This window comes from Eutrigla gurnardus (genome assembly GCF_963514095.1).
Source record: "Eutrigla gurnardus genome assembly, chromosome: 5".
Lineage (NCBI taxonomy): Eukaryota > Metazoa > Chordata > Actinopteri > Perciformes > Triglidae > Eutrigla > Eutrigla gurnardus.
This window is the reverse complement of record NC_139919.1, coordinates 11373670-11517848: the sequence shown is the minus strand read 5'-3', so window position 1 is coordinate 11517848 and position 144179 is coordinate 11373670. Positions and strand designations below refer to the sequence as shown.

Sequence of the window (144179 nt, the reverse complement as noted above, 5' to 3'; positions counted from 1 at the left end):
AGTTAATCTGTGAGAAAAGGGAAGAGAAACTATAGCAAATGAAAGTGGGGAGCCTGAAAGAGAACCACAACTCTGTGATAACTTAACCTGGCTGGTGAATTCCAGCTTGTTTGTTTGAATCATTTTGGCCGAAAATTACCTGAAAAATGAGCTGAATGATGTGATTGTAAAGGTCAAGATTTTTTCAGACCAATCGGGGTGAAGTTAGGTCAAACATTGGATCACATGTGCAAAAGTAGCATCCTGTTTTCTACACAATATAAAAGCTGCATTAACATTTATTTGTGTTTGTCCCAAATCATCGGAATCTCAATGCGGCCGCATTTATACCGACACTTTTTGACCTCCTCAGATCCAAGGTAGGTGCATATTCAAATTTCCCATGTTGATTATTGAATATTATGCTGTAATTCACTTGCACTCCGGTATTGTTTAAAGTTCTTGTGCAGATTATTATTCTTGTAAAATGAAATGATCTCATTTTTAATTTTGTGCATGCTCCAAACACAAACCACCAATGAGATTAGAGATTTTAGCTTGATCCTTGCAAATAAATGAAAGGCTTCTTCGTCTTACCAGCAATGTTTGTACTAAATAAGCATGAGTTTAGTGTAAATGCCAAATTTGACTAAACACGTAAATACTTACTTAAATACTAGTCAAGCACAAATAATTAATCAGAGCATAAGCTACATACTGATTTTCAATGTAAAAAAAAGTCTTAAAGAGTAACTATAGTGTGCATTTGTGACTTTAACAGATTTCTCTTCTCAACAGTGAAAACAGACCAATTTGAGAATGGAGTTAATGGGATTTGATGAAGGCACGTATAGGCCTATAAGTGATAAACTGGCAGTGGAAGGCCTCGTTAGCAAAGGTACAGTATCAACCTGAAAACACATGGATGGACAGCATTTTAGGGACATTAGGTACAACTAATAAAAAGTGTAGACCTTACCTATTGATCAACTGGAATTTAATGAACTAAATGTTTTCATGTAAATGCCACATGTGCTGTTCTCTTTAATAATTTAATAGAAGCTTGAGCTATGCAGGTGATTCTGTTTCACAAAATTGTCGTACTTTAATATAGAGGTTTTTCCGAGGAGAAAGCAGCCCTCTAGATGTGTGACCGTGTTTCTTGGTTTGCTGTGTGCTGTCCTGTTGGCTGGTAACATCGGACAGTTTATCTACTGTAAGTCAATTGTTTGTTGTCAACAAACATACAAAAAAACGTTTTTGCCAAATGCCATCTGGGCTTTAACATTTGAGAAGCCAGGTGATGTTCATCATATGAAATAAAACAGAGAAATCCAATAATATTGTTCATTTCTTCGCATTTTCACAGATGAGATAATCAGCCGTGCCGCGTCAGCAGAACAAACACAGGCCTCCAACCGCATTCAAGGAGACAGACTGCAGAGCAGTTCTGATGCGTCCGCCGCAGAGAGAAAACAGTTAGAGGGCAGACTGAGTAACATGACTAAAGAGAAAGAGCAGTTGCAACGAGGTTTCAATTCTTTGACGACTGAACGAGACGGGTTCAAGGCCAGTTTCAACAACGTGAAAAACGAGAGGGACCAGTTACAAGCAAGTTACAACACCGTAAAACAAGCGAGAGATCAGTTACAGACGAGCTATAATGACATGCAGAGGAGTCTCCGGGAGCTACAGACTAATCACATTAGTCTGACAGCAAGTGAAGGGCAGCTACAGACCAATAACATTAACCTGCAAAGGGAAAAGGATGAGTTGCAGACTTTGTTTATTACGCTGAGAGCAAACAGAGATCAGTTACAGAGCAATTACTCTTCACTGAAGACGAGCAAGGACCAGTTGCAAAGAAACTACAATACATTGAGTTTAAGTAAAAACCACCTTCAGATCAGTTTCAATTCAGTGAGGAAAGACAAAGAACAGTTGCAATCCAGTTATGATTCTCTGCAGATGGAAACGATGCAGTTACACACCAATTACACCATTCTGTCGACGGTTAACGATCAGTTACAAGCAAGTTACAACACCGTAAAACAAGTGAGAGATCAGTTACAGACGAGCTATAATGACATGCAGAGGAGTCTCCGGGAGCTACAGACTAATCACATTAGTCTGACAGCAAGTGAAGGGCAGCTACAGACCAATAACATTAACCTGCAAAGGGAAAAGGATGAGTTGCAGACTTTGTTTATTACGCTGAGAGCAAACAGAGATCAGTTACAGAGCAATTACTCTTCACTGAAGACGAGCAAGGACCAGTTGCAAAGAAACTGCAATGCACTGAGTTTAAGTAGAAAACTTCTGCAGAACAGTTTCAGTTCAGTGAGGAAAGACAAAGAACAGTTGCAATCAAGTTATGATTCTCTGCAGATGGAAACGATGCAGTTACACACCAATTACACCATTCTGTCTACGGTTAACGATCAGTTAGAGAAGCAGATCAACAAAGTACGAGGTGAGAAGTTTCTCAAAGTGCATTTGAGTCATCATTCAATGATAGTATTCTGTGTTATTGTCAGCCTGTTGTGTCATTTCAAATGTGCAGGTAAACCCTGTCAGAGAGGCTGGAGCAAGTTCGAGTTCAGCTGTTACTTTGTTTCATCTGTGAAGAAAAACTGGACGCAAAGCAGAGACTACTGCATCGCTAAGGGAGCGGATCTGGTCGTCATAGAGAGCAGGGAGGAACAGGTGAAAAGGATGGAGGAATAGATGAACTGGGAGAGATCAAAATGTCGTCCTGGTGAATGAATGGAGCAGAGGCAGCTTACCAGAATGCTTGAAAACAGGGAGCAAAAATTGTGTTTGATGTCTCTGTGCTGAAGCAACTATAGACGGGTTTCCCAGCGATGCCACTGTGAGATGCAGCCACATGACAGACACGCAGAGCGACAGCTTCTCAGTGCAGGTCGTGTACCCAAATGCAACCTACTGGTTTCCTGGACTGGGACAAGAATTGATTTACACTTTTGTTCATGTCGCTCAGCATGAAAACAATGGAAAGTCAATTAGACCACGTGTCCCACAGCGTTGTTGAAATAAGTGGTTGTGTTAGGTTAAGTTTAGTTTCCTAAACTATTGCTTTGTTGCATAATGTTGTCCCGACTGACAGAAAAAAACCAGGAACCGGAACGTGGTGAAGGCACAAACTATATCAATTGAAATATTAGTATGAAAGTCGTGCAGAGTGACATGATAAAAATGGAAAATTCACATCCATGAATCACTAGATTTGAATGTCGAGAGAATGTGTTGTACAGGGAGATCAACACAAGGTTGACATAAATTACACAAATTGCAAAGAGTGAGAAATGTAATAATTGTGGTGGGTAGCATAGGAGGGGAAAAAAACTATTAGGGCTCACGCTGTTTCTGTGCGTTTTATAATTAATACAGCATTCATCAGGTGCTGTAAGCAATAACATACCAGTAGAAAACAATGAAACAGTTTGGCTGAAGTAATTTTGTAAAGTAATGTTTGAATCATTCCTGATTTCTGTCAAACAGGCATTTGTCAACAGCATAATGGAAGCAGGCCTAAACGCCTGGACGGGTATGCATGACACTCTTACAGAGGGGACTTGGATGTGGGTGGACGGGACGCCAGTCACCACGACGTAAGCTTTAATGGCACAGTGTTTTTATGCACTATGACAATTTTGGAATATTGGCTATTTTACAAATACGTATACACATTTACATCTTCCATAACATGTTTTCTTTGAAATGAGTGGAAAGAAAACATCCAAAATATCCATTATAGATTTTATTCCTAAACACATGACTAATGTGCACAGTATATTCTGATGCATTCTTTGAGAAGCAAAAGCAGGGTCTGTAAAAATCCTGAGGTCTCTGTTATGTTGTACACCAGGTACTGGCAGGACGGGCAGCCCAACAGCTACGAAGGGAACCAGGACTGTGGAGAAACTATCCAAAAGTCAACAGGAGTGGGAGAATGGAACGATGATGGCTGTTTTGGTGAACAGAGCTTTATCTGTGAGAGATAAGGTCATAATGATTTACACAGTTTATGGTGGTGCAGGGCTTTGGACTGTTCTTTTTTTTTTTTTTTTTACTTGTACTCCTTACATTTTAAAACAAATATCTGTACTTTCTACACCTCACATTTAAAAAAAGTATATAGTTGCTTTAGTTTTAATGTTTTTTTTCCCTCTTATTAATATGATGCAATAAATGTCCTTCATAGTGATACTCTTTACTTTATACTTTAAGTATATTCCAGAGCCTGTACTTTTTCACGAGTCTATACGAAGATTTGTTGACACCTCTGTCAATGTCACATATATGACTAAGCTAACGTAAATTACCAAATTACAATCAAATATTTGTCATATCTCCATACCTCTTGTGGTATGTCACCATCCAGATAGTTTTGGTTTTATTTGCAACTGTTTTGAGATATCTGCCTGCAGACAGCCACATTCTAATATATAATTTCTTCTGTTAAATGGTTTTAGACAAGTAGACTTTGATGCATGTAACACAGTTTGCTGATAATGATTGTTTGATGTAATGGAATATGAATTTCTGGGTTGTATAAAAGCAAATTTGAATATCAATTTTCTCGGGCCTTTAATGTAGCTTTAGATATGTTTGCAAATCTGTATAATTAATGTGACAAATAATGTGGTAAAAACTATTTTCATACAAAGTTTGCACATGGTAATAATTGACTGTATCACTCAGTAATTATTACATTAGAATGTGCAGAATTTAACTTGCATCTCTATATTAAAAAAAAAATGTGTGCGTGAGATTAACCCTGTGTAAAGCCCCGCCCCCGTTGCTATTCCGACAAGCAATCAGAGCAACCACGAGCCCACATTATCATTTCATGAAAATTATTACCTGACTTTTGGAAAAGAAAAAAAAAGAAGCTATTTCAGAGAGATACGGATAGAAAGTTTCACAATATGTGAAATATATAAATATATAATATCACTTGGTCTATCAGTGCTCAGTCATATTCCATTTTATCTTGCGGGGGGGCGGGGGGGGGGGGGGGGGGTATGGTGTAGCGTGTGTGTGTGTTACATGAATGAGGGTGTGGGGAGTGGGGATGTTAAAGGGGTTTGTTGTATTTTATTTTAATGTAAAGCACTTTGGGCTGCATTTTTATATGTATGAAAGGTGCTATATAAATAAGGTGACTTGACTTGACTTGACTTGACTTAATGTGCAGGATGTCAAACTGATTCAGCAGTGAAGCAGGTTACAAAGATAAGCTAAAGGCTACAGACCACAGTGTAAAGTTAACCACCACATCACCTGCCGGTCAGTCTAAGTTATTCACTGTTACAATCATTAAAAGCAAAAGCAGCATGTGTACACATTCAAAATACCTTCAGCAGCTAGCATAGCATAGGAGTACTAACATGAGTTCTTTGCTAATATTAGCTCCACAGGTTTTCACATAGAAACGTAATGTTTTGGAAATATATATCGTACATCTCCTTCCAACCTCTCGAGGTAACGACCATCACTATTACACAACGGTTAACCAGGACTAGCTCCAAATCTACAAAACCAGCCGGAAAATGAAGAAACTCCTAAATGGTTGCATGAGAGTCTATGAAGCACAGCCGAGTTGATCTGGTAATAGCTGGTCAAAGCTAAGCTATGATTGGCCAGTCTGTGTTTGAGAGGCGGGACTTAGCGATCACTTGTTGAAGGTATCAATCTTTCTATTGTTTGTTTCCATTAAATGCAATTGAAATATATGAGGTGTGCAGGAATGTATTTTATTTCAAATGGTTTCCAGCAGCCACTGGAAATAGAAGGAACTTGAACATCAGAGTATCTGGAGTAGCACTAGCAGTTAGCTTCAAGCTTGAAGCTTCAAGATTGAAACATTGAATGGGTTTGTGGTGTTTTGCATGGACACTTTTCAGCCTCCAGTTAAAATTACATCATCTTTCTCCTTTCGTTCACTGATCTCTGCACACAAAGTAAAGAAGATTCACTCACTTCACTTGAAAATGTTTAATACGTCCATTCGGTTTGTTACAGTGTTGCTATGTACTGTAAAGTAAACTCATTTATTTGAATACATGTTGTAACTGTTTTGAAACTCTTTTTTTATGCTCTGTGAGTCTAACCAGACCAACGTGTCTGGTGGAGGCTCCTTGATCTTTTATTTTTAGGCAGTCCTCGGGGGGGGGGGACCTCATCTAACCACCCGACCACAGACGGTTTGGATCGCACTCATCTCTGTGGGGAATGAAAAGGCTTAGTCCAATTAATGGTTGCGATGCCCCCTTCAAGAGCAGCCGCACTCAGTGCAACCGCCAACCACACCCAAAATGAGCCACATGCCAGAGCATGGCGTCTCTGCCCGCTAAGTACATCTGCCCTGCATGCTGCTCACGTGTGAGTGATTTGGAAAACGTGCTGCGTCATCTTGTGCCTGCTGCGTTATGTAACATGTAGGCCGGCGTGGCTGCAGAGAGAGTCGTCAGCACCCGGTGAGCACATCATTGTCTTCTGTTGCTGTGGGGGAGCAACACCTGTATGATATGATGCAATCCAAGGCAACACCTCTGCAGTAACTGCTACCCGTTCTTCTTCAGTGTGCTCAGTTTGTGTCGCAGGCTGTTGAGGGCCTTGTAGGTGGTGAGTAGAAATGTGATCTACTTAGTTTTCCACTCCCTGTGTACTGTGGTGGGCTTTTGACAAAAACTTAGCAATGCATTTTTTAATCAGAAGAAGTCCGTTTCCACTTATGGACATGTACACATGGCTTTTACAATTCTATTATTTCTTGTCACCTGCTGGTGAGGAGCTTCACAGTGTCACAAGGCCTTTACACAGTTGGGTGGGTGTTTCGTTTCATGCGATTCACTTGTACCTCAAGGAGGTACATTTTTTCCAAACGAGGTGGAGTTTTTATTCTGCAATTCAAGGCACCAACCAATCATCTGGCTCCATCTGGCTTCTAGTGCTAATTGATAACAAAGATCCATCCGTCCATTTTCTACCGCTTATCCTGTATTCAGGGTTGCGGGGGGGATACACCCTGGACAGGTCGCCAGTAATTCAAGGTAAACTTTAATTCCTTAAGTAGTACCGTGGTGACCTTTCAATCACAAAGTAGTCACACCGTAAAGCATACCCTGCTGTATGGTCCATTTAACTCTAAATGGTGCATCATTTACTAAATGGACATGATGCTGTATTGGAGAAGGCAGGTTCGGTACACGGTAGATCAGTCAAACAGGAAAACATATCCAAAAACACTGGGCTAACTCGATGCTCAAAATACAAAGGAGACCAAAAACGCTAGAGATGATGTGCGAGGGAACTGCTGGGAAGCTCACACAGGGGTTAAAATGATCTGACACAGAGGGGAAGGAAACACACCTTAAATACACTAGGAGGGGAAGACGGGTTCTGAAAGTGAAAAGTAGAGTGATTTTTTTCATACATTTCTACACAATCAGACTTCATCACTTGTCAGAACCGGAGGTTGCCATGGTGCATACACATTAGTAAAACGGAGGCTCCTTGGTGTGAACCAATACAAGGCAAATGTTGATCACTCCTTTCAACCCTGACATAGGCAGCACGTACAGGTCCAATTCTTCTATTCATACCTTTCACAATAAAATGTAGACATCAGTGCAGATCCTTTCACAAGTCATTAAACCAACAATGGTTTACAAAATTATAATAACTTACGTATTTAGATGAACCTTAAGGTAATATTTGCCTTATATGCATACATTTTATTTTAACTGGCCCGCCCACAAATTACCCAAATATCTTTAAAAATATTTGTTTGACTCGTAACTGCAGTAACCACTTATAGTAGATCTGCCTGCGCATCACTGCTCAACATATACACTGCGTGTTTACCAAAGGGAACTCAAATTCACTCAGAACATTTTGTAAAAAAAGAAACTCAATAAAATAGCTTAGAGTAGCTCAGGCTAAACAACACTTCAGCTCAGACAGACTGCTAGGGGCTGCTTTGGGTCAATAGGATCCCGCTAGTTGATCCTCTCCCTGCCAAAATCTATTCTAAAGTGTTTATTAAAGTGTTGCAATGAATTCGCATCACAGCCTATATTAATATTTTAGATTTTGCATGTTTGTGTCATTCTTTCATCAAACCTCCCATGTGTAAAGGTCTGAACACTTTTAAACAGGACAATGCCAGAGACTCTTTGCTGTTAAATAATTTAGTTAAAGGTTAAAGTCTAAATTTGGATGTTATTCTGGAGCATGGAAGTGCAGTCTTGACCTTTTGTCACACATTGCTGTTCTTGAGTTCTGATATTTCCTTAATCCTGTAGAGTGACAACCATCTTTGCTCATGGACATACTGTATATGTACACTCTTATGGACATAGACATGTTGTGTTTGATGCTACTGTGTATTTAGACTCAGCCATACCATTAGTCTTTCTGCCCCCCTGCATGGGCACTCACATCATAATTCAATATGTTTGCAAATACAATCAAACAAAATCTTACAGAATTCCCTTTTGCAATATATTTTTATTCAGATGTAACACAGAAGAATGACAAACACGGATCATTTCAGCGAAAGCCTTGCAGTGTGCTTGATATAAAAAACGTTGCTCTGTGAGTCACATAACAAAAAAGATGGGGAGTGTTTCTAGGCAACAGAGACCCTTGTTACAAAAGGACTGAGGCCAAGAAGTGAACACATTTGTCTAAACTCAAGTATTTTACCTGTTTATGACATTTGCGTGTTGACCCCCACTTTACTTACTGACAAATCATTTGAATAAGCAGATATTTTCACAAATATCCCCTTATGCAAAACACCAAATCTACTTATTATTTTCATCAAGCTGCAGCATTAGTGAGATCTTCAAAGTGTAAACTGTAAACCATTTCCACCTCAGCTTCAACCCACTGCTTACTTTGTGTATGTAATATAGAGAAATCCAATATTGTAAGAAATCTGTTTTAGATTTACTGTAAAGTTGCCATTTAAGCACTTTTTTCTTCACTTAGTTATTAACTAACAGTGGATATATTTTGGAAGAAAAGGAGAGATGAAAATGGTACAGTAAATTATTAAAACCATATGCAAATGGTGTATGTACGTGCTTTGTAACATACAGTATTTATATTATAGCCTACGTTCATTTTCGTGCATAAATTAATCAAACACTTTTAAAGCTATGCCAAAGGCCAGAGAAAACGAAAGAGTGTTTAGACTTTATTAGTAAACTCTGTGTTTTCTACAGTCAGGAGTTTCATATTCCATGACATCAAACACAAATCCTCAACTAAATGATACATTTGTAAACAATGTTAACAATGTTATGCATTAAAGTCTACTCGTCAAAAATCGAGAGCTAATGATGATTTTGTTAGAAATGTATAAGAATGGGTTCAAAGGCCATTTGTGTATATTTCCTGCCATGTGCTGTCTATTAAAGGGTTGAGTCACCAGAATAACAAGAACAAAAAGAAAAGTAGTCACGGCATTAAAAACAACAACAACTACTGAGACTCGTTCAAATAGTTGCATGCAAGACAGACATTGTTACTGCCATTGTTCAATGCTGTTAACACAACAAATGCAAATTATATCAACCACAAGAAGTACGGAAATATGAGAAATATGTTTGATTGTGGGCTGCACGGTGGTGTAGTGGGTAGCACTCTCGCCTCACAGCAAGAGGGTCCTGGGTTCGATTCCCGGGTCGGCCTGGGTTCCTTCTGTGTGGAGTTTGCATGTTCTCCCCGCTTCCTCCCACAGTCCAAAGACATGCAAGATGGGGATAGGTTAATTGGTGACTCTAAATTGCCCGTAGGTGTGAATGTGAGTGTGAATGGTTGTCTGTCTCTACATGTCGGCCCTGTGATAGACTGGCGTCCTGTCCAGGTGAACCCTGCCTTCGCCCAATGACAGCTGGGATTGGCTCCAGCCCCCCCGCGACCCTGAATACAGGATAAGCGGTAGAAAATGGATGGATGGATGTTTGATTTTAATTTGGATGAACCAACTATTTAATAGCTTCAAAGAATGAGGCTGTAGTTTTACTTAAACTGAAGTAAAAAGTATTTTTGTTAGGGACTATTTACAGCTGCAAATTAATACACAATCTGTGCTCCAGCGTCAATTTTCAGGTGAAATATGTGACATTGACACAAAATATGCTACAATGTCCTTTCATGATAATAAAGGAATGGGAGACACATCAGCAGACTTAAATATTAAAGATGTACGTTGGAGCAACAGTTCAAAGCCACACACCAACATTAACTGTGTAAATCATTGAGATCTCATTGCTCGCAGATAAAGCTCTGAACCGCAGAACAGCCTTCATCATTCCACTCTCCCACTCCTCTTGACCTTTGGATAATTTCTCCACAGTCCTGGCCCCCATGGGAGCTGTTGGGCTGCCCGTCCTGCCAGTACCTGGTGTACAAGATAACAGACCTGAAGGCTTTTTACAGACCCTGCTTTGACCTTATAACAAGAAGAAATGAACAATGAAAACATTTTTATATAAAAGACTTCATATGTTCAGTAAATGAAAAGAGGATTTATTTAGAAACATGTCTAATGCCATGATCCTATGAGATATTCTGGTTCATACACTGTGTGTCATTAAAGCTTACGTCGTGGTGACTGGCGTCCCGTCCACCCACGTCCAAGTCCCCTCTATAAGCATGTCATGCATACCAATCCAGGCGTTTTGGCCTGATGCCAGTAAGCTGTTGACAAATACCTGTTAGTGGAGCAAAGAGAAAACAGTTCAAACATTACGTGTAAAATTCTTTCAGCCAAACATTCTTAATTCATTCTCCAAGATTAAGGTTAAATTAATAAATCATGGCGAGACGGAGAGGGGGGGTAATACAAAGAAAAAAAATATTGAGTGAGATGATCATTTCTGAAATTTAGCTCTGGGTTTAGCTCAGGAGGTAGAGCGGTATTGCCGCAAGATTGCCGGTTCGATCCCTGGCTCCTCCTAGCTGAGTGCCTGGTGTCCCTGCAAGACACCTCACCCTAATTGCTCCTGACGAGCTGGCTGTCGCCCTACGTGGTTGACTCCGCCGTCGGTGTGTGAATGTGTGTGTGGATGGGTGAATGTCAGTCATTACTGTAAAGCGCCTTGCATAAAAGCGCTATATAAATGAGGCCATTTATGGGTGGGTGGGTGGATGGATGGAAGGATGGATGGATTTTGTTTTTACCTACAATGGCATGGTTACATCATTGTATGATTTTGATTGGTTCTCTCTTTACCTGCTCCTCCCTGCTTTTTATGAGAACCAGATCTGCTCCCACGGTGCTGCAGTCGTCTCTGCTTGATGTCCAGTTTTTCTTCTCAGTTGAAACAATGTAACAGCTGTCACCAAACTTCCTCCAGCCCGTCTGACAGGGCATGCCTGTCAGTTGAAAACACAGAGAGGGACGAAATATGACAAAAAAAAGGCAAATAATACCAAAACTGAATATAACTTTATAGTAAATTCAGTCAACGTTGATGAGAAACACCTTACTTCTTATTTGAACGGCCGTCCTCAGCATCTTGTCCCTGACCTGTTTGGCTATCAAAATGCAACCGTTTGCCAAACTAGAGTAATTGGTCTGTAACTGCTCCTTGTCCGTCTGCAGAGAGTCATACATGGTTTGCAATTGCTCTTTGTCTTTCTGCAACAAATTGTAGCTGGTCTGAATGTAATTTTTGCTAATATTCATTGCAATGCAACTTAGCTGCAACTGCTGTTTCTCTTTAGTCAGGTTATTCAGTCTGTCCTCTAACTGTGTTATCCCCAAAGTTAAAGCATTGTGACTACTGTGAGTGTTCTCTGCTGGACAGCGAGCATCTGTGAAATGCAAAGAAATGAAATATTTGATTAGCTTTGAATTCGGAAGAGACATGTCTTCTTTGAATGTTCATATGATGATCTACAACATCACCTTGCTTCTCAGCATCAAAGGCCTATTTTGGTGAGCAAACCAATGACTTACAGTATATAAGCTGTCCTAGGTTAGCAGCCAACAGGACAGCACACAGCAGTCCAAGACACACAGTCACAGCGTTTCTCCTCAGAAAATCCATCAGACTATCAGGCAAATTCCTTTTCCTTTGAGCCGGCTGGAATAGCGTGTTGGTGTCTGTGAGTGTTACACCATAGGGAAAGAGAGACAAAGTAAACACACTTCTACTGCAGCTTACATGTAATGGGCTGACAGCATGCCTTTAGTTAGTTTGGTAGTGAAGGGTATGGAGCACACCAGTGGCTAACTGAACCTCTGTAGGAACGTTTACATGCTGTTTAATGTGCCGCAGCTCAGCAGCAACTCAGCTACCAAGCAAAACATAATATACAACAAAACGACATGGTTAGTACTTACTTACTTAGGTTTCGTGAGAAAAACAACATCATGGTTTGGCTTAAATTGACTGATATTGGATCAAAAGTGCAACAAAAGTACTTGTTTCACACAGGACTCGAACAGCAGTCCCCTGGGTTAAGGTCCTGGACTTCGATGGACTCATTTGAAAGTAATTTGTGATACATCAAGTGCAAACGTGATCCATGACAAAACACGTGTCCCTTGAAACTTCGTTCACTATGCAGTTTGATGATGTGGGAACATATTTTTTAAGAAAGCACTACATCATGAAGCCAAACCATTCAAGATGTGTTTCTCCCTTGTGGTTTGTGATTTTCTCTTGAAGGACAACACATAGGACACATCATTTACGGCAGTAAATTCATTCATTATTATTCGGAAAAACATCCTCTGCAGCATTAAATTCAAGTGATGGACACTTGGTCCACACATCCTCTCTATGCCTCCTATTTGAAATCTGACAACAACAAACACATTTGGAACAACATGGTACTTTCTTGATGGTTTATGCACTAACAGCACTTGGTTCAAATAAAGGAAACATTATGATTCAGTTTTATTCAGAAAATGTATAGACAATACATAATTAACTACAATCATTCCCGAAACTTAACCGGTGATTTTGATGCCAAAAAATGCCAAAAGACTAACATTTCTGCATGTATGGCCTGCCTTCCCTCCAAAAGATTATTTCTTTAACACTTGCTCAACAGGTTGATTACCACAAGCATATTGATTTCAGTATTTATTAACATTCTGCCAGTCCATATTGATACTGTACCTTGGCTAACAAAGCCTTCCATTTTGAGGTTCTTATATATGAATGTGTCGTCATCTATTTCCATTACATCCATTCTGATAACAGCCCGTTTTCTCTGTTGAGGACATTTTCTTTATTTAGTCTATATATAATCTATAATCTCACATATGGTTTGTTTCTGGAGTATGCAAAACAATGTTTAAATAATAATAACAACAGGTATAATAATTTGAGTTAAAATGAATTAAAGTTGTGCATAATGTTAACTTACAATTTAATAGTCAATAACCTGCATGCAGCCCAAACATGCCCTTACCTTGGATCTGAGGTCAAACCAAGTCAGTATCGATGTGACTACATTCACATTAAGAAGCAGTCGCTGATTTAGAACAAATAGCAAAATAAATGTTAATGCAGCGTTTTTATTGGGCAGAAGACAGGATGCTACTTCTGCCCGTGTCATCAGAATGAATAACAGAGGAGTGGTTTCCTTTTTTTTTTCCTTCCTCTCAGGCTTCATACTTTCATCATGTCCATTTTCTCTTCCCTTTTCTCAGAGTTTAACTTCGTTTATTTTGGTCCAGAGTCCAATATCTTGTCCAAATTGCCTTATGGTATAGGTATTCACCGGGCCCTAGTTTCGTGGTGCAGTGCAGGGCGGCGCAGGGTGGCGGAGCCGGCGTAATGCAAGTTTCGACCCGCGCAGCCTTGCGCACGGTCAGTTTGGCAGTTTGGTGGATCGCCTGCGCCAAGATGGGTGTGGCGGCGCAGCAGAGGGAGGCGTCACAGATTCAGCTTGGCGTAGCGGAAGTTTCGTGGCAAAAAGCCTCGCCGAGACTGCGCTGAAAGCTCGCCAGCTCCGACCTGGTCTACTTTCGGCGCAAGGCGTAAATAAAGTCCATTCATTCAATGCGAATCACAGCTGGCAGAGTGGAAGTTTGGCTGACGGCGCGCAGTGCGCACACATCACCAAGACCTCACAGGCAGGTTTCCACAGTTCCAGGCACATTTAAATGCAATAAATAATCACAACAAACACTATTTAATGCAACTAATTGAATCAACACGTGAATTTATATCTGTATAGATTGTCCCGTCACATCTGACGTCAGATCAAAGGCGGATGGCACGCGTAACGGAGACTCAGCCTCTCGGACCAAAACATCTCCCTCTCTCTCTCCTGTTTTTTATAATATGGGCATTGTTATTATTATGATACGCACGCACAGCGCGTGATGCGCGTTGTGAGAGTGGCGGCGCTGCTTCTGTCATCGGGTTGTCAAGTGACGGATCTTACACTGAACCTCCCCTAACGCATTAAAGGAGAGGAGAGGAGCTCATTTGATTGGTGAAGATCTGAATCGGCTGTATTAATCCCAGTCCACGCCTCGTCTCCTCCTCGTCTCCCACTCACGCCTTCTTCTCCTCCCTCTTTCCCACTTGCGCGGGTGGGCGAGACGGGAGGTGTGCCTGCGCGAGCCTGCGCGGTGCACGAAACTTGCAAAGTCCAGGCGGACACACCCCGTCGGCGTGGCGCAGGTGCGCTGACAGCTGACTGCGCCTGGTCTACGAAACTAGGGCCCACAGTCTTTGAGGCTGAGCGGTGCTTTGAGCAAAATCCTAATCAGAATGCCAACACGCTCATGCATTAACTTGAGGTGCTAAAGGAAAGAATCAGGAGATCGCTGAAGTCATTGGGGTAACTCCTCTGGGGACCATGAATGTGGGCACAACATTTTCAATTCATCTAATAGTTGATAAGATCTTACACCATTACACCAGTAATTACCAGTATCTAGTGGTCGAATTGCCATAACAGATTACCACAAACTTTGTTCAGCATGTTTCCAGGGAGATAAAAGTCTTAAACTTGCATTACCCAGTGGCCTTTGTATATCACCTCCATCAGGGCAAACTTTATATATTTATGGTACAAAGAATCGTCAAATCTATGATCTCACATATGGTTTGTTTCTGGAGTATGTACATCTGTTTCAAATGTCCTGTCGAACTCCTAAGACATCATGCAGTACCCATGGCAAATTTACCAGGGCATACATTTTCTAATTCAGGTGTAAGCCTTAGCTTAACACATGATCAATTGCTGCCCTATTGATATATTCACCCTGCTGCACACACTGCCTAATCCTAATCTGTGAGGTCTTTGGAGGTACTAACATCTGTCTATGGCAACAAAAAAAAAGGTACTCTGACATCACAGATTGTGGTGGGGCAGTGTGTGCAGCAGGGTAAAAATATCAACCACAGTTAATCTTAAAATACAAGTAATTTGACAAAATGGCTTTGAGCCCACAAATTTGTTACATAATTCAAATCATCACTTGATGACATCACATTTGTAGTAATATTGAATTGGGAAGGTTTTTCCTGACGGAACACATTTCACCTTTAAACATCCTAAAATATAATAAAATGTTATTTTGACAGCATTGTACACCTGTTTCAGATGTATATAATGTTTAACAGACTCTTTCAGCTGAACACAAATCCTGGAACTGCTCCTCAGAGAGTGAATAGTGGAACTCCTAAGACACAGAGTTTAGGCATAATAGCTCAAACAAAAACTCTGAGCCTACAAAGTTGGTGACTTTAAGTATCACTCACGTGATGGAATCAACAGTTAGGAACATTGAAGTAGGAACATTCTTCTGACAGGAAACGTTATCCAAATGATTTTCTTAAAAGGGTTTTAAGATGACTTGTGTGAATCTCTCCAGTTCTCAAGATAGAAAGCTCCTGATCCTCTCCATTAGTCTGAAAATTTAACCTCTGTGCTGTACAGTTGGGTGCTCAGTCTATTGACTTTCTTGGTCATCCTTTTTCCATCAAGCTCCATCAGGACCTTTTGCACAAATTCAAAGGTGAAGTGCAGCCTTTTCGGATATTTTAGGTTGAGTGTGTATAAGAGCCCAAAGCCCATGGCAAAAGCTGTTGCAACCGAGGGCAACTCGTTTAGGACCTCTGTTCCTTCAGTGACAATTTTAATTTCTTCGGGTGGATGTTGAGGATCCTCTTTCTCAGTGATAAAGATCGCCATGGTTGTCTGCTCCAGTTCTTCAACCTCATTTTCCTGCATTAAAAAAAAGAAAAGAAAAGATAAGCGTTATTGTTTCAGAAATTGAATCTTAATCTCTTATAAACTCTAAACTTTCAAAACTTGAATAGGCACAAATCAAACAAATGTTTATTACAAGGGGTATGACGAGATTAAAAGTGACAAGATTTCTCGTCGGGTTAAAAAGCTGTCCCATGAGACTCACACAATTCACATATTTACCCTATTTATTACATATGGCTGTTTGTCTGTGGGTGTTAACTGTGTGAGCGAGTGAGAGGGTGAGAGCCCTTACCTGGTATTCTTTGATAAGGTTCTCAACAGGTTCGCCCATGTAGATCATCAGAGAGGATGCATTCTCTTCTGATGGTGATGTCCACAGTCTGAGTAAGAACAGTTACAATCAATTAAAATTAAACAATCAATTCAGCCATGGATCTCACTGATACACAACTTGTTCATAGATACCTCATCTAAAACTTGCAAGGTCCTGGTGGTCTTCTCTTTCACAACTCCTCCCTTGCTCCTGATGACCTCCAGCAGTTTGGTGGAGTGCTTGTCCAACTGCGAAGAGTACTTTGTCTCCAAGGGAACTGTTGTGATTCGGATGAACTTGGCATTGATCTAAAAAGTAGAGCATACAGAAAGAAGTGTACAAGTTTTTAGATGGTGAAATACTTAAACCTAGAAAAACAAAACAGAATCACCAGCACAGTCTAACCAAATTATCACCTACACAAAAAAAAAAAAAAAACATGAATTGAGTGCCATGCCGATGAAACCACTACAGGGTAACAATTAAGTTAGTAAATGCATGGGTGACTAATGCGTCTGAGATGCTTTGCATCTAAAAACCTACCTCTTCCATCTGAAAAAGTGCAGGCCATCTCTTGAAGACGTCTTTAATGCTCGGCTTCTTATGCACAATTTCTTGTCTCTGGTATCCGAGCGTCTTTGCCATCTCTTGCCAGTCTTTACATTTCCACATACATACATAACTGAGGAAACATGATACAAAAGATACCTTTAGTTAACTGAGTAGACCACACCTAATTTTTTATTTACATTTAGTTTAACTTAGTAGATCTGGTAGACAATTTCCCAGATAAGAGATGATTCTATACTTTCCCCAGCCAACTGGCCTAATTATCAAAAATGTCCTTATGACAATGTAAATAGAACTTACCACAAGCAATGATCACTGGCAGGAGCTTCCAAATAGGTTGCACAGCAGGAACACAATTGATTGGTGGCTGCTTCCCTGAACTTGAAAGAGAATACATTATTTAGTTTTTAAGTTAACCATCAAAGTGTGTTAGCTACTAACATGATGCACAAATTATCCAACTTTTACATAAACAGATATACTTTATTTTATGATTTTAGGGAAGCTGGCTAACATTTTGGTACTTTTTTACCACATGTAAATGCTGTTAACAGTGTAGCAAAGTAACATTACCAGCTAGAATTAGCTGGGTCTTGTAATACCATGGCTGATAAATACTGAACACGAGATAATTAGGAGGGGGAATAAAAGATCACAGATGCCTTTATGCTATTGACAGCAGAAATAACCATCAGTCAAGTTTGCAGCTTAAACCTGGGGATTAACCAACGTCACCACGTGTCAAAAACGAACAAAAAAAACTTTGGAGCATTATTAACCCCCTTCCTTACAAGCTAGCATGTCATGGTTGGTAATAATTGATGCCTAACGTTGTGTAGTTTCATATGATACTACTACTACTATCTCCACTAGCTTTAAAACAGAGCCCGCAGAGCACTTTAAGACAGTAATGTCGGCACATAAACATTTGCTAGGCTCTTCGCGCCACTGTTAACTATTAAACACACTAAGCAGAGCAAGCATTTTAAGTCACGAACATAACATTAGCTGTAACGTTAACTAACTTACACGTGGTAACTTGAGCTACCGTCAATTCCGCCACAAAATAACATTACATTTAGAAATGATAGCTTGCATTTGTTAGTTAACGTAGCTAGCTAACTGTGATAGCATAACCCACCCACGACCAGAGGGCGGCTAACGTATGTTGACTTTATAGTTTGAATGAAGAATGCTAACGTTAACGTTAGCGCTAGCACTAGCTTAGCGCTATAACTTACAAACTATCAAGCGGAAGTGCTGAAATTACGGCCAGAGTCAAGGCCAGTCAGGTATACTTGGAACGTTAACGTTAGACAAGGTTTACTGTTTTTACCTTACCAGTATCTATGTTGCTCTGTCATTCTTCTGTGTCGCAGCCTGGCTCGAGGGGTCTGTTGGAGTGTACCGTTGCGGCCGACGCCCACTGATTCTGTGATGGACATTTTTTTTATTCCTTTATTTGGACGTAAACGGGTCAGAGAGCGCGATCTCAAACTCAAAATTGCATGTGCAAATCATGCTTAATCTAATAAAAATGCTTTGATCAAATGAATAAATTCAGTTCAATGTCCTGCTGCCAATTTATATTGTATCCAAATACAAAAATAGTTTCAACCATAAACATAAATTAGAATGTTTAGATTAAATGAAAAAACTAATAACTTTTCAGCTATTAGAGCGCGAAAATACACATTAAACCAACAACAGCAACAACTTTTTTCAGTGCAGTTTAGATTCCAGGTTAGTTTAGGCCAAAATGATTTACGGAAATTGGAACTGGAATTCACGAAACAAATGTATCACAGAGGAGTGGTTTCCTTTTTTTTTTTTGTCCTTCCTCTCAGGCTTCATGTTTTTCATCATGTCCATTTTCTCTTCCCTTTTCTCAGACTTTAACTTCCTTTTTTGGGCCAGAGTCCAATATTCAGTCCAAATTGCCTTATGGTATAGGTATTCACCGTCTTTGAGGCTGAGCGGTGCTTTGAGCAAAATCCTAATCAGAATGCCAACACGCTCATGCATTAACTTGAGGTGCTAAAGGAAAGAATCAGGAGGTTGCTAAAGTCATTGGGGTAACTCCTCTGGGGACCATGAATGTGGGCACAACATTTTCAATTAATCTAATAGTTTATAAGATCTTACACCAAGGGAACAAGATGGTGGACTGACAAGGCCATCAGACTGACGTTGCCATCCCCAGGACCCTGCATAGCATATCATGTATTCAAGTCATTGCAACTATCAGACTGTAATAAAACATTGAAATTCCTTGTCCTTAGAGGCTAATCCCTTGGAGGTTTATTTTTTTGCGTGACCCCTGACCTTACCTTTACAATCAGAAAAAAAAACATTTTGAAGAGTAATTACCAGTATCTAGTGGTCGAATTGCCATAACAGATTACCACAAACTTTGTTCAGCATGTTTCCAGGGAGATAAAAGTCTTAAACTTGCATTACCCAGTGGCCTTTGTATATCACCTCCATCAGGGCAAACTTTATTTATGGTACAAAGAATCGTCGCTATCAAAGTAATCAATCACACGTTGTACATCAGTTTTGTTCTTGGGAGGATAACAACTTTATATTGAAAAAGATCTGTTACCGTTTGTTTTCCATTCCATCATGAAAACAGATCTCCCTTTGAAACACGGAACCAACATTTGGTTTGTTCTTATCTGATGACGACACACACGCTTTGCCGAAAACAAGCTTTCGGCCCTCCGCAGCATGAGGAATTTCTTATGCACAGCTGTAGTGCAGACATCAGTCTCAGCTGCAATAAAAATCAGGGAAAAGTTGAGGAGAAACGTGACCACAAAAAAAAAAAAGCATTTTCAAAATGGCAAAAAACTGTTGTCACGTTGACATCTGCCAGACCTCATAAACGTTGATGTTTTGATTTCCTTTCACCACCGCATTAGACATTAAATGGAGAAGACTGGCAGGCCAGCTGCTGTGCTGTATTTAAGTATTGATCCCTCCCTCCGTGTGGAGCACTTAGTGCCATCTCTAAACCGTTGCAGGAAACACTGAGAGTGCTGAGTGTTTCTCCAGCTCTGGCAGGCTGAACTGTTTGAACTCCTTCACAGAGATTAGATAGTGCTTAGCCCTGAATTAAAGCTTTCTTGTGCTTGATTTCAGGTCTGTAGCTACATATACCATGGAAGTCTCAAGGGGCCTTATCAGGAAGATTAAGGATGCACTCACTCTCGGCAATCTGTACCACACCCAGGCACGTTTGGGCCCCAAAGTCCAGTTTGTTTGACTCGTGTGAGTGCGTTTGCTTGGCCCCTGGCACGGCTGGAAGAGGTGTGCTTTGGCACGGTACAGTTTCTCATGCACGAGCACAGGCACGGGAACGTAACGTGGACATGATGTATAATGCTTTCATTGTAAACTTCCTTTCAGCACACCAAACTTCTATACTACAAAAAAATAAATCACAGACCACACATGCACATGAACATGCTGCACATGTACTGCACTGCAATAGTTTCTCTTTCCTTGTTCTAACTACATAGATGACTACATACACTCCTTTAAAAGAGTTAAGCCAAGACAGCAGAATCCTTGACATATATAAAGGTTGCAAACAAATATAAAAAAGCACCATGTGCCAAAGCACTCATAAAATAAAAATCACATAAAAGCCGCAAGCAGACTGCAGACTATGAGAATCGTGGGCCAAGACTATATATCTCTTGGCAAAACGACAAATAAACTGCTCCTTATTGAGCGTGCCTTAAAATCCTTCATAATCGCAATTCATAATCATACATCATACTGTAGGGAATTCTAACAGCTTGAATGAAATACAGGCTCACATCAGACGGGAGGCAGAGTGTTAGAGGATAAATCAACTCTAGATCTTTTCATATGCAGACATTAAGACACGTGCGCTGACAGGGAACAGAGGTATTTAACAGCAAACACAGACACGTTGGAGTTAGACATGAAGGCCAAAACGCTGCCATGCATGTAAGAAATCTGCAGGTGCCAATCATCCTTCATGCTCTGATAATCACACCAAGGACAAAAACCTTTACCTGAATTTCACACAGGGCCGATGTGTCTGCTTTTATTAGGCACAAATCTGAGAGGCTACAGATGACACACACACACACACACACACACACAAACACTTCTCTGTGGGAATATTAAGGTCGCTGTCATTGTGAGAGACGGATATATCCGGCAGCCCTCTGACCGCAGCTACTCTTGACTGTTCACATGAAAAGCCCGGAAGTCATTCATACGAAAAGTTTGTAAATGTGACATTTGCAACTGGCTGCATAATATTCATTACCACGTTGGACATCATGTTATCATGATGCAGCAGTTTTCATCATGCATTAGAGTAAACAAATGTTTATTTTCAGTACAGATTAATCTGATGGGTGCTGAAGTGATTCATTCTTTTTTTTTTAAGTCACATCTTCAAATTCCCAGACCAACAGTCCAAAGATATTCTGTTAATTATCATATGATATACAGAAAAGTGTTAAATGTCATATTTATAGGTGGTTAAATGTTTATGTTCAAAATAGTTCATGGACTCAGGAAGATGTTAGGTGGCATACCGGATAAAAACAGATAAGTGTATAGGATAGAAAATTAAATGAGAGAATAGGAGTGAATACTCACAATGGTAACAGCATTATTTTTCAAAGTTTAAATAATTAAACTTTTGGCTGTCCCCCATAAAGGAATAACAGGATGGTATGTAGCTCCCTCACACAAGGAGAGGTTTGCAATAAAATATTAAGAGAAACTTACTTTTATAGATGCATGCATTGCTAGAATAAATCCATTAAATAGTAGACACGAAATAATTATATTTAAAATATTTTATTCCACCACCATAGCAACATATTGCAGAGACAGAGCTAATGGTGTAAGGGGGGGCACTATGTTTCTGCCGTATGAGCGTAGTGCAGAGCAGCAGCCATGAGCATGCTCACGTGCACTAACATAGTAAGCATAAGCTCAGATAACAACACACAGAGAGGGACTTAATTCTTTGGTCCTGACACCATTATTCTATCTTTTCCTAGTAAATAGTGGTTTGATGCTATAGTAAAGCAGTGGATGTTATATAGAGAACATTTAAAGGCTGGAAATATATCTAGCCCTAAAAAAATTAATAAGTGGAAATCCAATTGAAAAATAGAAAAGGGAAGTGAGCTTTTTTGCTTACACCACTGAATTTCTTCATCTTCTAAGGAAACATAAATCGCTTTGCATGTGAGTTTCACTTTCTTTAATCCACAAATAGTATAATTATATATAAATAAAATAAATATAAACACCTGTATGTTATGCTGTGCTCCTGACATTGACATCATATTCCCCTTGTTTACTACCCAGTTGTAGAAAAAACTGCAGTGAAGAAGACAGTAAAACAGAGGTCTTCAGCATTTTATCTGGCCAAGGACCCATTGGCTTATAGTGACATGAACAACTACAACCCTGGTGCTACTGTTGATTATATGAAAGCCATTAATGTGGTATTAATTCATCGGAGACAACCATTTGTTTCCTTCATTGATATTTTAAAAAATTAAATATTTGCAAGTTAAAAAGTATTAGACTGATGATTATGATCCAGTCAAGTAGGTTACAGGAAATGTTAAGTTTGTCGTGGATCAATGTTTTATGCCTGTAGAAATAGTGGCTTTAAAAAAAATTGCTCAGATTCGACAAATGAAAGTGGAACCCGAGAAGGAAGAAAGGCGCACTGTTAGATGAGTGAACAATAACCTCTGCCTTCAGGCAGGAGGACCTGGCGTTCAATTACACCTCCTAAAAAAGCACAAAGCCGAGGCAGAGACAGGGGAGTATTTCTGTCCTCCTCACCTCCAGGTGTTACCTGCACTGCAGCCAGCAGCTGAATGTCTGATTCAGTTGCAGCTCCAGCCACCGGGTGTCTGGGACCACACAGCCTCATTTGCCACATTCCTCTGGCAGCCAGGGTGAGTGTGATTGACACCTGTGGCCAGTGAGTCACAGGTACAGACCTGGTCTCACCCCCCAAACCCCCAGCTAACAGCTACCAGCAACCAGTCGCTCTCACAAAGAGAAGCCTCTGAGAGCGCCAAGCTAATCCGACAGCTAACCATCCAGCCTTTCGGCCTCAGCCTAACACTTCCTCCCTTCATCCTCTCCTCCTTTCCTCCCTCCTCATCTTCTTTACACAGGTGAATAGGGTAAAACATATATTATCACCATGAAACTGATAACTTTAAGTTTTCTGAAATTGTATGTTTACATATGCAAATGAGGTATTATCTAATGCTAACTTTTGGTGAATTTAGGAGAAATCTGATGCAAAAAGTGTCAATGTGTATTTTGGATGTTTCCGCTCCACTAGTCTGAAAAAGACATGTTATGGAAGCAAAATAGCCCAACATCTCAAAACTGACCAGTGCATGAAAAAACAATGCTTTGGCCTGTGGTGTCTCCCGACTGCTAATGATAGCAGGCCCGGCTCGCTAGCTTATACCTGGAGCATATAGCATCTTATTAGCTCTCTACATTATTTTGTAGAGTCACAGGTTCCAAAAAGCACAATTAGAAACTGGCATTTTCAGTTGATCCTGAACGTCATCAGAGATTTGTTAGTAGCTTTGTCCTATTGGAACTGGTAAAGATCAAAGCACCACCAAAGTGTTAGACGATTGTGTCGCAAATGTAATAAAAAAACATTAAAGAACATCAAAATCCCAAATCATATAAGTATTTTAATGTTTGACTTAAGTAAAACTATCAACATCACATACTCATTTGAAGAATCCTGTGTTTTGCCTCCAACAGGAAAAATATGCAGGTTTGTTCGAGTCACAAACAGATGTAGACGAGGAACGGCGTGTCAGCACCATTTAGTCAACACTTATCTCTGCACCGCCTTCATTATCCTGGTGGAGGTGGAGGTGGGGGTGGAAGTGGGGGGGTTGTTGCAGGTGACCTGTCTCCCCACACGGCCCATCAAGTCTCTGACACACTGTGAAGCCTCGGGGGGATCAAATCATCAACCAGGCCACTGTTCCCAAGAATCTGATCATGTTTTTGTGTAAACACCCTGAAAGCATCTCCTTTAATTATATTCAAAAAGCCAGGGATTAGTGTGCTGACAGTTACCTCAATGGAGCTAATTGTGAGTCATTTCATAGAGCAGCAGAGTTGAAAATGTTGGCTCGCAGCCCAAATGTGTCCATTAAAGACAGCTCTAAACTGGCCTGAGTCATGGAGGGATAACCTGGCAGCGATGTCGGGACAGAAGCAGGACTCCAACAATGATCCACATGCAGTTACATAAGAATCGAGGAAAGGAAAACCAATATAACTCATATAGTTAGAAGCTTGATTAGATCAGAAAAGTGAAAATCAGTGCAATGCTTTAATAGATCACACAGAATTCTTGTGAATTTGAGCCACTATACAGGCTTGGAATATAGTTGTAATTATAGCTGTTTGTCGAGACTGAAGCTGAGGTAGTGGTTGCTCATTTCCTTTTTCTTTAAGTTGACTAACAACTGAATAGCTGCACATTTGTGGCCACACTTTTCTCTATTTGTTTATTTTTGTGATGACTCATATAATTTACAAAGCTCTAATTGGTCTTGACATAGATTGATTTCTCCGTCCCGGCAAGCAGCTGTCGATGCACGCAAACACCAGACTTATTTGTATGACCGGAGATGTGGGTGCTGATCCATAAGTCGGGAAAGCAGGCTCTTGGCAAATCATTTGTTAAGTCATTCATAGTGTACATTTGTGCTCATTGCTCAGTAAACAATACATAATATAAATAACAGCTCTGCAAAACAGGTTTTTTAAGTATCACATTCATACAATTGATTAAGATCCTTTATACCATAACAAAAATAAATTTTTTGATTGGCTGGCGTGTAATACAATAAACAAGTCAAGTCAGTTTTATTTATTTTGCCCAATATCACAAATCTGCACAACTTGGAGCCTTGCTTTTGATAAGGAAAAACTAGCCAACTAAGGAAGAATCCCTCAAGCTGGACAGACAGATGTAAAATAGATACAGAAATAACAACGGGTGCCTCGGGGATCCATCTACACCTACAGGGCCCTAGTTTCGTAGACCAGGCGCAGTCAGCTTTCAGCGCACCTGCGCCGTGCCGACGGGGTGTGTCCGCCTGGACTTTGCAAGTTTCGTGCACCGCGCAGGCTCGCGCAGGCACACCTCCCGTCTCGCCCACCGGCGCAAGTGGGAAAGAGGGAGGAGAAGAAGGCGTGAGTGGGAGACGAGGAGGAGACGAGGCGTGGACTGGGATTAGGCTTGTTTCGAATCAAGCATGTGCATGCATTTGCCTCGCAAAACAAGGCATTCTGGGAAAAAAACATCACAAATGCTGGTGATAACTTCCCTTTGCGACATGTCACATGACTTTAAAAACTTGCGGTATCTCCAGGTACCTCCCTTCGCATGCTTTTCTCTGCAGATGGTCTGAAATAAGTGCGGACATAAGACACTCCCCTCAACGTTGCCCTAGTTGGTTAGAATTATCACGTGGTATTTCCCACGTGAGAAAATTCCTCAGCCTCCGTCAACAACGGGACTTCAAATGCCTCGGCTCGAGTTCGTCAGCAACGAAGAAAGCCAGCGCCACTGGGCAGGCCATATTCTTTGTGCAAAGTCCGTGAAGTTTCCCCTGGCGCGATAGTTTTTGTTATGTATACAATTATTAATAAAGTTTAAATAAAAAAAAAAAAAAAAGGTCCGTGAAGTGCACCTGTGTCCGACTTGACGTGGTGAGAACTTGGCGTGTTTATGATGAGTTCCGGCGGATCCTCTCAAGTCTCGTGCATGCATCGGCGCAAATGCATGCGATCCGAAACGCGCCCATTAATACAGCCGATTCAGATCTTCACCAATCAAATGAGCTCCTCTCCTCTCCTTTAATGCGTTAGGGGAGGTTCAGTGCAAGTTCCGTCACTTGACAACCCGATGACAGAAGCAGCGCCGCTGCTCCCACCACGCGCATCACACGCTGTGCGTGCGTATCATAATAATAACAATGCCGATATTATAAAAAACAGGAGAGAGAGAGGGAGATGTTTTGGTCCGAGAGGCTGAGTTTCCGTTACGCGTGCCATCCGCCTTTGATCTGACGTCAGATGTGACGGGACAATCTATATAGATATAAATTCACGTGTTGATTCAATGAGTTGCATTAAATAGTGTTTGTTGTGATTATTTATTGCATTTAAAAGTGCCTGGAACTGTGGAAACCTGCCTGTGAGGTCTCGGTGACGTGTGCGCACTGCGCGCCGTCAGCCAAACTTCCACTCCGCCAGCTGTGATTCGCATTGAATGAATGGACTTTATTTACGCCTTGCGCCGAAAGTAGACCAGGTCGGAGCTGGCGAGCTTTCAGCGCAGTCTCGGCGAGCCTTTTTGCCACGAAACTTCCGCTACGCCAAGCTGAATCTGTGACGCCTCCCCCTGCTGCGCCGCCACACCCATCTTGGCGCAGGCGATCCACCAAACTGCCAAACTGACGGTGTGCAAGGCTGCGCGGGTCGAAACTTGCACTGCGCCGGCTCCGCCACCCTGCGCCGCCGTGCGCTGCGCCACGAAACTAGGGCCCACAGTGTAGGCCTACAGTCCATATGACAAAGTCATACATAGAATGTGAAAAATGAAGAAACAACAGTCACAAAATTGAATTGCTTGGCAGGATTTCTTTAACTGTCAGTGGAGACGTCATTATGTTACGGAGCGATTTCGGCATGACTTAGTTAGGTTTAGGAAGGCCATCATGAATGCGTCACTGTTCCCTTTGTTTCTTCCTGCCCTCATGTCTGCCCCCCTGTGTCTTGTTACTTTGTTGTGTATTTAATCCCTGTCAGGTCGCTGCCTTAGTCCGGCGTCTATGTTCCTGCCTTTGTCTCTGATGTTCCTTGTGCCATGCCAGTCTCCCTTGTGTCGTCTCAGTTTGTCCTTCCTTTGTTATTAAAGCTTGCCTTTTGTTGAATCTTACCTGCCTTGCATAATCACATGGATGCATTTAATTTGTATGTCCACCACAAAAAAAATGATCCTAATTGGCTTTCCATTGGCAATGTTTTCATGCCGAGTGAAACACGTGTCCCTGTACACAAAACCAACAGATTGTATTTTGTGACCATTTAACAACCTGCCATGACAATAAGCTGGGAGAAATTGGACCGGGGCGATGTCACGCAGCTTCCAGGTGTCCCCAAAAAGCCAGAGCTACAGTACACGACCCTGACACCCACGACACTGTGTAACCTGGAACGAGTACAGACTACACAAGCACAAGAAGCAGAAGTGAAAAACACATCATTCACTCAGATAGGACAAGCAGTCAAACACACAGAGGGAGAAAGAGACAGAGACGGGAGGAGAGGCTCAATCACCAACCAGTAAATCATGGTCAAACAGCCTATACTTTACTATACATTTCTCAAAGATGGGAACACACATCTATGTTATGAGCATGTCATGTGATCTGGCCACATCACTAGAGTGTGATCAATGTTATGATGTTGGGGATTCCAATATTTCTACAACAGCATATTGCTAAATCACAGTAACTACTGTAAACTGTAATTTCACAGTAATGTACTATTTATTTTATTTAGTTGCTATTGTGAAAGCATCTTTGAGCTCCTGGGAAAGTGCTATATAAAACCGATGTATTATTATTATTATTATTATTATTATTGTTATTACTAACATGATATTGTTGCTTACTGTGAAATAATGTAAACCAGTAATTTACTGTTGTGTCAAATCATTTGCAGTGAACGAACCATTACATTTATTTAATAAACATCATTATGAGACGTCCCTGCCTTCGCCCAATGATAGCTGGGATCGGCTCCAGCCCCCCCGCGACCCTGAATACAGGATAAGCGGTAGACGATGGATGGATGGATGGATGGATATGAGACGTATCATAATACCTTGGCATTGAGCAAAAGGAGCATTAGAAAATGAAATCTGTAAAATGTGTCTGAAAAAGGTCATGATTCATAGAAATGTGAAAAGATTGGTCTATTTTGCAACATACTTTTGAAGAACCAATGCATAAAAGTTGATATAAACCCTCATTTCCAGAGAAAAAATACCAACAAGAGTGTCAACAATGCTTTTATTGCAGCATGTGCATGTTCAGGGCTCTCAGACAGCCTCAGTCACAGATCATTTGCTGAGTTGACAACACAAACCCAAGTCCATCATAACAAGTGTGATAAACGGCACAAGTTTGTGTGCTGGGAAACACAGCATCCACGTCGTGACACAGCAAGCATCGGGGCAGATATGATAAACACTGCATTTCCCTCTGAAGAGTTTTTTTTCTTCTCAACAGCAGTGGAGTGGAACCACAGTGCATTATCCAGTCTGATGAAAGCTGAGATACGGTTTCAAGCATGGGGAGTTTGTCGGGGAATGTATTCCACTTCCTTGCCCATACTTTACAGGCATTTATGCTGAAGGGAAGCATATGTAAGACCTGGAATATGATCACGGAAAAGGCCGTCAACATGACAATGGTATTCATGTTCCACTCAGATGAAAATTAAGATACATTTCTTTATGTGCGAGCACTTTGAGCACAGTGGAAAACGTGCATTGAAGAAGGTAATTCATGATCAAACAAAAACAATGGCTGGTTATTTTCGCTTCATGAAACTGCTGACAAAAGAAGCTTGGGGATGAATCAGAAACGTGCTGCTTCTTGGGTTGTAAGATAAGACAGATGAAATGTGAGATGAATGCTGAGCCCAAAACGACCCCTCAACCCCGATCACAAAGATACTGTATGAGCAATGCGTGTGATGGAGGAGATATCGGTGTTGCGTTTGCACTGTGATACCTAATACTGCTTTATAGAGAGGACATTATCCTCAGGAATGCAGGAGCGATAAAAATGGATTTATGGCCATGTTAGGTACGTATGCTGGGGGCACTGTAAGGCACACATTGTTGAAGCTTAATTTACTTTCATTGTTAAAACCTGTAACACAAGAATATCCTTTCAAATATTGTTGCATATTTGTAGACTAAATTGTTGTAAATCTTGTAGAAAAGTGTTGTCTGGCAGATGGATCTTCTCCAAATTATTGCAATAAAATGCAACAGATGGAAAGAACGAATGATATTTAAAGCTACTATAAGGAACTTTCATTTTTGTGTTGATTTTGGCGGTCCCTGTGGACAGAAGTGGTAGCGTTAGTGGTAGGTCATCAGATTTTGAAGGAAATGTGATTTAATGACAGACATTAAGAATTACCATGTAGAAATAGCCAATATTCTTGCTGATTTTGCTTATTGTTCTTCACATAGAGGCATCTGCATTTCATAACCAGGTCAAAGTAGTAACTTTAACAGAGGTCATTTGAAAACCCAATGACTTTTGGCAGAAAGCTAAACAGCAACGTGCAGCGGGTGCCCCCTGATATTTCCACATGTTCTTTCGCATTCTGAGTTGTATGAAAGAAGACGTCTGTTTGAGTCATTTCGTTTAGATTAGACAAGATGGTTCAGCTGCATAAAAACCCATGTGGTGTGGTCTGAGCAGGGATAGTTCTTGGCAGATATGGAGATGAACTTTGGGAGCATTAAAACTCTATGTAAAGCGTGTCTGGGGTTTTGTCATTATGCCGACAAACAAACCAAAACAGCAGAAGACAGTAAGCGATGGAGAGAGAGGGAGGAGGGGGGAGCTCACAAAGTAGGCTTTTTATTACCCAGAAACCCCGCTGTCTCCCAGGGAGCACATATTTAATTACAGACGTCACAAGGAAGACATGAGGGAGTTCAAATGCAACGAGTCTGTCATCCCTTCGCCCCGAGTGGAAATCGCACTCTCACCACACAGCATGCTGTACAGATTAGCTCGGGGTCGGAAATTACAGAACATCTCCCAACCTCAGTGGAACTCTCTGCAGGAGCTTGCCAACTTTCAGGACCAGCTTCCTGCAGTCTAATGAATCTCCCGCTTCTCTTTCGAGCTGGCTAAATAGACCTTTCTGTCAGAGGGTTTTTTCTGGCTTATCATGCAGGAGTCGGGCGTTTATTATGCTTCATGCCGCTCGTGGAGAATGTGATGTTATATATAGATGTTATCCTGATTCGACTATTTTTCTAGCAATAGCTCAGGGCCTGAGTCTGAATGTACCTTCTTATTCATACTTGAAAAGTGTATCCCGGGGCACTTCGTAGGCAGCGCTGCATTTGATACCAGTGTAACTCAAGAAATGCTTACGATGTTAAACTTTGCTTAATGGGGTGCCTCGAGGATCCATCTACACCTCTGCTCTTTTTTCCCCCACACCGCGACACTCATCTATGATATGCGATCGCTGATTCGAGGGACACAAATCAAGGGATCCCCGTCTCCCTTGTGGGAGGTAGAGTACACGCTCGCCCACAATCGGCACATTTTAACAGAGCTTTTCTTTGTCACATTCTTCATGGATGAACATAACACTTTCAAAGCTATTATTTTCCGCCTTAACACACATGAAATCCATCCCCTGGTAATAATAGAACAGCGGGAGGCATTTAAAGAGGTGGCTCAACGTACAGTACAAGATTTACACACTTCTCCTCAGACAGCTTCGGGCTTTTATCTGTGCATGATACACAGCTCTCACATGGCCACGGAGGATAACATACCTGATTGTACAGAGCGGCACGCTTCACATCTGAGTAAATATAGATAAGCGCCGCATTGTCTCTGCCACACGAAGCATCACGGTGGACAGCATGCCGTGGTGAAGGGCTGCGCAGATTGTTAAAGCTGCACTAACCAATATTTGTATCAACAAGCGATCAAACAACAATGTGTAATGTGATAGGGGTCACTTGTAGTGAATTCTCTCCATCTCAACCATCAGGGGGCGACTCCTCTGGTTGCTTAAAGAAGTCTGATTGCATGGAAGATTATGAGAAAATTACCCTAATTCTCACTTGATTTATTATCTCAGTAAACATTGTAAATGCGGCTGCACTTACTTCTTACAGTCTATGGTTTTCAGTTTGTTTCTGCTGCCCCCAAGTGGCAAAGAAATCAGAAAAATACCTTAAGTAAATTTTCTTGCATGAAAAAAAGTTGCTAAAGTGTGAATTGTTTGTTTTTTATCATCTTTCTGGTCATTAGTTTTGATTGTATAGCCCACTCATGAGTCAGCTGTTTTCAGTTGAATACAAATTTAAACAATGTTCTCTACGCTAATAGCAAAACACTTCCACTAAGTGTTATGCTATTAGCTTCATTATGCTGCCTCAAGTGGGCATACATATGAATGAATGCTGCTTTAAGGTGATCAAAATGTATGAAGGTAGTAAGTACATGCAGGAATAATCATCTCAGTGTCATATTGTACACTGGATAATTATTTGTGATGCAGTCATGTGTAATCAGCATTTATATGGTATCCACGGTTCAGCTGGTGTTAATGATCTCATACACTGTTGGATAGTTTAACTTGTTTTATAACACTTCTTATTTTATATCAGTATTATAGTTTTTTTTTTTTTACCTTAATCCATCCAAGTAGCTGCTGCCAATAAACCTACAATAGTCTACAATAAAAAGTACAATATTTCCTTCTGACAAGTAGTCAAAAAATACTACCATAAGTACACGGTATTCCAGCACTGTTCTGCAGTTAATATGATCAACCAACGCTGACAGCATGTGCAGTGTTAAACAATTAGGCAGTATCTGTCGATGTAACAGGAAGAAGGATAATCCTTCCCATAAGCCTCTGCACTGTCGTCTACTGTTAAAATCTAATGCAGAAATATCTTTTGCGCCTTTTAGTGAAGATTATTAAACACTTTAGCGGGTGAAAGCCCAGTCCTCAGAGGAAACACTGTATTATCTGAAATCAAGACAACATGCATTGATTTTTCACCTCACACAAGGCAGCGCAATAGTCCAAAGGATAAGCGAAATATTACTTCTCATATAATACTCATCTGTCTCAGGTGAATTACCTGCACATTTGAGAGGATTCCAACTCGTACTGAGCCCGAGATACCATCAGTCTGACAAGAAACGTAGTGTCGAACATGTGTTCGCATATTAACCTGTGTCATTAAACCAACATCTTATACCCTCCGAAGTACACTTCCCTGCAACTGGAATGTTTTCAGAGATTTAGAAAATTGGGTCCCTGTTGATAACTACCTTCATTTCAGTTTGAGCCAAGTCATTGCCTTTATTTGTGACGAGGGAGCTACTTTTTTTAAATGGTGGGCCATAGAAACATAGTAGAGGGACCTCAAAAAGCGAAAGGGATGAACATATTTTGCCATAATATATAATCATATCAGCGTTTCCTTCTTCTTCTGGAATATCATATTATCTAGCTAATATGATATTCAACAAGTAAATGAAGATAACTGTTATAAACAGATGATGTGTGCTGATACAATCTTGATAAAGTCTTTGGCACTTGGACTCTACAGGGAGATTTGCAATCGCGGGGCATCTGCCCTTAGCAGCAGTGAGATAAATCGCCCTGGGGAGCACTGAGACTGGAGGGCAGGAGGCTGGTGAAGCTGAACATACTTAAGGCAGAGAGACAAACATATTTAAAAAGAGACAATAGCTAGATAATGGGCTGACAATGCAGCTGTGTCACTAGGCTATTGGACAGAAGAGACCAGCTGATGACAACAGCTGATATCATGATTGACAGCCTCAAACAATGGCAGCAAGGAAATTATGAATGAGCATGAGAATGACAAGTAAACATCAGGCCTTAGCATGCAGAAGTAGTTTTTGTTCCCTTAGAAACAGCAGTTTATATCTACATAAGGAGCGGGTCCTCTTCAGGGAACAGGCCATCATGTTAGCCCAGAATGGACAAACCCAACACCGGCGCCATTTTCATGTTCATGTTTTCACTTTGGCCACCATAGTTCTATATGCACTTGGCACACGGGTTTCATTTCATTGCAATAAAAATCAATAGTGGATAGGAACTGTTGATAGGAATTAATTTGATGATTATGTGTTTCTTTAAAGGTGCTCAACATGTTTAATTTGTCCTCTGCAGCTCAACTCAGGCAAAGCTTAAATCTCCCGGTTTTGAAAGGGCATCCAGAACCGGTGAGAGTGTGAAATAGGATGAGGCGTCTAACGAACAGCAGCACACTCCCCTCGCTGCAACTCACTGTCCTCCTCACTCCTCTGCAGCCTCAGTGTACAGTTTCATATTAGTTTCAAAGGACTCAAAGAGCACAGTCGTCTTCATTTTCTTATCTTGAATCGGGATCACCTGCATGAGAAAAGCAATTTGCAGTGTGTGTGTGTGTGTGTGTGTGTGTGTGTGTGTATACGGTAGCAGCTCTACTGGATGATCCCCATCTGTATCCATCACAAGTCACATTGTTATTGAAATTAATTCACTTACTTCAAACTTTTCTCTGTGTTGCCTGCATCAGAGGATAGGAATCTCTCCCAGCAAGTGTTTCATCATAATGGTGAAGTGAAAATTCATAGGAAAGTGGTTTCGTCTGACAACAGAATGATATTTAGATTCCCTTATCTGTAAATAGGTTGTTATTAGCCATTGGAAATTTAATTTAGATGCCATTTTATGCTGGTTTAACCTTCGGCGTTTCATAACAGCTTCAGTTTTAATTATTCTGCAACGTGTCCATGTAAATATACGGCTATATGCCACTGTTCAATTATGCACAATTAGTCAAAGGCACAGCAGTGACCAATTTATCATCAAACCTGTTGTGAAAATAAACACATAATTTAACGCATAAGCACATCATTTGTTCATGACTAGGCTAATTATTTTTATAGCACATGCCGTTTCATTGTAGACTCACATAAAATGAATAATAAATAGTCGATAATATGCATAATCTCTGTGCCGGTGGCAGAACATATTGGCATCTTTGTTTCGGAGGGGGTTTGAGATGAAGAGGCGGAGAGCTGGTCATTCCCCTCTGGACTCTCATAAACATGTTTTGGTTTTTACAGATTTCCATCATGATTCTACTATAAACAGACCAATGTCCTGAGGAAGAAATCGTTTTGGAGGGAAAACAAATTAAAAAAAATTACATTCTGCTGTGCAATGCCTTCACTGTTACTGTGGCAAAGATTGTTTTTTTTAATGATACAACAGGGACACCTGTGGATCAGATGGGGTACTGCATGTAGAGTGGCAGGCATTTATTCAAATGTTTCACAGCACACAAAGCCCTAATATAAATGACATACAGTAATTTAAAAAAAAATCAAGGATCAACATAATTACACAGTCATTTGATGTTTTGCTTGTTGCTTCACTCAGAATGATGGATGTGCAGTTAGAGGCTGTTTGCACATCAATCTGCTGTAGAAGGAAAGTAACTGTTTAAGTTTAAGACGTGTCTGCATAAGGGGGATTTTTGTGACATAATCAGAACGGACTTTACGGTGAAGTAAATATCCAGCAGTTGAAATTTTGTATTAAAAATATCAACATATTCTGCATTGGGAGTCCATTTGCATGCAGAACCACATGAAGCAGCCATTATAATTTAAAGAGTGTATTAAAACAGAGATCTTCGAGGCATCCTGGCATAAATCAAAGGAATAAAGTGGCTGACTTAAAGTGAGTCATTACCTCATACAATCTTTATTGCGTCCCAGAACAGCACTCCACTCCCTCTCCCTATTTCTTTTTAATAGCGTCAGATGAACAGAGCATGAAAGAAGCAAACAAGCGAAAGTAAACACCAGTTAAGAATCTTATTCCACCACTGAATTGGTTGTTTTATTCATTTATTGGTTGTTTTATGTCAAGCTTGACTTTATAAGGACAAAAGTGTGTTGCTCCCTCTCAAAGTATGTGGACAGCCAAACATGACACCAGCGCTGTAGAAAACTCAATAACAGATAGTATTTATGGATTTTAATTTCAAAATTTGACTGTAATGTTTGTCAGTGTGACTAAACAGTTGTTGGTTGAACACAAAATCTAATTTGTCTTCAATACATGAGGAGACTTGCTAAATACGTTTTTAATTGAATTTAATAGTTAACATATTGTTGTCATTCTAATAGCATGAGTGTTAATCTGCTGTCATATACCATTATGTTTTGGAAGCTGGCTGCATTATGGCATAATCTTAACCTCTGTTTCAACCAGGAGAACCAGGGAAGACATTTTGAGTCTCTTTGTTGTTACTTTTGTCTCTTTGTAGTCATTTGGACTATCTTTGTAGTTGTTTTGTGTTTCTTTGCAGACATTTTGAGTCTCTATGTAGTTGATTTGTGTCTCTTTGTTGATGTTTTTCCCATTTTCGTAGTCGTCGTGAGTCTCTTTCTGTCTGTTTTTCATCTCATTGTAGTCATATTTGAGTCTCTTCATGGTTGATAGTGTTTCTTTGAATTAAATGAATTAAAAAGTGCAGGCTAGAAGGGCCCCTGACATTTGGGGCCCCTGGGCCTGTGGGTGGTGCCTGGTAGGGTGCTACTAGTATTGTGAGAGTTGGACATTTCATTTTTTTAATGCTTAAACAAAGCAAGGCTTTTTAAAAAAAAAAAAGAAAAAAAAAGAGATATAAAGACCGAACTGTTTCCTAGAAAAAGTTCCTCTCATCATTTATATAATTCGGAGGTGGGCGACTGTTTGAGCAGAAAGTTCAGCCTCGTGGTCTGCATTTCAGCTAAGGGTCGAAGTTGAGTTCTTCAGCACCAAACTGGGAAAACCAGACATGCAACAGACAGAGCTGTCGACAAGCCTTTGGCCATATCTCTCTTCCTCACAGAGTGACCGGCCTTTACATCCCTCCACACTGGCAGCTTCATTAGTGAGTTGGTGTGGTTGTGAAGTGCTGGGATGAGTTAACCACTCCATCTCATGTCATCATCCCGTCCGTTTCCTGCCTGAAAATGCTGAATTACCTCCTGAACATTTCATCATTTGTATTCTTTAATTCCACATTTCAACATGGCTGCAATATTTGGCCCTTAACCCCCCCGACATGAATGACTGTTTGGTTTGTTTGGCGAATGCCGGCGCAAGCGATATCTCATGAGACGCCCGTGTAATGTACCCAACAGCGGAGTTTACTGATTGATATTTATTTCCCCGCGCTGAGTTTTTTTTCTCAGTGTGAGCAGACGAGGGAGATGGAAACTGGGAGAAGGCGAGCACGCTAGGAAACAGCAGGCCCGCACATTAGACCCGGCAACGAGGGGTCGCTGGGAAAACTGCTGCCGGGAACTAGGACGACAATTTAAAACCCAGAAGCATGTTAAACAAATACAGACATGCAATAGATCCACTGTCAGCATTAATGCTTGGCTGTTCACACACTCGTTATTGGAAAAGAGAGGCAGTGTTGTTTTGCTGGCTCTCACTTCCCAGAGGCATACAATAACCTTTTTGTAGCTCACTTTTTTTAAAAGCCCATTCAACTAAACTCCTGTTGCCTGAGACTGAAACTTGTAAAAAAGAAAACGTACCAATTTAACCTCCTCTTCAAAACTGTTTCTCCAGCAGCCCTGAGGGATGAGACAGTCGTGACCCTGAAAGCTGCACTCGAGTGCCATAGGATGAAAAGGCTGAAGATTATTAGCATCTCATTATCTGTCCTCATATTTAATGCACTTCAAGTTCAAACCTGATCGCCCTTCTTTGCGTCACTTCATCCAGGTCGGATCTCATTTCCGTCCACTTCACAGGAAAAAGACGAGTGCGTGAATGGCTGCTTTGGATTACAGCAGCCCCTTCATCTTCTCATTGACTCTTGCATTTGATCTTTACAGCAGAGCTTTGACTTTACAATATGTTGACGGATTTTATGAGGGTAGGCACCGTGTACGAGATTTCTTAGCGTGAGGGAGACGGCCTTTGATGGCCTAAACTAATTCACATTTTCATCTGACATCTGACTGCCTGGTCCATAGTTTGCTTATCAGAGCCAAATATAATTTCATTTCACTTTTCATTTTAACATAAACTTGTTTTTTCACGAAGCTTCCCTGCACGGTCTACGAAAAGTCATTTCCCAAACAAACACTGCTCGCAACAAAACCACTCAGTCGGTCCATGATTGATTTACAAGACAGTATCCTGGTATTTCACTCAGCACCGGCTCTGAACTGAAAGCACCACTATTTTTATGTAAAAATCAAAAGCATTTGATCAGCAGGAAACACAAGATGAGACAAAGTTACCGCTACTAAATTTTTGTGGCAATGACACGACAAGACTTATGAGTGGGCAGCTGTAGCTCAGGTGGTTGAAAACGTCGACCATTTACTGAAGAATCTATAGTTCTTATTAGTTCTTAGTTATTCTTGAACTGTGCACATGTTGAAGTGGTCTTTAAGTGTGCATTTAGGGAAAATGTAATCCAGACAAAAGCATCTGCAGAGCAAGATAAACAGTAAGCAACATTTTGTTTAAGAATTTGAATGATCAATCTCAGATCTGTTGCCTCTTCTGCTGAAATTTCACAATTTGAATGCAAATATATTTGCATTTTTCTGGTTTGGATGTCTGATCCGGATGCCTCCCTTTAGAGGTCTGGTAAGTATACATTATATATCTCGTCTGGCCTGGGAACGCCTCAGGGTCCCCCGGGACGAGCTGGAAAATGTTGGGGAGAGTGATGTCTGGAAGGCCCTGCTAAACCTGGAAAAGATAATGGATTCATGGATATTTTCTTTCCCAGGCCCCTTCAGCAGAATTCTTTACCTCTCCACCAGATGCCCTCAGATTTCTTTTCTCCTTTAGTTCCAGATTCTCTCCCATCCCTGCGATCACCTCACCTGAGCTTCTCAGCCCATCTCCTCACCAGCACCTCATTCCCTCTTCAGCCACTCACTATATAGTGGCCATACTCTGCCAGATTGTCTAGTATGATCTGTTTATCTTCCTGTCCTTCTATCTGTCTGTTTCTTCCACTTTCACCTTCAACCTGACTGTTGGGACTTTGGGTTCCCGGCTGTTTACTTGTTTTGGCTCATGCCGGTGTCATTAAAATGATTAGGATTCTTCCTCTCGAGGTCCATGAATATAGTTAATAGCAGTAGTAACAACGTGTCCTGTAGGCGTCCCGATGAAGTGTTGGATGGATGGAATTATTCACTGACAAATTGCCTTTTCCATATTTTAAGTTCTGGCTTCAACAGGGAAAAGAGCTTATTGTACAAGGAAAATATAAATGGCTGTCACAACGTGGCAACGGATGAGAATGATGACACAAAGGAAAAGTAGAGAATTAGGACTTACGTGAATCCTTCTTGACAGGTATTTGACGCGTAGCAAAAACAGGCCAAGATCAATGCCAATCCAAACATTCTCAACATTTCTGTAATAGAATATGATAGCAGGGCTAAAAACTCAAACTCAAGCAGCTTCTCAAGTCGTCTTAACTGTCGTTTTGCTACTGTATTTGCACGTGTTTTCAATGGCCATCGGCTGGACGTCTCCTCGCGTCAGAACGAGTGCTGGAGATCCGTGACAGCACGTGAAAGCATCAGTCAGCATAACGGGTTTAGCTCAAACATGACAACAACTTGATATTTATATCAAAAGCGTCCTGGGAGCTCCTGGCTCAGCCGGTGTAATCAGGTTAGCGAGGCGTCTCCTGGGAGGGAAGTAATTTACTTTGATGCTCTGTCTGCTACCACAACATTGAATCTGTGTCAGGCAACGCAGCTCGTCCAACCCGCTCTCTAATTCAATTACACCAGTTGACTCATGTCCTACTTAACGTCCAGGCAGCCAACGGCCTGATTACGGAAGCCACAAATTGTCAAATACCAAACCTGAATGAACATTTATGTCGCTCAAAATTTGCAGGGTTATAATTATGCTCTGTAATGTTATTTCATAGGACAGATGATGTGCAGCGCAGGAGTTCACTTCCTAGATCATCTGCTGGGAGTTCAAACAGTTCGTCCCACTGATATTGGACTTCTGAGTGAACTCAGTTGACCTGGACCTCATCCCACAGCACATAGGCATCTGTCCACATGATGTCGTTTTACACACTGAAGGTAGTACAAGATAGTACTACTATAGTAACCTTATCTGCCTTATTTCCACTGAATGTTACTCCATAGTGAAACTGTGATGTGAACACTGCCAGAAAAGTTCTACAGATTGAATATAAAAACCATAATTGTTGCTAAACTACCAATATTTGTAATGTAAAGCCTATAAAATGATCATAATACGTTAAAAATGATCTGCTCATCAAGTAGAAATCTGCTTCTTTTTTAACGTACTTAAATATTAATATTATGAACCTTATCAATTCCAAGATTTTAATGACTAGGGACACTTTTAGAAGTTAGTGTTTCAGTTTCACTTTATTCAGCATTCTAAAGCTAAAATAGCATAACTTGGTACAACAGCAGAAATACATTAATTAATGGCATAAAGTACTCAAAATTGTCTAAATACTGGGTTTTTTGGTTGTTTTGTTTAATCAACAAATGTTTTTGTATTCCTACCTTCCAAACCCTGAATGTCATGTATTCATTTCTCAAAATGTTTCCCAAAAGTGGAATGAATTAACCTTACCATTACCATTTGAGGATTTTAAGACCATCTAATCCTTAATTTTCATAGAAAGTACATTTGGGAAATGTCGTGCAGGATGGAGAGATAATGTCATGTTAACCTGCGATGTTGACCACGTTGTGGATTTGAAGTTTCTGCACGGGAAATCAGCAATAATCCCCTGGACATAAAGGAGGATCTGGTTTTATTAACAGATGATTTGTATACTTTGGGATTTGTAGAAACAATATAATTCATGTGTTGGTGCAGCTGCAGTAAAATTAGAATCTGGCACCGCGCTTCATCTCACCTTTCATCACATGCAGTAGGAATTAATACTTTTTCACAGGTATAATCTTACATCCAAAGACGTCAACCAGAAAGATCATAGTCTTAACCTGCATGCAGTCTTTTCTAATAACTTCTTTAAAAAAGTTGTGTTTCCAGCCTTTTTACCTCTTTTCCCCATCATTTATTTTCAAATGTATATGGTTTCAAAGGACAAATAAGTTATATTAAAACTGCCTATAGTTTAAATGAATTGGCCGGAGGTACCAATATCTGACCACTAGATGGAGCCATCTACTCACGCACACGAAGCTTCCTGCAACTTCCCTGATAATGCAAATGCCTCACTGGCTTATGATTTATGGAAATGACACTAACCATTTAGCTTGATGAAACACCTAATTATTATAACTATACAACAGCATTGGCTCCAAAATGACTGGAGAGACCACATTGTACACAAGCTTCAGTGTAAAAATGTAATAATTACCCAACAAAACGTGATTATTATGTTCAAATCAAGGGTTGTTTCTACAGAAATGTGAAGGACAGATAATTATCTTGATGTTATCACATGTAAGGGTGTCATTTTAATACTCCAACCTAGACTTTGTGGTGATTATAAAGTAACTTTTCACACTTGGTTTTCCCCTCCTATTATCCCGAGTATATAAAATATGTATTTTGCGCATGAGGATGTACTTTTTTTTCTTTTACGTATCCTGAGCTCATTAACACCGTGTTAAGTCGCGTGCATCTGTTGGTGAAGTAATTAAGAGCGCTCTGGGCGTCGTTACCTGTCCCATTTGACTGACATCCTCCTCCGCGAGCGGGGATAACGGGCTGCGCTGCACAATGGAAGGAGGGGGGGGGGGGGGAGGCTGGGGGAGGCTGTGGGAGGGCGGGCGGGAGCACCGCTATCCAATGGGATCAGTGATGGGAGGGAGTTTTGTCCAACTCCAGCTTTGTCCTAACTTACAGGGACTCCTGAGCACAATATGACCGAAGCGCCGTTATTCCACGGGACGGTGCGTCGGCACAGCCGCCTGCTCGCGCTCAGCAGCACCGCTCACTAACGCTCCAACTTTGGATAAACTTTTTTTTCATTCTTCCTCTTCTTTTCACGCATCTCCAATGAGCCAGGAAGTTTTTCAAGGAATTGTGAATTTCCATTAAATAAAAAAAGAAGCTTTCTGCGGAGTTGAGTTGAAACTTCTGCAGGGATCATTCTCTCCATTCAGAGGATTTAGTTGCGTTGAACCGCAGCGCCGCGCAGGATCATAAAACACACACACACACACACGCACCGCTTCTGGAGTACTTTGGGACGCTGAATAAGTGTGTGGAAAAGTCGCTGCCGGCTTTCTTATTGACTTTTTCTCTGCACGCTCGCTGGAATACAATGCTTTAGTGCGCCGCAAAGTTGATGCATCATAGGCATGGACTCTGTCTGAGAAAGGTGGACTGGCTAGCTGACCATGGCGCTCGCAGGTAGGGGCTCCGGCCGGTTTCATTTGATCTTACTCATGTTGTGGACTCTGTCGCGGCACTCAGCATCCAGCCAAGTCCGTCAAGAGTTCCAGGTGCTGGAGGAGCAGCCCGTCGGCACCTACGTGGGCACGATAGAGACCAAGCCCAGCTTCACGTACCGCTTCAGCGAGAGCCACAAACTTTTCGCGATCAACGGCAGCACCGGCGTCATTTACACCTCCGCGGTGATTGACAGGGAGGTTTTGCAAAGTGATGTCATCAACGTGGTGGTGCTGTCCAGCCAGCCCACGTACCCCACCGAGGTCAGGATCGTCGTTCTGGATATCAACGACAACTCCCCGGTGTTCCCCGACGCGTCCATCGTCGTGTCTTTCAAGGAGGACGCCAGCAGCGGCCGCCAAGTGATCCTGGACACCGCGACCGACTCGGACATTGGGAGTAACGGAGTGGATCACACCACTTATAGGATCGTGAAAGGCAACGAGCGGAGGAGATTCCGCTTGGATATTACTGTAAATCCTAGTGGAGAGGGGGCATTCTTGCACCTCGTTTCCACTGGAGGCTTGGACAGGGAAGTTACTCCCTTCTACCAGCTCCTGGTCGAGGTGGAGGACAAAGGGGACCCCAAAAAGTTTGGCTACCTGCAAGTAAACGTCACCATCCAAGACATAAATGACAACCCCCCTGTTTTTGACCAAGATCAATACCAGACTAGTGTTTTTGAGGATGCAGCAGTAGGTTCTAGTATTCTGCAGATTACAGCATCGGATCAGGACGAGGGAGCTAATGCTGAAATCAGGTACTTTTTAGATGAAGGGACGCCTTTCCAAATTGACCCCAAAGCAGGTACTATTATTATAAAAGAGGGTTTGGATTATGAGAGTAAAAAAGAGTACTCCCTGACTATTCATGCCGTAGACAATGGGGTGCCCTCTCTGTCGGGCAGAACAGAAGCTACCATCAAACTTTTAGACGTGAACGATAACGACCCGGTGGTGAAGTTTAGGTATTTCCCCACGACTTCTAAATTTGCCTCTGTTGATGAAAACGCACAGATCGGCACAGTTGTGGCTTTACTCACCGTTTCAGATTCCGACTCCCCCACGGCTAATGGCAACATATCTGTTTCAATCTTAGGAGGCAACGAGCAGAGGCACTTTGAAGTTCACACGTCTCCTGTGCCCAATTTGAGTCTGATCAAAGTGGCCAGTGTGTTAGACAGAGAGAGAATTTCCTCTTATAACCTGACTGTGTCCGTGTCAGACAATGGCAAGCCTATTGCTCGGTCCTCCTTTGCCAGTCTGGTTATTTTTGTGAATGATATCAACGATCACCCGCCCATATTCCAGGAAACTCTGTACAGAGTAGATATCAGTGAAGACATACCAAAAGGCAGCTACATTAAAGGGGTTTCTGCAACAGATGGTGACTCTGGGCAGAATGCCAACTTGCGCTACTCCCTGGTGTCTGGAAACGCTTTGGGCTGGTTCTCCATCAGTGAAAATAGTGGTCTGGTTACCAGCGCCGCGTTGCTGGATAGGGAGAAAGCATCTGAAATTGTACTTAACATTAGCGCCAAAGACCAGGGGCTGCAGCCTAAGATGTCTTACACTAAACTGATAGTCAACATCACTGATGTGAATGACCAAGTGCCCACATTCACGCAGAGCACATATCACGTTTCCCTGGTGGAGCACGCTCCTGCCGGCACTGAGCTGCTGGTGCTGTCTGCCTCAGACGACGACGTAGGGACCAATGGAACTATCCGTTTCTCATTTGATGCAGAGACGCCAGCCGGTGTCCAGGAGCTGTTTCGCCTGGATGCCGTGTCAGGCCGATTAAGCACAGCCGTGGAGTTAGACAGGGAGGATCAGGCCTCCTACTTACTCCACATCCAGGCAGCAGATGCAGGCAGCCCCCCTTTGCACTCTGTAGGAAAAGTCAACATCACCCTTAGGGATATCAATGACAACAGGCCAGTTTTTTACCCCGTGCAGTATTTTGCGAATGTGAAAGAGAACGAGCCCTCGGGCTCTGATGTAACCACCGTTTCAGCCACAGACCCCGATTTGGGTCGAAATGGCACACTCAAATATATAATTACAGCTGGAGATGCTTCCAAATTCCGCATTAATAGCAACACAGGGAAAATTTCCACGCTCGTGCCCCTGGATAGAGAGGAGAAAACTGCTTACCAGCTGCAGGTGACAGCAGCAGATGGTGGCGGCCTGCGCTCACACACCCAGGCCATAGTCACTGTAACTGTTATTGACACACAGGACAACCCACCAGTCTTTAGTCAGATCGTCTACAGTTTTGTTATGTTTGAAAACGTGGGCATCGGGACAGTTATCGGGACTGTGTCAGCCACCACTGTAGATTTGAACACCAATATTTCATATCTAATCACCTCAGGGGACCAGCGGGGGCTTTTTGCTGTCAACAGCGCAGGTCAGATCACAGCGTCTAGCCAGATAGACAGAGAGGAGCAGGGTTTCTATCAGCTGAAGGTTGTAGCCAGAGCAGGGGAGATCACAGGTGAGGCCTTTGTTAACATCACTGTGAAGGACTTAAATGATAACGCCCCTCATTTTATTCATGCCGTGGAGCATGTGAGCGCAGTGGAAAATTGGAGCACGGGTCACGTCATATTCCAGGCCAAAGCGTCAGATCCTGATGAAGGCACAAACGGCGTGGTGGTTTACAGCCTCAAACAGAACCCCAAAGGCTTGTTTCATATTCACGAGAAGCACGGCCTCATCACGCTGACCGGGCCGCTGGAGGTCACCACGAGCTCTTACCAGGTCGAGGTCATCGCATCAGACATGGGCGTCCCCCAGCACACCTCCAGCCTTATCCTCATCATCAGCGTTTATGACGTCAATGACAACTCGCCAGTGTTTGACCAGCTTTCATATGAGGTCATCATCCTGGAGTCCGAGCCTGTTAACAGCCGCTTTTTCAAAGTGGAGGCCACCGACAAAGACTCTGGTCTTAATGGGGAGATTATGTACGACATTGCTGGTGGCAACACAGGTGATGTGTTTGGCATTTTTCCAGATGGGCAGCTGTACATCAAATCAGAGCTGGACCGAGAGATGCAAGACCAATATAACTTAGTGGTCGTGGCCAAAGACCAGGCTGTGGAGCCACTAAGCGCCACTGTAAATGTCAGCGTGATTCTAGACGACGTAAATGATAACCGTCCCCTCTTTAACAGCACCAATTATGTGTTTCATTTTGAGGAGGAGCAGAAGAGGGGGTCGCTGGCTGGCCACATTTTTGCAGAGGATAAAGACTTTGGCCCAAACAGTGAGGTCAGATATACATTTGAGACTTCGCAGCCCAATTTTGAGCTGAACGCCATCACGGGGGAGTTGACCAGCACGCTGCAGTTTGATCGCGAGACGCTCATGAGACAAAGAGGCGCCGCTGTGTTCAGCTTTGTGGTCGTCTCGTCAGACCAGGGTCTCCCCAAGCCCCTAAGAGACCAGGCCAAAGTGCAAGTTTACATTCAAGACATCAATGACAACCCGCCTAAATTCACCAAAGACATTTACCAGGCCTCCATCTCAGAGTCGGCTCAAAATATGACACAACTGCTGCGGGTCTCGGCCTCAGATGTAGATGAGAACAAAAACGGACTGGTTCATTATCACATCTCTGAGGGCAACGAGGAAAGACAGTTCACTATTGATAGCAGCTCTGGACAAGTTACTTTAGTAGGAAAGCTGGATTATGAATCTACATCCTCCTATTCATTGAAAATCATAGCTGTTGATGCTGGAGCTGTGCCTCTGTCCTCCTCCTGTATGCTTAGTATAAGCATCCTGGATGAGAACGATAACTCCCCCTCCTTCCCTAAATCCTCACTGTCCGTGGACGCCCAGGAGAACATGAGGATTGGAGAGCTGGTTGCCTCGGTGACCGCCACTGATGCAGATTCAGGTCAGAATGCAGACATAACGTATAGCATCACAGCCACTAACAACCACGGCACGTTCAGCATCAGCCCCAACACCGGCAGCATCTTTTTGGTTAAAAAGCTGGACTTTGAAACTCAGCCACTTTACAAGCTCAACATCACTGCAAAGGACAATGGCAGACCTCCCCGCTCTTCATCCATCCCTGTGGCCATTCATGTCAGGGACTTTAACGACAACCCTCCTATATTTACACCTGGGGACATTTTTAAATCCATCCCTGAAAATCTTCCTCTCTCAGCCTCAGTCATGACAATAACAGCTCATGACACAGATGCTGACATAAACGGGGAGCTGGAGTACTCTATTGTTCAACAGATTCCCCGCGGAGGCCACTTCAGCATCGATTCAAGCACTGGGCTCATTTACACCAATAAGGAAATCGACAGGGAGTTTTCAAATCTGTTTGAGCTGACAGTCAAAGCCACCGACCAGGCAGTCCCAGTTGAATTCCGCCGCTTTGCTCTAAAAAACATCACAATTTGGGTCACAGACCTGAATGATAATGTCCCCACTTTTCTATCCCAGAATGCACTTGTTGCTGAACCCAACATTGTCATTGGCTCCATCCTGACAACAGTGTTGGCGTTTGACCCTGACGACGGGTCAAATGGAGAAGTGGAGTACGAGCTTGTAGAAGGGGACTCTGACACTTTTATCATGGACAGATACAGTGGAGATATTCGCCTGGCCTCCCAGCTGGTGCAGTCCCGACTCATGTACACCCTCACCGTGTCAGCCACCGACCACGGCACCAGTCGCAAGACCTCCAGAACTGAGCTGACCATCATCCTCCAAGGGATGGACGGGCCCGTTTTCTCTCAGCCAAAATACATCACTATCCTCAAAGAGGGCCAGCCGCCGGGCACCAACGTTATCTCCCTGGATGCCTCAAGTCCGAGGGGCTCAGCGTCCAAAGTGGAGTATTTCATCGTGGCAGTTCGCAGTGGCGGAAAAGCCGTGGGACGCCTTTTCACCATCGGCCGCCACACTGGAGTGATACAGACGGCAGCAGAGCTGGACCGTGAACAAGGTTCCGACCTCTACCTGGTGGATGTGTACGCCATCGAGACAGATGCCAGCCAGCCCAGAACGCAGCGTGCTGAGGTTAGTACATTGCTGACTTTTCTGTTCTCTACAGGTACTGGAAAGCCACCTTGTATTTTGCTTTATTGGTCCATTTGATCTCTTTGGCAGGCAAAGGGCACGCACTAACCCATTGGCATTTGCTAGAGACATTTGGATGGAATAAATATAATGAGATCAAGGTTTCAACAGGGGAAAACTGGGGAGTGAGACTGCCCAAGTCACACATAAAACAGAGCCACCTATTGCATTTTTCTGCTCATTAATTAAATTCCTCTTTTTTCGCATGGCTCTGTATTATAAGGAATCATAGTTTTCTTGGCCATGAGTAAGAAGGCCTTGTTCTTTGGCAAGATGTCTTTATTGTTCCCGTCTCCAAAAATGTACTAGCCGTAACAATGAATCTTGAATGTGCTTCCTCTAATATTTGAGCAGTCTTGGAAAAGGGAAAATGAGTGTTGCATGTCTTCTGCACTTGCTCCTCGCCTGGTCTTGTGAGCTGAAATAATCTTATCAGCGAATGTGAACTGCACAAATCAAAAAAGGACCACTTTTTAATTTCCCCACTGTAGACATTAATCAGTAAAGGCTGCTGTTTCAGGTTCAAGGCCTATGATGGTTTTCCCTGTGTCTCATGTAGAAATGAAAAGGAGAGATATTCTTCCAGTGCAGGTATGCATCATCAGTGCCAGTATTACTTTGAGCCCTTGAGCCTGAGGCTGTTTTGGCACTGAGGTGGTCTTGGGGTACTTTTTTTTTCAAACCACAGGGAATTGCTCCACAGGCAATAAGTGACCATTAAAATCGGGTGACCTCTTAAGACTCTGTGAAACGGACGCTGAGGGCAGGGAGAGTGAAACTTAAGCTGTCCACTGAGTTTGCATTATGTGATGCACCTTTTTCAGGCTTTCCTGAAGAAAGAGGGAGTTAAATTCTCTGAAGTGTAATGCAGGAACCCTAAACCCACATTTGGGTGGCTAAGGCCTACAGCCGCCAGTCAAATGAAAAACAAATGTGAGTCTATATATATGTTTTGGAAATTTTAACCAGGACTTGAAATGCCATATTATTACAGGCTTGGTGACACATACACACACACACTGCATATCAATTTGACTTTCCAGAGGGAAAACAAAAAAAGGTGTAAGCTTCTTCTCCTCTTAAGAAATGTGTTTTGCGTTACCGCATTTCAAAGATGCCTGATGCGGAGTGATTGAAGCGGGATGCCTTTGACAGTTGTTATTGATGTCTTTTCAACCACTGTAAATATTGAAACTGAAATCTGACCCAGCAATCAGCTATTTGGAGACAAACTCAACACATTATTGAAATCAAGGATTACTTTGCAAAATAGTGTTAGCTAAGTTAACTTTAAGTTTTGCTTCAGCCAAATGGAAATATCATATGTTCTCTCACTTTGCCTGCAGCGAAGATGGCAATCTGCTTTCCTGCACATTCTGTCAGGCTAATGAGAGAATATAGTGCTTCAGTGCTCGCGTTCCCAAAAAACGTATAGTCTAGATTGGTTTCATGCTAAGCTTGAACTTTCTCACCCCTTTCGGCGAGATGACTTTACCATACCACCTGGCTGAGTAGTCCGTCTCTCCAGGTTGAGAAGCGTGAGATCTAATAACTTGGAGGAATTCAAATGACCTTCCACTTTTAGAAATGAGGGCTGGTTTTGTGCTGAAGAACTACACGGCTGTAGTTTTTTATAGCAAAAAAAATCATACTATTTGTATGTCCTCTGTCAACGGGATCTCAGAGGACTGTGTGGTATAATAGTGTAAACCTTCGGACTTAGACTAATGTTTTTCCAGTGCAGTGTTTATACACCAGATACCCGGTAGCAACTGGGGGATTATTTCCACCCATGGGGTTGTGACCCTTTCACATTCTCCATTTCCCATTCTCCCCATTGATTGGATGCATGAGGGAAAGCTGGCATTTTTTCTCCTCTTCTATGCACCATGTGTGATGTTTTGGAAACACTCAAACAAAGGGAATTTGGCTGGACATGCTTATCGACGGTGGTGATCTTAAACAACTCAGGACCGTGCTGGGCGTGCAGTGGAGAGGATTTTCCCCCCTGACTTTCTTGGCATCTTAGAAAGTTTAATTGTTGGTGATTGCTGATGAGATCTGTCATTGCAGGACTGCTTGTGACTGTTGTCTCACATCTGGGTCGTGTATGATGTGAAACAGGCATTTTTGTTTTGCCAACCAGTGGTCGTGGAATGCTTCACAGAAATTGTGATGATCATATTTGGTAGTTCTACTTCAGCAGCTTTAAAGTATCAGTTTGGAATGTCATGCAAATTACTTCATCGCCCAGAACTCTTTGTGTTTCTTCCTCTTCCTCCTGATGCCGTTAAATGATGTTGGAGAAAAATCTCTTGGCAGCAGATTCATCCATTGTTGGTGAATCCAGATTCCATTCATAGTGTTCAGGAGGATGTTTTTTATTTCGGTCCAACTTTTGATTCATCACATCCTGTGATGTCCTCGTGGAGGTGGAGAGACACATTCCCCCCCTAACTGATATTCACTAGTATTCAGCACTGCAACATACTTCTCTCCATGAGCTGGAAATATCTGTTCCACTTTTTGACACAATGTAATCATTGATGTGTCAGCAGGTGCTCCCCATCAGCCGTTACAGACAAAACACCTGCACATCACCGAATGGGGAATGAGCAGAAGTGCAATGTGCTTGAAAGTGAATCCTATTAGAGAGGGGCATATGCAGATTTCCAGGAAGAATGACCTTTAGTTACGGATGTTGCTACAAAAACAAGGGAAGTGCAAAGGTTAAAGCCAGAAGGCGCCGCAGATATTCATTTTCAGAGATGTTTGATGGGGAAGTATTTCAACAATATACTACTTTATTCCATCACTTTAGTGTCTTGAGATCTAAATAGCATCAAAATTGTGTACTTGTCACTGGTGCATGTTAACATTTGTCATTTGTTATAGACAAAAGTGAATGTCATTGCTGCAAATCTTTACATGCCACCTTTGAAAACCTGTTTCCTACTCAAAATCAGACGGGAACCCCCGGGTCTGATGAGTGATGCAAATGCAGTCCAGTTTATGCTCAAATCACAGGCTTTTGGTCGTGTACTTCTTTAAAGAAATACAATCATGGGAAAAGAAAGAAATCTCAGGGAAGAAATCTGTTTCTTGTCCTCTACTCACATTCAACCCCCTATATACCAGACTGCTACAACTGTTTTCTTAAACTCACTGTGAATCAAAATGAAGTGCTGTTTTTTTTTCCCGGAGAGGCCCTCAAGTGCCACATCAGTCCTTGCCCCGTCCTCTTAAAGGCATTGTTCCCCCCGTGAAAGTAAACACAGTCAGAGTGTTCAACAGGCCTTCCTTTGTTTTGCCTTCGTAGATAAAGTGTTGCGCTGCCCTGGCCGCCGATCTGGAGGCTTTTGTTATTTTTTTTGTCTGTGCCAGCGTCTTGCCTTGGCAGATTTAGGAGTGTGTATGGATGCCCCTGTCAGCCAGCTTTCCTCCCCTCTCCTCAGCAGTGAGGGACGTACGGTAGAGCTGTTTGTGAGATTGAAAAAGAAAGGGTTTGGGAGGGTTCGGGACATGTCAGACAGTGTTATTGGGAGTTGTGGGAATGAAGGAAGAGGAGGGGTGGAGGGAAACATTTTTAGGAGGGTCCTGGAAGGGCCAGACACAGGCAAGGTTGCAAGGAATCATGGAAAGCATCACACTCAGATAATGCAACTGAAGAAGACTCAGAAATTAGTGTTGCTATAGATGGTATGACCTCCTTGAATTCATCCTCTTCTTCATTGCGCTTTATCTTCCTTTCTTTGCATCACTTTTGTCTCTGCCTGCCTGCTTTGTGTCTCTGGGAATCTGTTTGTGTTGCACATCAGTCTGATTCATAAATCTGGTTGGCAACAAACTTCAAAGTTTGCTTTTCTGTCTGTCTCTTTCATTCCCCCTCCTATCTCCGCGTTTGTGTGAGGTTGAAACTCTTCCAACATGAAGGGAAATGTGATTACAGGGGCTGTATTGAAGTTGTAGAGAAGATGGAGGGCGAGATAAAATCCTGTAAAGTCAGCCGGGTCAACGAGGCAGGGAAGGAGAAGGTCACCTGGACAAAACGATGCTAATGTTGGGTTATGTGTTGTGAGAGTATTAATACAAATTGAAATATTGATGACTCCAGTTTCCGGAGAAAGGTCGACCGGTGATACTGATAGCCCCCGGAGTGCAGCATTTACTGTTCTTTGTCGGATCAGACTGAAGAGAAAAGAAAGACTTTGATTACATTGGAATCATACACAAGCTTAGTGTAAAATATTCATGTTGCTCAGAAGGGACATTTTACAACAACTGGAAGAGGAGTGATGCAGAACAAACTGCCTCCTCGTGTATTGTAATTCATGGTCTTATTGGGATTTCTTTTGTCTGTGTCTCGGTGCATATGTGCTTGTGAAAGTGTGGTAACAGTCCAGTCGGGCTGAAACCAAGGCAATAATTCACGCAGTAATCCGTCTGGACACGCCTTTCTGAAATGATCATCGAGGAGCTGAGCATCTGCTCGGCCCTCCTGGTAGGTGGTCGATCCGGGTGAACCTGACGGTGAACCTGTGGGTGAGCCGGTGCCAAGGAGGAGCGCAGGTTGTCCCCGAGCGCCTGTTCGTTTTTACGAGACAATCGCCATAAAAGTTGGATAAACATTCGCTCATGCATAGATGCGTGCAAGCAAAGCTGCCAAAAAAACACACACACATTGACCGCAAGTTCAAACTCACTCCTCAAGTGCAGGAAAACTGTAAATGGTAGTCACAGTCAAAATAATTCAGTTTAGATTATTGTGATTATGTTACTGTCAAATAAGATCATTGGGATACTTGTGACTGCTATTCTGCAGATTCAAACTGAGCCTTGATGAAGCCAGCCGTTTATGTCCGTCTTTTATTACACGAGGCTGTTTGTTAGTGTTTGTCTTGTTGCATTTATTTCGTGGCGCATTGTAACTTTGTTTGGAAACGTGTAATGAAAGTTACGGTTGCTCTCTGGCTTGTTTGACCACTTCAGATGAAGATAAAGTTATCCTGCTTGTGTGTGTTTTTTTTAGCTATAGAGCTCTTATAGCTTTAAGTCTCCAACATGTTGAACTGTAGGACCAGAGCAAGCCGTCTCACATTTCACCATGTTTGACTTTTTTCCCATCAGAAAGCAGCGACTGGCACCGCTCACAGTACACGTTTGTCAAACTCGGCGACTGAAAGGTCGCGAGCGGGGTCATGTTGTTCTGCTGTGCCATGTTCTTTAAAGTTATGCCAAGTGTTGCGTTAGTAATGAAAGAGAAATACTCACTTTTTCTTTTGGCCATGATCCACAAAGGCTGTAAAATCCCACAGTTCACCAGTCACTTTTGGTATTTGACAAACCAGGCAGATTTTCAGAAGAGATTAACATCTTTGTACATGGCTAGTTACCTGCTCAAGTGGCTGAGGATACAAATTCGTTATCCATGTCATTGTGCGTCACCAACATGAAGTTCTGTTGCGTGCATGTTTGTCATGTTCAGCCTTTATTACTTGCTTTCAATCCATACATTTAAGATTTAATTGTGTGTGAAATCTTAACTGGCTTGCAGAGGGGTTTACAGTGGAGTCAAAAATCAGGTCTTGTCTGACCTGTTGTGGAGATACCGATCCCCAAGTTGGAAGTTCTCTGTCAACAAGAAGTTATAAAGACTTTCCTTGATAAAATAGTATCAAATTGTGAAAATCTGGTATAAATCAAGAACTACTGGTACAGCCTTTGGTACTGGGCAATTTTTTTATGCCGCTATGGAGACATTTCGGTCCAATACATAGCTCTAGATCTGGTCTCAATAAAAATCTGGTTATTGTTAGATCTCGTAAAAGTAAACTAAAGTACGCAGAACTACCTTTGATATTTCAATCACATTGTGTCGACTTTGTAGCACTCATTGTATTGTCTTCTGTGGCAAACTGAATTGTCCTGGTGTGGTAACTCCACCCTGCTGCTACTCTAAACAGGTTAAAACATAAATTATTCACACTCTATTTTTAAACTTGGTTTGCCGCTAAATTATGTTTATAAAGGGAATGCGCATGCATATCAAAAGAACAGTCTTTCAGCATTGCGGTTGACTGTCCGCAGACTTTTAGTTTTTTTTCACTTTTGCCCCTTTTCTCCCTCATGCAAAGTCAATGCAAGTCCTTGGGTTAGAATAATAAATGAATGTGGCCAGAGTTGTGCATGCTCTGCAGACTTTTGCATCATCGGGTTTATTTTCACATCAGAGATACATTTCTCTTGTTCTGTGACTTTGATTGTCATGCCTCATTTGGGAGGGGGATCATTCCTCTGTTTTAAGTACACATGCTCGGACCAAATGTGTCACTGAAATAGTATTCATTTACGCCAGGAACGCCTTTCTCCTTTTTGGTGCGCAGAATCAGGCGTGATCAAAAAGGGGTGCCGTTTTACCGTTTTGTACCAGCAGGGAGCGATTTCTTCAAGTGCAAAAAGACAGCTTCATCATAAGCTGTGATCTAAAGTTTCCAAGCTTTATAGTCACTCAACCGCAGCCAGGTTGATTGGGTAGTAGTCGAAGAGGGAATGATCAGGTAGAGCTATGATTTGGGTCACATGCTTTCCCAGAGCGAGAGAAATAAATCTTTTGCTGGAGTATGACTGCATCCCAGAGATTTCTTCATCACAGTTCTCTGCACTGCTCTGACTGTGAAGGGACCATAAAATATACCCAAGTCTGTCCAGTTTGAAAAAAAAAAAATGTTCCACTCCTTTCACTTGTAAAAAGAAGGGAGGCAGAGAGAGAGAGAGAGAGAGAGTGGAGGGTTGATTTTGGCACATGCTCTCCGCGGTAATAATGGATCCCAGCTACAGAATGATTTGTTCTTACACGTGACTTACCGAGCTCTCTAGCATCAACAAACACTCAAACACATCCACATGCAGGAATACACACGGCAAATTTCCATTGTTTTTGGAGGTCGGAATTCGCCGCGCTGCCTCGTTGATGCGTCTCTGCTTTCTTTTTTTAAAGAAAGGAAAAAAAAAAGAGAGCTTCTGCTCTTTTGCACATCTCACTTCCCGCCGGCCGTCCATCAACGGCACCTCCGAAGTGACATTTAGTGCGGTCGCCTCCTTCGCGTATCCTCCCGCCTCTGGGGACATCAAACGAGAAGGGGAGAGAGAGAGAAAGGGGATGTGCGTTTCTGCATCGTATGCACACACACACACACATGGAAACGCACACGTACACCTCATCTCTTCAGGCTGCGGTGAGACGAGCGACCCCGGGCAGGAAGGCGTATCTCCCCGCAGCCCGGGCAGATAATTTAGAAGCTAGATGGGAGATGGAGGGAGGGAAGGAAGGGGAGGGGGTGACTTTGAGCTGGGAGCAAAGGAGGGAGGGCTGGAGTAGGGCTTTAGTGTCAGAGGCAGGAGACAAGCAAAGATAGACTGGCACCAGAGAGCGAGAGCCCGTGTTATTGTTATCTCCCCACTTATTTTATGAGTTTTCCATCAGGAGATCCGCTCGGAGCTGCTGCTCTGCGTGCAGCACACGCTCCTCTTACTCTATTAAGAGGTTAACCATGTTGTGATTTAGCATTTGTAAAGAGCGTATTCTTTTATGTTTTCTAGTTGTGTTTTTGTAACTTTTGTTGCATTTCAAGCTTTCAATATCCTTTTCTCTTCTTCTCTCTCTCTGTAGGTCTTTATTAAAAATGTTTTAAATAAGCCAAGCCACAGTCGATTTGCAGCTGTTTTCAATTTTGGAATTGAAATATTTCAGCTTTCAAAATGTCCCAGCGTGACTATTCCGACACTCAATTTCTATGGAAGTTGTTAGATTTTTTTTTAGAATCATGAAAAAGTGTTTGTCGTAATTCTGTTCATGCTCCTCATTTGACAGCTTGCTGGCCTCTTCTCAGAGCATGAATAAACTCTATCTAGAGTGATCTAATGGAGTTTTCCCCTTATTATAGCTGTTGTTGAATGCTTTGTTCCTTGTTTTCAAGTCCTTTTTATGCCCTTCTTTGGTAAAGAGGTAATTGTGTGGTGTTATTTACCTCAAAATCCCAATCAACCCCAGCGGTGTGCAATTAATTCTAAATTCATGCTGTGCAGCCAGACATTGTTGAAACCCACAGAACTTTATTATGAATTCTAATGGAAATCCCAAAGTTTCCAAAAATACCAAATAAATGAGGCACAATTTGGAGGAAAAGTGAAAAAAGAAAAAAGATGTGCTATTCTTCTAGAACATTACCATGTATTGCAATAAAGCAGCCATAAAAAACAGTTTCTTGGGTTGTATAAACATCAAATATCATCATGAATGAGCTTGAAAAAGTTAAATGGAATATATGTGATACTGGCTAAAAGCTACTTCAGGAGGAATACAGAAATAACCTTAAGTTAAAGGGCCAGTTCAACTAAATAAAAACACACATTTTCTCATTTATACAGGTAGTTTTGGTGTTATATTACATTTGAAGGAATATTATACCAAATCTGCATTATAAGATATTATGAAAGGTTAGTGAGTTGTTTGTCAATTGGGTGAACTGACCCTTTAAGCTTTTATTGAACTGACAGGTGCTCCTTATCAGGTGTTTCTGTGCAGCGTTGTTGACTTGCAAAACCTCCTCACACAAGCTTCCCTCCTCGTTAAATCGCATGAACACATCATCCTCCCATGGGTCGTTTTGCAGAAAGGCTGCGGTCGTTTGAGCACGTAGCAGAGTGGAACGTCTCGGGGAAAATGGCTTGTGGTCACCAGGACAATAACTGCAGAGCATGAGCCTCACTTTGGAGGATTATCATCTCCATTCAAGGAGATTCTTGGATCAGAGTTGGCTCGATGCTGGCGCGGCTGCTCTGTGTTTTCAAAGCAATAATCCTGAAGCATCTTTTCTTTTTTTTTTGTGAAGTATCTTAGAGCGAACTGGATTCAAGCTTTGCGTTTAAACATTTCCATCTTGCATGGTAAACTGTGTGGCTCTGGAAGGCCGCCAGCGAGGGGTGGCCCTCCATAGCAAATAAAACACTTGTGTTTACACCAATTTCTAACAACTGATCTGTCAGAAACAGAGCAGAACGGAGTCCTGGCTTGAAATAGCTAGCTGTTTTGGTGAATGCGGCCTTCCCTCTCCAGTTGGGTCTGTGTAATTGAAAGCAGCTGGTGAGGGGTCTGGCAGCGGGTCTCGTCAACGTGACTCAGGCTCCTGCTCACAATCGGGGCTACCTGAGCCGTCCCCTCATTTGTTTCTGTTGTTGGACAGAAGTTTTATTTTTTTTTATTAAACTTGGTGATATCGCAAGCTGCAAACAAAAGAAGTCAGTACTTCACTGTGGCTCTGGTTTTGATTAAATTACTTGACAATGTGCTATTTTTACTCCTTTTTTTGCACACTGATGTGATTTCCCTATGCAAATAGATGAAGTGGCCTAATTTCAACAGGCTTTATTGTGTGTGGATGTGGAGGTGTAACTTAACAACTTTTCTGAAAGTTGACTTAATGGTCTTTCCCTTCAAATGCTGGGCAATTTTCTCTCTTTATTCATGGCTTGTGTTTGCATGCATGCATATATCTTTTAGCAGTACATTCCTTCACCTTTAAACCGTACTTTTCTTGCATACTTTTGTTGCGCAGTCTACCATATCTCGGCGCCCTCTCCTCATTTTTCTGCAGTTATCATGCCTGACGTCTCTGGCACTTGCAAGGAACTCCCTGAGATGAAGAGGAAGAAAAAAAAAGAAAAAAAAAGCAGCACACCGAAAAATGAATCATCCAAAAACTTTTGTCTAAACTTGGCTGGCCGGCTGTTGACAGACAGAGCGTAATGAAGTTTCCATCCCAGGACATTGTGTTCTTACGGTATTACACGGAGGGTGATCAGATATTACATTGTCTCTCTATCTCCTCCAGGGGGCTGCTGCTATTAGGGGATTCACTTGCACTGACGTCCACAGACTTCTTCTTCGTCTGCAGACTGAGTGTGGAAGCCTGTGGGTATATGAGTGAGAGGCGGAGGCTGGAGAGTAACACAACACTGCTTCTGATGCAAATTAACCTTTCTAGAAATGAATGTCCGTCTATAAGAAATAAGAAAGACTCACTAAAAATCTATTTTGGTATTAGAAAATGCTGAAACAAGATGATTTCTATTGGAAATGTTTTTTTTTTTAATATTGTTTCTGCACTGACAGACTTTTCAAAAACAGTAGTTATTCTCTTACCTGTAGTGCTGTTTATCAGTCTATATTGTTTCAGTGGGAGTTGCCTAGTTTTGGTGATATCTGATTTTATTGTGCTAAAAAATACTCAATATGAGTTGACGTAGCGAATTTCCATGATCCAGAAAATCAGGAAATATCGCCATGAGTGACTTGAAAAATATGTCTGTCTTGCTGTTATGGTAGAGAAGTGCAGAACAGAGCCTGATTTCAAAAATACAGGATATAAAACTTCAGTTTTTATCCTTTATTTATCCAGAGAGACCCGACGATAATCTTATTTAACATTGTCTGATAGTGTAAAGTGATTCCAGTATGTTTTATGCGTTATAAGCATATTTTGCATGATTATCGGGATGATACCGTGAATTGTAATTTTTTTGGCCAGGCTAGTAGTGGATACATTTTTCCCATCAACCCACGCCTAGTTCCTACATGAAACTGCTCCCAGCGAGGTCTGTGGATAATCTTGAGTAAGTGGATCATGATTTGTGGAAGGAGACATTGCTGTTGACTTTTTTAGACGTATTTTTTTGGGTGCTTTGCAAACATCAAGCCAAGTGCCGTGAAGTCCCATTATACTGGAGAGAAGGCAGATATCTCTAGAGTTAATATCTCCAAAAGCAACACACTAACTCACAGCACAACAATCTTGTTTGATGAATAGCACTAAATGTAAGAGAAAATAAGACACGCACACATCAAGATCACTTCGCCCATCATCCACCGTGTGTTTGATGACGTTATCATGTTTTCTGTGGCTCCGGAGGATATTTGTCAAGTCTGCACAAATATCCCGAGTGATGTCATCGGGGTTAATGTGACTTGGGCTTTGAGACTTCAAAACGTTTTTTTATCAGAAAGATGGCAGTAGCGGAAGAGAAATCCCAGACATGTGTGTGAGGGAGAAAGTGTGTGTCTGTGTGTGTCTGTGTGTGTGTGTGTGTGTGTGTGTGTGTGTGTGTGTGTGTGCATACTGTGAGTGTGTTTGCATCGTCCCCTAAAACCGCTGCAGTCATCCAGCACGCCAGCTGCCTCGGTGATAATCCCTCCTCTACACATGATCTCGCAGGGGCTCCGTGCCATTTGATGCAGTTATTTGATAATGAGTGAGTGATCCAACGGAAAGCAACACTCTCGGGACTTTGCCAGTGAATCATGCGACCTTTGACCCCGACTTGGCAGAACTTGAGCGGAAGCACTCCCTCTCGTCTTGGCAGTCAAACAACCGGCTATGTGTGTCTCTTAAGTGTGTATTCGTGTGAGCGTACGCTTTCAGGAAGTGCGATTGTGTTTCATCGTGCCGATAAACGTTTGTGCGCATGTATGTGTGAGCGTGTGCGTGACCGGGCCCGACGGCGCGGCAGACTGGCAGCCCGAGTGTGAACTCCGCATGCTTCCTTTATTCCTCTTGACGTCTGACAAGGCTGAGGCGCAGTTGGTAATGATGTGGTTATTACTTCCCATCATGCCTCGCTGCAGGCCGGGCCGTAAAAAAAAAACGTGCGGTATGTTCTCTTTGTCCCTCGTCGGCCGCCTTTGGAGACGAGCACTTTGCTGCTCTTTCATGAAGCGTACCGCACCGACACACTCGTGGGACCTCCTTCACAAAACCCTTCTCCAGCCTGATGTGTGATTTCATCATATTATCCTGTCAAAGATGGGAAATATATCTCTTTCATGTCGTGGGACAGTGACACTGTTTTTGACATAATTCTAGCTTTGATTTTTTTTCTTTTTTTCTCTTTCCATAAGAAGTTTTTTTTTTTAAATTCTAAGCAAGCCCTCTTCATGGAAATCAATCCGAAATAGGGCACGGGCATCAGATTTCGAAAATCGTCTTTGAAACTCAAGATTTATTCCCGGGCTTTGTACGTGACCCCCGCTCTTGAGTTTGCACGAGCCCTCTGCTCGGACTGTGAGGAAGCCGTGGTCGCCCCGGGCCTGGAGTAATGCCAGCTGTGGTCATATGGAACTAGTTTGATCCACTGGCTGTCAAAATGCCCCGTCTGCCCCAGTGCTTCGGTCCATATGGAGGCCTGCGTGGACATGGTGCTGTTTGGTATTAACACGACGAGGCCAGTCTCTCACAAGAGCTGGGGTTGTAGATCTACCTCCTCTTTCCGCCACAGGGGGTTGGATGACTATGAGGGCAAATGTTGAAGCTTGAAGTGGATTTGACATTGCCAAGTATATATTATGATTTAAAACTCACTGGTGGTGTTCTTTTAGTCGTGATAGACAGACTTTTCATACAAATACAGTTTCTGTCTTGTATTGATTCTGATTTAAAAAGCAGTTTGACATGAAGATGTTTCTTGTGTTCAGGTTCAAGTGATGTCGGTGGAATACATTGTTTAACAATGCTGCCAATGTTTTTGGAACTGAGATTGTAATTGTACCATACTGTCATGTGTGTGGCCCTTATTCATCATATGAAGCCGGGCCCATTTTTCACTTCAGGCTTGAACGCAATTGTGTTTGTTCTTCTGGTTTAGTGCTAGTAACGTTGTAAACAATGAGGATATTTGGGAACATTCACATTGCAGAGATCAGATGGTTTTACAGTATTAGCCCTCAGCCACCAGTGACTGAAAGGGGGAATCACGCATGAGAACATTTTTGTTTTCTTTACCCGTCCAACGTGGCATACAAAAGCACATGTTGATGAGGTTTTTGTCATTCATGTCACTGGTACTCCTGTGAAAAAATATTAAAAATGTAATTAGAACTTTTTTTGAAGCCTGAAAACAGTTTCTTGGTATTTCTCTTCCGCTCTAAAATGGAGGTAAGATTACAAAATGACACAATGCGGAAGACGGAAGAGGTGAATATGAGGATTATTTACAAAGGAATAGTGCCGTTGATTATGCAACGTTTAGCTCATTTACTTTACATCATAGGTCATCATTTTCTTGAGTCTTGAATCGGAGTTGTACAATTCATTAGACAAGTCTGCATTAATTTTTCTTGAAGTGACAGTTACAAATGATTGATGAAAGAATGCACACTTTTCAAATCGTTTGGCCATTACTTGCAGAAACAAATGCAGAACTGATGGATTAACCAACTTGAGATTGGTGACCAATGAAACCAATGACTAACTGGATTAGAAGATCGAAAACATAAAAAAATAAAACCTTACAGCAGCATTCATTTTAGTTGCATGCATGCATACATACAGTATATTTATAGTTAAAGAGCTAAAACATACACGGTTAAACATATTTCTTTTGAGCATATTAATCAGGATTTTGCTTAAAAGAAGAAAAAGAGCATCACTTCTATGCCGTTTGAAAACCTCATCTTAAAAAAAAAGACCCAAAACATTTTTGTTTCCCTCTTTAATGCTGCTAAAAACACAAAATCAAATTCATATCATTATGGCACAAATTAACCCCCCACAATCATTACCTCATTGTTGGGGCTTTGTTTACATTGTTGTTGTTTTTTTCCACTGCTCTGCATACATCAATTCCCTCTCGTGTTAATTAGTTCTCGCACTGAAATTAACTTGGGACAAGTCCCGGGACGATTCATTTAGGACCAGCCTGGAAGATCAGAGGCTCTTTTTCATCTGTAGCACCGATGCTAATTCACCAACTCCCCCACCAAACGCCCCTCCTTCTCTCAATCCCTTCCTGTCTTGTTACGGTTTTATTCTTTCCGATCATAAGAACCCCCAACCCCTCCACCAAGTTGGTGTCTGATGGAAATGAGGTCTAGCTGTTTTCTTTAGGGATGGGATGGATAGATCAATGGATGGGTGCATGGAGGGGATGGAGACTCCGGTGCGGAGGCTCCCTTTCCAGGTCTCCATTGAGGAGAGATTACATCGTTGGTTGGTGGCTGTAAAACGCAGCTCTCCCCTGGCAGACAGCAAACAGGACTCACAGGAGTCTTTTCAAACCTCCCTATTGTTAGCGAGGGATTATTCTTCGGGTTGTTATCCCATTACGCTGTAATGGTAGCAATTTTCTGCTTAGGAATTTGTCTTTTTCCTGGGGAAATACATGCCAAAAAGTTTTTCAATCAAGCATTTATCATCTGTAATTTGTAAAATAAAAAAAATAATAAAATGTTTGGTTGCATTTCCACAGCTCGGGACTTTTTAGATGACTCCCACTTGACCAAAATTACTCGTTTTGTACAATACATCAAGGCACTGCTTTCCTATATTTCAATGTGAAATAATTTCTTCTTCTTCTTTATGTGGACAAATAATAATAAAAATCTTCAAAATTAGAGAATGCTCCTGCCTTCTCTTTCATTTTATTAATTATTATACCTCTGGCCTGATATCAGAATTCCTCTGCACAATGCTTAAGAAAAATTCCTGGAATATTTGGGGTATTATTTTTTTCCTGACGTGAGCTCTATTATGGAACGGGACATCAACAAGGCTATTCAAAGTAATGCTCTTAACAGATCATTAAGCTTTTTTTTTTTTAGTTTTTCTGTAAGTTTGCCCAAACACTAAAACCTTGTGTCTTTCACGTCTGATTAGTGACACTTTAATAAAGTCGTTTAAAGTTCAGCGGACTGAATTTTCCACCTTTTCTAGTGTTTCTATGGTCACAGGGAAACGACCCGCATTCAGGCCTGTACGCAATCTTTTAAATGCAAATCCTTTAAAAGTAACTGTGTAATTCTGTCTATGGGGACTCTCCCGACTTGGCTGCGAGAGAAAGTGTTTTTCTATATAAGGCAACCACGGCTGTTTTCCTTTCTGTCTTCTTGATCTGACAGCAATTGACTAAGCCAGTCCTTAAGGCGTGACAAAAGCTTGGCAAAATCTTTACATTTCTTTTCCTCCCTCCCCCCCTTCTTCCTTCTCTTGGATAACTTTTCTTGGATGGGCCAAGGTGGACAAAGCCTGTCTTCTCTTCCACTTGATTGGGTCAGAAGGCTGAAGTTAAATGTTTGGTTCAAAATTGTCTTAGCATTCCCAGCGTCATGTTTGCTCTTTCTTTTTTTATGGTGTTCGGGGAAGCTCAGAAAACTATGTCGAATCGGCCACAATCAAATCATTTACGGTGAGCTCACAGCGAAGGAATTAATGCATTTTATATGAGGATGCCGAGTCCGAGGCAAAGTCCCCTCAGCAACATGTGAGAAAGCTCTCTCTCTCTCTCTCTCTCTCTCTCTCTCTCTCTCCACATTACTCTCTACTTGCTCTCTCTCTCTTTCTCCTTCTGTTTTACTTATTGAAATTATAGCTGTCACCCACTTCACAAGGAGGAGAGCCAGGGGAAGCAGGTCATTGACTTGATTTTCATGGGAAGGCTGATTTGGCCATTCAAGGTCTGATAGGTCCAGTATTGACAGCCCTTTGCGGGAGGGGAGGGGAGCATGCCGCCTTCATTGTACCCACGGTTTGCTGAGGAAAAACAAGAGAGCGCCTGGGAGACAAAGACCTCAATGGGAACAGTAGCCCCTGTGTCCCCTTGCCTCTGACTGCTGCTGCTGGGAGGCTTGTGTCTTCCATTCTGGCCTCAAGTGCTACTCCCACCCTCTCTCAAACACCCCGCCACCCCCGTCTCCCGCTCTTTCTTCATCCTGTCAAGTGGCTGCAGAGGTGTTGCCGTTTCATTCTGTGACCCCCGACACCCTCCCTCTGAGTCCCATTGCCTCCGAGTGCAGAGGTTGTTTGTCATCTTCATTTGCAGGAGATGTTCTTCCCTTGTACCTGCCGTGGGCCTTACACGGAGCCTCACTGGTGTTGTTGACCACTCGACACTCGACGTTAGCCATTAGCCATTTGCTGTAACAATTGTCATTCCTGTACCATTAACAATACAGTTGTCTCTTCCGATACTGATTGGGATACCTAACTCAGTTTGGGGTAATACCGATATTCTGTCAATATGTAAATCTCTAGCTTACATTAAATTAGGCAAAATAATAATAACAGCTAATATTGCTGGTGCCGTCTAACAAAGTTGTCAATGTTTAATTGCCTATTAGACCAATCACACACATTTCTAATCAACATATTAGGATATAGCTCAAGTCCTGCTCTCAAGCACTCACTTTTGTTTTTACAAGTTCACGTCAGCCAAAGAGCCCTGGCCACTCATCAGAGTGTGTAGTGTGCTCGTCTAGGTTGAAGGTTATCGGGTCACTGTTATCAAGGCCTCTCTTTGAAGTAAGCCCTGGCTCTGTTTCTCTTCTGATAAATACTGTATGTGGGCTCAGGCTGGGCAGACGTCCAGGATGTGTGAAGCTTGGAATCATTTTGAGGGTTGTATTTTCCAATGGGTTCCAAAACACAATCTAATATATTGCCAAGGATTGCCAAAAATATTTTCAAATCTGATTTGTTGCTGAGGAATGCTGCGATGTTCAGTGCAAACTTGGTCCCGGTCTTGACCTTAAAGTGTCATTGTTTTGGGGGGGACATTACTCTTTTTAAAGATGTAATCAGCCTTACATATTCCTGGGGTCTGATGTTCAACATCAACCTTATGAATTTCATATTCTTTCATTCTCACAGATAAATCTGCAAACTTGCACACAGATTAACCGAACACCAAAACAATTAGAGAAGACAAAGATGGAGGTAAAGCGATCCTGCTAGTTTTAGCTGTTAGTGAGTTCAACAGGGGGTGGGGTGGGGGGACCCTGTGGTTTTATGGGCAGGAAAAAGAAATACAACTGCAAACACTGAACTCCAACCCCTCCTGACTTCTAACCTTTCGGGGCACTTTTTGACCTCTAACCTCCAGGCTCTTTCGCTAACGCAGGAAATTGCCACGGCCCCTCTTGACAGCCAGTCAATGGTGCCGTCAGGACCGTCCTTCCGACATTTGGTGAAAGAGCCATAATGGGAACACAATCGAGAGTCCAGAAGTCATGCAGTGTTGAGAGTGGGACATCACAGTCCATGAATTTCAGCTTTCAGACACCAAAATGATGATAAGCCAACTGGTAACCATTAGGCTATTTGAAACTGGTTCCTGTGTCCTTCAAAGAATTCCATGAACGCACACATTAACATCTTGGTTCCCTTCAGATTTTTTTTCTTTCTTTCTTTCATTCTCTCTTTCTTTCTTTCTCGTGGTGACCACAGTGGATTGGCATGGCGGACTTTGTCGAGGGACTCTATCCTCCTTCCAGCCCACACACCCAATCCCCCCCCCCCTCAATCTAATACTGGCTCCTTTTGAAGTGTGGATTTTCTGGAGAAGTGCTTCGCAGCCTCTCCCCCGCCACCCCACACCCAAATCTGCCTATTGATGTATCAGGGCCCCCGCTTTCATACGGGGATATGGTCCCTCGATTTTTGGTCGTGAGCTCTTTATCGTAATTTACTGTATCAGGGAGTGCTTCTCTCCTGGTATGTGAGGATTGAAAGAAACAGTCATGTGCTGAACTGATTAAGAAGTCGCTGGTGACCCGAGGTTAAACCCTTAGAGGGAGGGGGGGTGGTAAAAATACAAAAGCAGTCGGAGCGAGCGCGGTGGACTGATAGATTTGGTAAAATGGGTCACACAAAAAAGGTGGAATAAACATCTTGTCCCACTTGGGAAGAAGTGAAACTTTGCAGACACTGAGGTCAAGGATTCATCTCACCCACCACTGTCAAGGCCACCACCCAGAACAGAGTTGAGATAAACTCCATTAAAACAAACCTTTCAATTGTCATCTTGACTTGTTTTGGTAAAGACGCTTTTCCCTTATCACGTCCCATTAACTTGAGTTTACCTCACTCCTGTCTCTCCCCTCTCCGTCCCCTCACTTCTTCCCATGGTTCAAGGCACCACCAGACTGTTTTCGTAGCTGGCTTGTCTCTTCGGCGGACTGGTGCAAACTGAATGGTGACAGCTTTGCCTGCCAGGCGAGTTGTGTGGCGCAGTGTCTGTATTGAGTCTAGCCCACCCCCCCTATGTTTGATGAGAATCAGACGGATTTAGCCGGGGTTTGTGCGAGCGCGGCGGCCAACCGGCTGGCTCTCCGTGCATCGCTGCTGCCATGCTAATAGTGGCACAGCCTGGGACCGCCGAGATTACGTGTCACCAGGCCGAGATGTCACAAGCCCAGGGGGCTTTTGTTGCCTTCAAAGAGATGCCTGGTCATTCTGTTCCACCATTAGTTATCACACTGACTGAGATGAAACAATGCGGGCAGAATTAGGGGAAAGGAGTCATGAACTGTGACACATCAGCTCAGCCCAAATGTTTCTTCTTTCTTTTTTCCACCCATTTTACAGCCCATTGACAGGACTGTCCTACGAAGTCTTATTGCTGGATATCCGCTTCCCCTTTGACAATTAATTGAGAGCTGCTCTCATTCCTGGCAACACACTTATATTAAAAAGCACTGAACCGTATTGATAGTTAACTTAACCCAGTTGAGCAAAGAGCGCTCCAGCAATCAGATGTAACGCCATATTCCGCTTGATTTGGAAAAAGTGTGTTAAAGACTCATTTCTTTGAGCCCGAGTTGTCGTGAGGGGAGGTGGATCGGAAACTTTCTCCCTGCCAAATTGGGGGTTTCTCTGCTCCAGCAGCGTGACAGTAGTCTTATCAAACTTTTAACGATTTCCGCCACAGAAGTGGAGATGTCTCAATGCTGTCTTTGTAGGAGACTCTGTCCGTCAGTGCTTCACTGAAAACCATGCAAAATCGAGCTAAGTGGAATTAATGAGCGAATTTTGCCCCCGAGACCCGAGCCACGTCTGTCTTTGTTTGTTAAAGTGAGTGTTTTCACTGCAGCCCGTTTGCCCTGGCATGGGGCTTGTGAAAATCTCTTGGGTCCAACAGGTAATTCCCAGGCATTTCCCCTTGTTTGGCTTAGGGGGAAAAAGTAGCGTCTACCCATTCTACCCATCCGTGTATGTTAAAGTCATCAGCCGGCTGGAAAAAGGAAAAAAAATTAAAAAGTTTGGTTGATGTGTGCGTCTTTAATGTTCATTACTTCATTCAGAAAAGATGTGTCCCATCCTGGGAAATGTTTTAAAAGAAGGCTTTAGAGAAGAGGCTTGTCATCTAAATGGTACTTTACATTTTTTTTTTTTTTTACATCTGTCACAATACATTTAGCTCCTGGTAATGGGAATAAAGTTTACTCAAGGAGGAGACCTGTATGTATTAATTGCAAGTTCCCATTCGGTTCAGTGTATCTGAAGAATAAACAGCACTCTGATTCTGCTCAGATCTATTTCAGCTAAAAGATGACCTCTCTTAGAATGAAATTGTCCCATTAATTTTAGCTGTCGTCTCCAAAGATGTATCACGGATTTGTTTGTATGAAGTTTTGGCTGTTTGGCTTGTCGGAAAGTTCTGGATGTCTGTGGCAATTGTGTGTCTAACTAAACATGCCTTTCCCATTACAGAGTCAGTTGTATCTTCTATACTACATAGTATAGAATAACATAAAGTTTATGTACCATGAACTGATTTTAACAGTATTTTCTGACATCTTTCTATGTACTTAATTTTGTCTGCTTTCAACGGTGGGAACACTTTGTATTTCAACTAAGAAATATTTTTATTGTTGTTTAATCTGCCAATTATTTTCTCCTTTAATTATTTGGTCTACTGAATGTGAGAAAATAGATCAAGGTTTCCAAAGCTCAGTCTCATTACCATCATCAAACATTCATTATTCAGCTTCAGATTAGAAAAATTCCGCTTTTTTTCATATTTCATCAACTAATTATTAATTATTTGTATAATTTATATGAGGTTTGAATACACCTCGAGAAAGCGATCACTTCTAGTGTTTCTTGCTGTTATATAGACACATCTCATAGGCGGATTCTTATACTTATGGTGTGCACGAGCGATGTCCACATGTGTGTATGTGCATGCGTGCGTGAGGGCGGCGTGCTGCTTTGTGGGTCTTAGTGGGGATCTTCTCGGGCCCCAGTGGGACGACGATAAAAGCCTTGTGTGACACTGAATCACTGGCCTTTAGAGGATTTCTACGGCTCTGAAAGGCAACTGTGATAATTCAGGGACAATCCTTCCCCGGTGGTCTCCCCATAGGCATCCCTTAATAACTGTATTAGCAATTAAGAGACAAGGCCGAGCCGCAATCGGAGCCTCCGACCGCCCCTCGCAAATTGCGCAGTCTTCCCTCAACTCGTCCGCTTGCGGCCGAGGCTTAATGAGCTGTGAGAAGACATCATCCATGTTCTCTTTAACCCTCATTTCATTATGGTCTCACCATAATAGATAACAGACTCAAGATAATGTCACTGGACGATATAACGCCATGCGCAGTGTTTCTTTTCAGTCGCCGTCCCTCGACGGCTGTGCGAGATAATAAATGAGCAGATCATGGAACAGCTGAGGCCGACTGAAATTCAGAGGTTGAGGTTACAGATACTGGAATCCAAACCCCCAATTTCAACACCTTCAGGCACGGTGAGTGATGTGGGGCCCAGTGCGGGATCTCCTGAAGGATTCTGGGTAACATTCTTTCAAATAGGCATTAACGCGGTTTCATTTTGAATAAGTCCCCAAGAGGATAACTTGGCTTTGATTCCATAATCATAGTAAACCTCACATGCGGGTTTCTTCAGGCTACATTACAAGCCTCCCATCACGACTGCGATGATCTGTCAGCTTACGTCCTTATGAGGCTTCCCTGGGGGTTCTTAGGTTGGCATGTCATCGGATCAAACCCACATGTGCAGCGCATTATCAGGCACTACCATTGTACAGAGTATATTCAGTCCATATATTAATATGAAGCAACGTCTACTTGCAAACCCTCATCAGGTCTTGTGTCTTGGCATTATGAGATTTTTCCACCTGTTTCTGATATTCCTTTATAACCTTCTTAGATGTTCCAATTAGTTTTTAGTCTGTTAGCCAGCTCCAAACATTTCGCTGGTCAGTACAACTCAAGATGGCACATTTTTGTTTATATTTTTGAAAACCTTCATGTCTGTAGTTAATATTATTTCTACAATAATTGCTGATTAACAGGAGTTTTAACGCTGGTGCACATTCCGATTCACTTTAAAGACATTTCTTAATGTTTTACTATTATATGGTTGGTCTCATTTGAAAGGGTTCATTCTTGGCTTTCATTGAAGCCCAGGTGTGAATCTGTCTGTCAGTTTTACTCTTGTAAATGACATACTTTTTTTTATAATTTTATATTCAAATTTATAACTTTGGCAATATGGAACATCACATATCGCATTGTGTTGTGAAACTAGAAGAGAGTTTATAGAAACAATACAGGTTTTCCTGTTCTCGTAATCATTTTGTGACCCCTCAAAATGTATTCTGTAGGGTCCAGTCCCTCAGCCTCATGCATCTCAGTGAACATATCAAAAACCTTAATAGAAGATTGGATAGTACACCACCCTTTTTTTTCTCTACATTCTCAGATGAATGTATTCAGGATATAATCAGCTCTATCCGAGAGGAATCGTGTAAATGAACCCGTGCTGGTGCATTTTTCACAGACTGTAAATTTCTTTTGGACAGAGCTCTGGTTGTTCCATTGCTCCTGAAAGAGAAAACACCCAGTGAATCATTTATCCCAAAAAGGCATAGCAGAATACACCACAAACGTTTGGATGATTTGGTGTGCTTTTCTTTTCTTTTTCTTTTTTTTTCTTGGGCACTTGCCACCTCGACTCTCCTCCTCTCACAGCGTCTCACCAATACTGTGGTCAGCGAACGTTAAGAAGTTATGGATGAGCATACTGATTCGTCTGATGAGCGAATCCCCCCCTTCCCCTTATTCTGTCCTAATAGGAAACAGGGTAGATTCATCCTCCAATCCGCCGTCCACCCCCGGAGGCCCATGACTAGGGATGTGTATGGTGGGGAGAAACCAGGGATGACAAATAAAGGCTGAACTCTTGAATGGCAAGGTTCTGCTTCCCGTGGCTCTGTTTGCAGCGTGGACCCCGGAGGCCATAGCCCCTCCGCCCGGGGGGTTGTCAGTTACTGATGGCACTGTTGTTGGTTCCAGTGTGAAGGGGGCCGAAGAAGCCCCACCACAATCCTGCTTGTTAAATAGCATGAATTAATGAAGTGGCGGAGCTGGGAACTTCCTACCCCTGAGCGACTTGGGGGGGAAAAAAGAGGTCCACTTCCTTAGCATTTCTATGGGCCCCCGACTTCTTTTCATCCTGTCGGCTTTTTCCCCCCCACAAAACCCCACTTATTTTCCCCCGCCACCCTCCTACACCCTCAAACTTTTTTTGAAGTCCTTTAATCCTCTCGATTTATGCCGTGTTGGGAGCAGCAACTGATAAGCGGCCTCAATAAGCAAAAAGTAAAATGGCTTTTGCAGAGTTGTATATGTGAATGCAAATGCGAACAGCGGTCATGGCTAACGGCACCGAAAGTTGAGATGAAAGGAAGTTGCAGATGTGAATATTTGTGTTTTAGGCTTTTTTTGTTTGTTTTTGCTCCCTCACTGGAACATTTCTTTTTTTTCTGTAGTTGATTTTAAAGAACTTTGTATCAAACCAACTACGCGACAAACCCCAAATGCCTTCGAGCGTAACTGAAATCTTAAAATGCACCTTTCGTAAGACTCTGAAAGGGATCCAAAATTGCCTCAGCAGCAGGACAGCATTCCCATGGTGCAGCAGTCTCCATTTTTATTGCCACCTTGCGTTATTTATGAAACTCCCTCAGATTTAGTTGCTACTTTATTAGGCTTATGTTACTTATGATGTCAGTCTTTCACGCATCTGATTTACAGAGAGGCAAAGACACAGCAACACTTTTATAGAACTGTAAACCACTCCGGCGATGCTGATGGATGGCAGCGGCAGTACATTGCCTCTAGTGTTGCACATGGCTGCAGACAGGGTCAACCTAAAATCCCCATCAGTGCCAAACCCAGGGCAATATTGATCAAGTTAAGCAGCTCAAAGACAAATACCACCTTTTTTTAGGTATGTATCTTGCTGTTTTGTGTGAATGCCCCACTCTTAATGATCCATGAGGCTCATAGTTGATTTAATGCACACTAAAATGCAACGTTTGTACACTGCAAGTTCAACATTGCTTTGAGAGGCGATTCACATGGAGCAAAGCATGCTGACACCCCTCATTCTTTATATTTCAATTTTATAGAGACAGATAGACCTGGCTACCTAGACCTGGCTCATCTCAAAGCCCTCTGCAGCGGTCACTGCAGTGAATCACTCGAACGTGGGCGAAAGGCCCGCTTTGCAGATAACGCAGATCCCTTTGAGGTAGACGCTGGTCGGCCGCCAGTTCCCTAATGGGACCGTGTTTATACTTTGAGTTTTTATCTGCAGCGAAGGGCCCTCCACCGTACAGGGCTGGGATACCTCTCGTAAAAGCTTGATACTGTGGCGCAAAATCACGTAAATAAATAAATGAAAGGAATAATCAGTCAAGGTGGGTGGAAAGGCAGCAGTGGGCTTGTCGCATGCAACAAAAAGCGGCTTTGATTGTATCTCCTCTCTGGACCAGACGTGCATGCAGGATCTACTTTGGCGTGAAGGGGGGGGGGGCAAACACGACCCCAGAGCCTCGGCTCACTTGCTCATTTTAGGGGCAAAACACTTAAAAGACTCTGATCCCAAGCTTTGATAGAAACCTTTCCATAATGCCTTTCTTCCAAAAGAGCAGCATTCGAGTGGCGACTCACACGGGCAGAGTAACTGATGTAGACGCTTCAATGTCTGGCTGCACCAATTTCGAGCTCCGGCCATTTAATGCAGTTATTGAGTGATTATAGTTGGCCGTTTTTGGTAATGCACAATTATGCTTCAATCGTTGAATATTATTCCAAGGGTGTCAAATCTATTTTCAGCCAAAACAACTTCCTGGCAAATAAACATTAACACTTTTTTGTGCATGAAGCCAAATGGCTCCCGTGCATGGAAATAATGCAGTCGGGCCAAAATTAAAATCTGAGTCACTCGCATACCAAGTGAAAGAGAGAGAATAGACTTGCTAGACTGCGGTGGCGGTGGTGTATGAACACATAGTCATAAAGTCATAGTCATGTGTAATTTGGCGTTTGAAAAAAAACTTTTGCAAGTGGATCCTGCACTTGCAGAGGGTTTGCAGGGAACTAAATATATTTTGAAACAGTACAGTGTGGCGTCCAAAAGCACCTCGCAAAGCACCACATGTGATTTGCTCATTTCCCCAACCAGCTTGTTAAGCCATGATACCACAGCAGCACCCTAGTAGGAAATAATGAGCAGGTCACAGACTCTTCCCATGGACAAAACACTGGGAAGTGACCAGCTCTGGGCCGGGCGCGGGGCTCCCTCCCTGTCTGGCCCAGAGCGACTTGCCCATTATCTCCCTGCTGCATTTCCCAGTGAAGGAACCCCTGCGGTCGCCGCCTGACTCTCAACCCCCTCTGCAACAAAGACCAGAGGAGCTGCAGGTAGTGATGCTAAACCGGGCGCTGCTTTTTTCAATAAAAGCGAGGCAGGGCTTCCGTGAGTGGCCCCTTTGAAAAGTTTATGAAATTAACCAATTAGGACCTGCAGGGAAGGGAGATAGAGACAAGAAAGGAGAAAGAAAGACCCTTCTCTTTCTTTCTCACACACACACACACACACACACTGCCCACTGTCCCAAAGCCCAGCATGGATTAATCACTCTGTCTGGGCGAATGAATGGTCGTTCACATCGCTGAGGCCTGTTATTTACAATTAAGTAGTTAGACAATAAAACTCACGCCGTGGAGTCTGCTCAGTTCTCCACAGCCTGCTCTCACTGCACCTACTTTGTCCCGCTTTTATTATTTTTTCTCTCCCTCGTCTCTCTTTCTGTCTTTTCTCACTCTTTTCTTTGTCACTCCTCTTAATCCTTTACCTCTTTGTGTTATCTCCCTCCGTTCTGTTTCCTTTCTCCCTCTTCTTCTTACCATTTCTTTATTGGTTCGCCTTTGCTCGCCCTCATTTTTTACTCCGTCAGTCGTCCACGTCCCTCCCTACCTCTTCCAACTTTTTTCCCCTTGCAATCTCCCTTTCTTTCTTTTTTTACCCTGTCTCTCTTACTCTGTCTTTCTCAATTTAAAAGTACCCCCCCCCCCCCCCTCTCTCTCTCTTATTTTGCTGAGAAGGAGCAGAGGCAGATAATGAGGCGAGGAAAGTTCCCGGCCCATTAGCTGTCGATGGAGGAGATCAGCAGACTTGTATGACTGCTCTTTTATGCCGTGAAGTCAAATTGCTCGCCGGTAAACACATTGATGTACAGACTCACAAGAGCATTGTTTAATTCAATATGCATGTAACTGCTCTTTCTGGAGTGTCTGCTGTCAGTGGATTTTCACATTGTTAGAATGAAACATTTTCTGGAAGCACTCGAACACAGAGTTATAAATGAGGCCCTGCATGAATCCATGTTTACTCTGATGTGATATTTTGCTCCGCGGTAGTTGTTTTTGTAGGAGAGTAAATGACTGAAGGTGCTCATACTGTGTGTCTCCAACTGTGCTGTCTGTGTGACAGCGGGGACATGAAAGAAAGAAAAGAAAACAAGAACATTGGTGTCATCCAACAAGAATACTTCTTCTGCACATTTCATTTTAGGCAGACTTGCACATGTGCCATTTTCTTGCATGCCATCCCGTTGCTTTTCATTATCCTCCTCAGTGTTCGTGTGTAAAAACAGCAGCCCGGAGGTCAGATTGAGAAATCTCTAAAAAAATCAGTGTTGACTTTCATTTTTGTTAACTGCATCCATGTTGTTAATTGAGGGGAAAACAGCGCAAACACGTACGCAGTTAACTCCCACCCGAGTGGTCACACTCACTCGCACGCCAAGCTGTGCGAGACAACAGTGGTCAGGGGACAGATGGGGACTTGTGTCCAGCAGCACGGTCAGTCATACCCCCCCCGAGAATAGCATTTACTACAAAACAAATAACAGGAAGCCGCGCTGGCTACGCTGCGAGAATTCCAACAATCGCCGCCCTTGTGTGTCGTTCATTCCCTTCTTCTGCTGACTTAACTTTACGACCTCCTTAGCCTCGCGTCTCCTCGGTCAGGTCTGTCCCGAAGTGGTTTGACACGCAGCAGCGCCGCTGGGTATTGTTCCGATCACATTGTGACCCGGGATTGTTTGTTTGTGCAGTATTTTTCGCCTTATTTCAAAGCAATGACCAAAAAAGGAAAAAGTGTTGGAGGGGTCATGTCCACAAGTTTCTGATACAAAGGGCCATAAAATAGAGAAAAAACATGTGTGCTCCGGATTGTTTGTGGTTTTTCGGCCTCAGCTGCTCTTTGTCAGTTTTTTAATTCCTATTTCAGAAGTACTGTCGAGTTTGGAAACTCTTGGTGCCAACTCAGATCTTCCTTACTTGAGTCTTTTTTCCATGTAGAGTTCTTCCAAGTAATTCCTAAAAGTGGTCTGCTAAAAGCTTTTCTGCCTTTGAAGCGTCTTTGTTCTGAAATAGAGGGAAAACTGTCAGACATCCTCCGACCAAATAACCCTCGACATCACAGTAAACCCGTGAGTGAGTTGGTTATTCTCTCCATTATAAACATTCCTCTCATTGATAATTTAGACAGCTGTCATCTCCGAAGCTGCCGTGAATTTCACAGAAGATTTTCTTAAAAAATCAGGGGAGGAGTCGGAGCGCTAAGCGTTTTTATTCTCTGCTGTTAATCACAGATGTAGCATGTCATACGTGAGCCTATAGCGTAGTACTGGTAAGTAGCATAGCTCAGGTAGTAAATCCCACACGCCGTTGTAAAGTTGATTTACGGACACGATGGCCACACTTGATTACAGTTTGAACTAAATCTGGCTCGACTCTGTTTATCTTCTAAATCTGGACGCTGGAGAACGTTTAATTAGTGTCAATAGTGGTTTAATTATCCCATTCGTTCTCATGTCACAGGTTACGGGCAGCGTGCTGCGCAGCATAAATACACTTGTGTTACACGTGTGGAATGCGTGGAAAACGACCGGCGTGTAGCGCCCTGAAATTTGACATGGAGTAGATCTTAATCATGCTGGGGGAGAACGAAAAAGAAGGCCCGCTCCGACAGTGGCTCACAATGTTACAGCAGCAGGGATTTGGAAGTCCTGATGAACCCACTATGGACAGTGTCATCCAGATGGAAATAAACAGCCCGGACCGAGCGGAGGCGGAGAGGTTTCGGAAAACTGATTACAGGCCTTCGATTTCTAGCCCACACTCGACCGAAGAATCAACATATTTACTGTATGACATTTCAGGAATAGATGAGAACCGAGACCAAAAAAAAAAAAAGGGACGAAAGAGAAGAGTGTTTAACAGAAAATAGCATCACTCTTTTACGATGGCCAGCTCCAAGGGGCGATTGCCAATAACAACATCGAGGGGAGTCGGGTGCAAAGAGGAGTGCACTCCTTTTTGGATGGATTACATTTACAATCTCTGTTGAACTCCGCCCAAGAAAAAGAAAAGAAAAAAAGTTGTCATTCTCAAGGAAACCATGACAGCACGGCAACACTATCTCATCTCTCGCTGTATCTCCCAAAAGCAGACTTAACCACATTTAAGCTATTTGGGGTAAACTCTACCCTACCTCAGTTTGACTTACAGAGGATAAATGGTATCTGGAATCTGTGTTTGTTTTCATACGTGTGTGTGTGTGTGTGCGTGTGCGTGTGTGAGCCTAGGTGAGATAATGCAGAATACGTCAGCCAGGGCTTAGGTTAGGTTGAGACCACGTTGAGTAATTCACTTCTGAGTTATCTTAATTCTTTAAGATAAGGGGGACACTTCTCAGACTCCCACACTGTTCCACCGTAGTCTCAGACTTGGATCCTGTACCTGCAATCTGAGTGTGCGTTCACGCCGGGCGCTGGGAATTTGGTATCGATGCAGATAATTGGGCTCTGAAGTGTAGTAAGTCGGCCACACACGCAGTAACATGACCCCGCTCAGCGACTTGAATTCTCCAGAGCGAGGCTGAATGCACACAGAGTACACAGTATCCACCGGGCCAGCATTACGTTCACATTTGGGTTTGATTGCCCTGCGTACGCCACAATGGCCTTAAATAGCTCATAGCCGAGGCTTCAGCCAATGATCTATTCTCCAAAGACAAATGGCAACACTGTAATACCACTTATTTTCTTAGCCCTGGCCAAAGTATAATGAACATCTGCAAAAATTACACGTCTTAATAAGATTTTCCAAGCGGCTCTCCACAGTTTGTTTGACGTCACTTCGGCCGCCCCTCCCCTGCCTCGTTTTTTTCTTTCTTTCTTTCCCCCAAATATTCATATCGTGCCCTTAAAAACTTTCCCCGGCTCTCACCCAGGCGTCCCCACTCACAGTGACAGACTCCATTCATTAGTGTGCTGTATGTGTCCGTGCTGTTAGGCCTTCTCTAAACAAAGGAGGGTGAAGCAAACACCCAGGAGTGTCTCATGGTCTCCCCAGCTGTTGATGCACTAATTGCAGAGGCCCTCCGAGCGCCGCGTTGCTGTCATGTACAGACTGTGATGGATCTCTGAGAACAGTCGCAGATGAGACTGGTCGCAGATGAGACGTCACACGCAGAGTCGGGGTGAGCGGCTAGCATATATCACTCCTCTTTTTCTTCACTTTTTTTTGATAAATAGTTTCCTTTCCCAAACACAGCTGCCTGGTCAAATTTGAGTCCCTTTCGCTGCCCCGAGAAAATCGAAGACATTGTGAATAAATGTAAGTGTCCCACCTGTAATCACTCAGTGGTGTATGGAGAAGTGCTGTACGGGATACAGTGTGGGACACATTATCCATGTCCTCCTCTGGAACACCGTTTGACCGTCCTCAGCTGTAATGTATTATCAAGCAGTAGTCCCATCTGTTGCATTAAAGCCTTAAACTAATTTTCAGAGGGGGATGATAAAACATGGAGCTGAATAAATAATTTTACTGCTTTTAAGGCTTGCACAAAGCATATAAATACTTTATATTTAGAGGCCTATTTGGCAAAGGTTGCCTCTTTATTACGCGAGTGTGGGTTTACCTCACATGCTTTACATTCAGTGGTCATTACGGCATACCAGAGGGACCAACTAGCAACAGAATTAAAGTCCAGGACTTGATGCCATTTGTCGTTGCTCGAGGTTAATCCGAAGCACCTCAGAGCGCCACGGGACGTTTATAAACATGGCAGTGTGCATGATATACTCTAGTCACCAAGCTACAGTGGAGCACAGGGGTTCAGGTCGACACAATAAGGCAGTAAACAAAGTTTATTTATTCATAACACAAACATGAATTCATCCTTGATTAGTCATCAGGTTTTGTCAGACTGCGATTTGAGTCATGCTAAAGTAAACTTTGTTTGTATATTTCACATCACATGCCATTATAAAGCAATCAGTAATCCAAATCAATGACTGGATGTGGCTATATAAACACATATTTAGTGGCAATATCGTTAAAACGTTTTTTTTTAAAGCGTTTTCATAGGAAACTGTTGACAAGCACTATACATGATAATAATAAATATATTACATGATTATATTACATTTGACTGTTATTGACACTTTTATTATATGTTTCCGCTGCTTGTATGAATGCTAAACGGATGAGTTTTCCTCTTATATGTATAACTATTAATGACACAGCTGCTTCAATGCATTTGCGTTTTCTATACGTTTGCACACTTTATGGTTATTCAGTGAGCGCTGCGTGATCCTGACCGAATGCCCTGCTGTTGCATTGATGCGGTGAACAACAATGACATCTTGCAATTTTCTCTGAGAATGGGATTGTCACCGGAGCAACGGAGGACAATTTACACATTTTTGCATGTCAACGCTGCGTTTATAAAGATATGTGGTTTATTCCCTCAGTGGGAGGAGATAAGAGTGACGGTGAAAGAGAGATGGAGAAACACCGATAGCGTCGTGTTTGTGAGGGAAAGTGCTGAGTGAGAACGTGTGTTCGCCTATTTCCAAAAGATAAGGCAGCGAAACCAACGCCAACCTCGTCTGCTATCGAATAACTCTCGGTCTGCTCGGAGGACCTAACAACTCTCTTATTAGAATCACATTCATGGATCAGTCCAGTCACACGTTTCCCACACTGATCTCTTCCTGATTTGGATCCTTAGTTTAGCATAAACAAGCAGTAATTAGTGCGAGATTATGTCAGAATCTTCTCACGGCGTGACAAAACGCCTCCAGTCTGCTTGGTGTTTGTTTCACGTGAGCATGTTTGGCATTCTAGTAATGAGCCTGGTCCTTAAAGGTACCCTGCAGGCCGGGGAGTGCTCCCTGCAAGTCCATTCCCCGTCTGGCTGACCTTAATCTGGATTAGTTGATATTCTTTCCTTGGATTAACAACTTGTGCTTCAATTAAACTTCACGCAGCCCAATGAGTTTGAATCATGGCATTACAGGACGCTGCATGGAGCTCGAAGTGAAACTGAAAAGGCTCCAAGTTCAGTGTTTCCTCCGTGGGCAGCCTCTGCTGTCCAGCCAAACCATCTGTCCCGGAGGGATTTTTTTGGCCTACCAAGTCTTAAGGCTACTGTGCTATGAAAAGGCATTCCTAGACAATGTGGAGACGTGCAGAGAGGCAGTAGCTAAAGAGTTAGAGGGACTCTCTCTGAAATGCTTTAAAAGAAATTCCTCAAAAGTTTTTTTTTTCCTTAAAGCTTTGTGGATTGAGACAAACAAAACAAAAAAAACATGTTTAGACTGGATGAATAATATTAGACCCAAGCCCTCTAAAGAGAACACAGGAGAGCTAGAACCTCTTTTTTAGAACAAAAACATCAATCCCATTCTTCTCAATTAGTTTGTAAAATGCCTTGAGATTCTCTTTTCGGCTTCTTTTTGACTTGAGTTTTATCATGTGTGATCAAGTTCCCACTTTCACAGAGAACAGTGACATGGGGTTCAGAGACAGGAAAAAAAATCATGTCGTTTAGGTAATCCAGTGGTTGTTTTCAAAAAGTTCAAACCACGAGCGGTCAGAACATGAAAATACTTTTGCGTATTATGTTGAAAACGTCATGTAAACGACTCCTGAATGTCACCTGGAAAACATGCATCTTCAATGAGAAACACCTTATAAATTACATTTACATGCCCTTGAGAAAGGCTCTCACCCACTCATTCAAGCCACAAGCTTGACTATAGCGTCTGGTTGCCAACAGTGGATGGCTGCTCCTGCACTGAGCTGCTCCCAGGTGTGAATGTGTGTAACGGTATGAAGGAGAAGCAGACTACTTGAATGTCTGCTCCCTGGGTAGAAAGATGAGAATTCAATGGTCTACTGATGAACCAAGCTCCAAGTCAGATGGAAATTATATCACTTTAATGGAAAACAAACCCCTCGCTGTGTGACAGTCTGGCGTGCTTTATATTTCTCAGACATACAGTAGCATTTATTGTGTTAGAAATATCTCATTATTTTTCTTAACTCTTGAGCTTTTAGTTAAACAGGTAGGAATAAACAGTGGTGGCCCATAGCTGGATTTACCTGAAATATGAGCTACATGTCAAATGAAAGAAGAGCGCTGGCATGCAGTGGAAAAATAGAAAGAGGAATTAAGACCCACGGAGGACTAGAGGGATGTGCATGTGAGGGAGGGCACGCATTGAAGACTTTAGTTTGACTGACAGTGGATATTGAAGGCTGATATTGCTGATACTATCAGGCTATTTTTTTGCCACATTCTTTCATTTAGATGCTCCATTTTAGGCATTGCTCTAGAATTGAATTGTCTTAATGTATAAACATAGAATAATAGTAGAACGGTAATTTGACTATAACACCCGTAAGGCTTGGTTGCAGCTCCAGAGACAGATGGCTGGCTAGTTAGCTAGATAGCTTGTTCTTCTGTGGAGCATTCAGTAGTGACGCGAACCTACAGAACATTAGACCCAGCACTGCCGCTGGCAACCATCCCACTGTGTAGCATGAAAGCATGGTGGAATTAGCCGGCTCCGCCATGCTTTCATGCTGCACTGGTTACAGAAAATGTGCCAAACAAAGTTGGCAATCATCTAGCGATTGTAATGTGCTTTTGCATGGATGAAGCATTACGTTGTTTAATTTTACTTGTGAACGTTCCTTTATGGTTTCATTCATTACAGCATACCTCACCTTAGTGAGTCCGCCATGGCAACGCATAATACACATACAAATGGCCACCGCTCTGTATGGGAATTTCTGCACTACTCATACTGTATTCCTATGTTGTCATGCACCTGAAATAGCAAATAGGCTAGTATTACTTCCTTAATGTGATGGTTAAACAGGATATAATGACATGACGGATCAATCTAATTAATAAAAGGTGGGGTTGTTTGAAAAGAGTTTTATTGCAACATGGTTGTAGGGATGCAATTATTGGTCCTTGGGGCAGACAGTCCACCACACAGTCCAAACAGAAAGTCTTGGAAAAGACTGAAATGTGATGGATTCCCTGGAAATTTGGCACCGACATTCACAGTCCCCAGAGCATTCCAACCTTGGTCATCCACCCACTTTTTGCAGCTTTGTTTGAGAAAGTTCATCCGTCATAACAACTTTGGCCCATGGATTTCTGAAATTCAGTATAAGGCCTGACATATCAGTCCACTGCTTTGGAACCCTGCTGAACAAAACCAGCAGCACAGCTGAGAGCGGGACTCAGAAAGAGAATGGAGTTTGGGGGGGGGGGGGGGGGGGGTCAGGAGGACAAGAAGGGGAGGATAAGAGGAGGGGAGAGTGAAGAGAGAAAAGGAGCAGAGAGGAGAGACAAGAGGCCCAATTGACTTTAGGGCCTCACTTGTCTTTTTCTGGTCTCTCAATTGCTGCCCTCATCCCCCTTTTCCACTCTCTCACCCCCCCTCTCTCTCTCTCTCTCTGTCCCGCCGTGCCAAGTGGTTGGTTTTGTCCATGCATACCGGGCCGTGGCGGGGAGGGGGGGGAGGTGTTGGACGGGTGGAGGTGGAGGTGGTGACTGTTCCTGTCGCTGACTAGATCATATGTGACACTGTAAGCCCTTTTACCCCGGCGCAGCCCGACTTAAATCCTCTTCTCTGTACTGACTGACAGCGGCCAGACGTCCTCCAGCTTAGACCTTAGAAGCTTTTGTTTCCCCTCCTGCCCTAGATGACGTGCAAACCAGTGTTTTGATACATTTTTTTTACACAGCGTCCATGACCGGTCATGTAGCTGTGATACTGGCACGGTTTGTGGTTATACACATGTTTTTTCTCGAATCCCCATTAAGTCATGAAAGTGGTTCCGACTGTTTTTGTGGGCAAATATTGTTTTAATTACGAGGACTCATCGTCAGCATCCTGTTACAATGGCCCCCAGCACTGACGGGAAAAATACAAGCAGATCTGATTTTATAGTGTTTTACATGCTCAGGATAAGATCCTGCTGCTTTTTGTTTGTTTTCCTGCAAGAAATGAGAGTATCTGAGTTATTTAAAGCAGTTTAGTCTAAACATATCTCATAGAGATTTTGTTTCCGAACACAATCTGCCTTTCAGTGGATGCATTGTTTAAAATGTTGAATTAATATGTCACTTGTCCGGGCTCTGTTTGTGTGTCTGCCTGGGTGTGGAGTGACTTTGGGATGCACTCTTGTGTTTCATCCCCACAGATATTATAATGATTGAGAATTTTTTGTTGTTGTTGTTGCTAGTCTAAACAATTTTCTAAACACCAACATTGTCAGACTTTGGTGTTTCAAGAAGCCCTTTGTTTGAGTGATTGCTGGTTCCACTTCCCAATTCAGGACAGCGTTGCTCTTTTGTTGTCTGAGTATTTTTTTCTGTCAAATTCCCAAATACACACAAGTCTTGTTGTCCGTGCGGTTTGTCCCTTCTTCGGGGGGTAAAAGTCTGGAGAATTTATTTAAACAAGGCGTGATAGAAATGTACTACAGAAGTCGTGTCCTCTGCTGCTTTCCTTCCCCCTGATCCGCAAAATACATGTCAGAGCTGCAGGAGAGGTCAACTAACAAATGACACCCTTGTGCTAAACTGGGGGTTTTGACCCCGGAGTAACCAAGGGCTCCCACAATGCAACTGCTCGGAGGAATTAATCATCACCTTCTGACCTCGCGCGCTGACCCTCTAAACCCTGGAGAAAACCTAAAGGTGTTATGGATGATAGTCGAGGCCGAGAGAAAGGAGGGGGAGAGTGAGAAAAAAAAGTCTTCCTCTCATGGGGCGTCTATGGGGCCTTTATGAGTTGACAATTAATAGTCTCTGTAGGTTTCCTGAATGGGGAATTGAGATGAATTGTCTCTTGGCTATTCAGCTGCGTTCAAGCGTGCCGCGGGACAAAAGAGAGAGAAAGGGAAAGAAAAAAGCGATGGCTGTGAAGGCGAATTACCCATAAGGCTGTTTTTGAAACATTTCCTTTTTGTTTTGCAGACACAGGCCCTATAGGAAGACCTCCATACACTTGTGTGCTCTCACACAGCATCCAGCAAAGTGACCACTTTCAAAAGCCAGAAACCTGCCAAAGCAAAGCCACTTTAAAAATAGTGATCTTTCAACAACCCTTCTTATTTGCAAGCCGTTTAGCCACGGGACTTGTGTGGGAAAACACATCATATCGAGGCTGACGTGTGTTTGTTCATGCTTGACGTCTGAAGGCAGAAATTATATTCATTTATTTCAGTAGCCGCAGAATGACATTCTGCACGTCAGTCGCTTTCTTGCTATACAGACAGTGAGGCATTGATGTTACTGCCCAGCAGTAAATCATGAAGAGAGTGCATCAAATTATGTGGAACTCTAAAGGAATGGGAAGCGAGGACCTCGCTCCATGAAGAAAGTTTTGGATCACGTCCGTATAATGCAAAGGATGAGGCTGGGAATTGCCATGAACAGTGAGAGATAATGAAATGTGCAGGCAACATGGGATGGCCATTGACGTTTTTTTTTTCTTCTTTTTTTTTTTTGAATACGCTAATGATGTCTTAGAGCCCAAGTTTTTCTATAGCCACAGAATTCCTTCCCATGCTATTTTGTCTTGGGGCTGAAGTGCATACAAATGGCTTGTTAATTAAGATGGATGGTACTTCTAAAAGGCCCATCTTCATGATAATAAGAGAGTTAAACATGTGAAGCCTTGTAAGACCTCCTTGTAGTGGTGAAGTGCATGTGGATGTGTGTGCGCTGTGACGGGGGGTTTCCATCACACATGTATGAATGAACATGTCATAGCCTACCGTGTGATTGGTGCACAGTTTGCATTTTCATCCATTTGTATCTGTGTGTGAGAAAGAGAAAAGAGGGGCAGAGCTATCTCAGGGTCCTCCAGTCTGTTTCCATGAATGGCCTCAGCAGGGGGAAACTGTCCCTCATTGTCAAGTCATTTGGCAGAAGTCTTTTTTTACGCCACCTCATGTTAAATTCATCAACATTTCTCCATCATTTTTTTTTTCTCTTTTGCCCCTCAGAATATCTTCAGATCAGGTTGTCTTGCCGAGCTGGTTCCTGCTGAGGCCCAAATGACCACGGCAGATGTATGGTGCACCAAAAAAACGAGCTATAGCTTTCATGAAGATGAAACAACAATAAATGAAATTATTTCTGGGATCAATTTCTCAAAACAAAGCTCAAAATAACCGAGTTGGCTTATGTGATGTGAGGCTATAGTTTAAAGAGTTTGACCAGGCTGTATTAATCCATTTGGCCACAAGGGGCAGAGGAAATCAGAAGCAGACTCACAGACTGTAGTGCTATGATAATGTTACTGCTAATGAATTAGCAAACAAGCCTACAGACACAGAGCAGCATTATCATTCATGTATAGCTGTTTTTTTTCTTGATGCATGAGAGTAGTATTCACTGTCCTCTCAGCTCTATTTTGGTCTATTAAAAAAACAAACAAACACCTGACTCCTTAACTTGCTAACGCGTTAGCTAAACTTTATTGTCTGCTGTTTGGCACCAGGAAGGTAGTGTTCAGTGGGTTTATTAGAAGTGTTTTTGCTGCAAACAGCTGCACTAGTTGGATGTATAAACTTTTTTTGGTCAGGAGAAGTTACAGCACATAACTCTTAAAACCTCAAATTGTTGTTTTCACGCTCCTCGGATGTCGATCCAGATTTTCCGCTCAACTAAGCTAACCACTTCCCTGCTCTTGCTCCGTAACGTACGTAATGAGAGTGGTGTCTTTCTTACCTAACTCAGTAAGAGCACCAACATGTTTCTCAAAATGTCAAATGAGTACAGAATAGTGCTGCAGGGATGACGTTTTTTTTTGTAGGCCACCCAGGAAAGTTAGCATCCCTCGACAAAAATAGAATGGGGTTTTTCCATTGGATTTTGGATTATTGCAGACAATATGCTCCATGGCAAACAAACTTCAAAATTCACAAATGCGGTTTAATTATTGATTGATGATTTTTTTTAACAACAGACCTTGTGTGAGGCATCCAACTAAAAACCCATTGACTTTGAGGTGAGGGAGCCGGGCGTGTTAAAATGCTAGCTCCTTTCCAGGGTTTAGGTCTCATTCCTGCAGCCTTCTTATCTTTGCAGTTTTTATGAGAACAGAAATATCAAAATGCAGTAGTGCATTCTAAACTTCTGTCCTTTGTTCCAAGTTATCTCTGAAGCTACTCCCCCCCCCCCCCCCCCCCCAATGCACCCTTCCCAACCTTCCCCTTTTGCTCCTCCCAACTCTCATTTTTCTCATAAACTTCTCACACAACTATCCGATCTGTCCTGTTTTGGATTAAAGCTGGTTTCTACACCACCTCTCATGCGTACACACACACACACACACACCAATATGCCTTCCTTACTCGCTGTCCTCTGTTTTTCTACTCATGCTTGTTTAAATGAAGTAAACAGCCGTTAAGTGTCTTTTTTTCACTGCTCACCACAGTATTATTTCCCCAAAGGCCTCTGCCAACCAGTTATGTTGTTCAGTTCAACTTTAGTTCAAAAGTTAAACCTAAAACTGAACTTCATGACAATCTTTAGTCACTTTCAGGCATTGTATCTTAATTATTATGCTCATATTAAATCTTCATGAGGCACGTTTTTTGCGTTTTGACTTGCTGGAACTAAAAGAGGACACATTTCATAGATCAAAACCGTAAGCCCCGTCACCAACAAACAAGTAGACTGTCTGGAAACAACATTTCCTTTGATGCTGTCTGAACTCCCAACCATAGATGTGATGGAAACAAGATCTAATGAATAGATAATCAATGCTCAAACATTATTACAGAAGGTTAATTATTTAACCTAGATTTCTAGGTTAAGGAATTGGCTTACTGTGGGTGCGAGATGTCATCACAGACATGACTTTATAATAATTAGGTCAAACCCAGACTGAGATGCTTCACTAATGCGTCTTTCGTCCCTCCCAACTTCTGTAAATCTCATGCATTCATCACTGGTTGACAGCAACTATGAAATGGATGCCATAATAGTCTTTAAAGCCTCTCGCAGATCTTCCAGAAGTCTTGGAAAGCAACGTTGGCTTTAGATGGTAGATGACTGATATCACCCAGATTTAGCATTTATCTGTTAAAATCCGACTGATGTAAAGCTTGAGAGCATATACTGAGCCATTTGAAACTATCTCTTTATCTTATGTACACTGTATATGTATAAATTTAGGATGGCCCAGACACGTCGCATCAAATTATCATCAAGGGAAGACAATAATATTACTTTTTTGGACATCATGAGAGGTTGAATACTAAAATCAAGTACGTAGCTACACCGCATTGGAATAACAGCTCAAAGCTCAAACACTGAAATATATTCACTCCCTTTCAGCGTGTTAAATTATTGTTGTATTAACTTGTAAGATATATTTGTTATGTTGTAAGTGGTCCAGGTGACGCTGAGTCTGACTACTTCATTATGCTCTTGGAGAGTTTAAGCTGCAGCAATGTGTTCTATTGCAGCTGCTGGATGAAAGTTGAAGCTTGTATCTCCAATTTGGAGGATTTTCCTTCCTCTTATATCAGTTGAAGCACTACATCTCTATGGGCTGGAAAACGTTCCATTGCTCTTATCCATTGTAAAAAAGCGTTGTAGTGAAGTCCAACATAAGGCAGCTCTTGAAAAGCTGACTTGAGAACTGCAAATTAGCTTATGTAAATGTTGAATGTAAAATGTTGGAAATGTAGCCAAACAATTTTAGGAAGTGTCCAAAAAGTGACGATGCCCTTCGAAACTTTTTCAGATAATCATTGTGTTTTTGATCTGCTGTATTTTGAGGGTTTTATGAGTGATTCCAAAGTGTTGTGCGTTTGAGTTTGTCTCCTTTCCATGGTCTGCATGTTTTGAATGCCGTAATTGGAGGTATTTATGGAGGGAGCCGTGTGATAAGGCCCTAGACTCACGCAGCGTCAGTGGCACCAACGCCGATAGACAGCTGACTCCAGTTATGGCCTCGTTCTATTTTTTTAAGAAGTCCTTACAAAAGAAAGATAACGGATAAAAAAAAAAGAAAATACATTTCTTTCCTTGCATCTTCAAAGCATACTTTTCACAAATAGGCTAATTATTTTGTTTTTTACCTTTCATCTCACAAGAAGGAGAAAATGCTTGTTTTGATGTTCTTGTAACCTCTTAATCCAGGGATACAGAACACGCCACATTTAATAGGCTATGGTAATTTCCGTGATGGCTTTGAATGTTGCTCCGGCTTCAAGAAGAGCTAAATCTTGTCTCGCCTCCATTAGTTCTACTCTGATCTTGCACGAGGTCTAATTAAACTTTCCATCAAACTCTCTCAGGTAGGAATACGAGGGGAAGAGTTGTGGTTTTTTTTATAGCGAAGAAGAAACCCAGTTTGCAGCACTCGCGGTTGGATACGCCGCCATTAAAAAATGGCAATTCATCACAATTTGTTTCCACTCCTGTGTGCAGAGATTCCACCGTGCCCAGTACCTCTGTGAAACAATCCCCTGGTCCAGATGATCTGGTGGGTCATTCTGAAATGCTCAGAGGGACCCTCGCTTGGCAAGGGTTTGCAGGGGGGCTTGAAGGGGCCTGCTGTAGACAAACAATCTTTTAACAGTTGGTGAAGTGGTCCACCGAGAGGACAGTGATCCCCTTTATTGAAACCACTTGTCTGACATTGTCTCACCCCTTGTTGGTTACATACGGCCAAGGTGCTTTTTGATCGCTTGCAGGCTCTCCTGTTTTGTTTTGTCTGCCTCATTCTCTTACTCACTGTAGAACTTTTTTTTTCTTTCCATGGAAGTGCAGGGTTTTTTTCAGGGGGGGGGGGTATGATCGTATCCTGACTTCTCCCTTGCACAGTGCGTTGAGGTTTGGCTGAGGTCCAGCTTTGTCTGCTTTTTCCCGGGCACATTCCCATCTCCGGAGCACGCATGCACTTTGCCGAGCCTGATGGCTGTGGTTGGAAGATGAATTACTCTGCAGCCGTTTGTTTGACAGATCCAGCCAGTCACGTTTGTACACGTGTTAAAGAAACCGTGCGGAAGAGATCAGTTTGACCTTCACCTTCCTTTTCTGTTGTTAAAAGACAGAGCCGGGATGGCACCTTTACCTGGGTCCTTGAACCAACAAGTTCTTAACTTTAAAAACAACCACAAGAAGAGGTCGAGAAGAACGCGAAGATGAAGCGGAATGATGACTGTCTTTGTCTGCGCATCTCAGAGGAATTAATTACGTTGAATGTGGCACAATTTCTTTCCTTTCATAGCATAGCATTGATCCGGGTACGTGGATCCTACCATACGGTTTCCAGATCAAGAAAGGCAAACACAGACGTGGGCTTTTTCTAGAACGTTGGTCATCAATTTTCAAAGTTGATGACAGATTCCTCCACCATACAGTAGCTCTTCAATAAAGGAGGCAGGAACTATGATTTTCCAACGTGCATGGAGTTAGAGTTTATACAGTCGTGGGAATCAGGACGTCCTCGCTGACCTGGCTGGGCATGGTTCTTCGACGGTATCGCAGTCGGCGGTTAGAAGGGATGTAACCTCTCCGTCTGCATACGAGAAGGCCCGGTGATGACTCCCCTGCTCCTTCGGAGACGCGTAGCAATCGGAGCCCTTGTATTTTTCTGCTTCTGTTGGAATACTCTACTAACCAGCCCAAGCTGTACCAGCCTTCGCCTCGGTCCTCACATTACACGAGGCCCCAGCTGAGGCATTAGACCGACGTAACCTTAGATAACCATCATGTCATTGTAAACAAACATCATACCCCTGATTTGCTTAGAGTTGGTTATTTATTTATCACACGTTGTGGAATCAGCACCTTTCAAAGGCTTTTAGTTTAGACTGGATTTAATGCAAAAATTCCTTTGTGCTATTAAGCTGTTTATACTGCGCCAAAGCCTGACTAATTCCTTTTAACAGCACATGATTCTGGCTGGGACTCTTATGATGAAGTGTTGTATTTGGAATTGCATTGTGATCCCAGTTTTTTTTTTTTTTTCTTGACACATTAGGTGCAACTAGGGCTCACGTCACATCAGTAAAAAAAAAAGAAAATGCACGCTGCAAAGTGGAATCAATCAATCTCAGAGGCCGAGTACAACGAGAGCTGGAAGTCGGCGCTTCCCTCAACCCTTGAACCCGAGTCGTCAACAGCATCTAACGACACGTTTAATCATTTTGAAATGATTGCTTCCTGCAGGAGGCGCACCCTGCTCCAGTTTTTACGATCAGATGAGCTCAAACGTTTACGGGCCAACTGTTGCATCAGTTGCACTCAGTTCACATTTCGTTTCCAGCGAGGTCTGCTTTGCGAGAAATGTTTGTGCTAATGATGTGAGTTTCATCCTTCTCACTCAGACGTTTGTGGTGTTCAATGGAGCAAGCATGCACTGTATTACTCATCTGTAATGCAAACCATTCCTCTTTTAATTAATCTGACCCTCTGCTGGTTATTAGAAATAGCTGAGCGGGTAACTGACAAAATATGTGTGCGGCGTACATGGTATTGTGCTCAAATGATAGATTTCTTGCTCCTTCAGTGACTCTTTTCCCCCCCCAGTCTGTCTCTCTGTCTGCAGAGGTCTTGGCAGAACTGCAAGTATGAGACATTTTAAGTGGGGAACATATGAAAACCTGTGTTACTTCCACTTTTTAGATGTGGGGGGAAATATGACAAAAAGTTGTTTGCTCTCAGGGACGCAGGTGATGCTTTTACCTTCAGCTGTAACCAGAACTGTTTCTCTTCACTTTGGATATTACAATGTGGTGGTGGGATGGAATTATTTTTGGTATATTCCATTACTCTTGAGGTAAGTGTCTGCACTTTGATGTCTGCTTCGCTTCCACGAGCAAGTCGTTTTAAAGATGGTCGAATGCGGAGTGTCAGGATAACTAAATTTGAATGAATGATGCAGCAACACATGCTTCTCCCAAATTACAAAAACATACACAGTATTTTCTCAGCAAGGCAGATACTTTTATATTAGTGTGAGCCAATGCTCCTTTGAAACTTCTGCCTTCACCCCGATGCGGTGGAAGTTAATGGAACTGCATTTGTGCTCCTCGTGGCAATAAAATTGCATGTATTAACAAAACTCAAAAGCAGAATGTTTCCATAATCAGTGTTCTGGTTGCTTGTGGGTCATAATCCACAGATCTCCCCCAAAACAGTTTTCATACATTCTATTTCTTTGGTTGGAAGTTCCCATGAGGTCAGTACATTATTCTGAATAACCAGGTCATTTTTACTGGAAAAACAATTTACTGTTGAATATATCAGATGGATTTTCCCATGCTTTGAGCACAAATAAATATATATATTCATATTCTCCACATTTATATTGGGGTCACTGTAGAAATTCCAGATAAGTCCAAACCAAGGCACAATAATATAAAACTAACTGCATGACTGGATACAACTCGAGGTTATGGGAGGAAAAATATGCATTTCTCTAATATGGATGAACTGAGCCTTTACATTTAAATTCCATGAGTGAGAAAGGGGGATTACGTAACATAAACTCAGACATCTAAATTATCCCACCTGTCAGTCCTGCGTATATCACATCAACTCTGGGAATTTTGTGACAAGATTAATTTATCGCCACTGAGTACGAGCTCCAGCCTCAACCTCTTGGACAAATACCTTCCATCACTTAAGGTCTCATAATCGACAGCGCTCAGGAACCACTTGACGCGTGAATCATTCATACCGCCCCATAAATAATAAAACTCTGGCAGCCAGTTGGCAGCACCTGCAACTTGAAACAGTAGTTCCTGAAACACAATCTTTTAGCTTGTAAACTAATGTGTTTCACCTGCCTCGGCCGGGACGTCTGGGTCGGCTGCAGACAGGTAGAGGGGAACAAAAACCTCCCTTCCTGCTCCTCTCAGCCTCCCCCCTTTTCCGACCTTGCTTCCTCTTCCTCCGATGCATTTTTCACCAAAGCTTTTGATATATTCCTGTCCCGTGGGAGCCTGGCTAATGCAAACTGGAAGCATGAGGCGTAATTATTTCTCAAAACTGCACTTCTACCCTAATTAGTTCACTCCTCAGAAGTGGGCCGTGCATTATTTACACATCAAGGGGACACACAGGGCGGGAGATAAATATTCATTGTTTGTTGACTTTGCCCCGGTCCCTCGGCTCAAGTTGAGTCGAGAGCCGCTGTCACTGTGGCTTGTTTGTGCGACTTTAGCATCGCTGGTGCCCAGCACATAATCTGTCTTGTTCTTTTGTAATTATCTCCACTCATGCCGACACCAAACATGGAGTCGGTTTAATAAGTGGACAACATCCTCGCCCTGGCACAAGCGGATCAGATGAATACGTGTTCACTGATGAGATTTGTTGTAATTGTGACCTTGCGCGGATTTGCCCTGCTGCAGTCGGTGTCATCATAGCAGTAAACACTCGAGGAGCATATTTTATTCAGCCTCTGACACCATTTCAGCTATGTCTCCCTGTAGCTTTTTTGTTCTGGGTCATCTTTAATGAATTGAGCTGTTTTGAGTTGGGTTTTTTTTAACAAAAGAAGTCTATTACGAAGAGTTTCCTGCTACTGTTGGTTGCAAAGCAGATTTATGGGACATGTGAAGTCTGCTTTTCCTGTCAATAGCCGGGTATGAATAGGCTGCTGTACGTGACCCCCACCTCGGTGGTCATATGGCCTTGAGGGCTATTGTCTGCTCTGTGAATGCCTGCTGGGAAACTCCTGTTGCCTCAAAAAGCTGCACCTATTGTAGTCTTTTGACAACTGTTCTTTTCCAATTTCCTATTTCATCTCGCTAACGCGTAGCCTGATCTGTGAGTGTTTCAGGGCGGGGGGTTGCGAAAGAGAGGTTTGGGCATCTTGTGATCCCTGGCACAAGAATTACCATAATCACTGTCAACATTAATGGAGATCCTATCACTGGAGAATTTAAACATGGCTTTTCCATATTTATAGATATTTATAGAGTCAATAAACAGAGAATGCGCAGCAAAATGTCTGTTGTGATTCAAAAGCGAGTCGTGTTTACTGGCTTTGAAATGCATATTTGGGTTAGTGGATGAGGCGGAGGGGATCGCAGTTTAAGTTGTGGGATATTAGTGGAAATGTAATATCGCCACACTAGACTCATAACATCTGAAACCATACATGTCTCACTCTCACTGTCTCCAGCGTTTCTACTTTCTCCCAGACATTTGCATAGCTGAGCTTAACTGTAGCAATAATGTATTGTGATTTGATGAAGCATTTTCATATTTCTTCTATGAATTCTATTGCTGTTTGAGTAGGATGGCAGTCAAGTGCACACACACTAGAGTGGGGAAATAATTTCTTGAAGAACCTGGCATTGTTGCACTGTTATTTTCACACTGAAAGGGCCATAAAGTTGGAGGCACAATTCTGTCTAAAATATTGTATGCAGTCATTTTATGATTTCCCTTAATCAAAGTTGCCTATCCAAAGCCATTTAAAAGAATAGCCTGTCCACATACTCTGGCCTGGTAAAATATTAACTGCAAACCATGATGACGATGGAGGGTTCTCCAAGTGTGGTGAAGAACCGTTGGGGAACTGAGCTCATGTAATCTTTTTTTTTTTTTTCTAAAATGAGGAATGGTTAAATGTCACTTTGATTTGCTGGAAATCACATAATTTATATAAACAAGTGATCTAATCATAGGTTTCACTCTTAGCACTGCTGTGTCTGTAATACATTTAGCTTATCAGAACAAGTCTCACTATATGGGACAAAGTTGGTCCACATGGGGGGTCTGTGGTCCACAGTAATGTGTGTTTATTTTGGTTTTTAAGACATGAAAGTGAAAATCCCTGAGCTGCAGTTAGTTTGCTCTACTGTTACACTCACTGTAAGTCTCTGTGGAAAAGAGCCTCAAGTCAATTTGTAAATTGTACAATTTCCATGAGCTCCGGTGACAGTGGGGTATGTGAGTTCTACCCACAATGCAGTTTTCTAGATATATTAGTTTTCGGCAGTTGAAAATGTGGAGCAGTACTCAATATGTTGTATCTTCTTCAGCTTCCTTCTCTAATGAGTAAGTTCAGTACATTCACCTTGAGTTACACAGGTTGACATATTTGATTTTTAAGTAGTTTAATCACCTCAATCTCATCAATTCACTAAAGCTTAGAAAGAGATAAAAGTGACTGCTAATCTTTTAAGTTATGCTAGTATTCTTTAAGTTTGCCTTGTTTAAGTTGTTTAACAAATTAAATTACAAAATTGAGTATTCAGGAAACAGATAGGAAATGTGGAGACATTTTGTTTAGCAAATACTATCACACCAGCTAGCTTTAGCTAGCCAACATGTTGTCAGGGGTGTTTGCTGCTACTCTGCTTCGCTAGGCCAGTTATCTTTTTAGTAGGTCTCGTTTTTCTTTTATTACTTTTTTACTCCATTATGATTGCATTACTACTTACTACTGTGTATGTATGCTTTAAAAACCTCAGTTTCTAAGTTGTTGAAGCATCACATTTAATTATTCAATTAAAGGAAAAAGTTGGTAAATAAGCTTTAGCTAAGGCTATTACACAAGCTAGCCTTCATTAGCTGGTGTGCATTTAGAGGCTACAATGATTACAACTATGTTGCTGCTATTCTAATCTGAGCTAGGCCATTTCTTTTAGTAGCACACCTTTATCTATTATTACTTCTTTCCCCATTATAATACCAGGTACTGCGTTGTTTGTCTTGTTTAAATTGATTCAAATTCAATCACTACGGTTTTGGTGTTTCAATGGCATAATTGTTTTATAGGAAACAGATGACAAAAGAGTCTGGTGAAGCGATGGTGAAGCGATGACTTTTTCTACTATTAAATCTAAATTCATGATCAATGGGAAAAACAATCATTCTGTTTGGGGAAAAACAATATTCCGTCTCCTTCATTTCTTTACCTTGCAAGTCAATATACCACACTTCATCATGGTCTGACCTTTTCCTCTCCAGCCTCTCTTCTTGTGCAGCTTCTTCATCATCTGAAATCCAAGAAGTTGAACACATTTTTTTTTTCTTTGCAGCGATCTTAACAGCTGTTGCAGGCAGACTGAGGCAGAGCTTTAACGGAAACTGTGGTGTTTATTCTTCCTCTGCAGGTGGAGATCACGCTGCAGGACGTCAACGACAACCCGCCAGTTTTCCCTAATGACATTCTTGATGTGACCATTGAGGAGAACGTTGGAGATGGTTTCAAGATAATGCAGCTAACAGCCACGGATGCAGACAAGGTAATGGCTCGCCCAATTTCTATTCTGTCTGACAGTGTTTTTGCACTTCTCTGTGCCCGTTTTCCACTCCAATGCTTTCAGAATTGATATCCTGGGAGTGATTTGAATTGAAAATAAGCTCTAAATTTTTGTTCCTACAGTGGACTCAAATGAGATTTTGAGGCCAACGCAGCTGTCGTGAATGAAGTCGACGTATTATCTTTACATTGGACCATCATCATGCCAAAAGATATTGCAGCTATTCAGGGTAGAAAACCCAAACATTAAGACCATGGTAGGAATTATGTGCACATCAGTGGTAGAGTGAACAATAGACGACATGTAGAAGTTGTGTTTCGAGAGGGAGTCACCTTTTATTGTTTGCTATCGATCAGCAAAACATGTCAATTAAAAATGTCACCTTGGGCACCAGAAAATTCCCAGACATCTTACAGACTAAACGGCTAATCCATTAATAGGGGAAAAACAACAACATTACATTACATTTATAACGCAGTGAAATCAATGACACAGTGACACAAAGAGCCAGATTGTGCTCCCTTCACCATCACACAGCAATACAAACACATAGATCACCGCTTTGAATCCATCTGTCTACATACATTTAACTCCTCTACACACACACACACACACACACACACACACACACACACACACACACACACACACACACACAGAATTGGACTTTTCTGTCTCATGTTGGCGTTATCTGAGACATGTTGAGGCCTCTGGTGTCACAGAGCCTGAAGGAGAAAGGCCAGCGATTGATTTTTCAGCTTGCCGCTCTGATAGTCCCTCCGTGGCCTCCGTAGTTCACATTACATCAGCGGGATCACTCTCAATTAGTTAAAGGCTCCATCTTTAGCTGCTTTAGGCAGGATGTGGACACTAAATCCTGCAGTGAGTGAAACGCAGGCTCTGCCTGCTTCTCGGAGGTCAGCGGTCCCTCACCAAGCCAAAGGACACAGTTGAAGTGAATGGAAAAAGTCAGGTCATAGATTGGAGAGATTAGAAGCAGAGAATATGGACTCAATTTTAATGTTACATTTGAGGCCACACATATTTTATTGCACAGCTGTTTCCTTGCCACCTTCTCTTCCCTCCGATTGTGAGAAAAGTTGTACAAAGTCGAAATACTACAGTATATTGACTGTAAATCTCGAGGCAGCTCCATCTTTTCAGTAAGCCGTTTTTAAGTTATTATATTAACTTATATTATTTAATTATTTTCTCTTTTTTTTTCTTTTCACCAATGTCTTCACAGCTTTGATCTTGAAAGCATATGGTATTGAAATCAAACTGTGTAGTTCCTTTCCCCATATCTGAGTCAGTCTGAGCTGGCATTTAGTCATTTGTAGAAAATAATGCATTTTTGACATGCACAAAAAGGCATAAGTCTTCCCGAATTATCATTTCCCAAAATATCCAAGTGCTGTCATTCATAAAAAAGTCACATTTTGCTTCCAGACAGAGATTCGAATGGAAAAGAAAGTATAAAGACACTGAAAGAGAATGCAGAAGAGCCTTTTTAGGAATTACAGATTCTAGAGATGTTTACTCCAAACTTCAGTGTGGCCATGAATAGGTTGCTAAATAGAAGCCTGTACTTCATTCCAGCTCTCACTCGGAGCCAGATATGAGGCCGGCCAAGTCTTTGCCCACATCCTTACGCAGGAAACTTAAGTTGCGCTGACACTAAGCGTACGGAACGCATTGGAGCCCTTGTTGAGAAAGCCACATGTGTGAGCCAGTGCGGAGTAGCCAAGAGTGCAAGCTGTTGGCCAGCTGACGGGCTGAATTCAGACATCATAATGATCCCTTCCAATTTAACAGTGCTACATGTGGGATTCATGTGTGAGGGTATTAAAATGCTGTTTCTACGCATCCGGTTTTCGCTATAGGCCCATTTCCACCCCAAAGAGAAGGAAGAGGTTGAAAGAAAATCAATATAAAACGTTGGTCTTTTATCTGATGCAGGCTCGGCCTGTCTGAAAATGGTTCTCACCTCATTTGAAAGAAAAATGCTGCCTTTTGTGCTTTCGGAACGACCATTAATGTTTTATTAGAATTCTGACCTTATGTGGAAAATATGACACAGGTTTAAAAAAAAAAAAAATGTTCTTAATGAAGAGAACTGCAACAATCACTGGTTCAGGAGAGTTCTTTGAAAGTAAAATGTAGAATGTGTGCTTAAACACTTTTTTTGCAGTTTATTTTGCAGTGAATGCATTGAAAACAGATTCACAAGGCATCATTGCAGCTGGTTGGTCCATCTCTACCTTTAGAAGGTCATATATGTTTGAGCTCTCAGTGACAACACGTTGCTTGTTTTTCAGCAGGCTGTATTATGATTGGCTTGCATGCTCTGTGCTGTTACATACAGGAAGCTTACTATCCCCGCCGGCCCTGTCTGCTTCACACCTTTCACTCCCAATAAGAGCTGCCTGCTCCCAAAAACCACTCATCTGCTAAATGAGTTTCCTTTTGCTGCACCCCCCTTCATCCCCAAACAACCAGAGCTGTAAAGTAGTCAACCTCTTGAGTCAAGGTCAAGAGGGCAACCAGTGTGTAAGTGCAGGAGTGTGTCAGATCTTAATTACTTGTGTTAGTTTAGCTAAGAGAGGGAGAGGAGTTAGTGCATTTACATGAGATTTTCATCTGTGTAAATGCATGTCCTATATATGTGTGTGTGTGTGTGTGTGTGTGTGTGTGTGTGTGTGTGTGTGTGTGTGTGTGTGTGTTGGACTGTTGCCCAGATGGACCCCCTGTCCGGCCTCTCCCACCTCCCTTGCTCTGCCTTTGAACCCTATCAGAAAATTAATTGGCAAACTATCGGTGTTGGGTTCCGGACTGCAGCCCAGGTGGCTGATGGGATTTCCAGATCTGGAGATGCTGATTGATGACAGCAGGGTCCTTAGATAAGCGGAGCGGAGCTCAGTCCTCCTCGTCTCCCCCCCATTTTTTACTGGGCCTGGATCTCTGACCGGGTCTCTGGTAATGCAATAAGAGACGGGGTCAAGAAGACGGAGGTTTGATCCGTCATAAAAACAGGCCGCGGGAAAGAGATAAGAGTGAGTCATGAACTTGGCCTTGCGATATTGACTCCATACAAAGCTTTTGGCCAACGGCCGCCATTTCTAGACTTGTTGGTGCATTAACATTTATGCACAGTCTGGTGAAGACAGAAGGGAAAGCAATATATAATATGTCTTTGTGACAGACCGACAGATAGAATTCATTGTGTTTCTGGTCTTTTCCTGGAAGTATATGAACCTGAAATACCTGTATCCATAAATTTGACTTTTCCCTTTTAAGACATTGTTTTAGTAAGATCTTCAGCGTGTGCAACTATAACCTTCATTGGAAAACCTTTTACAAGAGGAGGCGCTTTATTGGGGCGAAGATGCGAAACACCGACGATCAGTGCAACAACAGGGAGTTGAGAACTAATGTCCTAAAATAGCTCTTGTTCCCACGGAAACTGCTCAGATGTTCAAGAGGGGTTGAATATGGATGAATATAACTTGCGTGCTCAGCGAAGACATGCCTGAAAGCTACAGATTATGTGAGCAGTGAGAGCTTGTGTGCTAATGTTGCCCTTCAACATTTCTGCATGCATACAGTTTATGTAAAATGGCGTTTGTTACGTGCGCACCATTGTCCACCAAGGCAGTAAATGTGTCGACATGCAGATACAGCATCAAGCTTAATGCAACGCCTCTACATGTAAGCCTTTCCATTGTCATGATAAGATCAAAAAGCACCGGACATCGCTGAAAGAGTCTCTTTTAGCTTAGCTCTTAACCGGCTGTAACCAGAACTCGGTCCCACTGAATTGCAGTAGCTTTTTGATGTTGCCTTTTCTTTTTGGCAGAAGACACAGAGCGAGACAGTTGTCTGATCTCTGATTGTCCCCGGCACAAATATAAACGTCAAGCTCTGTCGTCAGGCTCATTCAGTTGTCATACGGCATTCAGTCCTCTCCTATTCCAAAGCCTCTTTCTATAGCTATCAGATGTGTCACAGCGCTTGTACTTGTCCGAGGTACCAGGGGATCTATTAGTTGCATTTATAGAGGAACACTATAGCCTCCCAAAGTTCAAAGACTGAGAGCGAGTCTCACCAGAAAATCGCCAGTCAGCTTTTCTCTACCTGGTGTGACCGGTGTCCTCTTCTTGATTAGCCATGAATTATACATTTTATAAAAGATAATGTGATTGATGGTGTGTAAAAGTCGTTTATTTGTGACATATTTCAGATGATAAAATGGCAAAAAATGTTTTTTAAGAAAAACATTTTTAGAGTCAAGTTTGTTTTTTTATCAGAGGAATGTATTATAATCACTGTTCGAGTATATAATCACTTTAAAATTCAATCTAAACAGTCATTGCGTAAAGTAATGAAATTCCTGAGGTACAGGCAGATATAATACTTAACAAGCTAGTTATAAGTCAGGGTAGTAGGTCATTTAAGTGCCCATTGTTTGTTTTACCTGTACTGGCAAAAAAGTAATTAAATATATGTGAGAACAACACACAACATTGGAAAATGAATGTATTTGTTTTATAAGTCATAACAGAAATTGAAGTGGTGTGATATACTAAGTTTATGATGCATGAAATGAGCCCCATAGAATGTGTTACAAAATAAGTTAATAATAATTGTTTATTTGTAGAAAACAAACTTAACTTAAGGGCCTAATAATGGAGATTTTCTGTTTGTATGTTGGATTTTCTGTTTGGCCAGTGAAATCTTCAACATTCTCTCATTAGTTCTCCCGTTAGTGTCTCCGTCTTGATTTGTCATCTATTGCACGGCATTTTTGACACCACAAGCCTTTCTTTCATCCAGTGTCTCTGTGGAGAAGGGTTTCATTCATGCTGGACAAGTAGGTAGTTTGATCTGGAGACGTGACACGCTAACACGAGTGGTAAACGGATTTCCTAACGCATAGGGGTTGCTTTGAGTCTTGTAATCCTGATGCCCTTTCTGTTTGCGAGTTCAGCAAAGTAATCTAAGTAACTGGCCCCTTTTTGCTCTGATCCCTGAGAAAGAGTTGGAACAACGTTGGAGAAAATGTACAGTAGCCAGCAAATAGTGACTTAAATATTGGTTCGGCTTGAGATGAGCTCATTCTATGTGAAACAACATGTGCTTCTACAATTTAGCTCAATGCTAAGTTTATGTTTTTGATCCGCAAACATGCTGATTTCCTCCAATTTACAAACTATAATTCCATTGTCTGCCTTCCCCTCAGGGTCCCAACGCTCTCGTGACATACACCATCATCAGCGGGGCAGACGACAGCTTTCGGATTGACCCCGAGTCCGGCGATTTGATCGCCACCAAGAAGCTGGATCGGGAACGGCGCTCTAAATATTCCCTTCTGGTGCGCGCAGATGATGGGAAGCAGTCATCCGACATGAGGCTGAACATCACCGTCAAGGACGTCAACGACCACACGCCAAAGTTCTCCCGGGCAACGTATTCGTTCGATATCCCTGAAGACATGGCGCCAGGTGAGGTCTTAGAGAAACATCCGACTGCAAAATAAACACATTAAAATGCATAGGAGGTTAGACATTGTAGACTCAGACATGCACTGTTTTGTCTTCTGCCAAAGCCCTCAGAGTGAACTTAGACAGCTCTGTTTAGGTCATCAAGGACTCAAATTATTAGCAGCAGCTTCTTTGTAGAAGTTTATAGCCGCATTTTTTATAAGAATACTTTTTAGTTTATTAGAACATTTTTATAGGAGCATTGTAACTCTCCCAAATCCTCTGTATCTTCCTTAAGGGGGAAATTAAGAGTTTAATAGGTCAAAGGGACGGTAACTGATATCTGATTTATATGGAAATCTATCAACGACCAGCAGGATTTACAATAACTCTGACAACCGTCTGGCAAGAGCTTCTTTATCCCTCACACTGCTTCAATCATAAGAAAGAGAGAAAAAATGAGTATGGAAATGAAAGAAGAATATCATGTGAGGATATGATTAAGATATGATTGTAAATGCTTGTGAAATCACTTAATCATTAGCTTTTATAGCATTGTCGTCATCCCTACGTCATCAGTCTAATCCCAGTGATTGGAGGAGTTTTGGTTCCAAAACTGTTCAGGCCAAGTGAGTTAAAAAGCAAAGCTGGCAGAGTGATCACTGAGTCACTGGTGTTAATAAACAGCCCTAATAACCCCCTGTAGATGTATTAAAGTCATTTTGTTCTATAGGGCAGTAAAGTCTAACTTCTCGCCTCCGTCTTACAACCCGTCTGACTTTAACAGGCTCCATCGTGGCGGCGATCCTGGCCAGCGACTCTGACTCAGGGGTGAACGGAGAGGTCACCTACTCGCTGGAGGAGGACGACGAGGACGAGACATTCCTCCTGAACCCCGTGACGGGAGTTTTCAACGTGACGCGTCCACTGGACTATGAGACTCAGCAGTACTACATTCTGACAGCGAGGGCCCGGGACGGCGGCGGGCAGGCCAGCACAGTCAGGGTGTATTTCAACGTCTTGGACGTGAACGACAACCCGCCCGTCTTCAACACCACCATGTACAGCACGTCTGTGTCAGAGAGTCTGCCACCCGGATCCAGTATTGTCACTATCGGAGCCACTGATGCTGATGATGGTATGTACATGTTGGAAATGACGTGGGAGTTGGAATCCATACTTAGGGCGTTTTCAAAAAAGGCGTGATTGATTTGTACTGCTCCACTCCCCCTCTGTTCAGCTTTCACATCAGTAATGCGTGCCAAGTCGACCTCCCCATTATGCTTCCTATTGTATATATTTTGGAGACAATGTAAAGAATGACCAGCGACTCAAGGCCACCTTTTCAAGTGGACGGTACACAGTATTCACACGAACGGGGTCAAGTGTCCTCTGATCCAGGCCTGGGTCCCTGATTTGGAAAGCCTCCTCACAATAACAATTACAATAACACTTACAATACTATTAATATTTTGAGAGTTCATGGATTAAGTGGATCATATTTGCTTGCAATATAATAACATAACCCAAACATGTAGTTTTTGCAGCAATCCCTCAAACATTTTTGTTATTTGGCAGGATGTTTTACAGTTGAACAATGAGTCTAGAAATGACTGAAGCCATAATAATAAGACAACAAAATATTTGATACACCAGCCTAAACATTAAACAAAAAATAATGAGTGAAAATATATTTTAAAAAATGTATTATTAAACATATATTATAAGTTAAAAAGATGCAGCCTTTAAAACATTAGTTAACTTCAGTTTCATGGTGCTGCTCACATTGATATTGATACCTATTATGTTGATGTATGTTATTAATTGCTCTAATAACTATATAGTCAATTTATTTCATAGGAGATGCACTATTCCACTATTCAATTGCTCATGGCATATTTCAGGAAACATTTGGCAAGACTTGTTGTATAAGTGCAAAAAGAAAATATACCAATATTTTAAATTGCAGTTAAATCCCAGTTAAACTCAGTCAGCTACTATAGGGAAGTCAGTATAGTTGAAGTAAACAGTTGTATGAGAATGTTTTAAGCAGTAATGTACTTATGCTATAAATCAAGTGTTATCCATAACAGATTCATTTAATGTAGGCCTGTCACTTTGTTATGACAGTTGGTTACACGGAAGCTCTCAAACCTACATTGTATGTTTTCATTTTTATTTTTGAGTTGCGCATGGGTGACCTGATGAAATACATCTTCACTGTATGATTAAGCGCCCCGAGTTATTCCTGCGTTTCAGGTGGCGGCTTTTTCGTGGATGTGAAGTGCCGTGTGGTATTCGAACGGTCACCGCTACTCTCCTCGGCTGTAATTACCGCTTCACCCAGACCTAATGTGGTTATTGTGACCTACATTCCTGGGAAATACGCTGCCTGGTTCTCAAACCAGAGTCTGGCTTCTTTCTACTGCCGTCCACATAATCCGACCACGTCGTCCTCGGCAGATGCACTATATAGTCGCCTCTTTGCACTGTCAAAATAAAACACTGCCATTGTTAGCACTTCCTAAGCCCTGACCCAACGACCCCCAGACTTTGTATCTAGACGCCGTAGCCTAAACTCGGATGGAAACAGCACTCAACCTTTTGATAAGGGATTACTTGTGTACTGTAAATACACGCCGGAGTGTGGGAAGGTGCCGGCGCTTTCCACATGAATACCCTGTTGAGTTGAATTACAGACGCTCAATTTAAGCTCATTTTAACCCCTGGTCCCAGGGCAGCGCTGCGGATTAGGCCAGATTTCAAGTACAGATAGTTCACTGCGTCCATCCCCTCAGCCACACTGTAGTTATCTCATTTAAATAAGTGTTTTGAATCGTGAGGGATTTTCCAAAAATGTCACAACCCCACTATCAGTCTAGGAAGTGGTTTGCTGTGGTGTTTCTCTTTTGATAGCCATCTGTCATGTTGCATGAATGGATCGTCTACTTGGAGAAGACAAGAGTAGCGGCCTGAGCTCCAGCTGCAGCTATGCACAATTTGTGGAAATGGATGTAGATAACGCAGAGAAGTGCCTAAGTCATATAGATTATTTAACAATCACATCTGGAACAATGGATGCTAGTCAGAAAAATGTCAACATTTGACCTCTATTGTCTGTTAGTTATCTGGCTATATTTTTAATGCAAGGTCATACTAAACAGTTCCGTGTAGATTTCTTTGTTTTTGGCACCGTGAGTGTCACAAGGTTTGTAGTTAACAATACACCTGATTGTACAGTATAGCAGATTTAACAAGAAAGTGCATCTCACCACAGTTTCCTCTTATCTGCCCAAATCCAATTTGGGCACAAGGTTTTGTCAATTCTCCTTTCGGGGAAAGTAACATGTTTAACATTCGGATGGAAATGTAATTTAAAAACTTCACAGAGTTGATCTGTTGTCCGTCTCATTGTTGTTGATTCTCTTTTGGTATGAAGCACTTTAGGCTGACTTCATCAGTGAAGATACTTTGTTCAGTTTACTAGAACTGCAAAGGCTAATGTGATAATCAAATAATAGTTGTCATCACTTTTTTAAGCAGCGTGTCAAACATTTTGAGATGTAGCTTCTCAAATGTGAGGATTAAAGGCTTTTCTTTGGTTTTGGACATTTGAATATATCATGTTGGGCTTTGGGGAATTCTATCAGGGGCGTATTTTTTGCTATTTTCTGACATTTAGAATACTGTATGACTAAACAATGATTATTTTAATTTTGGACTTACTCACAATATTTGGGTGCTCAAGATGGAAGTAGTTGTCATTATTATTATCTTCTCATTCCCTCTTGGCTTGTTTTCCAGGCCGGAATGCCCAGCTCCTCTACAGCATTGCGTCCGGAGATCCCCAGAGTCACTTTGGGATCAGCAAGGAAGGAGTCCTCCAGACCAAGAAGGCCTTGGACAGAGAAATCCAGTCCTTCTACAACCTGGTGATCACAGTCAACGACCTGCCTCCTCCTCCCATGAGCCGCTTCACCAGCACTGCCCAGGTGTCCATCATTCTCCTGGACGTCAACGACTGCCCGCCAACCTTCACCTCTCAGAGGATGACCTACATCCAGGAGAACACGCCGGTGGACACGGTGGTGTTCACTGCCAAGGCCTCCGACGCCGACAGTGGACCCAACAGCTATGTCGAGTACTCCCTCAAAGGACCTTTCGGTAACAAGTTCAGCATCGGGACAATCGACGGAGACGTCCGGTTGGTCGGGGAACTGGACCGCGAAGAGCTCTCTAACTACACCCTCACAGTCGTAGCTACAGATAAAGGTGAACCGCCCCTGTCTTCAACAATGGATGTGACTATGATGGTCCTGGACGTCAATGACAACACGCCAAGCTTCTCACAGAACATCTACGACATCGAGATTGAGGAGAACACCTTGACCGGGACCGATGTCATCCAGGTGTTCGCCAGCGATGCAGACGAGGGCACCAATGGGCAGATCCGATTTTCTGTCTCTGGAGGCAACACCAACACCGATTTCAGGATCGATTCGGTCACAGGGGTGATCTCGGTGGCCAAGCAGCTGGACCGCGAGGCGCGTTCCTCCTATTCGCTGGTGGTCCAAGCCGCCGACCGAGGCAGCAGCCCCAGGGTGGACAGTGCAACCGTCAACATCGTGTTGTTGGACGTCAATGACTGCTCGCCGGTGTTTGAGCTCTCGCCGTACACCGTCAATATTCAGGAGAACTTGGAGAACCTGCCCAAAAACATTCTGCAGGTCAGTATGTTTGTTTTCTCTTTTTCTCGAGACATGCATTGAAACTCAAGCAGTCGGGACGTCATTAACATTCACAGACGGGACATCCTGAGTGAAAAGGAGGCAGTGTTTTGAATGACAGTTCTAAGGCCTCAAATAAGCTAATGCTTTAACCAAATTTATAGTAATACTAACTTAATAACTGCAGGTATGTGAGCTGTATAAGTGCACTTAAAGCACTTACCGTGGTGGTCTTCTTTTGCTAAATGCCATGACGAATACAGGACTAACATAATACAGAAATGATATATGACTGCAATTTGCTCCGCACAATTAGGACTTTATAGGATTTACCCGAAATATGAAACGGGGCTAAATTGCATGAAAAGGCAATTATCGTTCCAGCCACCCTGATGAATAAATGAGCCATGTATATAAAAAAAATGGAGGTGAAGGACTGATTTTCAGTGACGCCGCAATTCCATTTCCTTTCGCGTGTGTACCTTGTGAGGAAATGAGGGTACAGTTATTTAGCAGGAAGGGGTTTTTGCCACACAAGCACATACACATTTGTGCTAACCTGGTCTGTCTGCGGCATGCACAGCAGGGAGGGCTGACGAGCCCACAATGCATTTGGGCACACCAGTGAAATGTGGCAGTTTAAATGCTGCAACTTGAAGGGGAAAAATCAGACTGACTAATGTTTCGGATTTATTGTGTTTTGTGGATTCCCTGGGAAAGTCTGATGAGACAAAGTGAATAAGTAATGATCTTCCTTCCCTCAACAATTACCTTCATGTTGCCGCTCAGCACCGTGATTGTAATCAACCCTCAGCTGAAAGACTCAGGATGGTGGTTATACTGGGTTACTGCCAGCTATATTTTGGTTGTGTGAACATATTTCTTGCTCCACTAAAATACATCAAGGGCAAAATCAACCGTATAACTAAAACAACTGCAAGTTCTTTCTTTTTTCTCGATTTGGTGAATATGACGCATAAGCCATTGCTTTGGTTTTACTGTTCTTTCCTAAGATCATTTGTCAACTAATCCACTGAAATGTCGAGTCGATTTATACAGCCTAAAAGTCTGTCTCAGTGATGAAGTAACTAAGAATACTGACTCAAGACCTGTACTTAAAGTGGAGATGGAATGAAAATGCCTTGTTTAACTCTTTCAGATCACATCCCGGTCATATTGTGCTCCATTTCATCTATCTTTGTAGTTTTATTTAAAGCTTGCACACTTTTTTATCGGCCTAATAAATCAGAAGGATTTGATTTAAATCCCTCAGCACTTAAATATAAAATAGAGAACATGAGTGAATGCACAGAATGACAGGTGGACAGCAATATTGGCCAACGTTAACAATTTAATATGTAAGGTGTCTTCATTTAAAGGTATTCAGTCATTTCATGCTATTTTGTACTTGACACACAAAAGTAAAAACATGTTAAAATGATAATTAAGTATAGCACATGTTGCTTTCCATCACCGCTGCCATGGTATTACAGCTCCTCTGACTCTCCTGTTCTTCTATTTATTTTTAGACAACCTGTAGTTCTGCTGCTAAAAATGAGAAACACATTTCTTGTACTAGAATAGGAAGAAGTTTGATGCCCAGACAAAAATGTGAAGAAGCTGGTTTGTGTGTTTTCCAGGTTGTTGCCAGAGATGACGACCAAGGTGCCAACGGCCAGCTCAGCTACATGCTCAGCGGTGGGAACGGCGAGGGCGCGTTCAGCCTCTCGTCCAGCGGTCAGCTGAGCCTCACCCAGACTCTGGACCGCGAGGCTCAGGGGAAATACATCCTGCTGATCACAGCCACCGACTCAGGTGAGACCGCAGTGGAAGTTCTGTGCTGTGAGAGCGACTGATACCATCTTGAAATGTTTGACGGTTTTTAAGTGAAAGACGATTTTGTGCCAAGGTATGTTTCAGGTTAACGTGTTTATGCATTCTACTTGCTCAACTTATCATGGTGATCTGGTGAGGACCGAGCACCGTGTAATACGTCCTTACAAGGACATTGTTGAATTTGAGCAACCCTAGAAACATATTTTGTAATCAGCCGGCAAAACCGAGCTGTAAAAGAATATTCTCATAAACTCAACAAACAGCATGTTGATTTCACAGGGCTCTTTTTGTGTGGCACAATAATCTAAACATTCGGGAGTTTTTAGCTCGCAAAATGGTGGGTGTGTTTTTGACCCATTCCCCAGAAGTCCTTTCAGCGGGTTCGATTGAACAGCATCCTCTGTTTATTTGGATACGGCGGTGGAGCTTGTTATAGCCAGATAAAAGGTTAACTTGTTATTGCATAGAGGCCAGTTAATGTGCAGTTAAAGGAGGACATGCGTATCCCCGATGCAGCCAAATCACATGGTATCGCACTTAAGTATACGTTTCCCCGAACTGCTCTGGCACGGCCGCCATGGTCTGAGGGGTGGTTCTGTTTCATTCCTGGACTGACCATGTGACCGTTCACAACGCTGTGTATTTTTGACCGTGCTCAGGCTTTTGGTGAGAATTGAGACAATGTTGCACGGAGCGTTGACTTTTCTACATAAACACACTTTTGAGTGTTTTATCCATTGACTAGTCAGTGATTTATTTCCATATCTGTGGGGAAGATTGTTACATTACTTTTCATTACATTCATTTACTTTAATCAAAAACGGTGCATACAATACTTTCTTCTTTTTTTTTAAGTCTTTAAGTGCATTTTTTTCTCAACGCTTTGTTAAGAATGTCTTGCTTCTTGTGCTCTTCCGAGGTTTGTGCCACATGGACAAAGTTGCCCAACAAGCGAACGTACTAATTAGGATTCAATCCCGTTTTGTGCGCTTCACAAGGAGTCCATATTTAGAACCGTGACAACAATTCAAAAATATTTTGACAGGACGTTTCAGTACAATGTTGGTAAGAGACAGAAAGAAGGATTTGGGGTAGAATATCAAAATATCAAAAAACCCATAATCATAGTACAGGCCAAATTACCCAGCAGCATTTTCTCACATTTTTGAGGCCTCGGCTGAGACAGTGGGGGGAAATGGTTCTCCCAGGCGCTATCTGGCAGGAAATGTTGAAGGTGGACGGTGCAGACATGTCTCCAATTCGGCTGTCTACCATGACCCATTTTTGACCACAGACATTCATCTTCACATGTTAATGTCTGCCTTTATCTTCCTGCACTGCTGTTAGTTCTAATTCAAAACACAGTGAGAGAACAACTGTAGGATTTATCTGCCTAAACCTTCAGTCTGTCAAGTATTCTGCCAGGCAAGGACTTAAGCTATCAGTTTGTCTAGAAAGTATGTAGTATAGTCATGTTTGGTATTTGTATAGTCAGAGTAATGCAGTCGCGACAGCAGGAGAGATAATTTTATGGTTTTAACACAAGTGCAACACGACTGATAATCAGACAGTGCTCTAAGTTCCAAACTTATGTAAGCTTGATGTGTGACTGAATCAGGTGAATTCACGTTTTCGGGCAGGGCTGTGTGTGTTTGTGCTCTGTGTCATAGTGACCCGTCCTCTTGGGACATTTTCAGTCATTTCAGTGAAGGTAAACTCATTAATCGCAGCCTGAGCACAGCTTCAGGACTCTCTCCGCCTGCTGCGCTGACTGAGATCTGTCATGAAATGGATGGAAACAAAATAGCTCACCGGGTGCTGGTTCCCATAATGGGTTCTGGCTCAGGGCAGCAGCCGAATTTGGCAAACAGCTGCCATTATTTGTGCACACTGTGCCATCCATACAAGCTGCTTAAAGGTGTTTTACAAGGCACCTTGTTGAGAGGAAACTTGAAGATCAGACCTGGAATGTATCCATTCTCTCACTTTCTCTCTTCCTTGTTTAAAGTTGTTGTTGCATTTCTAAGGTTAACAAGTTGTGCAGATAGCGGGAAGCATTGGGGGCTCCAGGGTCCGAGACTGAGCTAAACACAAGGCCAACATCTGGGATAAGCTGCAAGCCAATCGGATTTGTGAGCCACTATTTAGCAACTAGTTAGTTAGTTATGCCACCGTGGAAGAATGTGAAACAATAAGATCTAAAACAGAGTCCACACAGTAACATACTTTTGCCACGTCGTGTTTATGGAATAGCTTTAAGTGGGCATCTGGTTGAAGAAAGCATATTTTTATGTATCTGGCAGTTGGTCAGGTGTGTGTTTCTGCAGACGCTTACCCTTTTATAAGTACCAAAACGTTTGATAGCATTCTTTCCGTTCTCTAAACAAATTTCTTCTTTCCAGCGGTCATAAATTTAACGAGCATATGGAGATACTGGGTTCACCCTTTTCTGTGTGAACTGGTTTTTCAACAATTGCTAGAAGTGGTGGCTGTGATGAAACAGCCATAGAAACCGAGAGGGGCTTTTAGGGGTCAGGGTTTAGTGCAAAGTTATTAATGAGTCATCACCAGGAAAAGTTTCTTAAGCCTTCAATTAGTTAGTTTGTTATTGTTGTGTTTATGGTTTTGGATGTGGAAAAACATCTAGGATTTTAAAGGATTTGATTATTTCATTCCACACTTCAACATGTTAAGTGCGCCTCTTGGTTGAGAATACTCAGATAAGTTAAATTGAGTTAAACTTGACCAAAATTGATGCAATAAAAATGTAATGATGCGTTAAATTGTAGAGATAATCTAGTTTGTGTTCATGCCAGGTTGTCCGTATTCACATGCTTGTATCTGCACATTTTTGCACATGTACTCTTTGCTTTGTACTCTGTGTGTTTCTACATGTGTATTTGTGTATTGTGTGTGGTGCTGTGGAGTTTGTGCGAGTCTGCGTGTGGTGGTGAGAGCGCCCTCGGGCTGCATTTACATGCACCATGTTTGGTCACATTTATTAAAGGGAAGGCACAGTAAATCCCTTGGCCCATGCTTATACGGCTGCATAGAAATCCCATGTCTTTCACATCGCTCCAGCACCTCGCTCCATAGTGCCACGCTGTTTGTATATGGCCTGTTGGCTGATGGGTGAGGGGAAGCTTTCGGGGGCTAAACGACCGCTTAGCAGATAAAGAATTTTAATGACCATTCCTTCTTAAAAACAGGATCTTTATATTGCTCCTGTGAATCTGGTGCATAAACAGTGTTCTTGAGCTTTTTCTCCCCTTGACTTGATTAATTGAATAATGGTCTGTCAATCTCCTGTCATCAAATTGTGAACCAGAACAACAAATCAACAAGAAAAGACAAGTTCACTTAAGCTATATCTATTCATCTCTGGTATATTAGACAAATAGAAATTTCAGGCAAATGAAGTCCTGTATGCACTGATAACGCGGCTTTAAAACGTGGCTGGGGCTGCTCGATCACTGTCCAACACTTGCCATAATAAATCTTTAATAGGGTCCATTTCTGAAGCCTTTAGCCAGGCTGCAGTCTTGCGTTGCCACAAGACTTCGCCAAATAAAATATCAGGTTCCCCAAATTAACTTTAACAGAGCAGTAACATTCTGGATTAGCTCTTAAAAAACTGTGCAGCAACAATGTGGCCTTGCAGATTTTTTTTTATTTTCCTATCGCCTGTTTTCTGTTTTCCTCTCCCTGGTGTACGTTAACAATAGCTTCATCTGAATGCGTAAATAACTTTGGTAAGTTATGTTTTTTTGTTTTTTTTTTGGGGGGGGGGGGGTAAAGGTGGTGTGGGTTGCATCATTAGTCTTGCAAGATCCACTTTTTAATGATGTTTATTTGCTCTGTTTCTCTGAGGACCCTGGTTAGCACTCCAAGTTCTCACAAAGCCTCATAGTAGCTGTTCATGACTCGCATTTCTCTTTAAATAACCTGCAGTACGTAATATGTGTGTGTGAATACGTTCTCTCTTTAGCACTTTTCCAAAGTCATATTTCAGATTTATGTGGCCAACCTATGAACATTATAGAGTTGTATTATGAGCGAGTTATACTGCCAATGTATGTTCTCCCCCTTCACACTGGTTATGATCTACTGGTATTGCTGTGTCACCATGAAAAGAATGTTTCACAGATGCACTGCTAAACAGGGATTTCCAACTATTCAACAACAAAGCAAATAAAAGCACTATTGTAATAAAAACACAAAAGGCACATCACTTCATTAAATTGCACCGCAGGCCCTAGAATATGAGGAAAAGCAGCACTTTTTTGTCTGTCGATATGCTTCCCTTGCCTGCCTCCAAACCGCCAAAACCTATCCGTAACATATGGGGAAGAAATTATGCAAAAGGAGTCAGGCGCGGCACTTCATAAATAACTGGTGAGCAGTATAACATTAGATTTAATTTGACGAATGCCTCTGAGATTGCTGTATTATTAGAAATATTCCTTCCCCTTTAAACCACGTAGCAGCTTTGAGTGTTCTGCTGCGATATCCCTTTCACTCTCTCGCTTGTTAAGTGTGAGAAAACCTCTGTTTACTCTGTTATGTTTGGCAAACTTTGCATTGGGACGGCTCACACCCTGCACTCAGCTCCACCGAGGCCATTCATGGGTGCCGGACGGGGTCACATTAAAAGAAGCTTTGTTGCAAAGCAACAGGTTCTCAGAGGCAGAAAAATGTCAATTTTGCCTCGATGGCCGCCAATTCTCTCCCCCCTGAGTAATGATGTGTTTTATTTATGCTGTCCCTTAAGAGCACAATCCAGCCGCAGTCCATAAACCGTAATTAACCGTTTAGCCTTAAGCTTCAGGCTACAGATGGGCTGTCTCATAAATTTACACATTCATCCGTCTTCCCTAAGTCAACCTGTCCTGGACTGGAATGAATCCGGTTGTTTGGACATCCCAGCTTTATCCCCCGTTTGTCTGCTTTTCGATAAAACATCAGTCAATCATATGTTGAGGGAAGAGATTATCTCTTGTGCCAGCAGAGACACTCAAACCTGCTTCTTAGCGTGGCTTAGACTGAGCAACACAGGGCAACCCGCAGCCTTTCCCAGGAGGCGGGTGCTGCTGTTTCCTTCAAATCAACCCCCTGCCAGGCTCACGCAGCAGTGTGCGCCCTCATAGCAGCTGCAGCGATCAAAAAACATGGCGCTTTATCGGCACTAACGCATGTATTTGTACCCCCTCCTGTTCAGAAAGTATGGCCACGGCACCTTCTTAGAGGTTAATGTGATTTGTCCGGTGGTAATATACACTAATAAGGTGCTTAGACCCTGCCATATGTTAATGCCAGACAATACTTTCTGGGTTGAGAGGCTTACAGAGAAAACTGTCTGTGGATCTTCAGGATGGAAGAGGAGGCGACAGATGGTCAGCTGGTGTAGTTTAGTCTCAGGGTCCTGACAAGCTTGTTATTTTTCTTTGGGGTTATTCTGGGTTCTCCGATTCTCCCCAAATGTGATCCACACTGAAACAAAACCGCTCAGATCTCCGCTCAAAGTCGGAGATGAAATATTAGCATGCAGAATCGAATGTCATTCCCACCGCCACTTCAACAAGCACTTTTAAATTCTTTGGGAATATTGTGAAATATCAAACAAAGCGCTTTGTTTTGGTTGTCGCTGCCCCAACTGTGTCATTCCCAGATCTTAAGGCGATGTGCTGCGTTTAATTAAATGGTAATGGTGTTTCCAGATTCAATTAAAGCATGGAGGAATCGTCGTGTGTCCCGAGCAGCTTTGAGCTCCCCGACGGATTCAGTCGCTCTGTGTGAAGCGCGGTGCACTGACGCCAGCGTCTTTCTACTGTATCCCGTAGTGTAATGGCAGCTCATAGGATACAAAAATAATCTGAATACCATCAGTGTGATGTGTTACCACGGAGAATACCCTCAGTCAGAGACAGTGTTATCACCAGGTCTTAACTCGGACTTATCCTTTGTAGTATCCGTACCATTTCAGAGCGCGGGGACTCCAGCACGGCTCTCCAGGGCAAAACCGCCTCATGGAAACACGGTACCACAAGGCCCGCTGTTTGCTTTACTGATTGCGGGAGCATGCTTCTCTGGATCCAAACCCCCATTTCCTGATATGCAATAATAACCGAGATGAATTTGGATCAAATATATACACATACACGCACTTGTCTGGACCGTAAGCGATGAGTGGCATTTGCTTTCCAAAACAATTTTCCTAGCCACAGCAAAATTGCTCGTGTGAAAGCACACAGTTTGATTTTTCAAGCGATGATGTTGATAACTCCTCGGCGTGAGGTAAATACTGATGATGTGAGGCTGTAATCACCAGGAGAGCAGTGTCAGGTCATGGCGGTTTGCTTTCCTAAGTATCCCAAGATTAACCCCTGAAATAAGATTATGCTCATGGCACAAACTTCAGACAGCAGTGAGGTAGTGCATTGATTGCCTTATCTGTTTTGGCCGACAACTGAACTACAAATTAGACGTCTCTAAGCGTGATTGTAATACGAATGCAAACACTAGTTTATATGTTAACGGATATACGTTTCAATCTTATTCGGCGATCTCTTTAATTGTGTCTTTTACCTGCACGGCTTTGTTTCGTGGAGTTGAATGTCAGCTGATATGTCTGGCAGATAAAACAGGCTTCACAACTGCTGGAGAAAGAAAACGAATCGAGGGCCTGGGGACAGGATTTGCCAATGGAAAAAAGTATTTTTCTAACCACAGTGCATGGCAGCCGCTGGTAGGCAGCTGACTTCCCACTGCAAATTTCCACCAGCTCTCTTTCCATGGCGAGATGATGTCATTTGTCGTATAGCAGCCGGCCAGATTGTGCGCTGCCAGATTTAGGCATATTTCCTCGCCATATCCCCAACGCCGCCTCCCTCCTTCCCCTCCCCTCACTCGGCTTTAGCCATGGCGCTCGACGCGACACCGGCCTCGGCTGCAGTCGTCTTAATCATTGACCCTGACACTCTTCCCGGGGCTTTGCCAGAATCCAGCAAAGACCGTTTGGAGGAGATGCTGGCATTTCTCAGCACTCTTGTGGAGCATTCCTCTCCTGTTGAGTCACTGCCTCCAAAAAAAGAAGAAGAAGAAGGGGATGGAGATTATTTTCTACATTATAAAAAAGTGTTCTGTTTTTCTTACTATTACAGGTATGGTATTCGGTGGAAATTTAAGAATCGGAAACAGACAACATACTCAGCCGCGATGTTGACCCCGTTATTTAGCAGTCGCCGTCGTGTGACTCTCAAGAATGTCTCGCCCTCTCCATAACTATTTGAAACAACTGTCATTTACATACATTTGCATACCTGCCAAGATATAGTGTTCCTTGATGACTAAATCTGTCAGCCCACGCGATGTAACAAGATAGATCTGAACTATTTACACATTGGACAGCAGGTTTTTTAGTGTGTGTGTGTGTGTGTGGGGGGGGGGTGTAGTGTGGAACAGCTGCCAGGGGTTATGTGATATCAGTGAGCCCCAGGAGGCTGAGAAGGCACGTCCTGAAGCTGCACAGAGGAGCATGATGCTGTGAGAAGTGATACACCAAGAAAAGACGTGAAAAATGCCCCGTTTGAACCAACGACTGTCGACAACAGCGAGGTCAGCACAGGTTCAGGGTCACAAAGAGGAGCGTCAGGGGGGCTTTGGGAGAATTTGAGCGTAATTTAGGTCTCCACCGGGCGGGGGTGGGGTGTCTTTGCTCCATGCTTACTAAGGATTAGCTGGGGGAAACAGTATCTTGTGCCGTAGAGCCTCAGATGTGCTTGGGGACAGACGCAATGCAGGTCAAAGGTCACGCAAGTGGTGGCAGCAGCGGAGGAGGCTATTCTTTCTCCAGAGGCAGTAAACAGGTTGTGACATCACATCCTGTGCAAAAGTGAAACGCCTGGAAGGAGGGCACACACACACACACACACACACACACTGGGCTAGCCTTGTAGCTTGCCTTGCTTCCTGGGAAAACAATGCTATTGAAATGCAACAACCACACTCAGTGTGCAACAGAAGGCAGTTTGAGGTCAGAAAAATATAGCAGCTGGCTTGATGTCCAAAACCGAATATTTTCTTCTTCACTCTGGCTCATGGTAGGAGCTAATGGCTCTCGTAGACACAGCCACTTAGCCCCAAGAGCCACTTATGTATGAGCCCAGCAGCTCCGGCCTGCACACAACATCTTTGATCAACAACAGTCAGAGTGAGTCGCTGACTGCCAAACACAGTCCTGCCCGGCAGCAGCAACAGCACCTCTACCAGTTGACTAAAAGTGACACAGACACCTTGCTGACTTGGATCACTCCTCAATTAAGAGGATCAGCTGGGGAGGAGCTGGGGCTGCTCTAATCTGTTGCCATGACAACCTACCCAATGATGACTCATGTCAATCCAATCACGTTGCGCACTTGAATGTGTGTTACACCACAGGTTCAAGTAAAGGCGGATTAAACAGCCGCAATCAAGCGTGCCGACTGCATTTGTTTGGGCCCTAAGCCACGTGTTGTGGTCACTAAGTTACATAATGACCCTGTGATGATACAATATAGGCTGGTTGCTACCTAATTTTCCGCTCGGGTTGTCCCCTCTATGAATGGGCAATGATTTTTGACTATTTTGTGTATAAGTAGTGTTCTCTTCATCACAAATATATGCAAAGATGGAAATACATAATCACCTCTGATTTCAACATTGTCTATATTAGGTTATAAACAGGATTCTTAAAAAGTCGTAGCTAAAGCTGCAGAGGACATGACTCATTTTGGTAATGAGTCACTAAAGATTAGTGTTGTATGGGTTCTGGGCCTCTTTTGGGATGAAAACTGTTTACTGTTACCATTTATTTTGCTTCTGGAATTCCGCCCTGTTTACTCTGAATGTGCATGTTCGGCACTTCTGTTCTGACCAGAAAACCTGGATGCATGACAAGCTTAAGGTCGAATGTCTGTTTGTTATCATAAAGCCAGGCAGTAAAGAGATGTTACAGTAAACTATCTCAGATCTCATTTTGTGAGGAATCCAATGCCCTCCTGAAAGAAACTGCAGTGGTCTCCAAACCCCACAATAATGTTCAAATTTGTTGATCTTGTTAAGGAAATTCTCGTTCTCCTCTCTGCCCACAGGGAGGTCACAGTTTAGTGTCAGCAATTTAACAGCAGCCACAGAGCTTGTAGGGAATTCCGTTTCTTTCTCAAGGACACACAAGTCGGTTGGACACTGCTTGTCCTTTCCTGCCATCTGATGCTGTCTCATAACAGAAGACCACTGTTTGGTGAAGCCAAGTCAATGTGGAGTTATTTGACTGTATATTATATAACTTTACTAAACCCAGTTTTATAAGCATACTTATTTAAACCCAAACCGCAGCCTTGTTCTCAGCGTAACAGGGTAGTTTTGTTGGGGAGGGGAGTAAACCTAAAACGAAGAAAACCTACATTAGAAGTTTATTTTGATGCATTTAACAAGTGGAAACTGTATGTTTCCTGTGACCAGAGAAGTTTATTTTGAAAATACATGCATCTAATGAGCGGAAAATGACCCAACGTCCTGCAAAATGGCAACTTGATCCAGAAAGTCGTACAAAACTGTCCCACATGTTGTACATTCAAAATTGTGTACGTCCAAAATCGTCATAGTTTGAAGCGTAGGGCCACTGTGAGGACCCTGGTAGAGTCAGAACATCACAAAAATCAATAACATTCATCCTCATGGCAATATGTGCGATATTTCTGTGTGAAACATCTATAGAGCACCTCTTGGTGACAAACAGTGTATCATCTCAGGAGGCTGCTGGAAAGGCTAAATATCACTTCCAAATGAGAAAAATTGGCACAGAATGTAATGAGCGTGTTGCCTTGATTGTATCATATTTATAAGATAATCCGCGCTGGCTAAGCAACAGAGCCATTGTATCCCTCAAGCTTTCTTTTCTTATCCTCAATCCCCTCAACACTTTCTTTTCTCAGACTCCTTATGTTTTGATTTTTGCACAGCTCCGCATTAAGGGAGAATTTTGGTGGCCACCGTCCAAGTGTTTTTTATTATCTCTTAATAATCCAGGCCCCCACGGTACACAAGTTCAAGCATCTGATGTGTTCAACAGCTGAGCACACAGGCAAAGGGAATACAAACTCTGGATTGTGTGTGTTTTTGTTTGGGTGTATTATAGTTTATACATTCACATAGATTCCTGAAGAGAGCCGCAGCAGGGAACAACTACAAGTTAGAGGTGGGAAAAGTGCCCCATGGAGCTCAATCCTCGGGTGCTCCCTGTCCTTATAAACAATGTAAACTTATGCAACGCATTAAAAGCTCAGCATACCCCAAGCCTTTAAAGATGTCCCTAAATCCCATATTGTGACTTTCAGTAACAAGGCTGAACTCGTGTTTATGTTTGGAATATATATCAGGCAGTGCAGCATGCCTTATAAGGATGGATAAAAAAGGCCAGCTCAAAGGAGGCAGATGTCTGAATCTTCTTTTTTTTTTCTCTTCAGGTTTTTTTCTGCATTGCGGCTCGTTTTCATCTGCTATTGATTTAAATCCATCCCCCCGGGGCCCAGCAAGCCCCGTTTCGTCACCCGCTCTGGGAGAAAATGGTTAGATTTTTGCTGAAAATAGCACTTCTCCGTGCTCAAATTCCACAGATGAACTCACTCAGTGGCGTGCACCTTAAAATAGATACCTCTCTGTGGAAATTAAATCTACGAGTGTCCAAGACCCCAGGAAGGACGCCTGAAAGATTTGGTTTCAGAGACATTGAGCCCTTTTGATGTGTTCTGCGCCGTGTTTATGAGACAGTACGACAGATGGAAATCCAAACCGGTGGCCAGAGAAATAGGCTTGGATTAAATGCAGCAGGAATATTGTGGCAGAACTCTCACAGGAGTATGAATTGGTTCAGTCAAGTCATCTACAATAAGTCACCATGTGTCTAAAGTTGAAAAAGGAGCCTTAATAGTGCTCACATGTTCCTGTTTCCCCCTTTACCAGCTCACTGAGGCACAAAAAGGAGTTCCTAATTCTGTTAGGTAGAAGGTTCTCCGTGTTCAGGTCTGTCATGTGAATGGAAAATATAATGAGTTGCTTCTGTCCTGGCCATCAAGGTTATTTCTCCTTCACTTCTTTTTACTGTGATTCCTGAAGGAAAAGCTAACTCATATTGTGACTCACAGTTTTTTTCCTTTTTTCCCCTCATCCCCAGGTTCTCCGTCTCTGAGTGGAACGGGGACAGTAACTGTCCTCGTGGAAGACATGAACGATAACGTCCCAGTGTTTACCTCCTCCACCTTCCACACCACCATCATGGAGAACACCCCTACAGGCGCGGACGTACTATTGGTCAACAGCTCCGATGCAGATGTGGGCGTCAATGGTGTTATAAGGTACCCTTGGGAATTTGCACTAATCTGGTTTTTAGGGTATGCTTTTTTGTGACACAGGTATTTTTTCACATTATTCTCCTGAAAACATTTGACCCACTTAAGACACGCTTCATTCAAATAATAATACTTCTTAAAATATTAATAAACTTGATTTGTAAGCATCTTCCATACAATAAATGTGCCATGAAGTGCTTTACAATAAATGAAGATATAGAATGAACGGTCCAATTTTTTTTTTCTCGTTATTCTGATCATTCAAGTTGCAAAAGTACTGTCCGCAAGGGACTACTTTAAAAAAGCAGAGCCTCATAATGAAATAGTTACCAACAACAATATTTACACAAATGATAATCTCCTGAAATAACCAATAATACAATCTTAAAATCTTAAAAAGTCTAAATGTCAGATTTGATGTAATTTCCAAAACAGACAAAAGTTTTTTTACTGAAATTGCATTTAAATCTAAAGAAATGACTACAGAGTTTGATTCATTTTTTCCATGGACTTCTGAAGCAGTAAAAAAAGAGGAATTGCACTGAAGGTTTATTTAAAAATGTACTTTATTAGACAGACTAATGCAGAAATAAAATATGTTGTGTGCATGAGACTAATGAGACCCTTTTTTTTAACAATCCAGAGGAGATCTATGTAGTCACTACTGTGAGTAATCAGGTCAATTTTACTTTGCTTTGATTCCCTGGTGTGAAAATATCCCTTCAGGGCCCTTCAGGACTGGGTTTTGGCTTTCCTCACGCCTTCAATGAAATATTTTACCTCATCGCCAGCTTTGTGAAATTCCAGACCGCTGTTGCAATTGTTGATAGGAATTTAGGAGCCAAGTGTAGAGTTTTAGTCAACAACCGAAGTCATTGTTTGGGCCGCGATTCTCAAGCTGGACGACAGCCTTTTTTCACACTCACAGCCCCCTCCATGTGGGAGCTTATAAGAGCTTCTGGCCGGTCTCTCTCAAGCCGGACACTGACTCAAGTCCGACCCCTCCTCCCTCCTCCCTCCTCAGTAACCCCACTGGGTGCACATTGGGGGGTATCACAGTGCACTCCAGTTTCCCAAAACATCATAATGAGGATGTTAATTGTCTATGACAGTATGAGTTGTGCCCATCAGTGGTTCAAGGGAGTCCGAGACCCTTAATGGAGAGCTGGTTACCTTCACTTATTAGTTTGGATTCAAACAGCCCATTAAATGCAAGTCCCAGACCTGGACTTGTCTCTGGACTGTGTTCAAATCTGTGGACAGTTTATGTTGTTGATTATGTCCAAATAAGCTTTCCATCCTGTCTGCTTTCTCACATGTTGCTCTGTAATTTGTCGTCCCATCTCTGGAGGGTGATGCTTTTCCAAGGAGCCTTTTCAAAATATGCACTGGTGTGTACATGTATGTGTCAGTTTACATTTACGTCTGGGTCCTGCTGGTGAAACACGATATTAGTTTGGAGGCCAAAGACGGTCCGACCGTCCGTGCTGAAGAGTTGCATGTTATGTGGTGTTATGCATGCATGTGCTTTATGTTTTTTAATGCATCGTATGTGATGTATTTTTATAGCGATTGAATTTGAGTTTGAACCCCAGTCTGAAGCACAGTGGCTCTCTGTGAGCAGTGGAGCAGAACGCATTGGCTGCAACTGATAGAATATGAAGCTGGATGCTTCAGTCAGTTAACTAACTGATCTGATGTCAAGCCAGTACAATGTGGTGGTCATTATTGAGCATACTTTTCTATTCAGTGTGCTTTAGTGAAGCTTGAGACAGTGCCCTCTATAGACCATAGTGTGACAGTGCTCAACAAGGGCCTTCAAGTCACTGGCAGCAAACAATGTGTAGAAACTGTTTAAGGGAAATGGCTTATGTAACACCTGGCGGTCACGCATTTACATTTACATTAGGAACACCTGTAATAACACAATTACCTCACTGTAACATAAGATGTGCTCATGATGCAGAAATAAAAGTAGCCACTGAAACGAAGCAATTATGAGAAATGAGGGAATGAAAAAGTGATTACTTGTAATTTCATACTTTTTAGTGTCCTCAAAATGTAATAACTTGAAATATTTGAAACACCAAAAACATAAATGCAGGTTCAGCACCCACAAAAAAATCCCCTTTACTCTAATTTTTTCTATTTTCTTTTTCTATAGTTCTGGGCTTCTGGTTGAGCTTGTTGTAGAAGGTTTTCAATAATACCAATTTAACTTTCTATTGGCAAAGACAGGGAATATTGACTGGCAGTAGTCCTGATTTTAGTGTAGCGTAAAAGCAATGGAAAGGGAAAAACTATATCTAAGCACATATTTTTGTAGTTGTAGGATATTCATTATAAATAACTCACAACAGCGTAATTCATTATCTTGTCGAACCTCATCAAATTCACAAATCTTTCACTGAAACCTGTCATACTCTATCTTTCTTACAGCTACAGACTGACCGGAGGGCATGGCCAGTTTTCCATCAACCCGGCTACAGGACAGATTATCACCAGCTCTCTGCTGGATCGGGAAGACAGGGCCAATTACCAGCTGCTGGTTGTGGCAACAGATGGAGGGCAGCCTCAGGGCTTGTCCAGCTCTTCTACCGTGTCGGTGACAGTGGCCGACATCAACGATAACCCTCCTCACTTCCACCACCATCCTTACGTCACCCATATACCAGCCTCCACTGCAGCAGGTCAGTACATGCCTTTAAAGGCAACCCCTTCTCACTCTTACTGTGCTTTCAGTCCAAGATAAGTTAATTGGTCAGTGAATTGCATAATAAAGGAGATTTTAAAAAAAGGCATCCAAAAAATATTGTTAATTTTAGTCTCAAAAGAAGAAGAGCACATTACATATTGAATTAACTCTAAAGATGTGTCAGCATCTTTACATTTTTTTTATAAATATTACAAAAACTCAAATTTTATGTCTTTAGGGTCCCTGGTCTTTGCTGTTACCGTCACGGATGAGGACTCAGGTTCCAATGCCCAGCTGCACTACTCCCTGATAGGGCGCAACTCTGAGAGGTTCAAGATCGACCCCATCAGAGGTTCCATCACTGCCAACGAGAAGCTAACTGGAAGCTCAGAAGTCACCCTTACCGTTCGAGTAAAAGACGGCGGCGCTAACCCCAAAACGGACACGACCACCGTCACCGTCCGCTTTGTCACTGGAGGAAACTTTCCTGTCATCAAACTGAAGGAGCATGCATTCACGTTCCCTGAGAGCCAGCCAACCAACCACGTTGTTACAACGGTCACCGGGTCTTCTATGAGGGGTGGACCCTTGTCATATTACATCGCCAGCGGCAACCTGGATAACGCCTTTCATATTGACCAGCTAACCGGAGAGTTGTCTATCAGACATCCGTTAGATTATGAACACATTCAGAAGTACGTTCTCTGGATTGAGGCCAGAGATCAGGGTTTTCCACCTTATTCCACTTATGAGAAAGTGGAACTAACAGTCCTGGACGTGAATGACAATCACCCAGTGTTTGACAAGGATCCCTTCCATGCAGAGATACTGGAGAACCTTTCACCTCAGCGGGTGCTGATGGTCTCTGCTGTCGATCTGGACAGCGGACCTAATGGACAGCTTGAATATGCCATCATTGATGGCAACAAGGAGAACAGTTACAACATTAATAGAGCAACTGGTGAAATACGAACCACCAGGCCACTGGACAGGGAGAAGATGGCTCAGTACACTTTGAAAGTCAAAGCCACAGACCGGGGGTTGCCACCCAAAAACACAGTGGTCAAAGTGCTAATCAACGTACTGGATGTGAATGACAATGCTCCTCGGTTTTCCAAGATCTTTAGTGCTACAGTGGCTGAAAATGGTCCAGTGGGTTACACGGTCACCAGAGTCACCACCACAGACGAGGACGCTGGTTCCAATGCCATTAGCCGATATTCAATTACAGATACCAGCCTTCCATTCAACATTAATCCAAACACAGGAGACATAACAATAAGTAGGCCTCTCAATAGAGAAGACACAGATCACTATATTGTCAAAGTGTCTGCCCATGACTCTGGCTGGACAGTGAGCACAGATGTCACCATATTTATAACAGATATTAACGATAACGCCCCCAGATTTAGCCGTCCCTCTTACTATCTGGACTACCCTGAGCTCACTGAGGTGGGCTCACTGGTCACACAGGTGTCTGCCACAGATCCTGACGAAGGTTTCAACGGCAAAATCTTCTATTTTATCCGGTCCCAGTCAGAGTTTTTCCGAATCAACGCCAGCTCTGGACAGATATTTGTGAAGCAACAGTTGAAATATCAGAACTCGACAGGTGCCAGTAGCATTAATATAAACCGTCACAGCTTCATTGTCACAGCCTCAGACCGGGCAGTCAAGCCTCTGATGAGCGAGACGACAGTTATTGTAAATATTGTAGACAGCAATGACAATCCCCCTGAGTTTGATGCACCAAGCTACTTTACTCCCGTCACTAAAAGTGTCAAGGTTGGCACCAGACTGATTAGGGTTGTAGCTCATGACAAAAAAGACTTTGGCCTTAACTCTGAGGTTGAGTACTTAATAACAGGAGGAAACAGCTCAAGTAAATTCAAGCTAGATAAAACAAGTGGATGGATTACTGTTGCCTCCTCCCTTACATCTGATATGAATAGATTTTTCCTCATGGAAATCTCAGCGAGTGACAGAGGAAATCCTCCTTTGTCGTCGCGAACATCGGTGCGAATTGCAGTCACGGAGGAAAACCACCACACGCCTGAGTTCTCACAAAGCCAAATCTCAGCTACTGTACCTGAAAGCCTTGTTGTGGGAACGGCAATAAGGACCCTGTTTGCCCGAGACAAAGACAAGGAAATGAATGGCCTTATCAAATACAATATTACTTCAGGCAACGACAAGGGTCTGTTTTCACTGAATAGTAAAACTGGAGTGATATCCCTAGCTCACCCTCTGGACTTTGAAGAGAAGCAACAGCATGATCTTAGAGTTTCAGCCACTGATGGTGGTTGGATTGCAAAAACAAGCTATGTCTCCGTCATAGTACACGTGAATGATGTGAATGACAATCCCCCTGTGTTCGATCCGGACGAGTACTTCCCCATTGTGCAGGAGAATGTTCCCAGTGGCACCACAGTGGTCAAAATGAACGCAACGGACCGCGATTCGGGAGCTAATGCAGTCATGGCTTATGTGATACAGTCATCAGACAGTGACCTCTTTGTTATTGACCCGAACACGGGCACCATCACCACCCAGGGCTTCTTGGATTACGAGGCTAAGCAGGTCTACCATTTAACAGTGAAGGCCTTCAATGTCCCAGACGAGGAGCGCTGCAGCTTCGCCAATGTCAACATTCAGCTAAAGGGAGCCAATGAATACGTACCCCGCTTTGTCTCCAAACAGTACTACTTTGAAATCTCTGAAGCTGCTCCAAAAGGCACAGTGGTCGGGGAAGTGTTCGCCAGTGATCGAGACCAAGGAGATGATGGAGTGGTTTACTACCTCATTTTTGGGAAGAGTAGAAAGAAGGGCTTTGGTATCAACAAGAAAACCGGCCAGATTTATGTCACAGGTACTCTAGACCGTGAGAAAGAGGAAAAGATTTCACTCAAGGTGTTGGCAAAGAACACCGGAAGCATCCGTGGAGCAGATATTGACGAGGTGTTTGTCAACATCACAATTCTTGATGCCAACGATCCTCCTGTTTTTACCCAAGAACTGTATGATGTGCAGGTTAGTGAAGGTCTCTCACCTGGTGGTCTCGTTACCTTTGTGAGTGCTGAGGACTCAGATTCAGTCCCAAGCTGGAGCAGATTTTCATACTCCATTGCTCCTGAGTTTGATAAAAATGTGTTCACTATCAACCCAAAAACTGGCCAAGTGTCTGTGGCTGCAGAGCTAGACAGAGAAACAACTCCTGTGTATAATCTAACAGTTCTGGCTGTGGATACTGGCATACCTCCTGCAACCGGAAGCACCACCCTGATTGTGAACCTGGAAGATATCAATGATAACGGTCCCACTTTGACAACCGCCTATGCTGAGGTAATGGAGAATCAGAGAGCTGGTATTGCAGTCGCGACACTAGCGGCGTCTGATGCAGATCTGCCACCAAACCAAGGCCCTTTCTTATACAGCCTTCTCAACTCTGGCTCTGCCAACAGCTACTTCAGCCTTAGTCCAGCTGGAGTTTTAACCACCAGTCGGGAGATCGACCGGGAACAGATTAGTGACTTCTACCTCTCTGTTGTGATCAAGGACTCTGGTGTGCCTCAGATGTCCTCCACAGGAACAATTCACATCAAAATAAACGATCAGAATGACAACCCTTCAGAGCCGAGGTCCATGGAAATCTTTGTCCACTACTATGGGAACATGTTTCCTGGAGGTTCTCTGGGAGATGTCAAGCCCCAAGACCCTGACATTCAGGATAGGTTCCACTGCTCCCTTATTCCCCCATCCTCCGGCCTGTTTAATATCCCAACTGGAACATGCAACCTTAACTCTAAAGCCCGCTCAACAGATGGAACCTTTGAACTAACCATCCATAGCAGTGATGGGGTCCACGGTTCAGTCAGCAATACAGCCCGTGTCCTCTTCATGGGTTTCACGAACGCCACAGTGGACAACAGCATACTAATTCGACTCCACTCTCAAGGGGTCAAAAGTTTCCTTACCAACCACTACCTCAGCTTCCTACGCATTGCCAACTCTCAGCTAGCAGGACTAGGCACCGGGGTGCTGCTTTATGGAGCATTTGAACTCAACAATCAGACTTTCCTAATGGCAGCTGTGAAACGAGGCCATGGACAATATGTCAACCCCAGTGGTGTGGCCACATTCTTCCAGAGTATCAAAGACATTTTATATAGACAGAGTGGGGTGCAAATAGATGCGGTGGACCATGATCCATGCACACGCAACCCGTGCCAGAATGGAGGCAGCTGCAAAAGGCGTCTCAGTGTCGGGCCTGATATGAAGACGGAAGAAAGTGTCCCAGTGATCCTTGTTTCCAACCACCCCCTGCAGCCCTACGCCTGCAGCTGCAGGCCAGGATATACAGGAGCTCTGTGTGAGACAGACATCAACGAGTGCCAGCCATCGCCCTGCCACAATGGTGGCACCTGCCACAATCTGGTGGGGGGTTTCTCCTGCACCTGTCCTGAAGGTTTCACCGGGATGGCCTGCGAGAGGGATGTCAACGAATGCCTTTCCAATCCCTGCAAGAACGGGGCCCTGTGCCAGAACTTCCCCGGTGGCTTCAACTGCCTCTGCAAATCTGGCTTTGCAGGTACTATACGCGCAGGAGTCACATTTTATGTCTGACCACACAGTCATTCATGTTAGGCTTGGAAAAAAAACATGTGGGGACACACACAAGCACAAACTCACACAATGATATACTCATGCATACAGCTTTGGGTCCAAGGAAAATATTTGCTTCTGAATGTTTCCAAGAGGTGTTGTAGCCATAGCATGCAAGCATGGCTGCCTGGTTTGTTTTTCAGATTACTAGTGGGGGGTATCAGCTGTGATGCATATCAGCCCGCCATGTTTACTTTAATAAAAAGGATGATACGAAGCTGACCCCAGTCAGGACTTGAGTGTAGACTCCATACACATTTCCCCAGTATCGCATTTCAACGTGCTCCTTCATGTGCATGCAGCGCTGACCACACACAGATACATTTCTGATCCAACTGTACACAGAAGGATTTCTTAATCAAGGAGTTCTCATTTGGCTCCGTTTTGAGTTGTATGACAAATGAACAGCTTTATAACAGATACAATCAGGCCTTTTAATTTGGAAATGTAATGAATACACTGCATTGTTACCCTTGATAAAAGGGGAGTGGATTTTAAGTGGAACTACTTAGAAGTCAGTCACTACTTACAGTCATTTGAATGCTGCATGTTGTCCAGCCGCTGACTGCAGCATCTGAAAGACATTTTCAAAGCGGGCCGTGGCAGGCGATTTGCCTCAAGTCAAGTCATTACTGTCCCTTTTTATTATGACGATAGAAAATGACCACAAACCTTTTAGGTTTCATCAAGATAAATTACCCTCATGAAGAAATGCACCTATTGACTTACAGTAGTTTGCATACCCCCACTATGAACTCTCAACTTCCTGTTTTCCCCGCCTGTTTCGTGGCAGCAGAATCAATCTCCATTAAGAAACTTGTCTGAGGATTTACAGCCGAAAATGTATTTGCAGAAGTTCATTTTCAGTCTTTTTGTATTGTGACATGCTTGTATCATTTATTGTCTTCCCCACTCCAGTATTTTTATTATCAGTGTCACATTCCTCATCATGATGTTAACATGTACATTGCAACTGTTTCTGCACTGCAAAAAAAAAGAAAAAAAGAAAAGAAAACAGTCTTATCCAAACGTTATTTGATCTTGCAGCAAATTCTGATCTGATTATTCTTAGTGAGAAGAATCAGCCAATTGAGTGAGATCATTTCTTCTTTTTTTTCCCCTATGAAAGTTTCAAGATGTTTTGGATCAAATGATGTCATCTTGGACAAGCGATTTCTATTCCACAATAGCATCACTTGTGTCAAGAACATTTTTAGAATAAGTGAAACTCAAACACTAAATACTAAAACAGATGAAATTACATCTTCCTGTTGTAAATTTGATGGTCCCATCAACCAAAATCAGATTTTAACATGCTAAAACTTCAAATGATTTGCGAGCCCAGATATCTTTTTTTCTTTGCAGTGCATTTCTCAGCTGTGGGGTGATGAAAGGCCTGCATGACTTGGCCTATGGGGGAAGTGAACTGTGTTCCCCTTGGGGTTTTCCTGTGTTGTCTGCCACCCCATCCATTTTAATTTGTGTTGTTCTGTGAACCCAGGCAAAACGTGTGATTCCATCATCAATCACTGTGAGTGTAACCCTTGTTTTAATGGCGGGTCCTGTCAGAATCGGGTGGATGGATATTACTGTCATTGTCCATTTGGTAAGTAATAGTAGGAAACTTTCAAGGGTGTGAGCGGGGCCTGGTGAATTGCAAAGCAAGATGTTCCAGACGTTAATCTCCCTAAAGAGAAGAAAGTTATGCTATTATTAATCCATGATTTTAAATGTGGACACTGTCATTTCATTTTGTGTCTCCATTTGTCAAGTTGCAAGATTATGACCTGATAGATCGGCTTTGTTATGACTTATACAGAACTTGAGGATAAAGTCTTTCTTTTATCTGTATATATTTTTATCACAGTAGAACCGTGAATCATTCATTGGCTTCCTCTCTTATTACTCTTTCGGTCTGTTTTTGTCCTCAGGGGTTTTCGGCAAACACTGTGAACTTAACAGCTATGGCTTTGAGGAACTCTCCTACATGGAGTTTCCGTCTCTGGATCCCAACAATAACTACATCTATATAAAATTTGCTACCCTGAAGAGCAACGCGCTGCTTATGTACAACCACGACAACCAGACCGGAGACAAGGCGGAGTTCCTGGCTCTGGAGGTCTTCGAGGGACGGATGCGTTTCTCCTTCAACTTGGGAAGTGGAACTTATAAACTGATGACCATGATAAAAGTTTCAGATGGGCAGTTCCACACAGTCATCGCCAGGAGAGCCGGGATGGTAAGAACGTCTAATTTTATGGTAGAAATTTGCATTTTTCTTCATGCATTCTTGAAAGACTTTTCATGTGCCTTAATAGTTCATATGGGTTTTGTAAAAAAAAAAAAACATTCAGGACATTTTGAGAATTGTCACATGCTATGGACTAACAACGTTTGCTGCTCTATCAATAGCATTTATGTCCCGGGCATTTAGAGCTGGAACCTGCATTCAAAAGTGCCCTTATATTCTTTTTTGCACCATCAGATGATAATTAAACTCCCCCTAAACCACGGGTAGCTCAGCTTATGGTTTTCATGCTTTGTAATTATATTTTATTGCTCGTTGTGATTTACAATACAAGGATCCAAAATGGCCCTGAAGATTGAAACTCTGTCTCCTGTGCTCTGAGTGAGACGCTTCTCCCTGCCAGCAAGGCAGTGGCAAGGAAAGAGGGGGAAAAAATCCAACCAGGCCCTGTCAAAGCTTCTATAATGTAGCTCTCCTGCTGGACTTCAAATCTGTCATTTCCCACCGTGCACCGAGACTTTCATAGGAAGCTGGTAAAATCGTTAAATTGTCAGTTTTGAGATGGTGCAGAGTGACGGGATGGAAAGGAATACAGCACACATTGAGACCTGTGATTCTGTACGCATATGGTGCCCTGTGAATATTATGCAGAGGTGGTCATGTAATGGCTCTTGAAGAATGAGTCTGAAGTGTGTGTGTGTCTGTATGTGTGTGTGTGTAGGTGTGTGCGCGTCATGCCTCAAGTGCCAACTCCCTCAGGCGGTGTAAAGTGAACCTGATCACTATGTTTGCAAAAGGTGCTGTGGGTCATTTCGTTGGTCAGGCTCGCAGAGTCTGTTCTCAGTTCTTCCCGCCTCCTGAATTCTGAGCCGATGTCAAAAGCAGACAGAAACCGCGGAGACGGTCATGCACTGCTTCATAAAGAAAGTCTCCAAGTAATCAGAGGGACCAGAGAGTTCACAGATACTGTTACAGTCATAATTAGAATCATAGTCCAAATCCGTTTTATTGTCAAATACAATAAATGACGCCCGTTTTGTTTAAGCACAGAGCTTCACAACACAAGCTCACTTCATAATTTATATAAGGGCTTTTCCAAGTGTGCCAGGATGTTAATGTACTTGAAAATAATACATTTTCTGAGTTACATACGTCTCATACCCAATATAAGCCTATGGGAGAAGTTTTTTTGGTCCCAAACTCTTTAACCCTATAGCTTCGAAAAGTTCTAGGTTAGCTTTAGCATTAGCTGTAACATTGGCTTACATTTACAAGTAGTGTACGGAGGAAGTTGGTAGTTAAAGGGAAAATTCACGGTTTCCTCACTATTTTTCACATTTGGTGCCCAATAGTTCCCCATGAAACATGTCAAAGCTACAGCTACACAGCCGGGATGTTATATTTAATGCTTCCACATAACTCATGTTAATTCCTTTCGCCTCCAGTGTCTTTGATACGTCTCAATATGAAATTAAAAACTATCTGCATGGCGGGATACCACAGCAGAGAGTAGGAAAATAATAAATGATCATTAGTGTGATCATGTGACCGTAACTGACTGTCTGGAAAAGATCACAGCTTGGAACTTCCAAGCCAAGAGCTCAGCCAGTTTATTTAAAATCAGGAAACAAAATCATTGAATGTGGTTTGCAAATGTAGTTTGACAGATTAGTTCTCGCTGTAGCTGATTAGCACTAGCAGCTAATCATGAATCCTTTGATTAGCTTGATTATTTGTCCTAGAAACAAGCAGAAAACCTCATATCAGTGCCTGCACCACAAGAGAGAGCAACGCTATGGTCGCTCCATGATATTAGTCATGGGGAAAACAATGAACTCCAGTGGCACTTTCTTTACTTTTCCTTCAGCGTCAGCCAAGCCCAAAAAAACAAAAACACTCCTCGTCTTTTTGTGTTACATTCGGTTTTAATTTCAGAGGGGCTTTCTTGAGATACATATTTCCTCCACCACAGTGTGAGACACTTGACAGTGAGCACAGTGTTTTCAAGTCATGGCTGTAGTGCCTTTGATCACAGGAAAAGACATTAATAAAACGCCCATGTGGTCCTGACATTCTTTACGGCGCTTCAGAGAGTCACGAACGCGTTTTAGACAAATGAGTCCTGTTGATCCTTGTCTCGATGTTGTCACTGCATGTGTGTGTTTCTCTTACATGGTCCTGTGTATGTGTCCAAGTGTACTGTGAGCGAGTGTGTGTGTGTGTGTGTGTGTGTGTGTGTGTGTGTGGTGGGGTCGTGCTCCCCAGGATGATTTGTGTCTGGGATCCGGGCCGGTGTGGTCCGTGTTTACTTAAGATCCAGGAGAGGTGGAGCGTGATTGCCCCGGTTTTTCAACACTTTCACACACTTTTCCGGACATTTTCCTCACCAGCCCATTTCTTTTCCTCCTAGTAGGGTCGTTCCCTCTCAGAGCACAGAGAATAACCCACATCTGGACAAAAGCTTGAGTCCCATTATCGGGAAATGGGAAATGTTTTTCTGTAATGTATGGCATTTTTTATGCCACTCTCCCATCAACCACTGTGATGAATTGATGAAAAAGAATTGGCTTGCATGCCGTTTGGTGGACAAAGCTCACACTAACAACAGAATTTAAATACTGTGGGAGAAATCATTGTAGAGGTTGAAGTAACCCTCAATGGGTTAAACCAGAACCCTGTGCTACATTGCATAAGAATATATTTAGTGTTGCACGGTCTCATGATCTCAGTCCTAAAGATGTGCATACAATACAATCATGTTGCAAACAAGATGCTTTTGATTAGTTTTAAATGCTGTCAACACTGTGTGGTGTAAAACATTCTGTGACTGTCACAATGAATGACTCGTCATCTTCAGTAGATCTTTCACAGGCTTTAAAAGTTCCATATATGGGGTTCAGAGTATTAATATAGCAGCAAACAACTATTTAATGGAGTAATGGACATTACGGACCATTTCGTCGTCACAGAAGCAAAGAGCCTGTCCTCCGGTTGGTGGGACGGCTGCAGCCTTTAATTCAAGGTTGGCGGTTCAGTGCCGTCTCCTACTGTCTGTATGTCCAAGTGTCCTTCAGCTTGAGTTCCCCTTCCCTTATAATTGTTCACTGTGTCAGCACTAATGCCATTGTTAGCAGCGTTAGCAGCCTTAGCTGCATCCACATTGAGAGCCATGCAGAAGCAATACATATGCCTTGAATTCAGTATAAAGAACCTCTCATAGATTACGTCAAGCACAAGGACCGGAAACATTTTTTATTTTATGGAATTAAATCAAATTTCTTCAGATCAAACGATTCTATGATTGTTTGATAAACATTTCTTAAACTATCTCACCTCGAGTATTCCAGCTTTAGGCAAGCGGCTTATTTGGCTCCACCCACTGACTTTGATTTCAAACTAAACTCAAGTTAGCATCTGGAAGAGAACAGTTAACCATGGCAATGTTTGTATTGAACCAGTAAAAGTGACGCACTCATTCACACATGATGCTGATTATAAAGAGGGAGTGAATGCAATGAGCTATGTCAACCACAGTCTACCAGAAATGTGTCAAAAGACCAATAACTGACGGAGGCAGTGCGACTTCACAGCTGTGGTCTCAAAGACCATCACACGACACGATATTCATGTGTGTGTGTTTGTGTTCCTGTCACCATGTAGGCTGCATCCCTGACCGTGGACCTGTGTGGTGATGACCAGGAACCAGGCTACTGTGCTGTGAGCAATGTGGCCGTTCACACTGACTGGTAAGAAAATCACACACGCACAGTACACAGATGTTCTGTGTCTATGATCCAACTGTATACATTAAAATAGTGTTGACAGTTTCAGGTCCGAGGCTTGGAAAAGTCAATGCACAGTTACATTTCCCATGTCTGGCAAAATAGTCGAAAGTATGACAGAACCAATAGTTTTTTCTGCACCTGGTGCAAACATATCAGCAGACTTCTTTCCAAGCGTAATTTTCCTTAACAATAATTGAAGCGATGAAATAGAGACACTATCCGCACACTGACACTCTCAATTGACAACAATTTTAATCTCTTTACGGTTTTCCCAACCTTTTCTGGTTTTTGAAACAAACTTGTCACAAAACCATGTGACTGGTTGCATGTTTCCCCGCTGGACAAGTTAAACCAGAGAGGGATTTTTTTTAAGCACAATGGTTTTTCCTCTTGCAAACTATCAGATTCATCTTAATCCATAGATTAGGCATACGAAGAACCACACTGGGCTGTAGTCTAACAATAGGTCTGTCAATCAGATAAGTTCATTGCCACCATATGTTTATTGAATTTGGCTCTGTCACAGATGTTAGTTCTGTTGCCAATGCTGAGATAAGAAATATGTGTAGAAGCCAGAACGTAAATGAAATGGAACCCTCAAAAACCCACATTAAAAGCCTTAAATTTGCATGCAATGTCTCTCTTGTTTCTTTCCATTTTTAATAATCTGAGTATTTATCCCATATTTGCATTTAGCTGTTATAGAGCAAAGACTACAGGATATGGTGAAGCTCTATGGAGAAAATATTTTATTTTTCCTTTTTCATGGTTGTATCACAACTTCACTGTCAAGAGTCACAAGTCACTTGACAAGAAAAATGCAATTCTCATGGGTTTTTGTGCAATAATAACACAAAATGACTGAAAGTCTAAATGAAGTCATCTGTTGTAAATATGTAATGTATGATGTAAACCTTCCTCAAACCACTGGATGATCTTTGCCTTAACACAGCTCTGAGCCAGGCCGTGTGGGGTGAACGTTTGACAGTGTACGTGTGTGTGTGTGTGTGTGTGTGTGTGTGTGTGTGTGTGTGTGTGTGTGTGTGCGTGTGCGTTTGTGCGAGAGAAAGAACGACAGAGAGAGCGATTGATTTGGCAGATGAAGGGCCACAGAGGTCTGCAGAAGGTTTATTTTGTAAGGGATGATGTTGTTGTTAAACTTGCTGACCCGCAGTGTGTGTGTGCATGTGTGTGCGTGTGTGTGTGTATATTTGCTTGCAGATATGCATTTTTTTCTGTTCATATGTGCTGTTGTGTGCGTGTGTGCATTAAAGTCTTTGTGTGTATCTGTCCGTGCGTGTGCAGGATCCTGGATGTGCAGCCCAACCGGCTCTCGGTTGGAGGCGTCCGGTCAATAGAACCCGTCCTTCATCGGCGCGGTCAGGTCGCCACCCACGACTTTGTCGGCTGCATCATGGAGTTCGCCGTCAACGGCCGCCCGCTGGAGCCCAGTCAGGCGCTGGCATCGCGTGGCATCCTTGACAGGTCTGCGTGCCCCAACCCCGCCCCCCCCTCGCCATTTACTCCTGCTTTCACCCTCTCTCCATCATCTCCCTCTTCTTCCCATCTGTCCGTCTTCTCTAACCTCCTTGACTCTCGCTGTGGGACATCTGTTCACACTCCCAAACCCTCTCGAGAGTTTTTAAAAAGATGTTTTTTTAATACAAATGGCAGAATTTTGACGGGGGGAAACCAATTGCAGAATTCCAGTGAATTTTTTTCTCCTTCTGTCCCGCTGGTGAATAGTGAGGCGAGAACAGATCTTTTAATATGCTAATCCTCTTGGGGTTCTTTATGGGTTTTTTGTGTTGCAGCACGGGGAGAGAAATCACGGCTCATCTGCCCCCCTTTTTGTTTTTTCTCTTTCGGCGGACCCCCTGGCTGCCGACTGCGCGGCTGACTTGTCAAACTGAAGTTGTGTTTGTCGTTGTGTCTTTAGATGTCCGAGACTGGAAGGAGCCTGCACCACCAGCCCCTGCAGACATGGGGGCACCTGCTTGGACCACTGGTCTTGGCAGCAGTGCCAGTGCGTGGATGGCTTCACTGGCAAATTCTGTGAGAAATGTAAGTATAGAAGTTTTAGTGCTGAGGCTGCACTTGCTTGAAATATTCTATCATGATTATTTATGATTCCTCCCTCATGAGTCATCAAACTCCATGTATTATTTTATAATTTGGGCCACAGCTTTACATTCTGAGCATTTACGTGTTTTATTATTACATAAATAACTGGGAAACCTTTGGGGTCCACAAAAAACTGCCAGCAACAAACAAGATCACTGCTTGTCTGAGAACCTCGGCACATCATTTTTCTGTGCTGGTTTGCTTTATGGCACGAAACAGGATCACAGCACTCATGCTCTTAATACAAATGGAGCGTGCTCTCTCTCGGTCATGTGTTTCATCTTCAGGAAGAGAAAGTAAACATGATGCCAGGGACTACGGGGAATCACAAGTAGGAACATCCTCTTCCCAGAAGGAAGCAATACGGTTTATGAGTAGATTTTGAGCCTTAATACCAGTGGTGGACTTAGTGGCTACCATTTATCTTGGTCTTGTGGCTACAGTGAATGAAGTAAGCAGATTTCGAAGTCAGCTAATTGTATCCAGTGTCTTTTAAAATAGAAGAAAATGCTAAAGGCTTGGTGAATTTACACTTCTCGCCGAGCTGTTTCATGAACTACTGACGTTATAAAAATACGGATTTGTGCCTCTTTTGTGAATCACTTTATACTCCAACAAAGACGAGATGTATACGTCCACGTTTTTAAAGACACTTTTCTATTCAGAAATTTGCACACGTTCCACATTCACAGAAGTTGAATTTAATGCAGCATATATGCACAGATGTACAAAACTGTTAGCTGATTAACTAAACAGATGACATTTTCAATGCCGGCCGGGCCTCATCTTAAAGGGTAACTTTAAATTTCCCCATCTTTCTGTGTCTAAGTGACGAATGGGGACATCATTTTTTAAAACTGGTCCAGTATTTATGGATAACGTTGTAACCAGCTGCTGCAAAACGGTCTGTAAGGCTAACTGAGTAGCATCAATGTAACGTTACCGCCACTAAAAGTGCTTGTTTTCACCACTGAGATGCTCAGATTAAGAAATGTTATTTTTACCTTTCACTCGATCTGGTCTGTTTGGTATTGTGTCCCACTCAAGGAGAAGTCTCCTTGTGAATAGTCACATACTAGCTGACAGCTACTTGCCGCTACAGCCATGGCTTAGGTGTGTGTGTGTGTGTGTGTGTGTGTGTGAGACACAATGGTGGCTCCTAAAGAGGTTAGATGCTCCTCAATACTGGACCGATTTCAGATAATGTTGTCATTAGTCCATGTAGGAACAACAGCTTCATTAATTAGACACAAACACATGGGAATTAGAGTCCAGGTTTTAAAATACCAAAGTTACCCTTTTAAAATCCAGCCGCAAACTCCATGACCATAAAATGTTGCTCTTTGGTGCAGTTTATTCAAGAGCATGTTCTGGGAGGGAGAGGGAGAATGGCAAAAGCACAACACATAGTTTGAATGGAAATCATTAAAAACAAGAAACACTGGACTTTTTTACAGCCAAACAAAAGAACCCTGTATATTTTCATTTTGACTGTGTATGTAAATCCAACTTTGAAGGGAAAATTGACTGAACAAAGGTTCTGTTCTTTTAGACTGATCTTCCTACAAAAATGTGTTTGGTTTAGTGTTAATTAACAATTTTAAGAGCTATCTATGTTATACTTGTTCAGGGTAATATTATTGTATTGTGAGTTGAAAAATAAATTGTATTTTGTCATTCACATGCACAGGAAACAAAGTGGGACACATTACGAAGCCGATATTGCTTCTGCAGTAATATTTCTAATCTTTTAACTTAAGAAAATAGAATCATATTGCATATAAGCAAAGCTTGAGGTTTACACAGATAATACACGGATAATGAATCCACACTTTGTATTATATTATATCAAGCACTTACCAGGAGTATTTGGGGATTACATTTAAATTGCAGGTACTTAGATGAAGGTCTGAAAGGAGTATAGATGTGGGTTCAGTGTCTTGCTCAAGGGCACACAGGCTTAATCTTTCACTCATTGGAAGGTATTTGTGACCACTAGTGAGAATTTAAGAACCAATTAGTGGTTAGGCAGTAGGATTAGGAAAATCATTTGGGCCTGAGAGTATTTCCGGACTGGAAATACACGTTTTTACAGTCGTCTGTGCAATTTCTGAGAAGTCAGACGGGATTCAGGATGTTCTGTGTCTTAAATCCCACAGACATGACAGCAGACACCGCCCTGTCCCTGGATGGTACCGGCCGTCTGGACTACTCCCTGAAGCAGGGCCCTAAACGCGACGTCCTTCTGAGGCAGTCACTGCAGGGCGCGACCTCTAACCCCGTCGGTCCCAGCAGCTTGGAGGTGAAGTTCAGGACGCGCAGCAAAACCGGCACTCTGCTGCACGTGCAGGAGAGCAGCAACTACACTACTGTTAAGGTGAGTGGGAGGAAGTGAGAGTGGAGTGTATACTGACATGTGGCAGCGCTCAGAGGCGTACCATAAATTTTAAACTAAGCGAATATTGCTGTCTGTATGAACATTATACAGACTGTACAGCACTAGAATGGCTCACATGGTAAATTCATCATAATGTAATCCAATAGACTTTGTATTTTGAACAGAAATACCGGTACTTTAGGTTAGTACCCTTCAGCTAAGGATAGTTTGAGTGAACTGTCCCTTTAATGAAAGCCTCAACCACGAGCCATACTCGCAGACTTAGAAGGCTCGTTAACGAATGTGCAAGTCATTATGAGTTCATGATCACAATTAGTCTCTTGTCAGTGCCAACACACATATGAGGGTTCATCCAACCATTGCTCAGGTTCTGCAATATGGCTGCCAGATGATTTTGTTGCATCACCAAAAAGCATTTTCACTCATAAGTGTGTGTTGGTTTGTGTGTGTGCAAACAGTACACAGACAGCCGACACCGAAAGGTCCCCGACATTTTGTATACAAACTTGAACAACACGCATAAGTGTACACACATAAGTGTTCCCCTGACTTTGATTCACCCTTTACAACACCGGTCATCACCCCACACACTCTCTCCAACTATAGGCAAACTCTTTCTCAGCCACCTCCCTTTAGTCGAACTCCTCTTTTTTTGTCTTCTTGGCCTGTTCAGCACCCCCTCCCTCTGACTGACCCTGGGCAGCTGCCAAAAGAGGCCTTAGCGCTCATTCATCCTCTTCAATTTTCCTTTTAGACCCCTTCTGTCCCCACCAACCCCGACCCCTTTACCACTTCAGCATCAGACTTTCTCTTCTTTATGATTTGTGTTTTCCGGCTCTGAAACTGCTTCTGATGCTCATCGAACAGCTTCCTAATCAGTCCGGAGAACTTTTATAAGTAACCATGAAGCCTAAAGAAAGCAGAGCAGCAGGGGAATACATACTGTATATGTACATTATGTTGAATGTCTGAACTATATATACTGACATGTGTGTGTATATATATATATATATATATATATATATATATATATATATATATAAAACCTTGTTCAAAGATGTTTTATAGATAAAGTCCATGATTGTTTTTCCAGGTTTAGAGAACTCCGTTTTCTTTGGCTTGGGGGACTTTCCGCTTTTCCCATTTTAAATCAATTCTTCCGGAAGCTACTTATCATTGCTGATTTTTTGGGGGGGTCTTTGAAAAAGGAGAAGAGCTGGATTTATTTTCCATCGAAGTGGAGAGAGCACATATGAGATTACCATACGCAGTGTAAGCCACAAATTTGTTGTCCATGCCAAAGTGAGCTTGATTAATTTCTTTTAAAGATGCACTCTGTCATCTCTGTTCTGGAAGGCGGCTCCACCAGTGGGCGTTTTGAATGAGCATGTTTTCTCTTGAGTTTGTTATTAGCGAGCTTCTGGTCGTCTCTGGCTGAACGACACGCACAGTCGAGAGAGCATGATTGATTGCTGCGTGTCCCGCCGGGAGGAAGATTTACGAGCACCGAGCTGCATTTTTGCCTTTCGATCTCTGACCTCCACGTCAGATAGTGGAAGCAGTGTGATGGTAGTTTAGCGGGGACGGAGAGGAGACTTCCTCTCATGGCTCATGATTGATGCTGACATGATAAGTCACTGCGTTAATCTGAAAAGCTGCATTTTCAACCCTAGAAAAAGCGACTCTTCTCAGAGAGTTTTATCTATCAGACGCTTGAAATTAAGAATTATAACAGTATGCGGTTTCGGGGATTGAGCAAGCACTTTAGCCAGTCCCGTCTACTAATCTCATATCATATGCTGTTTATTGTGAGTAATAACATAGAAACACTTCACATTACTCTCTCTTTCTTCTCTCAGCTGAGGAATGGCAACATCCACTACATCTCAGATGCCGGCGTCGGGGGGAAGGTGGAGCGGACCGTGGGAGACGCAGTGCTGTCGGACGGCCAGTGGCACACCATCCGGCTGGTCAAGAACGGCTCAGCCACGGTGCTCCTGGTAGACAGCAGCCACTCCAGGGTCATCCAGCATGCCACCCAGGACTTTGGGGGTCTTGGCGTTGTCACCTTTTCCTTGGGAGGGATCCCACCCGGACCTGCTCAGCAGAAAACTGCAGCAGGTGAGGCTTGACAGTGTATTCATGACGTGCTGTTTGTAACTGAGTGCGAACAACTTTATTATCTGACTTGTGTTTGCCAGTTTGATCCCTGAGCAGCAGTGGCTCCCTCTTTACCACAGCTGAGATGCAAGTGAGCAAGCTGCTTGAACCCCAACTACTACTTGACACAAAGATTTGATAAGAGAGCTTTTCGTAGGAAATCATATATTTTGTGCTCAAAGTTGTTTCAAGTCAGGGTAGCTGCTATATGCGGAGGAAGTGGGTCATGTACTTTAATGTGAGACACTATAGGCGGAAACATTTTTGATATTTTCGGCTATTAAGCTTCCATAACATGCCATCTTCCAGTCTATTGGAAATAAAGTAGTTTAGATATTGACAGTCAAATCATTGTTGAATGTACACTATATTTACATGTATGTGTGTGAATGTACACATCTATTTACGTGCTGTGTCAAACACAACTGCTGAAACTGGCGTTTGACCAAGAAACTCGCCCACTCACTCCTGTAACTTACTAATTCAGCAGCACATATTATGGAAACCTCTCAGATACTTTAAGAGTGTGCACATGTGCATTGTGTACTTGTGTGTGGGCTTGTGAGTCCTTGAAAGTCCAGTACTAACCTTGTTTTTCTCCCACCAAATGAATTAATGGTCTTCAGCTCAAACTGCTGACCATATTTGGTGGCCGTCCAACAAGACTCTGGCCCTGAAACCTGTTCGTGCTGAGATTTACCTGCTATGAATTTACATTAGTTAAATAAATGTTCTTTATCGGAGTATCATTTATGGACAAACTAACTAATATTGATTTAATTTGACTTTGTCTTGGAACGCCTTGCCTTTGAGGACTTTGGGTGTTTTCATCTTATTTCCATGGACTCTCATCTTCGTTTAGACTTAAATCACAGATCAGATATCCTCTCGCATGAGCTCGGAACAGTTTGGAAAAGGTGCAAGAGGGGGTTTCCAGAGGGAGGTAATGCAACACAGTAAATTGTAGAATTTTAAGGGAGGGATAACAAACCTAATACTTTGCACTAATATGGTAAAAATGTGCATGATATATTGGTTGACCTTGTGTACACAAGGACCAGAGCATAAATAAAACAAGCATATTGTGAGCATGCAGATCTGTGGCAGGCGTCCCGTTAACCAACTCTTACCTCCATGTGTATGTGAACAGTCCTATTCTGCACACTTGAAAAAGGCACAAATGGGTTTAATCTGCACTGGGATGAATTCAATAAAAATCTATTTACATCGGGAAGGCAGTGCTGTTAGACTACACACGAAGCAAACGATTGAACACAGAGACATTCATCTGACCCAGATGAATGTCTCTGAGCTGGAATGACTGACGATGTTCCCTCTTTGGAAATTTCTTTCAAATTGGCCATTGATTTAAAAAAAAAATTTGTGCTTCCCACAATATATTATGAGGTTTTTATTTGTCCAAACCTTGAACCAATTACCCATCTAAACACAACTGCTTTAACTCAGATTCTAGCTCCCAGTTCCTGTTTTTTACAAGGAAGCGATCCAGCATCGAAAGACATTTTGAGTATGAGTCTGGTGGCAATCGGAAATGATTCCCCTCCAGACCTCTGTTCTGTCCTTGTCCTTAGCTACGTATGTTGTCTGAACTGTCTCTCTTATTCATTTGCAGGTTTTGACGGCTGCTTGGCCTATGTGAAGTACAACGGGGAGAACCTGCCGTATACTGGAGATCACAGCCTCGTCACCTTAACTAAGACCAGTTCGTCCGTCAAGATCGGCTGCAGGGGTCCCAACCTGTGTGAGAGCAGCCCATGCTGGGACGGCTTGATGTGTGTCAACCAGTGGTACACGTACCAGTGTGTCCCGCCCGGCGACTGTGGCTCTAATCCCTGTCAGAACCATGGCAGCTGTGTGCCGGACCTCCACTCGGGCTTCACCTGCGTCTGCTCCGAGTTCTACACGGGCAAGACTTGCGAGACCTTGGTGGCCTGTCTGGGCGTCCAGTGCCCTCAGGGTAATGTATGCAAGTCGGCCAACAATGGCGGGTTTGTCTGCAGCCCGAACCCCACGGCGGAGACGATGGTCCTGCCCATCTGGGCGGTGCCTGCTATTGTTGGCAGCTGTGCCACCGTCCTTGCCTTGGTGGTGCTCAGCCTGATCCTGTGCAACCACTGCAAGGGTCGCAACAGGACTAAAGTGCCAAAAGAACCCAAGGAGAAGAAACCCAAGGAGAAGAAGAAGAAGAAAAAGAAAAAGGGCAGCGAGAACGTAGCGTTCGATGACCCAGATAACATCCCACCATACGGAGATGACATGACGGTACGGAAACAACCAGAAGGGAATCCCAAACCGGACATCATTGAGAGGGAGAACCCTTATCTGATCTATGATGAAACAGACATTCCCCTCAACAATGACACCGTCCCAAGTGCTCCCTGCGCCCCCTGTAACGGCCCAGAGGCAGATATTGAACACTATGACATAGACAATGCCAGCAGCATCGCCCCTTCAGATGCAGACATCATCCAACACTACAAGCAGTTCCGCAGCCACACCCCCAAGTTCTCCATCCAGAGACACAGCCCGCTGGGCTTCGCCAGACAGTCTCCCTTACCCCTCGGAGCTACGAGCTACACCTACCAGCCTCAGTACACCCAAGCACTGAGGTCCACCCCGCTCAGCCACTCCCACTCGGCGTGCCCCACCCCGAACCCTCTCTCCAGACACTCCCCAGCCCTGTTCAACAAGCCCTCCTCCTTTTACCGAAACACTCCAACCAGAGAACTCAACCTGGCTCGCCGTGAGGGCAGCCCGCTGGACCTGCACAATGACATGTGCCAGCCACCACCCATGTTCAACTACGCCACCCGGCTGGGGAGGCGCAGCAAGAGTCCCCAGACAATGGCCAGCCATGGCCACACCTCCAGGCCCGGGAGCCGGCTCAAGCAGCCGATCGAGCAGATCCCCCTGGAGACGGGGCCTCCTGTGGGGCTGTCCATCGAGGAAGTGGAGCGGCTGAACACTCCACGGCCACGCAACCCCAGCATCTGCAGCGCTGACCACGGGCGCTCCAGCTCAGAAGAGGACTGCCGCAGGCCGCTGTCGAGGGTCCGCAACCCCGCTGATGGCATCCCTGCCCCAGAGTCCTCTTCAGAGAGTGATTCACATGACTCCTTCACCTGTTCAGAGATGGAGTATGACCGGGACAAGCCGGTGTCTTACAGCTCCCGAGTTCCCAAGCTCTCACAAGTCAACGAGTCAGACGCTGACGACGAGGACTACGGCGGGAGGCTCAAGCAGAGGCGGTACTCGAGCCGGAGGGCAGAAGGAGGGCCCGGCATTCCCCAGATGCCCCCCAGTGAGCAGCACTACACCCTGTCCCACAAACTGGGCCAGCAAGCCGGGGGCTTCAACTGGGACAATCTGTTGAACTGGGGTCCCGGCTTTGGACATTATGTAGATGTGTTCAAGGACTTAGCCTTGCTCCCGGAGAACGCGGCAGCAAAAGACATTGAAATGAACAGTGGGGATGGCTCGGTGACCATCCTAAACGAAGGAGAAGCTGAGCAATATGTATGAGACTATTTATTACGATGTTGTAGAATATGGTGATGTTCTCCATTCAAACTAAAAAAGGATGACTGTACATTTCAAGAGAACAAGTGGACTACATGTTTTTTTTTACAGTATTCAAAATTATAAGACGACTTTCAATGCAGTAAGGCAGAAAATGGCACCTGAAACATGACAGACTTTGTCATTAGCCACCTTGGAATCGTTAACCAGTCCTTCTAGGTCCAAAGTCAACTGTACAACCGTGCATTCATCTCTCTGAGGCCTCATTACAACGTATCCATTGACACAAAAAAAAAAAAAAAAGAAAGAAATCCGTGTCAGAATTCAATTTAGTGACTGCAAAGCTTCATTGGTGTTATCTTGATCGAACATTTCTGTTTTTATTACCAGTACTGCCTCTCCTTTTCCTATAACTTCTGTCACATTCACAGCTGAGAGATAAGAGGGCAGATAACATGAACACTCACAGGAAGAGAATTCTGTGGAGTGAAAGGAAACTCCCGCTCCCTTGTCTTTTTAGGGGTCAATTTCTAATTAACTTAAAAGCATGCATGTGTGTTTGATCCGACTGCACCTGCAGGAGACAGGACACGGCGGGTTAGTACGCCGTTTTGCTCGCACGGTATGGCGGACCCTGGTAATGTTATGATCCCTGTCTTTGCCCCGGTGTGTTTTCTCACAGAAGACTGGCTAAACGCTCCAAGAGTGAGGATTTATAAAGTCCCCTGCCTTACAGACATTTGAGGATTTCAGCATGGGGGGAGGGGGGGACTTTTCCTCTTCTGTTTTTCTGATTTGCATTTTCTGACCAGCCAAGTGTTTGATGATGATGTTGATAATGATGATAATGATGATGTGTGGATCCTATAAACATGACCCCGACTAAAACACTATGAACTTGTGTACATTTTTTTTTTAATTCATGAGAAATCATGGAGTCATTTGTTGTTGGTGTCCTTGTCCTTTATTTTGACATGTATGGTTTCTACATTTTTGTACTGTTTATTAACTTAAATTACTTAAGCTGTGTTTTTATGGATATTTTCATATGCTGAAATGTATGTCCTTACTTTCGGGGAAAGTAAGATTGAAGACTTATTTTTTACATTTGTTACATATGTAACATCAGTATTTTCCACTTTTGATAAAACTATAACATGCTGTATGCTTTGTACCTGTAAAAAGCCAATAACAGAATAAAAAAAGTATTTATTTAAAAGCTGCTTGAGGAACTTGCTCTTTCCAACAAGCGGTAAGGAACTGATTGAGACGCATGTAAGCGTTGGCAGTTTTTAAAAAATGGTCACCTCCCCTCCTAAATCATTTGGGTGCTAAGGTAGTTTATATTCAAGACTCACTCTGTGCAGTCTTTAAATAATACTGGCTCTGAACAAAACATTTAAAAAGGCATTTCAGGACCCAAATGAAACTGAGCCACCTCGCAGAGGGCCAAGCAAAACACCAAGCGGACTCCACGACGCGAGGCCCTATATTGCTTTCAACAATTATTTACATCTGGCTTATTGAGCAGAACTCCTTTTTTTTTCTTACTTGGGTGATTCGGTATGCAACGTGCTTATCTTCTCCGTCATCGAGGGGAGAGAGAGGCCTAGAGAGAAAACATAGGGAGCCGTAGACCCGGCGTAGAGTGACAGCCCGAATCTGGGTACATGACGCCGGGCTCGCAGTGGGGCCCGATCCTGCAGAGAGCTCTGTTGACCGAAGGCCTGTACCACGCTGATGCTCTGATAATAATAACACTCGCAATGATAATGAGTGTGGGCGGGTGGTGGGGCCAGTACATAGGAGATGGATTCAAATAAACCTCACAGCATCTCCCCTGCTCCGAGTCTGAAAGATATCGGACAGAGGCTAGTTCAACCCCCCCCTTCCTCCCCCCTTCCCCCCTATAGGTAAGCTAGGGAGGCTTGTATACACAAAGGCCACATTGTTCGACAGTTTGGTACGATGTAAAACACTCATGAGGACTGACATGAATCTGTCTTCCTGATTTTCTTTTGCGGGCAGGGTGGTGGTGGTGGTGGTGGTGGAGGGGGGTGTTTCTGGGTTTTTTCCCACAAGTGCTGTTTTTGGATATTATCCAGATGGCCGCTGCACTTCACCGAATGGCAGAAGAGCTTATGATGTGTTTAAGGATTAATTGCAGTATTTGTGCTAAGTGCGAACATTACATGTTATATTATAGGGCACGGCCCTCAGAAAAATACGTTTTTATTCCCGTCGACTGAAATGGTGCTCTTTCAGCGAGCAGTGAGCTATGTGTGTGTGTAATGACACGTGTACGCTTCATAACATCTCAAAAATCAGATTGGAATAAGGTGATTTCCAAAAGTGCGGTGCCAGCGAGTCGGCCATAATGGCTTTTACAGACTACACTGAACGTGTTCATCTTGAATGAAGGTGTGAAAGAGCTGCCGTTCCCATGGCGCTCCCACAGACTTTTTTTTCCCTCCCTCTGAGTCCACAAATGTCATCAAAACATAATTCCCATTAAGATGATTTCCATGTTGACTTAAGAGTTTCCCCAGTATTTAGAAAAGGATGTGGCACTGAGCTGCAAGACTTCCAAGTTCCTCCCGAAAAATCCTCCCAAAAGCTTGTTTATAAAGATTGATTATTCTGAGCCCTGGTGTCCTCAAAAAGGACTCATAATTAAAAGCACATTCATGCTTTGGAGCAGAGAACGGGTTACACTCTTACTCTCATTTGTTGCTGGTGAGCGACTTTTGATTTGACTGTGAATGTGCTCATTTATGAAGCAAGCATTGGAAGTGAACTTCAGCTAAACCTTGATACTAAAACTGGCTGCAGTTGGTCCATAGTTCATTGTTAGTATAATCAGTGTAAGATGTAGTAGATCCAGTTAGGGTTTCAGCTAATAACTATTTACATTATTCATTTTATTTATTTTCTTTTTGCAAAAGTTTCAAGTGAGATTCAAAGAGGAACAAATCATCACTATAGAGAAGCTCAAACCAGAGAATGTTTGTTATTTTTGCTTAGAAACAGCAGTTGAGTAAAACCATCTCAACTCAAGGTCCAACACCTCTCTTGTTCTGGTGCTTTCGACCGTATCTCACTGTCTTCATCAGCAGATTGAGTTTGCAGTTTGTCGGGGAAATGTGGGTGATGATTCCCATTACATCAAGAACTTGTCTTTTGTGTTACCCTGAGTTGAGATTATTTAGTGTATTTGACCAGGGACATTGTTAATTCAACTGTTTCCTGTGCATGAGTGTGAGTTTACCAACTCTGTCTACTACGTCAATGATGCTCCCATACAAGCAAACTCTCAATTATGTTTCCAGGGAAACAGTTTTTAAACATAAAACAGAACAAAACAAAACATACTACAACACTACATAGTTTTCGGCAACAAAAGGATTTTAAGTTTAGTAAAAACATCATGGTTTGGATTAAAATCCCACATAACAGCAACAAAATATGATTCCCCTCGTAACGTAATTCACAATGCAGTTTTGGTGTGTGGGAACATCATTTTTGGGAGATCAGGTTACATTTCGCCTATATAGGGTAAAATGAACATTCCTGATCCTGATAGGATCTTAAAAGTCGAGCTGAAACAGCATTACCAAAGTATTTATCTTCCTTATTGGGGACGTGTTTCCCAGTTATTGAATAGGTTTAAGCAGCTGTATTCTACAATAAGAAAAATGTCATCAAGTATCATCAGAGCCAATTACATCCATTGCCTTGGACCTGTGCTGTACAGCAGCCCTTTAATGAAGGTCAAACATGAGCTTTTTAGACGTCAGGGATCACAGTATTCACACATTCGCCCCAGACACCCGCGTCCTCCGCTGCCACCACACCGCTCAGCGTGTCTCCCCTCATTAGCACCCTCTTCATAAGTGTCTGCAGCTTGATGGACAAATCACCAGCGGAACAACATTAACACGCTCCGCAAATTATCACCCGATCTTTCCATTTGCACATCTGCATCAAAGCTGCGAGGCTCGTCCTCGATAAGTGTTCCTTAATGCCGTGTGTACTGCAGCCAACCAACGTCTGTCAACACATGAAAGCTTCAGCGAGTCGGAACTGTTGGGAAAATGAAAGAGGGTGGTGTGTGTGTGTGTGTGTGTGTGTGTGTGAGGAAGACGATGGCTGTCCCGTCTTTGGAAAAGCGCCTCCTTTCGCCTCCCAATGTAAAACCCTGCGGTCTGCACTCCGGCATGGAGGCTCTTGGACTAAGCAGGTTCTGGTTGCCACCAGCTTGGGAACGTTTCTAGAAGTGTGCGATGGATCCTAAGCAGACAACATGGTTATCATGGGTCCCCTGACTCGAGTGTCACTTTGCTGTCAGGCAGTCGCTCCGTTAGGCTCTGCAGAGGCAACACATCTGTTTCTGATCCCATGTGTGACATTCTGCTGCCTCAGCGATTTCTGAGTTTTTGTTTTGTTTTCTAATTCGGGGGAGATGCTGCCGGCTTAAGTGCTGGTTAACTCACTGTGTGTTTGGCAACCAGCAGAGCTGCCGCTACGTCGGGATGGAGAAGATTCCCCCAGTTGGTCCCGCTGTTTTTCTTTTGCTTTGACAAAGCAGATGTTGGTGTTGCTTACATTGACTTGTGGGATGAGTTTGAAGATCAACACTCTCTTTGCAGCAGGCGGTTTGTACCAGCCAAAGTCAACTTTCAGTTTTGATGGAATCATTTTGTTTGTTGCAACAAAACTTTGAAGATGCAATATGTTTGATATTGTGAAAGGGGGATTCTTGTTGGGATGAACCAACAGAGCATAAT

The 144179-nt window shown here is 42.8% G+C and overlaps 4 protein-coding genes across 6 annotated transcripts; 2 read left to right on the top strand and 2 right to left on the bottom strand.

The window, feature by feature from the left end:
* The first annotated feature begins 293 nt into the window (after positions 1-293).
* Positions 294-4577, top strand: LOC311013500 (uncharacterized protein). Its single transcript, XM_084009587.1, has 7 exons — positions 294-359; positions 778-877; positions 1094-1195; positions 1349-2452; positions 2543-2685; positions 3502-3611; positions 3869-4577. Exons 2-7 carry the CDS (start codon positions 799-801, stop codon positions 4002-4004), a joined length of 1674 nt encoding a protein of 557 aa, XP_083865713.1. The 5' UTR covers positions 294-359; positions 778-798; the 3' UTR covers positions 4005-4577.
* Positions 4578-9198: 4621 nt separating this feature from the next.
* Positions 9199-13620, bottom strand: LOC311013667 (uncharacterized protein). Of its 2 annotated transcripts, none has more exons than XM_084009805.1 (7): positions 13450-13620; positions 13155-13248; positions 11984-12130; positions 11512-11838; positions 11255-11397; positions 10624-10733; positions 9199-10471 (listed from the first exon to the last, which is right to left on the bottom strand). In XM_084009805.1, the coding sequence occupies exons 1-7, from the start codon at positions 13594-13596 to the stop codon at positions 10453-10455; spliced, it is 987 nt and encodes a 328-aa protein (XP_083865931.1). In that variant the 5' UTR covers positions 13597-13620; the 3' UTR covers positions 9199-10452. The 2 variants fall into 2 exon arrangements, with proteins under 2 accessions (XP_083865931.1, XP_083865930.1); XM_084009804.1 differs by having other exon boundaries at positions 9199-10420; positions 13450-13617.
* Positions 13621-15765: 2145 nt separating this feature from the next.
* On the bottom strand, positions 15766-17186 carry LOC311013519 (uncharacterized protein). Its single transcript, XM_084009613.1, has 4 exons — positions 17069-17186; positions 16678-16833; positions 16505-16592; positions 15766-16224 (listed from the first exon to the last, which is right to left on the bottom strand). The coding sequence occupies exons 1-3, from the start codon at positions 17168-17170 to the stop codon at positions 16527-16529; spliced, it is 324 nt and encodes a 107-aa protein (XP_083865739.1). The 5' UTR covers positions 17171-17186; the 3' UTR covers positions 15766-16224; positions 16505-16526.
* Positions 17187-40985: 23799 nt separating this feature from the next.
* Positions 40986-140614, top strand: fat4 (FAT atypical cadherin 4). 2 transcript variants are annotated; one of them, XM_084010362.1, is made up of 17 exons: positions 40988-46515; positions 92204-92335; positions 97593-97854; positions 98621-98971; positions 101638-102560; positions 104201-104375; positions 115606-115786; positions 118220-118470; positions 118714-123063; positions 124639-124743; positions 125069-125376; positions 129046-129131; positions 130476-130655; positions 131110-131234; positions 133454-133671; positions 135552-135813; positions 137486-140614. In XM_084010362.1, exons 1-17 carry the CDS (start codon positions 41413-41415, stop codon positions 139393-139395), a joined length of 14922 nt encoding a protein of 4973 aa, XP_083866488.1. In that variant the 5' UTR covers positions 40988-41412; the 3' UTR covers positions 139396-140614. The 2 variants fall into 2 exon arrangements, with proteins under 2 accessions (XP_083866489.1, XP_083866488.1); XM_084010363.1 differs by lacking the exon at positions 124639-124743 and having other exon boundaries at positions 40986-46515.
* Positions 140615-144179: the final 3565 nt, after the last annotated feature.

What these genes read in the sequence shown, in the direction of transcription:
- LOC311013500 (XM_084009587.1), top strand. Translation starts at nt 799, where the DNA reads ATGGAGTTAATGGGATTTGATGAAGGCACGTATAGGCCTATAAGTGAT. An exon ending in GCAGATCAACAAAGTACGAG is followed by an intron (nt 2,453 to 2,542) that starts GTGAGAAGTTTC and finishes TCAAATGTGCAG; the next exon opens with GTAAACCCTGTCAGAGAGGC. An exon ending in TAGAGAGCAGGGAGGAACAG is followed by an intron (nt 2,686 to 3,501) that starts GTGAAAAGGATG and finishes TCTGTCAAACAG; the next exon opens with GCATTTGTCAACAGCATAAT.
- LOC311013667 (XM_084009804.1), bottom strand. Translation starts at nt 13,596, where the DNA reads ATGACACGGGCAGAAGTAGCATCCTGTCTTCTGCCCAATAAAAACGCT. An exon ending in GGTTTGACCTCAGATCCAAG is followed by an intron (nt 13,249 to 13,449) that starts GTAAGGGCATGT and finishes TGTCCTCAACAG; the next exon opens with AGAAAACGGGCTGTTATCAG. An exon ending in GGGACGCCAGTCACCACGAC is followed by an intron (nt 10,421 to 10,623) that starts GTAAGCTTTAAT and finishes CTTGTACACCAG; the next exon opens with GTACTGGCAGGACGGGCAGC.
- LOC311013519 (XM_084009613.1), bottom strand. Translation starts at nt 17,170, where the DNA reads ATGGCAAAGACGCTCGGATACCAGAGACAAGAAATTGTGCATAAGAAG. An exon ending in CACTTTTTCAGATGGAAGAG is followed by an intron (nt 16,834 to 17,068) that starts GTAGGTTTTTAG and finishes TCTACTTTTTAG; the next exon opens with ATCAATGCCAAGTTCATCCG. An exon ending in CCTTGCAAGTTTTAGATGAG is followed by an intron (nt 16,593 to 16,677) that starts GTATCTATGAAC and finishes GTTCTTACTCAG; the next exon opens with ACTGTGGACATCACCATCAG.
- fat4 (XM_084010362.1), top strand. Translation starts at nt 41,413, where the DNA reads ATGGCGCTCGCAGGTAGGGGCTCCGGCCGGTTTCATTTGATCTTACTC. An exon ending in CTGCAAATCTGGCTTTGCAG is followed by an intron (nt 123,064 to 124,638) that starts GTACTATACGCG and finishes CTGTGAACCCAG; the next exon opens with GCAAAACGTGTGATTCCATC. An exon ending in GCAACTACACTACTGTTAAG is followed by an intron (nt 133,672 to 135,551) that starts GTGAGTGGGAGG and finishes TTCTTCTCTCAG; the next exon opens with CTGAGGAATGGCAACATCCA.